The sequence below is a fragment of the Bos mutus genome, chromosome 13, assembly GCF_027580195.1.
Source record: "Bos mutus isolate GX-2022 chromosome 13, NWIPB_WYAK_1.1, whole genome shotgun sequence".
Lineage (NCBI taxonomy): Eukaryota > Metazoa > Chordata > Mammalia > Artiodactyla > Bovidae > Bos > Bos mutus.
Window position 1 is genome coordinate 41827772 of NC_091629.1, and position 141997 is coordinate 41969768.

Consider the following 141997-nt stretch of genomic DNA (forward strand, 5'->3'; position numbering starts at 1 on the left):
GTGGTCCAGTGATTGGGACTTTGCGCTTCCACTGCAGAGGGCATAGGTTCAATCTCTGGTTAGAGAGAATTATCATTCTTAGGAAATTTATTATTTTCCAGAACAGATTGCTCTATCTTCCATCATATCCCTTTATGTGCTGTGCAGTGCTAAGTCACTTCAGTCGTGTCTGACTCTTTTCGACCCTTTGGACTGTAGCCCACCAGACTCCTCTGTCCATGGGATTTTTCAGGCAAGAATACTGGAGTGGATTGCCATTTCCTCCTCCAGGGGATCTTCCTGACCCAAGGATTGAACCCACGTCTCCTGAACCCACGTCTCCTGTGTTGCAAGTGGATTCTTTACCCATTGAGCCATCAGGGAAACCCTTATCTCCCTTTATACTTTCCAGTACATTCTTTATTATTTTCATACATCTATCCCTTATTAAATGTATCCCTGAGTAATAGACTTGTAATTAATTTTCTTTTTATAATTTATTTCTTGTTATAATTAAAGAGATGTTAATGCTACTACACAAGAATATTATTGACTTTACACATTTCTTCTATATCTGGCAACTTTTTGCAGATTTATTTACATTTCTAGTCACCTGAAATTGAATATTTTGTTTTTATGGGCCCAATATGTATTATTCTTATGTTTTAATTTTATTGAAGAGAATAAAACAATATTAAACCAAGGCAGCACCTTAATTTAATTCTGCTTTTAAAGAACTATCTCTAGGATTGTCCATTGATTTAACATGGTGGCTCAGCTGGTAAAGACTCTGCCTGCAATGCAGGAGACCTTAGTTCGATCCCTGGGTTGGGAAGATCCTCTGGAGAAGGCAAAGGCTACCCACTCCAGTATTCTGGCCTGGAGAATTCCATGGACTGTATAGTCCGTGGGGTTGCAAAGAGTCGAACACGATTGGAAGACTTTCACTTCACTTCACTTGATTTAAAAAAAAAAAGTTTCATAATATGTTTAGTCCTTTTAAGAAAATATGTGCTTGGAATGTGTATTGGATTTTTTCAGGTTATTTTTTAACTTCTATGGAAATGACCATATGTGAATTTTCATTTAACTCACTGATGTCTTCGATTTTGCAATTGAACCATCCTTGAATTCCAGGAGTACATTTTACTTTCTAATGCAATCCCCTTTTAAAGGGCTTTGTTTTTGACTTCCTCATCTATATTTATGACATTGGCTATTTGTTTGGAGTGCTTATCCTTATCAGTATTGTACTAAGTATTTCTAGTCAAGAGCACACTTAGTAACATAGTGTTATCTATTTTCTAAACATTTTAAAAATTCAGTCATATTCAGAGACTTTTTTATGAAATTGTAATTCTTCTTTGATGACTTCTGTGGTTTTCTCTTCTCTTATCAATCTGTAGAGGTTATCTTGCATCAACTTTAGAAATTTTTATTGTATATGGAATTTCTTTGAAAACTACAAATACAGTAGCATACTTTCAATATTTATTTCTTATGGTTTTTATTTCAATAGTTTCTTTTTCCTTTCTAATTTCTACTTTTCAGAGATTTTTCCATTTTTCTTAATTAGAGTTATCAGAATTTTTTTTTTTTTAGAATTTTTTTTATATTATTAGACTTTCAAGGAATCAGCTCTTGTATCTGTTCACTCTGTCTTTTGCTTTCCAATTTATGACTTTATCTTTCATTTCTTTCATTGTGTGTTTTCTTCTCTGAGATATTAAGCTGAATAATTTATTTGCTTTATCTTTTTAATTTTAAAAGATAAACATTTAAAACAATAAAACATTTAAAACTATTATTGATGTTTTCTCTAAGCACTGATCTTGGTATGCAGGATATTATCACTATATTTTCTAAATTGTCTTTTATTGAGTTCTTGATTTCCCATTGTCCCAGTTGTTCTTTAAGAGATTATTTTAAAATATCAAAGTAATTTACGATTTTATTTTTTTTTTATTCTTAGGGCTTCTGATTTTAAGTTTTAGTTGTATTTTGGTTAGAATGTAGCCTATAAAACCTCTGGTGAATTTTATTCATTTAATTTTATGTAAACCACCAAGAGGTAAGATTGATAAGTATTCTTTGAGTAATTCTTTAAAGAATTATATCTTATTTATATATGACAGAATTTTGCTTACTTATTATAGTTTTGGTTATAAGGAATTTAATTCTTCCCTATAACTGAATTTTTGTTTCTACATGAAATTCTTACACTTCTTGCTTTGTGTGTTTTGTTGCTATGTTAGTTGGTGCATATGAATTCATAATAATTATACCTTTAAGTATGTACTATGTTTATCTCTGTATAACCACCCACTTATTTCACTTAATATATCTTATCTTAAATTATTTGAAATTATTATTCCAAGCTTTACTGTACTTATTATCATTGCTATATCTTTGCAGACACTTTTAATTTTAGGTTGTCTGCATTATTTTTTATATGTATGCTATTTGTGAGCAGGACAATGCCAAACTATTTTTTAGAATTCCTTCTGAGCATCTTTGCCTTTTAGTGAGGGTTCCACTTGATGTTTTTCTTTTTCTTTTAGTTTCATTCTTTTTCCTTCTAGAAAAGTTTTTAAACCTTTAATTGAATTTGATTCATCTGAGTGATCATTTTCATAGCTAATATTTTTCTTTGTTTTAAGTCACTTTATAAACATTTTGAAGGAACTGAAGGAGAGAAAATCCCTAGTGTTCCTTATATCATCATTTCAAAAGAGCACAGCATTGACTAATGAAATGTAGACATCTCCAAGTTTCCAAACTCCCCACCACCGCAAGTAGCTCTCTTTTTGTACTGAGTTGTGCTTTCTTAAATTCTATAATTGCTCATTTGTCTTCAAATGCTGATTCTTATTTCTTATGTTTTGATTTTGAGATGTATTATTCTGGTCTGATGGTTTTAGCTATCATCTTCAAATTTTAAATATGTCATTCGAGTTCCTTTCTGTACTAAAAATACTGTATATAAACCTCATTTTACTTTCTTCTTAACTCTTCTACACAACAGTTTTCTTTTTTTGTTTTTAAATTTCAGTATAAACCATAAAATTTTATTGTTTCATGAAAAACTTTGAGAAAAAAATGTCTCAAAAGCCAATTCCTTCTTTTTTAATGAATGCTTTATGAAATATTCTTTCTTTAGTGGTCACTATTATTCTTGTTCCAATTATAGTAATATTGTTCACATGGACCATTAAAATACCACCTCCATTTTTTCCTAGTACCTTCCCACCTATTCTTATGGAAAATTTGTCCTGAGTAAATGATAAACATAATTTAAACTCTTCTCCTTATGGCACTAATTTTTTTAAATCTTCCACTTACCTGTAACAACTATAATAAATAGCAATATTAAATTAGCTCTTTTTAAAACCCAGTTTTGTAACTGGTGGTTTTGACGCATTATTTATCTAATAGTTATGTACGTATGTGATAGAAAAATTGAGGGACACAGAGGGACACAGAGGAAATAGAGTGTAACCAGGATAAAGACCATAAGATTAACAAATAAGCATCTGTATTAATATTAGAATTTCCAGCATTGGTGCACCCCCTACTGACTGAAGTTCAAATAATTAATTTTAAAATATCACTTAGTGCATGTCATAAAAAAAAATCAATAGTTACTTAGGAGGAGTTTATCAATTTTCTTCCTAAGAAACTTTGCGGTATCTTTACTGTTGGTAGAGTAACACCACGACTCAATAACATGGAATTCAAAGTCACTCATCATCTGAAAGAAATTTATTTATAAATTAACAGACATTTCAGATCAGATCAGATCAGATCAGTCGCTCGGTCGTGTCCGACTCTTTGCGACCCCATGAATTGCAGCACACCAGGCCTCCCTGTCCATCACCAACTCCCGCAGTTCACTCAGACTCACGTCCATCGAGTCAGTGATACCATCCAGCCATCTCATCCTCTGTCGTCCCCTTCTCCTCTTGCCCCTAATCCCTCCCAACATCAGAGTCTTTTCCAATGAGTCAACTCTTCGCATGAGGTGGCCAAAGTACTAGAGTTTCAGCTCTAGCATCTTTCCTTCCAAAGAAATCCCAGGGCTGATCTCTTTCAGAATGAACTTGTTGGATCTCCTTGCAGTCCAAGGGACTCTCAAGAGTCTTCTCTAACACCACAGTTCAAAGGCATCAATTCTTCGGCTCTCAGCCTTCCTTCCCCACGGGGAGAGCAGAGAAAGTCAATTGTCTCAATCTGCCTTCAGCTTCTCAACTGGGACTCTTCACAGTCCAACTCTCACATCCATACATGACCACAGGAAAAACCATAGCCTTGAATAAACGAACCTTTGTTGGCAAAGTAATGTCTCTGCTTTTGAATATGCTATCTAGGTTGGTCATAACTTTCCTTCCAAGGAGTAACTGTCTTTTAATTTCATGGCTGCAATCACCATCTGCAGTGATTTTGGAGCCCCCCAAAAATAAAGTCTGACACGGTTTCCACTGTTTCCCCGTCTATTTCCCATGAAGTGATGGGACTGGATGCCATGATCTTCGTTTTCTGAATGTTGAGCTTTAAGCCAGCTTTTTCACTCTCCATTTTCACTTTCATCAAGAGGCTTTTTAGTTCTTCTTCACTTCTGCCATAAGGGTGGTGTTATCTGCATATCTGAGGTTATTGATATTTCTTCCGGCAATCTTGATTCCAGCTTGTGTTTCTTCCAGTCCAGCGTTTCTCATGATGTACTCTGCATATAAATTAAATAAACAGGGTGACAATATACAGCCTTGACGTACTCCTTTTCCTATTTGGAACCAGTCTGTTGTTCCATGTCCAGTTCTAACTGTTGCTTCCTGACCTGCATACAAATTTCTCAAGAGGCAGGTCAGGTGGTCTGGTATTCCCATCTCTTTCAGAATTTTCCACAGTTTATTGTGATCCACACAGTCAAAGGCTTTGGTATAGTCAATAAAGCAGAAATAGATGTTTTTCTGGAACTCTCTTGCTTTTTCCATGATCCAGCGGATGGTGGCAATGTGATCTCTGGTTCCTCTGCCTTTTTAAAACCAGCTTGAACATCAGGAAGTTCGCGGTTCACATATTGCTGAAGCCTGGCTTGGAGAATTTTGAGCATTACTTTACTAGCATGTGAGATGAGTGCAATTGTGCAGTAGTTTAAGCATTCTTTGGCATTGCCTTTCTTTGGGATTGGAATGAAAACTGACCTTTTCCAGTCCTGTGGCCACTGCTGAGTTTTCCAAATTTGCTGGCATATTGAGTGCGGCACTTTCACAGCATCATCTTTCAGGATTTGGAATAGCTCAACTGGAATTCTGTCACCTCCACTAGCTTTGTTCGTAGTGATGCTTTCATTTATTAAGCACCTAGTAGGAACTTGGGAGGACAGAAAGATGACTAACATAAAAAAAGAAAAAACGCTGGAAAGAAAAGGATGACCGACAGGGAATCCCTACATCTTAAGTTCTCGCAGGTAAGAGAATACTGGAATGAGTAGTCATTTCCTTCTCCAGGGGAATCTTCCTGAACCAGGGACTGAACTCAGGTCTTCTGCATTATAGGCAGATTCTTTACCACCTGAGCCACCAGGGAAACCCATGAGAGAGATAGGCAACTGCATAAGAGCTTCTGAACGTCACCCCTTCCTACCCCTCCACATGCCCCATGTGCGCCAGGACAGAGCCCATGACAGTCTCAAATTAACCATGCACTGAATTTTCACACACCCCTGACACCTCTTTTTTCTCCCTAGAATTCCACCCCTTCTCCTTCTTCCCTCCCCTTGAAAAGCTTGTGTTCTTTCCCAATCCAACCACGGAATAATTGCATGAACATTTAAGTTTTTCCAAATTTACATTATCACAAATAATTCTGTGATCTAGATAGATCTTTGTGCAGTCTTGGAATACTTCATCACAGTAGGTTCCTGCATTAGGAATCACGAAGAACAAAGAAGAACGTTTAAGTCTCTGAAGAGATGTTGCCAAATTGCTCTCCAGAGAGACTGTACCAATTTATACATTCAACAGAAGCAGATAAAAGTGCCTGCTTTGCTTCACACTCATTCACTTTCGTGCATTGGAGAAGGAACTGGCAACCCACTCCAGTGTTCTTGCCTGGGGAATCCCAGGGACGGGGGCGCCTGGTGGGCTGCCGTCTATGGGGTCGCACAGAGTCAGACACGACTGAAGCAACTTAGCAGCAGCAGCAGCAGCATCACCTCTGAATAAGAGCTATATTTTCATCATTGTTCATTTCATAGGCAAAAATAATAATAATAATAAAATTGTATACTGTCTTGGTTGCTATTTCTTCGATCACCAGTACAGTTGAGCATTTCTTCACATCTCGTCACTATTTTATTTTTCTACCAAGTGTCTGTTTGTGGTGTTTTTATTTTCCAAAAGATTTTAGTGGAGCTTTAATAGTTTATGTGAGTTTTTTGCATATTAAGAAAATTAATACTTAACCCACCATATTTGTAGTAAATATTTCCATACAATATTTTCCTTTCAGTTTTGTTTTTGATGATTTCTACTTTTATGAGTCTGTGCTGTTTGTACAGTTGAATAATTAGATTTTTAACATTTATCTCTTTAGTTAATTAAGAACTGATTTAGGTGTGTAGCCTGAGATAATATAACTTATTTTTCTGAATACTTAATTAACTGTCCCAGCACCATTTATGTACTAAGCTGTCCTTTCCCCTTGGGTTTGAAATGCTGATTTTAATCAAATGTTAGTACTTGCCAGCAGTCCAGTGGTTAGGACTCCATGCTTCTACTGCAAGAGGCACGGGTTCAATCCCTGGATCTCTGGTCAAGGAATTAAGATCTCACGTGCCACAGAGTTCAGCAAAAAAAAAAAAAAATCAAATGTTAAAATATCATATATACTAAGGTTAATTTCAAAGCTCTCCATTACTTCCCACCCATTTTTGCCCAGTATCATACTGTTTTGGCTTCTGTAACTAGATAAGATGTTGTACATCAAATTTTCCTGTTTGTATTTTCAAAATTTTCTTGGCAATTTTCAACTCTTTCTTCTTCCAAATGAGCATTAGAATCACTCTGTCAGGTTTCAAAAGCTTCCTGTTGGGCTTTTGATTGGAATTTCATTAAACTAATTTTGGGAGAATTGACTGTATCAAAACATTCAATCTTCCTGCCCAGAAGCATGGTAGCTCTTCCTCTATGCAAGTTTCCTATTATATTATTCTGAAAAACTTCATGATTCTCTCTGTATACATCCTATACATCTCATTAGGATTTCTTCCTAGGTATTTCATATTTGGTGTTATTTTGAATGGAAATTTTTCATTATTCCTTATACGTAATCATTACTGGTATAAAAGAAAGCTATTAATTTTTCTATTTTTTTTGATTAGTTATAAGTTAAATGTAAACAATTCCATATTAGCTTTTCAAATAAATCACAGTTACCTAAAGTACAATTTTAGGGGACCTACAACCAATTCTATGTGCTGATTGACACTGGTAAAAATGTAAACATCTGTATGTATTTGTACTGAGCACCAGGTCGGCTGATGGGAATAACTAAAGCTATATGAGGATCTTGCCTTATTCAGAGTTAGTCAATAAAGAAATGAGAAATCACTGAAATGACTTCTTACAGCAGGCTTTTTCTGCATTATTCTTTAGTGAACAGACACGTCAGGAAAGGAAGAAGCCTGGACATGCCGATATGGTCTTACTCGAGTGCATTCCAAAGATTCTCAACACAGGGGCTCTGGTGCCTCTGTTTCCCCGTCTGTTAGGTGTCTGATGCATCTGGAAGGAAGATCTATGTAAATGTAAGATTCCATCATGATTTATCAGTCTGCAGGCACTCATAAACATTTTAATCTTAACGTCAAGACACAATCTGTAAAAGGGCATGTTTTCTGCTGGAGTTGATGGTTCCTTCCTGCACCCCACCCAGCCCTTCAGAAACTGAGTTTCCCCTCTTCCCTGGTGGTTACAGTATGTGCATTTCTCAGACATTTCTTGATGAAAACTGGAAGTGGATGGAGTTGAGTAGGTTTTGGTGCAGTTTGACATTAAACTACCTCACAGCACACGAGTAAAGTAATTCACAGGGGCCAGCTGATTATTTTCTAATCAATCATTTGGGCACTTTTTCTGAGTGGGCTGGCACTGACTTAATAAGGACACATGGCTCAGCATTTTTCACCAACAGCTGTTCTCAAAAGACAGCAGATTGGGCTCCAGGCACATGCTTCCCTCCAGGCCTGCTTTGAGCACTGCCCCTGCTCCTCCCTGCTCCAGCCTCCAAGATCATGCTCCCGCAACTAACCCATCCTAGAGCACTGGGGAGCACTGCTCAGACTCAGGCACCTGCTGGTTCTCTCCCAGTTCCCTTGTGTTCTTTCTAGCTTTTTGCCTTCATTCTGTGCCTTGCAAGTTCCAAATTCTTGTAATTACCCAACTTCATAAAGCTGTCAACACTGTTACTGACATCCATTAATACAAGGGGCTTCCCTGGTGGCTCAGAGAGTAAAGCGTCTGGCTGCAATGTGGGAGACCCAAGTTCAATTCCCCAGGAAGGAAATGGCAACCCACTCCAGTACTCTTGCCTGGAAAATTCCAAGGACAGGGGAGACATTAATACATGAGGCATAGTGTCACCAAGGCAAGGGCTTGGCTTGCTTTCCATTAATTCTTCTATTCATTCAACCAATGCTTATTCAGCAGCTACTGTGTGCCTAGCACTGTGGGTAGGCACTGGGGACTTGGCTGTCAACAAGACAGACCACCTCTCTGGACTGTTCCATCTGTCCAAGTGGGTCCCTTGGAACTAAGAAGATCAAAACCCTGGTTCTTATAGGCTGCCAAGTCCCTCTGAGCCTAAATGCTGAGGTCTGGTTTGCCTCATAATCTAGAATACTATGAGTTTATCCTCCATAGAAAGATCTCTTGGCAAATTTCCCACATCATGCCGGAGCATCCAGATGTGAATAGACCCATTTTCTCAGTGGAGAAGCTCACATGAAGATAGGAAGGATACACTGTTTTGCTTTGTTTGGGAGGAGGCATGAGAACACAGTGTGGGAAAGGAAGCTGACATCTCGGTGCACTGTCTCTTCCTAGAGGTTTTCCAACCTGATGCCGGGGGCAGCAGGCTGAGCCCACACACTGCCAGGGAGGATGACCACCCAGTATCCTGGTTTCCATCTTGGCTGCCAATAATCCAACTTTGTTTTCCTTTCACTAACCAATTGAATCACCTAGTTTAGGGATCGTGTCAACATGAAAGCAACTGACTCCCACAGGTACCGGTTAGTATTCCTGATTCAGGGCCTTGGAAAAGAATCATCAAATAACTCCTCCTGGACCCATATTCCAGAACCTTCTACCCACATGCTGTGAAGCACCTCAGTGTGGCCCACAGTATCATGTGGTCCTTCTGTACTAGGGAGTTGAGTCTTGATGATAAAGTTATGTATTTTTTTTTTTTTTTTCAAAAGACCCAGGGACTTCCCTAGAGGTCCAGTGGTTAAGAATCCAACTTGCAATGCAGGGGATGCAGGTTCAATCCCTGGTCAGGGAACAAAGATCCACATGCTATAGAGCGACTGAGCCTGCACACCACAACTAGAGAGTCCGTGTGAGACAACAAAAGATGCCACATGACATGAGGAAGATCTCATATGCCACAACTAGGACCCAACACAGTCAAATAAATAAATCTTGAAAAAAAGATCCACATCAGTCATTTCAAGATGTTTCATGACAATCCACTGACTTTCCTCCCATACTTCTGTGCTTGTTTTTCACACAATTTCTTGAGCATACATAAGATGTCACCTTTCTGCAGAAGGGACCTCTCAGGAAGACCATAAGAGCTGGCTCTACCCAAAATTCTGTGAATAGAATCCAGCCAATATTTATTGGACTTCCACTTATGTTCAGAACATTATAACACACCCACCTCCTCACCAAATGAACAGCAGTCACCAAGCAGGTCAGATTCTGGGATTTCACACCATCCAGCTCTGGGTGGCTGATCTTGCCACCTCCAACCTGGGAAACAAAGCAAGTACGTTGCACAAGTTCTGTGTTGAGTCGCCCCCTTGCCCTGCCCCCTTGGTCCCCACAACACAATCCGGTGAGAGGACAAGGCTGGCCAGTGGAAGGCACGTGTGATGGAAAAGGCACTGCCAACTCTTTTCTGGCTGTAAAGCAGGGAAAAGTCCCTACCTCCTTTCTTTACAAGATGTCACACTGACCAATGAGAGGATGTATGGGATGGCTCTAGCTGCCTTGGAGAAAGGCAAGGTATTTATTCAACCTAGAATTCTGCCCAAACACTCGTTACTGAATGGGTTGGACCCCAAAGGGTTGAAAGAGGTGCCAGCTTGATCCTTTGAAACTGTAGTCAGCTGGATCTCTTTCAGGAAGAGTATCGTGGCAGTAATTGCTTGTTCCCTCGGTGTTCATGCTGTCAACCACTGAAATGTTAGATCCAAAAGGTCATCCAGATAAAGTCAAGAGAGAATAGGCCACACAAAAAGAAGCTCTCTGAATCCCGGGGCCAGTATGTGGCTGCATTTGTAATTCCGTTTCCAAGGTCCCCTGTGGATGAGGAAAGGGAGTCCTGAACAAGGACCCTCTGCTTCTGACTTGCTTGGTCCATATGCCTCCAGCAAAGGTGAAGTGAAGTGTTAGTCGTTCAGTGGTATCCAACTCTGTAGCCTGCCAGGCTCCTCTGTCCATGGAATTCTCTAGGCAAGGGTACTAGAGTGGATCGCCATTCCCTTCCCAATCCAAGGATCGAACCCAGGTCTTCCACACTGCAGGGGAGTTCTTTACTGTCTGAGCCACCAGGGAAGCCCACCAGCAAAGAGGAAGAACTAATTTGCCTCCAGCAAAATGGAAGAGACTGCCAAGTTCGACAGCCAGCAAAGAAAACGCTCAGTCCTCTTTTTATTTTTTTAAATTGAGGTATAGCTGACCCCTTTTTTGTAAATCTAGTGACTCTTCTCACTAAGAGGTTGGATCTCAGTGCAGACTGTCACCCCCCACTCTTTAAAAGAATTTATTTATTTATTTTTGGCTGCACTGGATCTTCATTGCTTCTCACAGGCTTTCTCTAGTTGTAGCAAGCGTGGGCTACTCTCTGGTTGCAGTGCTCAGGTTTCTCATTGCAGTGGCTTCTCTTGCTGCAGAGTTTGGGCTCTAGGGCACACAGGCTCAGTAGCTATGGTGCACGGCCTTAGTTGCTCTGCAGCATTTGAGATCTTCCTGAAGCAGGGATCGAACCTGTGTCCCCTGTACTGGCAGGCAGGTTCTTAACCACTGGACCACCAGGAAAGTCCCACCCCCATCTCTTGATGGCACAGAGCTGAGTTATGTTGGCCATGGTCTTGCCATGTTGACCGTGATCCCCAAACAGCAGGTCATGGTCTGGGTGACTTCAAATAAAAATGTCCTTTATAAGAGACAAGAAAAATGGATAACACAGACCCTACCTACATGGAGGTAGACACTGCTATGAAACTTCTCTGGTCTTCAGACACTTGGCAATCAGTCAGGGCACCTCCTTCCACCTCTCCATCTCCTGATATGGTCGCAGGAACCAAAGTCCATTAAATGACCATGAAAGAAAGGTTGTTACAACTGTTTATCTCAGAGACATATATGATGGTGACATTTTTATTATCACAGGAAGGATTTCTGGCCAGGTCTATATGTCTTTGTGTGAGTGTAAGGGAGTCTTTTCAGAGTTAAAGCTTTCAGCATAGAAAGGGAGTGAAGCTAATTTCGACATGGACTGCCCAGTTATGGGAAGATGGCTCATAAGACAAATTGATTTAGCTTGAAGAAATTATCCTTAATTTCTCAGGATGAGGAATTACTGGAATAGTCGAAGTCCTCCCAGGAGAAGGGATTCATTTCTTACGATAGGAACTTAGGGATAACTTGGTTAGGTACTTAGGTAAACAGAGAGTGGTGGCCAGGGGGAGGGAGAATCATATAGATAGGAAGCTCTGGACCCAAAATCTGCAATTACTAATGGGAGCAAAATTGAATTGGACTCAAGATACTTGTTGAATGAAAAGTAATGACAGATTCCTGAGATGAGGAAATGCCCTTTGTAGAGTCAAGCAGGTGGTCTCTGGGGTCTCCACAGGCCTCTGGGTCCCTCCCACTTTCTGGCCTCTCCTTCCTGGCCAGTGAAATCCCCAGGGAGCAGAGGCCATGGGATGGTGAAGTCCTGGGCTTGTTGTGCAGGTTGCTTCTCTCCCGCTTATTCCCTGGCCACACAGACCCTTCCTCTCCATTTGTAAAGGTGGTGGAAAGGTAAGAGTATGGCCTAGACATGCCTCAAACCCCTTCCCTTCCTTCCATCTCTGCTCCTACTCTTTCTCACCCAAACTATTGAATGCTTCTGCATTTTCCTCCTAAACCATCTCCCTGAGTGACCCCGAGAAGTCTCAGCTCTTGAGGTTTAAGGAAGCCCTCATTCTCAGCATCCATCTGGTATCCAGTCAACCCACTGAGTCCACTTACAGTCAACACCAATGCTTCATAGTAAAGAATGAACAGCAAAAAAGTGTGGCTAGGACTTCATCCTGGAAAATGAGACAGACACACACAGGCACATGTATACATATGCATATATGAAGTGATACATATATATTTAACACATGTTTATATATTGTATGAGACACATACATGCATGATTTAGGTTAAAATTGTAACTCTGTGCAAATTCTTCTACATAAGATGAATCAAGGGCTGGTTTTTGTCATCATTTTCCCCACCAAACTGGAAAAAGTGCTACACAATATGTTTGAATTTCACAGCCCAATTACAGGGATGAAGATGTTTGCAGAAATATTCAAAGACTTGATTAGTTTTCCCATGGGTCCCTCCTACTCCTTAGCTATTCAAAGCATTGCCTTATGACACACTTTTACTTTAGGAACCATCTCTCATCAATTTTCTCTTCTCAGTTGTGAGCTGCCTTGATTCTACAGGAAGTCATCTACCAGTGGGTTCACCTGTGATGGAGGAGGTCTTGAGGGTCACCTGCACAAACCTGATAAAATCCTGCATCTTTCCTCAGAATTGCCACTTTACTGTCCAGCCATGAGTGGTGTGCCTTCAGCCATGGACAAGTACTGAGAGACTAAGCAGAAGACAGCTGGGCTCAACAGAGTCTAGGCTAGTGTTTTCAGAGGGTGCTAAGTTTCTAAGTGTTTGGCTCAGGAGCAAATACGTTCATGTTTGGATGATTCTTGCTACCCAGTATGGCCACTTTAAAGTAAGGACTTGAAAAATGAAAAGCTGGACAAGGAGGCCCTCTCGTCCCTCTAACACAGAGGTTGCTATGGTCTGAATGTTTGTGTCCCATTCCTCCACCCCCCCAAAAAAAATTCATGTTGAAACCCCAATGTGCTGACATTAGAAGGTGGAGCCTTTAGGAGGTCCCCAAATGAATGAGATTGATACAAAAGAGGCACGAGAGAGCACCCTTGCCCCCGTATACGCCAAGAGGCTGCAACAAGAACTCAGCAACCCAACCTTGCAGGCATCCTGATCTTAGACTTCCATGGCGCCTCCAGAGCTGCAAGAAATACATTTCTGTGGTTTATAAGCCAAGCAGCCTATGGTATTTTGTTATATCAGCCTGAACTAATATACACCACCTTGTACTTTACATTGCAGTTGTGGACACACACACACACACACACACACACACACACACACACACACACACCGTGATCTTAAGGTCTATATTAAATGCCAACAGCACAGAAGAAGAAACAAAGCATTGGGCAGTGCAGAGGAGAGGCAGACGGGGTGTGGACGGGGCGCATTTGCAGCATCAAGACGGGAGCAAGACTCTTTAAAGCAAATAAGGGGAAAGTGCTTTCTGGGCAGAGAACACCGAGTACAGAGTTCAAGGGTGTGGCCTGTGTGGCCTATTGAGGGACAGCTAGTAATCGCTATGGGGCTCAAGCAACCTGGCGGCTGGAAGGACACAGATGGATGGAGTCCAAGGAAGTAGACTAAGAGTCTGTTAGACGCAGCTCAGCAGGACACTACTGACACTTACACTGGCACTTTTTAGACTTGGGGAGGGTGGTGCTGTCTCTGTCCTGTGTCCTGCAGGGTGTTAGCAGCATCCCAGATGCCAGGAGCACCCCCCTCCCTCACTGTAACAACCAAAAAGGTCTCCAGACATTGTTACGTGTCTCCTGGAGAAAATCACCGCTGACCATGAACCGCTGCTGTAGCATCAGCTCCATGAGTGTGGGGAGGACCTAGAATAGGTGACCTGTGGTTATTCATTGAATAAAAAAATGAAAGGAGCACAGGCAAAAGGTTGGGAAGAAAATGTCTGAATGCAGAGAAATTAAGAGTATTAATGAGATTATCATGGCACTAGTGCTAAAGAACCTGCCTGCCAATGCAGGAGATACATAGAGACGCAGGTTCAGTCTCTGGGTCAGGAAGATCCCCTGGAGGAAGGCATGGCAATCCAATCCAGTACTCTTGCCTGGAAAATCCCATAACCAGAGGAGCCTGGCAGGCTACAGTCCATGGGTCACAAAGAGTCAGACACGACTGAAGGGACTTAGCACAGCACGTATGCAATGAGATGACAAGACATTTTCAAGAGGAGGGGACACAAGTTGAAGAAGCTCTCAGTAAATTCAGAGACAGACATCACGGCTGAGAGGGTCAGAGGTCAAGGTGGGTTTGGAGTTTGAAGAGAACGGGTGAGAGTTGAAGAGCAGTTAAGAAGTTAGGGGGACTTCCCTGCCTTCCAGTAGTGGGGACTTCGCCATCCAGCACAGGGGGTGTAGGTTTGATCACTGGTTGGGGAGCTAAGATCCCATGTGCCTCTGGGCCATACAACTAATATGTAAAACAGAAACAATGTTGTAACAAGGTCCACATCAAAAAAAAAATCTTTTATAAAAAAGCAGCTTGGAAACTGACCCCAATGTGAGACACACCCACTCCTGGACTCTGTGAAAGATGGTGGGGAGCCCACAGACTTACTGTTTGGCTTTAATAGTTATGTGTTACGTGAAAACCAGGAGAAAAAAGAAAACAATTTTCTAGTGATGGTAGTTACATAAAGTTTCATTTAAAGTGTATTTGTAAGAATGCTGATATAAGAAACTTAATAATGGAACAGATGGTACGAAGACAGGGCACGTTGTGAAGATGGCATGAGAATGACTGAAGTCTGGGAATAAAAGGCGCTGGTGCCCAGCTGAAGTTGAGGCACGTGACTCCACCCACTTTTCCTGCGAGGTCTGTCTCTGAGCCCTACCTACAAAAGAACGAAGCGGGCTCTGCTGCCACCGGGGCTGGCTGCCGGCTGCCTCACTTCCCAGCCCCTGATCTGAGCCCAGGATGACAAGGCTCCACCCACCATCTCACAAGAAGAGCTATCTTCACAACCACGGGCCGCTGTTCTGAACACCTAAGCCCTGCACCCCCGCTTTAAATGCCCTCTACTTTTTAAAAAAATTATTGAAATATAACTGATTTACAATGTTGTGTTAGTTTCTGGCATACAGCAAGGATTCAGCTGTACCTATATTCTTTTTCAGATTTTTTTTCCATTATAGTTTATTATAAGAGGTTGACTATAGTTCCTGTGCTATACGAAAGCACCTTGTTGTTGATCTTCTAGCTATTTTCTGACTTGTGTTTTGGCTCAGCCAGGTGTGAAGCTTCTGGTTGGAAGGAATCCACCACCCCACCCCGGGCACAGGGAAGGGCACGAGGCTCTGGGCATTGTCACTCCAGTAATTAAGTGCCATAAGAGCAAGTCACCTACTGAACCTCCAATCAAATTAATGACCTACTAATGACTTCCCTGTTTCTGTGAGAGGCACGGTAAGTGACACAAGGCTTTCTTGTTGTTCAGTCATCGTGACGTGTCCAACTCTTTGCGACCCCATGGACTGCAGTACACCAGGCTCCTCTGTCCACTGTCTCCCAGAGTTGGGTCAAATTCATCATGTCCATTGAGTCGGTTTCCTCTGTGTGTTTCTGAGCGAGTCTCCAGCAGATAACCTATGTAAAGGTCCAGCTCTCCAAGTCCAAGTCCAAGGCAGTGTTACTTCCACACAGAAGAGACACTTGGACCTAGACTTCTAGTCTTCCTTTCACACTCCCACCCCCATCACTCCAGCTTTAGTGAGTAAAATCGATAGACTGATAGAGGGATAGGAGGGTAGGCATCATTTAATTTTCACGACTCAAGGGGTAGAATAACCTTCTCTAAAATAAACAGAATAGGGATCCTGGATGGTGAACAGCTTCAGGGATCTCCAGGAATAGCAGAGACAGACTGTTCTGTGCTGATGGGTCCCAAACCAGTATTTTAAACACCCAGCGACATTAACTTTGCATCTTAATGGAGGCTGAGGCACTCTGAGCAGCCAATAAAGTGTTACCTCACCAAGACTTCCCTCTAAGTACTGTAGGTTTTGTTTTTAAAGTCCTGGGTACCACAAATTACACTTAGCAACTACCCAACCATATTATTTCCTTCCTGTCTAATGCAATTTTTCTGTTTCTTTATATAAAGGACCTCGGCTATTTTAAAAAATTATCCTCACTCCTAAATTAACCTGACTTTTGTTTTCAGCAATCGAATGAGCTAAGAACAAGAATGAGGCAGTGTTTCTAGCTTCTAAGAAACTAGATGTAAAAAATTTCCTACAGAGCCATCATTTAAAACGGCAAATTGTTCTGTTAAGGGGTACAGGTTGTGGAGTGTGGTGGGGACCAGGAAGAAAGGACAAGCCACTGAAGGAGGCTCCTCTATGGATGAAACCGCATGGCATTCCTTCCCACCAGCTCACATCTTACTCAATCATTTATACAACAATGATTATGTAAGTGCAGTGGGATTGCTGGACAAGTCAGGCAAGGCCCTCCCCATTAGGAGCTCACAGTCTAGTGGAAGCCAAACAGGTAAACTAGACGATTCCAGTAATTCATTCATTCCACGAAGAATTTTCATTTTTTAATAAATAACCATTGAGTCTTTACCAAGAATCATTATTGAGCAAGACAGGCAAGATCCTTGCCCTCAAGGGCTTATGTTTGCGTGGAAGTTAAACAAACGATGATCTCAAAGAGTGAGAAGTGCTAAGAAAAATACAACAGGCTATGTAACAGAGGATCTAAGGCTAGAGGAACTGCCAAGCTGATGGAGGGCGATGAAGTATAAGGGCTCTCTGGGCGGGGGAATGGGATGACACTTGAGCTGAGATCCATCCTTTAAGCCAGGGCCAGGAGGCTTTCCATCTCTTCCATGAGCACTCGAGCTTCCTAATCTCCTAACCTAACACCCTCCTTCCACTGGACACTAAATGTGCTGCCTGATGTTAGCGTCTCCGGGTCTACCTTGCGTATCTGCTCCCCGCCCAGGGGCAAAATCTCCGGAAGGCAGGTGAAATGGGATAGGAGATAGGAGGAAGCTCTTAGTATGTCACCATGAACATTTGCTCAAACACACAGGCGCAGTCGGCGTAAGCGGCCGGACTGAACCAGTCAACAGGCCTCAGAACCCCAGGCAAGCACGGGCTGGGATGGGAAGAGGTGAGGCGACCTGCCTGTGAGCCGAAGAACCGGCTGGGCCGGGCCCAACTCTGCCCTGACGACAGCGCTCCTGCCTACGCCCTCGAGGGGGCGGGCCGTAAGCCCTGTGCCGCGCCTGCGCAGTACAACGCCCGCGCCTGCGGCCCCGAGCGCGGCCCTCGAACTGCGCCGGCGCGGTGCGACAGGCGCTAAGGGGCGGGGCTCCGTTGCGCCGCGCGCAAGGCTGGGGCAAAACCCGGGCCGGGATAGGGCGTGGGGCAGCGCGTCGGGACGTCCCTCGCGTCGGGCCCGACGGCGCGTGCGCACTGGATGGCCGGCTGGGCGGCTGAGGGGCGGGGCGGGGGCAAGAGTGGCCTCTTTGCCTCATTTGTGCCCTAACGCCGCCCGGACACCGTGCTGGCCGCCGACACCATGAAGATCTGGACTTCGGAGCACGTCTTTGAGTAAGTTTGGGGGTAGGAGCAGGTCGGCGGGGGTCACGGGGCAACTGGGGGTAGGAGGGTAGGTTGGGCCCGGAGTCGCGGCGAGGCCCCGGCGCACTTCAGGAAGCTTCTGGGCGTCGGGCCTAGTGTGGGGAGCTGGGCCCGAGCGCCTCGGAGCCCGGGGCGTGGGGTCCAAGGTCACGACCCTGGGGACACCCCAGAAATGGGCTCCCAGGGGACACGGCCGGACGGGAGGGGACTGGGGATGGGGCCCTTGCGGCCTTCCTCTGGGGGACGCCCCCTCGGGTGGCAGGGGCGGCGCCGAACACGAGGTCCTTGACAGCCCCGTAGGCCCGAGGATCCTGGAGAAAGGCGTGGACTGTCGAGATTCTGGTCGCCCCGCCACCTTCAGGTAGAGTTTCTTAACCTCGGAATGTGAATTTAGGGTGAGCTCAGGCGACCAGGAAGTGGAACTTTTTCCAGCAGCTTCGTGCCTTGAGGAATTGCAATTTATGGCCTTGGAATTGGAGTCCAAGGTACAGCCCTGACTCTGACAAGCTGTGTGACCTTGGGTTACCCATTTCCGTCGTCTGAGACATGGAAGATGACGGTGTTGTCAGGGCCTGACAGCACTGAGATGTCTCTGAGGCCATGTTCATTAACATCTCCTGGTTAGGGGGAAATGTTTACTAAGGAAAAAGGTCTTAAACCAGTTGGATGTTGAGAATTAAATTATTTGCTGCTTCCATGATTCATTGTGCAGAAGAACCATGCCTTGAATCCCCTGTATCGTTTTTGCCTGAACAAATTGTTGATCGATTATCTCATCACTGTTTATTGACTAATAATTTTTCCTCTCACCGGTTTGAAATGCTGCCTTCATCCTAAAACACTGCTGTGATTTATATTTTAATCCATTTCTGAGCTGTCTGCCCTATTTGACTGATCTTGCTATTGTTGCCACACTGTTTTAATTTTTATAGCTTTGGTAGTATGTTTTAGTGTAACCATTTGGTTTAAAAACAAAACGACTTTTCTGAAGGCAGTGTTAAAACATGTTGTAGACTGTTTACATTCTTATCAAATCAGACACATGCAGGAGTTCGCTGGATCCTAGAAAGCAGAGAATGTTAGAATCAGAGGGAAAGTTTCTTTTCTCCCTAATGTTTACTATTTTTTAGGGGGGAGACCCTGAATTTGTAGTCTTTTTAATATTCTTTAACCAGGTCACATTCTTCTACTCTGTTTGAACCATTAGAATCATGGGTGGTTTCTTCTTTGCAGTTTTCTTCTGGGTTTAAATGCTTAAGTTTTTTCCACTGTGTCTTATAACTTTCTTCCTTAACACTCTTCTCCCTAGGTTGTTCCCCACCCCTCCTCTTCACTCATTCTGCCCTTTTCTTTAATGTTTCCCTCTCTTTTTCCCCTTCAGTGTAAATGCTCAGTGAAATTCTGCTATTGGCCTTCTTGCATTTCATCAGAGATTCTTAATTTTTCTCTTGTTGCAGACTTCTCTGAAATTTGATGAAGGCTCTGAGACTCTGCTCCCAGAACATAGACATACTCACATAAATGCTCTGTATGTTCTGGGAGAAGCCCTGATTCTCCCCAGATAATCTGACTTCTTGATCAAGGTCCCAGCTGATACATACACATTTCCAGCAGCCAAATCTGTACCTAGGGCTCCAGCCTCTCTTGACCTTCAAATCCTTATTTTCAGGTTTCAGCAGCGTGTCTCTGCTCCAGTGTTCTGCGGGCTTTTCAAACTCAGCATCCCTGAAAATGAAGTTGTTTATCTCCGCTCTCAAATTTTACACTTTTCCTATGTTTCCCATCTTAAGGATGTTACTAACCAACATCTAAGTCATCTTAGATGACTTTCTGTGTCTTTCCCATCTTTGAGTTGCCAGACTTCCTTCTGAGGCCTAGCATGTAGTTGGTATCTAGTTGAAGTCATTCATTGATTCTTACACCAAATATGAAAGCCCACTAGGCACCAGGCGCTGTTCTTTGGATCGATTCCACTTTGGTAAATAATCAAGACATCATTGCTGCCTCAGTGAACAGTGTTCCCACATTTTATAGGTGAAACAATTGGACAGTTCACCAGGCCAGCACCAGTTCCACTTATTGACTGCCCTTTGGCACAATCTTTGAATGTCTTGCAGTGTGAAGTCTTTTCACATGATTACATTAATTCAGTTAAAATGAATTTCTGGAAGATTGTTTATTGTCATATATATCCTTTGTGATTTTTGAGCTAGACGTGTTTTATAAAGCTAAGTCAACATCAGTGTTTTCAGGTTGGCCCAGAGAGGAGAGAAGTACTGAATTACAAATAACATACAACCATCCTGAAACCTTGCAGTTGCTAATTTTTTTAGAGGAGGTGAGGAAGAGAATAAGTTCCAGGAAGCCAGCTATCCAGAGTCTCTGACTAGATGGAGACAGGGATGGGCTCACTCATCTGATTCTCATTTTAGTTAGTTGCCTTGGTAACAGTCAGAGTGCTTGTCCCCTATCACTTCTTTTTGTGGGGATTGTTTAGATTTGTGAAATAGATTCGCTTGTATACCTGCACTTAATGCTGAATAAGGCTTGAGATTAAAAATACAATGGGATTCATTTCTGAATAGCAAAAATGAAAGCTTTAAGAGTAATGGTGGAATGGGAGGGAGGTTCAAGAGAGAGGAGCAGGTATACCTATGGCTGATGTATGGCAGAAACCAGCACAATATTGTAAAGCAATTATCCTTCAATTAAAAGTAAATTAAAAAAAAAAAAAGGTTTTGGTTGTCCAGGGTTTTGCGAAGCGAGTGGGGTTGAGATTTTTCTTCTGTCCACAAAAAGTTATTAGGCTTAGTTCTCTGAAAAGTTAAAATAGATTAGTACCTACTTGTTTTGCTTTTAGAAAAATAAAAAGCCGTGCTGTGTCGTTTATCAGTAAGTGAAGTTTGAAACACCATCTCCAGATCTTGTCTTTCTTTCAGTGAAGATGTAGAATCAGTCACTTTTAATGCTCATTGTAATTAGTCAGAGGCTCACTTGAAAGGGGTATCTTTTGTATAAGTATATTGTTCAGGTAAACTGTGAAGAGAACAAATGCACATTATGTTGTAAATCACCCAAGTACACGTGTTTTTCCAGTAATATAAAGATGCTGCAAGTTCCATGATGCTGTTGCCATCTTAATCCTTCATAAGCAAAGGCTGATGAAGAGAGACTATTAGAAAATGGCACATTGCTGCTGCTGCTGCTGCTAAGTTGCTTCAGTCGTGTCCGACTCTGTGCAACCCCATAGACAGCAGCCCACCAGGCTCCCCCGTCCCTGGGATTCTCCAGGCAAGAACACTGGAGTGGGTTGCCAGTTCTTTCTCCAATGCATGAAAGTGAAAAGTGAAAGTGAAGTCACTCAGTCGTGTCGGACTCTTAACGACCCCATGGACTGTAGCCCAACAGGCTCCTCCATCCATGGGATTTCCAGGCAAGAGTACTGGAGTGGGGTGCCATTGCCTTCTCCAAAATGGCACATTAGGAGTATCTTAAAAAAAAAAAACAGTATATTGAGTGACCTTTTCAAAACAGATGTCAGAACCACTCCTTGGAGGAAAGTAAAGAATAAAAAGATTGGCTGGAGGGGTCACAATTATTTATTACATTATTAGAGGCAAGTACATGTTTAATATGAATCAGTGATTCTTAGAAACAAAATTTATGTGTGAGAGGATACTGGTGAGTGGAAAATATGACTCAGGAAACTACTGGAGTGTTCTATAGGTTATTTTAACCTTGCAGGCATCAGCTGTGACACATAGCCTGTGTACTGAAAAAAAGACTGAAATCTGTACACGTCCATAATGTAGACTGAGTCCCCTGAAATCATCTTCCGGTCAACATTTCAGAAAATAATCTTCCCTAGGTAAATTAAGTAAACTTTAAGTGTAAAGAATAATTTGATGAGTTATATAAATGGTTTAATTTATATGCATGTTGTTAAAGGTTTGATTTTTGATTCGTGTCTGCAGCCATCCATGGGAAACCGTTACAACAGCTGCAATGCAGAAATACCCAAATCCTATGAATCCGAGTGTGGTTGGAGTTGATGTACTGGACAGACACATAGATCCCTCTGGAAAGTTGCACAGCCATAGACTTCTCAGCACAGAGTGGGGACTGCCTTCCATTGTGAAGTCTGTAAGTGTGCCTTTGTTCCTGAAGCAGTGTGACTGCTGGAGAGAAGTTTTCTAGATCACATTATAATTTCAAATAGGTGGTGGGAGCCAATTTGGAATGTCATTTTTGCATCAGTTCAAATTGTATTATAATAAACTTGAGTTATGAGTGTATAATGAATTAGAAATATTATTACAGTCTTCATGAAGTCACCTGATAAAACCTTCTGAAGGAAGCCAGCTAATGCTCTGTGATCTGAAAGTTTTATTCTGCTTTTCCTACCTTGCCAACAGCTTGAGCTATGGCAGCTGGGATTTGGTGCTGGTGGTTAGTGGGCAGCTGCTGGGGTCATTGGTGCTGCGACGTTAAGTGAGGCATAATCTCAGTTTGCCGTGGCCAGGTTTGTTCCAAGATCTGGTGCTTCTGCCTATACATTGGAAAATGTAAATCTGTGCTCTTTCAAGGGAGCAGGTTTTAGGGATCCAGTCTATCATGATGGGAGAGAATCCTAGTATAAGTGGACCAAGTTATCTGTAGAAACCCTCTTCATAGAAGGTGGGCCCATGCAGAAAACGGAAGTACATGTTTTTCACCAGGAATGTGCTAACTGCTTCCTTTGTTCTAACTGCTGCACTAGATGATGAGGACAAAGAAGTGAGCAGGGTTGGGATGGGCTTGGGGTCAGCGTGGGAGTGCCCCTGCATGTGCTGTGTTACCTTCATTGTGAAGTGGCTGGTCTTCTGCCTGGAGAGCAGAGCCACCGCATCCTCCCCCTTGGACTGCACCAGGGAAGCCCTGACAGACACTCTGAAGCTCTCCTTTCTCTCCATCTATGTTTCCCGAATGTCAGGCTCACCGCTCCACAGCAACCTTGGCAGTTTCCGCATCCTGCCTTGTCTTGCGTACGTTTTCAGCTGGCTGGTGGCTAAATTGTCTCTGCGGAAGGTTTTTGTGTCTAGGAGTCTCATCTTCTCCCTTAAGTGGTCCTCCTTTCTGATCTTTGTCTCATTCCTTGTGTTTTTTATGAAAACACATTTTTGGTTCAAAATACTAACACATCTTTACCTACAAATAAAACATTGATAACACTAGTTAAGAAATCCTCCTCTGATCACTAATTCCAAATGTTTTACTTAGATTATTGGTGCGGCAAGAACCAAAACATATGTGCAAGAACATTCTGTAGTGGATCCTGTAGAGAAAACAATGGAACTTAAATCTACAAATGTAAGTAACTACCTGGCTTAGTTTTTTCTTCTTTTGTGGTGGTGGTGGTGGTTTAGTCACTAAGTCGTGTCCAACTCTTGCGACCCCATGGACCGTAGCCTGCCGGCTCCTCTGTCCATGGGATTCTCCAGGCAAGAATACTGGAGTGGGTTGCCACTCCCTCCTCCGTTCCCTCTTGTAGTTGATACACAAGTGGACGTACACTCTTCAGCCTGGTCTAAGAAATTCCTACTCAGATGCTGGACCGTCTCTGCCTGTTTGCAGCCTCAGTGCTCTAATGAGCCTGCCTGTTACTTCTAGGAGATAGCATTCAATAAAATGAATTTGGAATCACTGTATATTATTACTATTATGGTGCTTTTGTCAAATTTATTACTTTTTTAATAAAAAGTAAGCAATGAATATTGAAAAGTTCTATTTACATAGTAATATCAAAGTGGTTTATATGCTATTTTGCATATTTACCCAGCAGGATTTTGGTTTGTGAGTTAATTTAGGAAATGTTTTTAATCTTGATTCCCGACATTATTTGACTTTTTTTAATTCTGTAGATTTCATTTACAAATATGGTTTCAGTAGATGAGAGACTTATATACAAACCACATCCTCAAGACCCAGAAAAGTAAGTGAAAAGTATTTTAACAAGCTTATTTTACAATATATTTTTATTTTTCTTAAGTATGAAAAATGAAAATTAGGTCATCCTGAAGCTGTGCCAATGTGTTTTGTTCTAGAACTATTTTGACTCAAGAAGCCATAATTACTGTGAAAGGAGTCAGTCTCGGCAGTTACCTTGAAGGGCTGATGGCAAGTACGATATCATCAAATGCTAATAAAGTAAGTAAGGCTGCTCTCACTTAACGTGGGGGGGTGGGGTGCAGGCTTGTGGGATCTTAGTTCCCCAGGTCCGCTGCAGTGGAAGCACAGAGTCTTAACCGCTGGGTCACCTGGGAAGTCCCTCCCGCTTGCTGTTCTTCCTGGGTCATTTCTTAGAAGAGCTGTCCTTGTGAGCTGTCTGAGCCACTGCAACATGACGCCATGTGGGCTGTTACTGGGTCTAGTGTGTCTGAGTTCACATTCCACCTGTAATTTCCACCTGTAACTCTGACCAGCCTTTCATCTTGGGCAGTTAACTAAGTGAGCCTTTCTCTACCTCAGTTTCCTATCTGTGAAGTGAAGATTAATTAGCCACCTTACAGGGTTGGGTATGAAGAGTAAATGAGGTATCATGGGAAATCTGGCTGGGGGCCCAGCATTTGGGGGCAGGGGAAGGCGAAGATGTGTGTCACTGTTGAAAGCATAGATTCTCAGCCTGTTTCTCATTATCATCTCCCTTCACCCCCAGATCCACTGTAGATATTTTCTCCTAACTATCCCCACCCTGAGAAATTATTTAATGCCAAACATTATGTCTACAGATTCAGAGATATATGGGTCTGCGTCTGTGCTTTATATATTAAAAGAATGAGATTTTTCCCTACTACCCCCCAACTAATTTTTGCCCCATTGAAAATGTATGATTTAAAATAAAGTAAGTTTAGAGAAAGAGATGCCTAATGCACTGTTTTATAACGTGTAATATCATTCAGCAGTCAAAAGATATTCATAGATGCCTTCTCTATGTCAGGCAGAGTGCTAGGCTAGACTGGGGAGACAGCGGGGAGCAAAACAAACGTGGTGCCTGCCCTCGTGGAACTAAGAGGAAGGCGACATTAATCATACAACACGGCATTAGGAAAGGAAAAGTACAGAAAGGTACGAGAGTGCTTCATGAGTGCTGAGTAAGTGGTGTTGCTGCTGAGTTCTGAGCGAGGGGTGGGTAGGCCGTGAGGGGTCTGCTAGGGAGTGGTCCAGGTGGATCAGCTGCACATGCAAAGGCCCCAAGGCCAGAAGCAGTCAGTGCTCCTCTTTCTGTCCCTCAGGGAAGTACACAGAGTCCCACGAGAGAGGGGTTGGAGAGCAAGTTAGACCAGAGCCTCGGACAGCATTTTGGTGTAAAATATGGACATAAAAAGAGAAATGGAGTTTGACCTCACCATCAGAAGGGGGACCATTCTAATCATAAAGTAAAACATGACTATCATTTAATTGTAGATTCTTTTTAGAACATCTTTTGCAAACAAAAACCAGTTTTAGATCAAGCCAGTTTCTCAAAGCATTTGATATTTGGTAAATAACGTTAAAGAAGAAAATACAAAGAGAAAAACTGTCCTAGTGAGGTTTAGTTACGCTTGTTCCACCCATTGTGACTTCCTGATGTGCTATTCATGCATGCCTTTGCCCTCACTTGGTTATCAGTAAACATACTGGATTTTTTTTTTAAGGGCCGAGAAGCAATGGAGTGGGTAATACATAAATTAAATGCTGAAATTGAGGAACTGACAGCTTCAGCAAGAGGAAGCATACGGACACCAATGGCGGCAGCGGCATTTGTGGAGAAATGATAATGGAGGTTGATAGATGGCACCCAGTTCCCCAGCTCTCTACAAGCTGGCAGTATATTTATTTGTTATTTAAAAAATACAACTCTATTTTAGGTAGAATTTTTTTTTTAAATAAGCTGAAGAAAAGCTATGTGACTTGATCAAACAGAGGTGCAGGGTTTCTAAATAAAAGGGATCAGCTGAAATTAGTATTGTCTGAAATGACTGATTTTGAGGATTCCAGTATTTATGCAAAATTTTAAGCTTTTTGAAAAGTATGCTTGGAAATTGGTATTGGCTGAGGAAACCTCCTTAAGGTAGAATTTTAAAGCTTTTCATGCATTGGAACTCTTACCTGGCTTTGGACCAACCCCAGAACCAAGCAGAGCCCCTTCTGCGTACGCAAGACTGCCCTGCTGCAGTAAACTTGGAGAGCTTCCATGAGGGAACTCACTGTTAAAGGAGGAACTATCGTTTTAAAAAGACATTAATTGTATGAAATAATTTGCTATAAACCACCATTAAAAATCACAATGCTTTAATTTCATACTCAACATTTTTTGGAGTAAAAATTATCACGAAAGTAATAAATGACTCCAACAAAAGTACATTTTATTGTGTTATAAAGGGTACTGTACTGATTTGCCAAAGTTTTGTAACTTAGTAAAGGTATTACCTTCCTTGGATTTGTACTTTATGATTTAGTATGCTGTATCGTGGGCTGGTTATGTTAACTGAAGAAATAAAGTCATTACCAGAATTTTGCAGCACTCTTAAACTTAAACAGAAGAACAGCTGTTCACATCTTTTAGCATTTCACATTTGCTTAACTTAAATTGCCATGTGTCAAAATCACGGTTCTGTAATTGCTAAAGCATGATATGTCAGGTTATTTGAATATAATTACTTTGTGAAGTAATTATGACCACAAAACATCTTTGTTACATGAAGAGCTGTACATCATTTGAAATTACTCAAATGATGTCTTGATCTGAAGCATAAATCCCAGGGACTTAATGTTTTTAATAACATTGTGTCACTGCGGGGGATGGGGGTGGTGGAGAAGAAAAAAATAATAGGGTGGGAAAAAAAGGCATTGGCCTAAAGCACCCTGTGAGCTGTTTTGCAGCTTTTATTTATAGGAAATCCTTGCTTTGGATGAACAGTCCAATATGTGTATTTTGTAACAGGCAATTAATTATCAACCACTAAGTAAGAATATCTATGATCCTTGGAATTGTTGCATACAGAGTACTGTTATTAAAAGGTGATGAGCTCTTGCCTTTATTTCACAGTACTTAATGTATAAACTTCTAGTCAGTTTTCCTACAAAAGAAACCAGTTAATACAGGTATATAAACCACAAAAATCATATACCAATTTAAAAATCGGTGTTTTTCTACTTAAAGTACTGTTTAGCTTGAGGCTTCTTAGGACATTTGTAAAAGCACATTAAAGCCAATAAGGTTTTTTATTATTTTTATAACATTTTTTACAATTAGAATAGCATTTCAACTAAACAAAACATTGCTAAATATTGATATTTAATAAATTACCCTGTATAATTTCTGGAAATTATACTTGTTCTGGAAAGTGTCAGAATAGCCTAATGATAAAAAGATTTCTAAACAATGTTATCCTGACTTTTTTATTCTAATAATCTATAAATTTTCATTTTCCAGTGTAGTTACTTTTAGTAAAGTAGCTGGTAGTTAATGGCTTTTACCTGTTAAGCATTTGAGAGGACTGAAATACTGGTTTTCATGGGTTAGAATTAAGGCTCTCAGACTATGTAGCATATTTTTTAATATTAAAGGTGGATCTTAATTAAAAAACTTCCTGTTAATAAAAACTTCCTTTTAACTATGATGTTTTTCCTGATTATAATTTCTTTCTAATAACTGCAAGGAGTAAAAGTGTTTTATCCTTGTAAGAATTCGCCTAATGCCACGTGCTGGAGCCGGCTCAGCGCCCAAGATTTAGATTCTAGGTTGGATGCGCAGCGCTTCGGCCCTCCCTTCCTCCGATGTCCGGTCTGCTCCCCTGGCCGGGCTCTGCTGCCTGGTCTGGTTACCCACCCTGGGCTGGCCTGAAACCCCGGAACTGTCGAGGGTCGGCTTGCCATGGTTAATTGTTAACTCGGGACGGTAGTGCTGGCGCGTCGTCAAGGTCCAGACCCGGCCGTCGGGTCCCGGGGCGGGAAAGGGGTGGCGCGCCCAGAACACGGGCCTCGACGCGGTTCAAAGTCCCGCGCTACCAGAGCCAGGTGGTCACGCCTCCCCTCTAGCCCCGGCAAGGCTACTACGGAAACCCGCGAGGCACACCTGCACTGGCAACCACGGCACGGGTCGCGCGCCCCTATTGGCTCACGGCGCGGGGAGCATTCTGCGACAAGGCGGTGAGGCCGTCCGGGAAGGCGGGGCGGGACTGGCAGCCTCGGAGCCCCGCCCCTTCCGCTTCTCAGACCTGACCTTCCGGCAGCCGGGCCGCGCGCCGAGCCGACATTGACAGGTCTTCGCGATTCGGCCCGACGCGCCCCCTCTCGCGACATCATGGTGGCGTACTGGCGACAGGCTGGACTCAGGTAGGGCCAGGCCTCGGGAAAGGCGGACCTCTGGGGCACGGGGAGGTACGGGGCGGCCCGGGGTCGGAGGTCACGCCGGGCGCTTCGCGGATGGGGGTCGGCACGGCGAGTGAGGTCCCAAGATGGCGGCCTGCAGACGCTGGGCCAGGGTCACGGCCGCCGGGGCCCGAGCACCTGCCGGCACCTGCCGAGTGTCACCGAGCACCTGCGTGCTCCCAGGAGCGCCCTCGACAAGTGCCATGTCTTCTCAAGGACGGCGCTTCTCACCCGCGCGGCCTTTGGCCTTTGAATTGGACTCAGTTGAGGTTCTGAAGTAACAGAGCTCGAGAGAGCGGAGGGATTCTCTGGGTGTAACCACGGTCACTGTAGCTGTTTCTTTCTAGCATCATTAAAAATTAACTCCTGTTGTCAGGTTTATTGGTAAAACGGGTGAAAGCCCTTGACAAGGTGTAAAGAGCTCTGCCCCAGGTGAGTGGTGGCTCCTGGGAAGCCAGAATATGGAACACACTGGAGGCCACGGCTTCTGGTGAGATGGAGAAACCGTGGATCTAGGTGTCACACCTGGTTTCTTTGCCCGTACACCCGATTGAGCTGCTCACCTGGCTCAGGTTAACACACCTTGTTACTTGACTAGATTAAGTAGCACCTCCTAATGGTGACCTGTGGGTATATGACTGGGCAACCCAAGAGTTTGCTGATTTTCAAGGTCGAGGTAGAGTTCTGTAGGATTGGAGGCATGATGGTCCCCCTCAGAGGCAGCACCTACCACGTGATAGGTGGGGCAGACCTGCTCACCTCACTTGGTCTTTCATCCTCCCAGCCACCAGTGGGACAAATATTGTTATCCTTCTGCTTTGTGCTGTTGTTTTTACAGGTGAGCAAATTAGACAAAAAGATGCAAAGGTCACCAATTCCTAGGAATGGAAGCAAGAATCTGAACTCCTATCTCTAGTCCCCCAAAAAACAAACCTGAAAATATGAGAAAATAGTCAGCAGCAAACTCCCCTTCCTGTTTTCAAAGAGTGTTAAAAGTGAGCTTACATCTCCTGGAAAATAAGGTGTTGATGGGAGTCCCACGTAGCAAACAGGAAGCAGGCTGTCAGATATTTTGCTCGAATTGATGATGTTCTCTAAGGGCTTCTCAGTTTAACTTAGAAACTTTGATTGGGAAGTTATTTTCAATGGCAGACCTGTGAATCAGAATCCAGTATTCTGAGGAAAACCTTTAAATAATCAGAAGTAGAGCTCTTTTCATTCAAAATAGGTGTGTTTTTTTCCTCTTTTAATTATGTATGCTTTATCTTGTAAGAATAATAAAAGACAAAATGTTGAAATCAAATGGGAAAAAGTACAGTCATGTTATACCCTTTGTTAACATTTAGGACTGTGCTGTGGGTTTTTCCCTCTAATAAATCTATGCATCTTTTAGTTCAAATTCATATGTATTGAAGAGAAAACAGTGCAAAGAAAAATAAAAAATCTCCCATTCTAATACCAATGAAGGCTTTGATACATTTCTTTCTGGTCTTATTTCTCTTTGTATATATTCCTTTTGCGTCATTCATTTATTTTAAAGTTCAGTTCTACAATAATGTACAATGAAACCAAAAGTATAGGCAGGAAAACAAAAGCACAGTCACACAACCAGTCTGGCTGGATCATTGATTATTAGCTTTCTTGCTCTCTCATTTCCTCCCAGCTACATCCGATACTCCCAGATCTGTGCAAAAGCAGTCAGAGATGCACTGAAGACTGAATTCAAAGCAAACGCCATGAAGACTTCTGGCAGCACCATAAAAATTGTGAAAGTGAAAAAGGAATAATCTGTAAGTTACTGATACATTTAGAAAAAGAGTTGCACCGTAAGTTTTTAGAACGCTTTAAAAAATCGAATTTCAGCTCTCAAAAATAGCTGTCCATGTTTGGTCAGTTGGTACATTTAGAGTTAGTGGGATGATAATTTGAGGCACACAGGTTGTAGAAGTCCCATGGTTTAATCAAAGAATGTCACTGGGAGGCCCTGACAAGCAGAAGTAATTGCCACATTGATTTTTAGTTCATTTAGCGAAGCTTAGGTAAAGAGCCATCGGCCATCTTATTTTAATTAAACCTGTTTCATTTGTCTACACAAAATCAAATATTTGGAGGATAAACTCCCAACTTTATAATTGTTATTGGAGTTATGTAACTACTTCAGAAGCTTGAAAAATTACTCTTCTTTAAGAGTTTATTTTCCCCACATCTGCTAGTGTTCTCAAGCATAAGGGCTGCCAGTACAGGCAAGGGTCCTGATTTCTTATCAAGCATTAAAATCATCAAGACCCTGCAGTGAATACTGTTTTGCTAAATTTATTATGCTTTCAGAGTTTGGTTCATTTCACCTCTGATGTTGGCATTGCAAAGTAAGACAGTTTCGTACAGTTGATAAGTTCAAACTACTAAAGTGATTTGATCTCTAAACCACTTTTTTTGACATTATTATTTCAAAGATAAAGTGAGGCAAATTACCAGAGGGATGTTTTTCAGATTTAATTTTCTTGTTTTGCTTTAAAAAAAAATTTTCAGCAGTAGCCAGGAAATGTGATAAATATTAATCCTTTGGCAGCTTGTGGTTATGAGCAGTTTTACTTATTGGAACTGTCTCCCCTAAGCATTCTTCATTTTCATTTTAAATTAGTAAATATTTTATTACAAGTCTGGAGATGCAGTGTTTTGAATTGAGCCCTGTTTCTGTTGGGGCTCTCTGTCTAATCTCATCATTCTGAGGGATGAGACCTTTAGGTTGGGTTGTTTTTGTTTTAACAGTGAGCTAACTGAGAAAAATCACCCCACTTCTGCCTGCAGCATGGCTGATCCAAACCCTGCTTCGATTGCCCTCAACCTTGCGATGTCCTTGGGGCCAGGAAGTAGGGTTTGGCTCCAGTAAACAGCACAGTGACCACTGTCTATACCTTGTACAGGGAATGAGTCCCCACTGCCTCAACGTCTTCTAAAGACAGAGTGTTTCTTAACTGTGGGGAGAGTGTTTGGCTTTATTTAGCAAGGAAGTGCCTCTTTGGCTAGGGCCTCTCAGGTGAACCCACACTTTTTACATCTGAGAGCCAAGGTTTATCACCAGCCAAGTGAACTGAAGCCGTAATCGTATTATACAGCTCGTTGTAAGGAAGTTATTTCCCCTATTTGTGTTGGATTTTTAAGAAAACAAAAGGACCAGCAACTTGGATTTTCTCTTTTCCTTCTAGACCCTGAGTACAGCCTGAATGCTGCATGTTCAAGGTGAAGCTGTGGGCACATATTATAGCAGATTGGAAACCATCTCCCTTCATGGAAAAAAAAACAAAATAATACCTGTCTTGTTCATAGATTGACAATGCCAGTGAATTAAAGTACAGTTCACTCTAGCTGTTGGTTTTTGATTTCTGTCAGACTTCTTCTTTATGGGAGCCATCTGCACGGCTGCAGGAATATGATAAAAGGAGAACAGAAACTTCTGTCCATCCAGTGGTTAGCACTCCAAGCTGCAGGGGGCATGGGTTCAATCCCTGGTTGGGGAACAAAGATCCCACAGCCGCCAAAAAAAAAAAAACCCAAAAAGTTAAAGGAAGAAGAGATGTCATATCTAGTGACCAAAGGGATCCAGGAGACATTTTGAAAATGTCTCAAAATAGTGCTCTTTTTCATGACATAAATTGACAGAATTGGGCTCTGTTATCAAAGCTGTCTTACTCCTTATCTTCAAATTGCAGACACCATGTCAGAGCTAGTGGCCAGGGGTGGGGGAGGGGAAGTGGGTTGTCTGCTGGCCTCATCCTCCTTTGCAGGCACCTGTCGTATCCACGTGGTGCCACTTAGCCAGTAGACTAAGTGAGAATGATTATTAAAACATAGATTAGGAAACAAAATACTAAATTGTGGTATTCATTTCTTATCATGCACTTAAAACCTATAGAGGAGTACTTTTAATGTTGAAATTATCAAGCACAAAATATCTTTTACTTTGTCTTATAAACGAACTTTTATATCCTGGGAGTGTTTCTCATAGGAAACTAGACAAAACCACTCATTAACTTGCTTACAGAGTTGATGGCTGAGCTGACATGAAAATCTAAGGCTCTGGACTGCAGGTCTCAGGCGTGCTTATGACAGCCGTCCAGTGTACTTTTTGGGGTAATTCATTTACCCTTTAAATACTTAGAGATAAGAATTTTTGCAAGTGCAGTGTTTCTCTTTCTTTGAAACTTGAAAGCACTTGGCTAAATAAAATCCCACTGCAGAGTTAGAACTGCTTGATTGTTAACCACTTCTGGAGGATGGAGAAATACAGCTGGACAGGAAATTTTGAAACACTTCAGCTTCTGCCCCAGGAACGGCTCTCACCTTGATACTTAAGCTCACTATATAATTTATCAGGGCCACTCAGCCACGCTGAGGACGAGCCCAAGAGAACGTTTTTGTTCTTGGCTTCTGGAGAGGACTTCCTGCCCCAGACTCTTGACCTGTATGTAAGTTTTATCTCATTCTCGGCACAGGGCGTGCAAAGAGGAGCGGGGGTGCTGAACAGAAGCAGCTTAGGAGCCCCTTGAGCCCTGTGCCTGAGGCTTTTGTCCTGAGCTTTTGAAGTCAGGGCCCCTCAGTTGTCATGCTTCAGTCCCCACAATTAAGGTACCAGGAGGCATCTTTCATTACTGGGACAGAAACAAATGACTCACAAGGCCATGGGGCCTCTGATACCAGACGAATAAAGTAACTGATAGGCAAAGGGCTGAATCATTTCCAGCCAAGTTAATTGGAGATAAGTCATTTTATTCAGGAGGCAGATGGAATAATTAGAGTCGAGACTTAGGGACAGGCCTTGTGATAAGGAAAGGATTAAAGTTAACTGAGTAAAGGACAGATTCACTGCTCAGTAGAGATTCTGTGCGGTTCTTTCTCCATGATTAAAAAAATCCTGAACTGTACCATGAGGCCTTGCGTCACGCCCCACTGGGTAGCTGGCAGGACCACTGTGTCCAGAATACCAGGGGGCCTGGTCAGATCAAGTTGTGGGTATTTCACTAACCACCTGCGTGACTTGTGAGGGATTCAGTCTCCTCATTCAAACAAGGTTCTTGTGTGTGAAGTGAAGGAATCAAACATGCTCTAAAATCCTGAGTCTACCATCTCGGTCTTGGAGAGACCAATGTTGCTGTAACCACTGTACAGCTAAAGGAAGAGGCCTTTCAAAATTGGGACAGATTTCTTTTGGTTTTAGTGTGTGTTTTTTTTTTTTTTTTAATCTATATCTACTTAGCTCAGCTGATAAAGAAACTGCCTGCAGTGCAGGAGACCCCAGTTCAATTCCTGGGATGAGAAGATCCCCTGGAGAATAGATAGGCTACTGCACTGCAGTATTCTTAGACTTCCCTGGTGGCTCAGCTGGTAAAGAATCTGCCTGCAATAGGAGAGACCTGGGCTTGATCCCTGGGTTGGGAAGATCCCCTGGAGAAGGGAACAGCTACCCACTCCAGTATTCTGGCCTGGAAAATTCCATAGACATGGGGTCGCAAAGAGTCAGAAGTGAAAGTGAGCAACTTTCACTTCACCAGACAAGAGTAGGATAGTGGGATGCATTTTGAAATATTTTTAACTACTCAACATTAATAAGTCTGGGCAGTTAGGCTCCCAGAAAAGGAATTTACTTAGTCTGAAATAAAGCAATTTAGCCATTTAAAATTGAATTTCTTTGTACTTTAATGATTACTATTGAGCAAACAATCTTTACAGTAATATAAATCAGCAGGGTTTTTGTTGGTGTTTTTTAAACTTTAGATCTGTATCCTTTTCTGCATCTATTTAATTGCCTTTTTAGATTTGAGAAAGTGAAAAAAGTGCCAGAGGAAGCATGCGTATAAATTCTTATGTAATCACAGGTTATGTTTCTTTTTAGCATCTAAAGAAGTTATGAACTCTAAGTAATTCAGGTGCAGTTTCTTATTAAATCTGCTTTCGGTTTTAGTGCTTTTTGAACCACAAGTAGAAAGTGTTTAAAACTTTATTTTTTTTAATTCTGTAGATAAAAGGCATGTCACAATACAAACATCGAGAGAATTTTTCTCTTGGTGCATATTTTGGTTATTTCCTCGTGATACGCACGTGAAGAGAGTGAAGTTTCTCAAAATGAGCTACTATCACCCACCCACTGGCTGCCCTATTACTGCAGGTTACAAAGCAAATAGGAGATGAAAACCCAGTTGCCTGCAAGTAGATAGTTCCTCCCATCACTGGCTGCCCATGGATCCAATTGGATAACTCTGTGGTAATTCTAGAAAGCCATTAAAACCTTTCGTGGATGGGATGGCAGTGCAATATGTCAGAAATAGGTAAACTGTAATTAAGAAGTTATGGATGATTTGATTACGCTCTTGTGTATTTGGTCCGTTGTAATGTGAACAGATTAAAATTGTGTAATGGCTAAAGCTGTGTCATCATGCAAACATTTATGGCAACTTCTGCAAATTAATTTGAACTGTAAAAGTTCCCTAATGAGACAGTGTCCTCCATAACCTCGAAGGACACTACAGCCACCGCTGCTTAATTCCTCCATTTCAGTGGTCGCTGGGCCTGCATGTGCCCTTTCTAAAGAGCAGGGTGGCTGCAAAGCCCCTTCAGGAGGGTTTCTGCATTCAAGTGAAAAGGGCATTTCAAAATAGCCTTTACAAGAAGAACCAAAGATGATGAATGAATTCCCAGAATCAAACATTAATAAGAAACTTTAAAGTATCTACATATATGTTAAGAGCTAGTTATACAGGGCACTTCCCTGGTGGACCAGTGGTTAAGACTCTGAGCTCTCAGTGCAAGGCATGCAGGTTCAGTTCCTGGACTGGGAACTAAAGAGCGCACATGCTGCACAGCACAGCCAATTTAAAAATATTTTTAAAAGGTGGCTATTCAGACATAAAGATCAGAAGACTGGAGTTGTCATTTTGTGGGGCTTTTTGCCTGGGTATTTTTTCGGGAAGGACTCCCACTTTCCTTTCCTCCCTTTTCCTTTTTGCAGTTGGTACGCTGAAGTGTACACACAATCTCCACAATTTACTAGTGGTCACTGACTCCTGTTTTCCTGTGTGGCTCCCAAACATCAAGCAGTCACCTGACTTTCCTGGAGGTCAGCAGATGTGAACAAGTGGGCAGCAGGCCATGCATTGAGAGAGAACCTACAGTGAGAGCCTTAACAGTCCCAAGATCCCAACAAGTACAGATCCCCAGGCACTTACCAGGGTAGCTGATGCCTATATAACTTAACCTCGCCTGCAGGGGTTCCCCCACCCCATCCACACAGTCCATCTCCACACATAGCAAACAGCCAAATCAAATCTTTAAACAAAGGGAGCACTTTACAGTTAATTCACCTGCCTATTAAAAAGAATAAAATCAAGCTTGTGCATAGAATACCACACTCTTCAAGACCCTAGTGCCTGTCAGTACTTCCCCCCCACCCCCCCTCCGAAATCCCCCATCAAAGCTAAGGCTGAGTGGCTGCAGGTGGGTCTCTGTGTCGCAGTACAGAATCGGCCTGCCTTCCCAGGGGTGACTTGCTCATCCTAATAGAAAGCGCTCCGGAAGAGCCAGCCTCAGGCAGGGCCTCTCGCAGTTAATGTTCCTTATCTGCCGGTTCCACTTCTGCTTCCCCCCCGATCTCCTCCTCTTCCACATCTGCTCTGGCATCTTGAAACTGTTGGTATTCGGACACCAAATCCTGGATGTTACTCTCAGCTTCAGTAAACTCGTTGATGTCCATCCCCTCACCGGTGTACCAGTGCACGAAGGCCTTCCTCTTGAACATGGCCGAGAAATGCTCGGAAATCCTGCCGAACAGCTCCTGGATGGCTGTGTTGTTGCCGATGAAGGTGGCCGCCATGCTCAGCCCCCGGGGCGGGATGTCGCACACGGCCACCTTGACGTTGTTGGGGATCCACTCCACGAAGCAGCTGCTGTTCCTGGTCTGCACGTTGAGCAGCTGCTCGTCCACCTCCTTCGTGGACATCCGGCCCCGGAAGATGCAGGCCACGGTGAGGTAGCGGCCGCGGCGGGGGTCGCAGGCAGCCATGGTGTTGCGGGCGTCAAACATCTGCTGGGTGAGCTCGGCCACGGTCAGCGCGCGGTACTGCTGGCTGCCCTGGGCCGTGAGCGGCGCGAAGCCGGGCATGAAGAAGTGCAGGCGCGGGAAGGGCACCATGTTCACGGCCAGCTTACGCAGGTCAGCATTGAGCTGGCCCGGGAAGCGCAGAGAGGTAGTGATGCCGCTCATGGTGAGGGACACCAGGTGGTTGAGGTCCCCGTAGGTGGGCGTGCTGAGCCGCAGCGTGCGGAAGCAGATGTCGTAGAGCGCCTCGTTGTCGATGCAGAAGCAGGCGTCAGAGTTGAGCACAAGCTGGTGCAGCGCCAGCACGGCATTGTAGGGCTCCACCACAGTGTCCGACACCTTTGGTGAGGGCATCACGCTGAACGAGTTCAGGATGCGGTCGGGGTACTCCTCGCGGATCTTGCCCAGCAGCAGTGTGCCCATCCCTGACCCCGTGCCCCCACCCAGCGAATGCACTAGCTGGAAGCCCTGCAGGCAGTCGCAGCCCTCGGCCTCGGTGCGCACTGCGTCCAGCACTCTGTCCACCAGCTCGGCGCCCTCTGTGTAGTAGCCCTTCGCCCAGTTGTTACCGGCCCCAGAGTTACCTGTGGGCACAGGGGACTCGGTCACACCCCTCTCCACCCCCACCCCCCCAGGACCGGGCATGGGGGCTGGGGAGGATGCACACCTCCAGGAGGCACTCTTGCTCTCTCCCCGGTGGAACCTTCCAGAAAAACCTACCGTGGACAAAGCTGTCCGGTTGGAAGAGGGCCCCCACTCGGCTGGATCGGATGCTGTCCATGGTCCCGGGTTCCAGATCCACCAAGACTGCTCGGGGCACATACTTCTTACCTGCATAGAAAGATATGAAGTTAGCAAACTTATAACTTATTTTTCTGAAGGTTCATGTTTCATCAAAATAGAACCTGGGTGAGGGGGAAAAGGCCTTCTAGAAAGTGTCTTGGGTAGATAGACTGGCAGTGATAGCTTAGACCCCGACAACAATCACAGAAATCTGTAAAAAGCTTCAGAAATCACTTCTTCCACCATTGTCGATTTTGTTTGTTCTCTTGCCAGTGATGAGGATTTTGTTCCTATTGGAACTGACTCTACTTTGTATTTAAAAACCAGAAAGGGAAAGTTCTCTGGCTGTGCAGTGGTTAGGACTCTGCAGTCTCACTGCCCAGGGCCCAGGTTCAATCCCTGGACCGGAAACTGAGATCCCACAAGCCACACAGCATGGCAAAAAATAATAATAATAATAATAATTAAAAAATAAAAACCAGAAAAGGAAGATAAGGGAAAAAATAAAATAATAAAAACCAGAAAGGAAGGTCAGGGTCTAAACAGTCTGTGTTGGCAGCGTGGCCCTCCAGTGACCAGAGACAGCCTTGCCCGGGCTACCCTTTGTAGCTCTCAGAACATCACCCGCAGGCCCTCCTTTCTCTGCTGTGTCCCCGGGGCTGGTGACCGAGGCCAACAGTGCGGCGTCCTACCATGGGCCTCATTGTAGTACACGCTGATCCTCTCCAGCTGCAGAGCGCTGTCCCCGCAGTAGCTCCCGGCCCAGTCTATCCCATGCTCCTCTCCAATCACCTCCCAGAACTGAAAGCAGAAGGAGAGAAGGTCAGTGTGCAGAGGGATCCTGCTGAAGGCCACGTTGGAGCCGGCAGATTGAGCAGAAAGACAGGAAGCAAGGGCTCTGGGTCCGCTTTCCTCCCTGAGATTTATCACTGGGGCCCTTTTCCCACCTGCTCGCCCCTTCCTAAATTTATGCTTTGTCCCTGCTGCTAGCCATGAAGATGAAGACTGCATTTTATATCCACCTGAACTGCTTCAATACAACACATAAAATGTCAAATTGGATTTCGTTTTTGTGAAATTCAGGCCCTTGTATACATTAATGCTGTTCTTTTAGAATTTCACATCAGACAGTGTATCTCTACACTTGCATCCTTACAATGCATCCAGATAGCAGAGTATAGATCCCATTAAGTGAAAATAAACTGAATTCTTATCTGACTGCACAATAACATCTCATTCCACTTTGTGGATTTATTTTCATGCAGTTTTTCCCAAAAGCCCATCACGAGGACACCTATGCATGCTTTTAAACAGCGCGCATTTTGGATGATCAGATATGACCTCAATTCAAAATTATGCATAGCCATTTTCTGGTAACTATTTGAAACATATTATACCTTCAGTCACATACACATATTATTTATATAGATATGTGCCAGGCTTTTATGGATACAGTTACTGAAATGGCCCCTTTTCATTACCCTGGAGAAGCACAAATATACATGAAAATGTATTCGTTTATGTTCAATCCCCAAGGCTGTTTTTCTAACCACATTTATGAATGATAGCTCTGCTTGGCCTTGATCTTATTAATATAAGACTCTGTTTTATAGTAAATTATCAGCAGAAAAAAAAGAAAGTTCTCTGAAACCACAAATTAAATGTCTTGTTTATACTTATGGATGATTCACATTGCTGTATGGCAGAAACCAACACAACACTGTAAAGCAATTATCCTCCAATTAAAAGTTTTTTTAAATACCAAAAAATAAAATCAGGAGTGAGACTAAAAAAAAAAATGGCTTAAAAGTTCTTATGGCCCCAAATAATAAGTTTTTGCTGGGTCTTTAACCATTAGGCAGCACATTTCTGGACCCAGAGCTGAGACCCTGCCTAGACCCTGCACTCCCTGCCTGGATCCTATCTTCACCTTATCTTCCAAATTCAGAGCAGTAAGGGCCCATGCCTCCCTTCTCTGTGTGTTTTAATTTTGAACGTCTTATCACTCCATCAAGGAAGGATGACATCTTCCTTGTAAGCGGTCATTTTCTTTGCCCCGGGTTTTAAACACCTGTATTAAAAGACTTTCATTTTTTCCATAGCTGCGTTAGTTACAGTAGCCAAAATTTGGAAACAATCCAGCTGCCCATGGACAGATGACTGAATAAACAAATGTGATCTATCTATACAGCTGGATTGTTATTCAGCCTTAAAAAGGAAGGAAATTCTGACATGTGCTACAACAGGGATGGACCCTGAGGACACTATGCTATGTGAAACAGGCCACTCACAAAAGGCCAAATACTGTTATATGTTCATGAAATTCATAGAGACAGAAAGTAGAATAGCAGGTGCCAGGAGCAGGGGAGAGGAATGGGGAGGCAGTGTTTAATGGTGTGCACCAAGTTTCAGTTTTGCAAGAAAAAAGGATTTTAAATTCAGTTTATCAAGAAAAGCATTTTGGAGATTGGAGACATGACAGTGTGAATGTACTTAACACTACTGAAGTAGATACTTAAACATGGTTACAGATGGTAAATTTTACATCATCTTATCACATATAAACTTTCAAGTTGTAATGCAATAAAGTTTTTAATGTAATTCATACTAGTAGAAGTAATTTCAAAATAGTAAAGAGAATAATCAGACAGCTGTTTCATAGTAGAACCGATCACTTTAAAATTAGAGTTGAAGAGGGCTGCCCTGGCGGTCCAGTGGTTAAGAATCCACCTTGAAATGCAAGGAACACCGACTCGATCCCTAGTCTGAGAGGATCCCACATCCCATGGAGCAACTAAGCCTGTGAGCCGCAACTACTGAAGCCCAGGCTCCCAAGAGCCCATCCTCTGAAACGAGAGAAGCCACTGCAATGAGAAGCTTCCCCCATCCAGCCCTACTGCAATGAAGAGTGGCCACTGCTGGACACAACTAGAGAAAACCCATGTGCAGCAGCAAAGACCCACCACAGCCAAAAATAAATAAATAAATCTTTAAAAAAATAAATTTTTAAAACTTAGACTTGGAGGTATTGGGCTCTGGTATCTGTTTTTTAGCATTGGTCAATAGAACCAAGTACTTTTTAGAAAAATGTGATGGAGGAGGAGAAAAACTTATATCACAAAGGATATATTTTAATTATTTCTGCTGCTGAACCCCAAAATTTTAGGTTTACCACTTTGATTTTTGGTTGCATTCAAAATAAAATAGTAGTTGATCTTTTTAAACTGGAACATAAATACAGGAGGGGAGGGAAAGCTATCTTAGTGATACAGTGGAAAAATTTTCCCAAGAAATTTTGGAAAACTATTTTGAGACAAAATTACTGGTTTTAGATATGAACGCAGAGGTGATCAAAGTAAAAATGATTGACAGGTGTTTTATACACACAGAACTGTCCACAGAATTAACAGGAGTTAGATTTACCCTTTAAGCCTTTTCCTATGCCTTCAGTCTCTTTAACCACTAAAGGCGTCATTTGACATCAGTAAGTCAGACACTGGACAAGTGCATGGATCTGCTGGGCTCAGGTCCTCCCTGCTACCTTAGAGGCTTTTCTGAGCTGGCTATGCTATGGATCATGGACAGGCCAACACTAGTAACTGGACATTCCTTACCTTGGCTCCAATCTGGTTGCCACACTGGCCAATCTGGATGTGTACAATCTCACGCATCCTTGCTCTGCACCCAAGGATCAGACCTGCCTGGAGCGAGTCCCCAGTCTGGGAGAGCTGCTGGTCACCGCCACAAGCCTTACACAACTCTGGTCATCGCAGTGACAGGACCCACTGACCAGGCTGCCTCCCGCAGTGACCCAAGGGTGTGTCCAGCCTGGAGGCCCAGCCCCTGCCCCTCTCTGCTCTGTCATCCTTGTGAAGGGGGAGTTCTTCCTCTCCCAGCACGGAATATTGCCCGATCATTTCCTAGAGTTCAAGACCAAAGGCTGCTGTTGTGTGCGCTGCCTACAAGACTGGCACCAGGCCTCGGCATTGCATGGTAGACTCTGGGCACCAGCACTGGCTCTGGGCCCCCAGTTGGTCAGACTCCTAGCTCACTGGGGCGACCAGGACCACCTCCAGAGACCTTTCCCACCCAAGCCAGTTGTATAATTAGAAATCCATTTGTCTAAATGCATCGCATGACAGATGAGTCCACAAATTCCAGAGTATGAAGTGGCTTCACTACAGCCATACATACAACCAATTAGACATCGCCCCATCCTCCCTCTAGACTTGCCATGGCTCCCTCGTCTTCAGCTGTGCTTTTTCTAAAAGCCACTGATGGTGCTGAGGTGGAACATAGATGGACAGTTCTTATTTTTATGTTGCATATTCTAATGTTAATAGAAAAAAAAAACTTGCTAAGTCATTCAGTCGTGTCCAATTCTTTGCAACGCTATGGACTGTAGGCCACCAGGATCCTCTGTCCATGACGATTCTCCAGGCAAGAATACTGGAGTGGGTTGCCATGCCCTTCTCCAGGGGATTTTCCCGACCCAGGGATCGAACCTAGTCTCTTATGTCTCCCAAGGTTCTTTACCACTAGCGCCACCTGGGAAGCCCAATAGTAGAATGATAATAAGAGAAAGTTTGCTTTTTCAGCTTGGCCAAATTTGTATGGGTGACATGTTCTTGGGAGTTTGGGAAACCAGAATGGAGACATAAGATCTAAACTCTCCAGCTTGCCATCAAGGCCTTTGCTAACCTGGCTCCAGGCTTCCATCTCAGCATCCCCTCGAGACTTTGGTCTTGCATGGTCAGGGTTCTGGAATATTCCCTCCTCCACACTGGGCCGTGGGGTTTTCAGCCCACGACTGCTGTCTCCCAGCACATTGTTCATACTGGCGGTCACTCGCCCCTCCCTGACATGACAAGGCCCCCTTTAACATAAAAGCCTGTGACTGCCCCACCCACCTTTCTGCCCAGGACACAGCCTGGCTGTGCCTTTGCACCGCCCCCCCAACTCTGCTCTGTTGCCCCTTTGCTCTCGTCATGGGGGTCTCAGTGACTTTGGTTCCTTTACCAAACGATGAAGTCCCTCAGACCCAGAGTCCCAGCCACGTTTCCCTGACACCCAGTGAGGGCCAGCCACACAGGAGATGCTCAGCCCCATGTTCCCAGCAAACGAGGCTCACCACCAGCCCCCTGCCTATCACCTCTCACCCTGCAAGCCCCAGCCTGACCATCAGCTCCTAAACCACATGCCTTCCTACACATTGGGAAACCCCAATGTGAGGTCAGTGACATGAGCAGGGAAGTTATCCCCAGTGGACTTTCTGGGAAAAATAGTCTCCTGTCCTCCCAGGAGGAGTTCAACCACAGAGCGAAGAGCTGAGGCAAATGCTGGGAGGGAAACCCACAGGTAGGGAAGAAGGACTTTGTCCCATGGTGCCCGCCGCAGGCCCACTCCTGTCTGTTGTCCGGTGATCTCACACATCACGTGCAGACTAAAAGCTCCATGACCCTCGGTCAGGTCCTGGACCAGGGAAGAGTTGCTGTAAGGGACACGAAGGAGACACCTGTGGACGTTTGAGCACAGACTGTGTAGATAGGATAATAACATTGCAGCCACCTTCTATTTCCTGAACTTGATCTTGGCCTGGGGACTACGCACATGCAAGCCCTTATTTTCAGTAGACACTTTGAGGTATTCAAGGTCACCACGCAACTTTCTCTGAAACAGCAGGGCAACAATGACTGAGTAACACTTGGAGAGAGAGGTTAAGCAAACTGGGACGTGTTAAGAGTTAGTGAATCTTTCCAAACTTAGAAATGAGGACTCTTGAGACATGTCTCTTAGTTTGGAAAGTTCTTCCTGCTCCAAGTTGAATGACCACTTCATTCACACCTGCGTCTGCTCCAGACTTGGCTGCCCCCAAGGTAGAGAGGAGACAGTGTAAATCCAAGAGAAGAAATATGCATGTGCTTAGCAGTATTTTTCACAAAGTAAAAAATATACAGCAGGGAGGGATAAATTCAGAAGTTGAGTCTTTTTTTTTTTTTTTGGCTGTGCTGTGTCTTAGTTGCCGCGTATGAGATTTATTTCCCTGAGCAGAGAGTGAACTCAGGTCCCCCAGCACTGGGAGAGTGGAGTCTTAGCCACTGGACCACCAGGAAGGTCCCAGGGGGTTGGGATTAACAGATAAACACTACTATATATAAAATAAACAACCAAAAGGACCTACTGCACAGCACAGGGGACTCTACCCAATAGTTTGTAATAAACTTTATGGGAAAATAATCTGAAAAAGAATAGATATTTATTTAAAAATAAAGAATCACTGTGCTAAACACCTGAAACTAACAGAATATAGTTAAATATATATTAAGAAATATATACACACACACACACAGAATGAGCCTTTCAGCTCCCATGGAGGTCACCCCACTCCCCTTTACTCCTTCCTCTTCCCTCGGTGCTCCCACCTGCCCTCCCCATCCTCCCCCGGCCTGGCAGGCCCCTGCGTCTCTGAGGCTGGAGCAGGAGACAGACCCTGGGGGGTCAGGGACACCCCCCATTCCGGTGGCCCCAGAGCTTTGGTGGCAGTTTCCAACGCTCAGCCTTGTTTGCTCATCACTTATATTCCTGCCTTATCTCCCCAACAGCCTGAGAGTTGCTGCATCGCTTCACCTTCGAGTCCCCAAAGTGCCTCAGTCAATGTTTGCTGAGTGCAGACCAACAGCTGGGCGAGGGTGAGCAGCCCCACTCAGAAGGGCAAGCTTCCCCACAGCCAATAATGTGTTTATTCAGCAGTGTGTTCTAACGGGCGGGGTGGGACTCTCTCCTCCTTCCCTAGGAGGTGATCCAGGCTGACCGTGTGAACGGTTCCGGGGAACAGGGACGGTACGTGGAGTCAGCACAGACCTACTTTGGAAAGTTACAGGAGGCGGAGGGGGGCAGAGCTGCTGGGAGGGTCTGGGGGTGTCCTCCACCTGCGTTTTCACTCTATGTCGGAGGAATGCAGTCCAGCAAGCTGGGCGCCCCCAGCCTCCACCCTGGAGCACCCTCCTTGGGTCACCTGAGTTTGTCAGAATTCCAGATGAGTGCTTAAAAGGTTTTTCTGTTAATGGTGGCAAAAAGGGGGAAGAAGAGGAACCCTGTTTGCTCTGATTCCGGTGGGGCCAGCGGTGTTTACTCAGCCTGGGCGGCATGAGCTGTCAGGGGTGGGGGCTAGTTGCGGGGGGGCGGATGCCAGGCAGGGAGGCTGGGATTGGGGGCCTACCTCCCTCAAACCTGGAAAGCCCAATAGTGGTCCCAAGGCCTAAGTCTGCGGTAAGAACTGAGCAGCCCTCAACCATTGCACAGGCAGTGTTTTTCGAGTCAGCTTCACATGATGGAAGGCAGCGATGCAACTGACTGTGTAGACGCCACTGTCTCCTGGGCCTGCGTCCTGAGTGCCTACTGTGTGTCTGGCCTGAGCTGCTGAGGGCGCAGGAGTTAGCATGTTGGGGAGCACCAAGAGGCAGGACACGCAGTGGGGCTGACACCAGCCCGTCTCTGCCCCTTTGTCCTTATTTATGAAGGTACCTGCTCCCCTGGGGAACACGCAGCCCTCTGGCTGCCGGGTCATCGAGAGCCAGTGAGGCGGTGGAGACACAGTGGCTTTCTCAGGCCCCTGGGAGTGCCCCCTTCCTGACTCACAGGTGAACAGGCCCCCCTGGGTGACCAAAGGTCTGCACTTCTGCCAGGCAGAAGGTGATCCCTTGCCCTGAAGCACAGCAAGGGATTTAAAGCGACCATCCGTGATGAGTGACAAAGCCATCTTCTCCCCCAAGAAGGGCTGTGACAAAGGCAGGTGACAGTGATAGGCCCTGAACTGAGCTCCGGGGGGCAGAGGGCAGGCGTCCCCTGCACGCCGGGGGCGACCCCACACACCCGAGGACCCTGGAGATGATTAAGCACCCTCAGGCCAGCCCTTCGTTGTGAGGAACAGCCCTCGACAAGATGCTGTGGCAGAAAGCCCCTTCCTGGATGACACTCGGGTCTATTATGGGAACAGGACCAAGATGATAAGGAAAACCAGTGTCATCAAGAAACCCCACATCAGCTGCTCCCAGACTTCCTGCAGAGGTGACTCCAGTGGTCAGACTGAGCTCTTCGCATCCTCCACTTGGCAAACGAACTTCAAGTAGGAGAAAAACAAAGTTCTCAGAGAATTCATTGATTTCATCCGCCCTGAGCTTCCACTTCTGAGCACATCAAAGTTCCTTGCATAACTTAGAGAAGACTGGTGAATTACAATGTTTGCTTCTGATTCACAGGCAGAAAAATTTCCAAATGTCTTAGTAAGAAAATGACATCTGAGGGGCCATTAGGAGTGACTCAGCGGATGTGGGCAGATCATCAGATGAACTGAGTTCCACTTGCTTGTACTCTCTTCCTCGTGCATTCTCCTACTGTAAAAGAAAGTTCTGGGAGAATGAATAAGTAACTGCAAGAAGAGAAAAAGTAACCAAGAAACTAGTTACTGTTTTTCTTTAAGCCAGGCTGCCCAGCTCCACGGAAGAGTTTGAGACCTTCTCTCCCTTGGGTGCCCCACGCCAATGGCTCCCCATCCCTCTCCAGCCTCAAGTCCAAAATGGGGATGACATGCCATCTCTTAGGTACATTGAGAATCAGCGTCCTGGGCTGTGGCACCTCTTATTTGCAGGAGGAAACACACACACGCTTCCCGTGAGCCATCATGATTCTGAGGTGTACGGAAACATTAACCTTCTCGTTCATATCTCTCCCATCTCCCAAGGTGTGCAGCTCCTGACAAGCCATGTTCAGTGGCAGAAAGAGAGATAAGCACAACACGGATGAAATCAAACAAAAATATATATTTCCTCAAGCCCAGTGTTTGTCCAAGCAACCTCCGCTGTACAAGCCTCAGAAATCTATTTGTTTAGCCAACAAATGTTGGCTGAATACTCTTTGAGGAACTCAGAAGAGCTTGAAGGACCTCAGAAATGTGGGAAATGTGGTTCCTGCTCTCCAGGGAGGAGAGACTCACGTGCCAAACCTCCCTTCCGTGCCCTTTACCAAGTGCTCTGCCACCACCTCTCTTGCTGCACCCACCTCCAGTCAAAGGTCCGTAGAGTCAAAGCTGTGGTTTTCCAGTAGTCATGTACGGATATCACAGTTGAACCATAAAGAAGGCTGAGTGCCAAAGAGTTGATGCTTTCAAGTTGTGGTGCTGGAGAAGACTCTTCAGAGTCCCTTGGACAGAAAGGAGATCAAACCAGTCAGCCCTAAAGGAAATCAACCCTGAATATTCGTTGGAAGGACTGATGCTGAAGCTCCAATACTTTGGCTACCTGATGCGAAGGGCCAACTCATTGGAAAAACCCCGGATGCTGGAAAAGATTGAGGGCAGGAGGGGAAGGGGGGTGTGGACAGAGGATGAGATGGTCAGAAGGCATCACCGACTCAATGGACGTGAATCTGAGCAAGTTCCTGGAGATAGTGAAGGACAGAGGAGCCTGGTGTGCTGCAGTCCATGGGGTCACAAAGAGTCGGACACAACTTAGTGACTGAACAAGTCAGGGGATGATTCTTTCATTTGGCGGAAGAGACTGAAGCTCAGAGAGGGACCTGACTGGTTGACACGTGTTCCAGGATGACACGGCAGAACCAGAGATGGTTCTAAAAAGATGATTCCGGGTGTGGAGAGGCAGGTCGGCCAGACAGCCTTTAGCCAGGCCTCCTCCTCACCTCTGGTCCATAACTGGGTCCTGCCAGCGCTGCCACCCATCTCAGCGTCTCTCCAGCAGAATCAGTGACCCACCAGCAGCAGCAGCAGCTCTCCTGCCCACAACCGCAATAGCCTCTAACTGACCACCACCCCCCAGCCTTCCATCCTACCATCCTTCCTCCCAGAGGGAGCTCATAGAGCATAAAGACCTCACCACTGCTCCCCAGGAAACCAGCAGCCACCAGGGTAAAACCACCCCTCTCACCGCAGCTGATATATTGTTCCGATTGATGGGGAAACCCCTGGGGTGGGTGGGGAGCAGGGAGGGAGCCAAAGGAGGCGGAGACACAGGCCTGACCCAGGGAGGGAGGGACAAGGGAGGGCTGGGTGGGACCTGGTGGCGGAGGAGGAGCCTTGCACTTGAGGACAGTGGCCTTTGGGAAGCAGGAAGCTGGCCTTAGATCCCAGAGCAGGGCAGCTGAGAGGTGCGTTTACACCCAGGGACCTTGCCCAGCTCCTTCTTCTCCAGCCATCTCTGAGGCCACTTGGTCACACCTACCCAGAGTGTCCGCCTTTCAAGGTCCTTGCACATGCTTGAAAAGTCCAGCACTTTCCATCAGCTGCGTCCTCATCAGTCAACCCCAACTCGCAGGATGGCTAAGAGAACCACCCCGGAGCAAACTCCCAGAGGCCCCGTCTCTGGATCCAGCTCTTTCTACTTGGACACTCTTCCTGTTTCCACATGGCCCCTTACTAGAATGTTCACTCCTGGCAGGTGGGGACTGACACTCCTGTGTCCCCAGGGCTGGGACAATGACGTGGCGCATCCTAGGTTCTCAGCATGCTTGCCAACTTCCCTTCTGGGTCCCAGAAGACTGGATCCAGTGAACGAGGCAGGCCACGCTCCAAGGGCTCCTGGGCAGGCTCCTGGGTGGGCCTGATGGGACCTGCCGAGTGGACGGTGGGAGGCATGCTCTGAAGGTGAGACTGACAGGCCAGTCTCACAAATGTGACCCCCAGGAGGCGAGTCCCCTCCCAAGCCAGCCTGTGTGACCAGCAGAGGGTGTGGTGGCAATGGCTTTTGGGGACCACATTCACAGCACAGGGTCAACGTGAACATCTAACCGAGTGACTGTGTGGACAGAGGAGCAGCTGCCGAGGGACCCATGTTGCCCACGAGCCAGACATGCCTCCCAGCACGCCAGCACCCATCACAATAAAGGCAGTATCCAAAACCTGGCTCAGCCCAGGGAGGTGAGAGAATAGGAAGTGTCTTCCATCTGCCGGTGGAGGGCAGGCAGCGTGGCATGAGCCAAGAAGGAGGAGAGGGCTCGGAGGCAAGTCCACAGTAAATGAAAACTCACCTGTGTTCTCCTTGTGCAACTGGGGAGGCTGGGTCGGCCCCAGCCTGGCTGTAAAGTGTGAGAGATTTCTTTATCAGGACGAGGGGACAAGTCAGTCTTATTTTTAGAAATGAATAGGCTTTTGTGTCATGGCCTTGCATCACGTGTTTGCCAGGAAACTTTATGGGGCAATAAAAAAGAAGAACATCCCAGATTCAAACCTGCCACCCATGAACCTCAGTCTGAGTATAAGTCTCTCGTCCTCGCTGGAGCCTCAGTCTCCCCACCTGTAAAATGGGTGACGGCATTGGATTCCCACCTCACAGGCTTGTGCCAAGGATCAAAGGAGAGAAGACTTGCCCAGACAGGAGTTGTCTAGGCTGACTTTGTATCTGCCTTCGGGCACGGCTGAGCGGCAGGGAGGAATCAGTTACTCAGTTACAGGCCGGCTCCCTGAGCCTCTGTCCCAGGCAGATAAGACGAGTCATTATCCACAAAACACCCTCCCGGACATGCAGAGCAGTGGCAGCGTCAGGAAGAGACAGAGCTTTCATATCCGCAGGGTCCCCAAACCTGCAACTCAGGTGTACCTGCTCTGCGGAGAGAGGAGCAGGTGGGCGGGGCAGCCAGTCCAGCAGCTCCTTCCTCTCCGCAGTCCCAGGAGGTTTTGCATTTCATCCGTGCACCTTCAGAGAGCTCCTGGAGTCAAACGCCCTCCGCTCACAGCAGTGGCCAGAGCTAGGGCCCCTCCCTCAACAGACCGCAGCCCTGAGGGACTCCCAAAGTGATGCAGCCAGCTGTCCGCAGAGCTGGGAGCCAGGCAGACGTATATCTGTGGACCAGAGCCAACTTCAGGTGGAAGAAACGGCCCAGAGGCTTGACTCCACGTGGCGTACGCACCACAGGTGCTGAAGAGGCAGAGCGGGTCACAAGAGAACTCACTTGCTTCTTCTTGCCTTGAAAGTTGTGGTTTCAAATATCTGGCCTCCCTCCCCACTCCACCTGCTAGATTTTCCCATCATCCTCTGAGTCTGCATAGCTTCCAGGGCAGGGAAACCCTGGTACACCACCACCAGTCAGCCTGAGAATGTCACTGTCCCTCCCTTTAACCTGCCTTCTCCAGGGCCCAATGCATGGCCACTGCCCCACTCTGCCCCTTCCGCAGACCCTGGCCTATGGAGGTTGTGTCATCAGGCAGGCCCAGCTCCAGAATGTGCAGCTCAAAATGAAAATGGGGGGCCTTGACAGACCAGCATCTCACCAAGTGCTCAGGGCCCTGCTGAAGTCGGGCGTCACACGCCCACGACACTGGCCCTGACCATCATAATACCAACGCACGTGCACCTCCTACGAGAAGCCCAGGACACCTTCCGAGCATCCAGGTCCCCCAACACTGCAGGAACGGAAGAGCTTATAACCTGGCACATCTCCACCCAGCATCAGGGATGCACTCCAGACCTCATAGCACCCCCCTGAGGGGGGGCCGAGGGGCCATCTGCGCCCCGCGTTGCAGCTCTTGGGCCCTGACCATCTGGGCACTCGGGTGGTCCCCACAATATTCATCACCCTACAATAGGGGGACCACTGTGGTCATTCTTCAGCAACTATGAGCTTTTATGATTTTTTTTAATGTTTATTTATTTATTTTTGACTGTGCTGGGTCTTCGTGTCAGCTCAGGCTTTTCTCCAGTTGTGGCGAGCGGGGCCTACTCTCCAGCACGTGAGCTTCTTCTCACTTCTTCTCTTGTTGAGGAGCACGGGCTCTGGAGCACAGGCTCAGTAGTTGCCGCTCATGGGCTTAGTTGCCCCATGGCATGCAGGATCTTCCTAGGTCAGGGATCAAACCCAGGTCTTCCGCATTGTCAGGCAGATTCTTTAACACTGCACTACCTGAGAAGCTCATATTTTTCTTTAAAGGAGACCCAAAACCCACCTCTTAGGAAGACCCTACCTGGATGGTGGACGTCACCGGGGTCACCCAGGGACAACCCTGCTGGCTTGTTTCCTCCTATGGATGGAGGACCCATTGGCTGGTTCACCTTGGCTCTGGAGGAGAGAGGTGAGAGATGGGGAAACCCCGGCTGGAAACTCCCTTCCCACACCTGCTGCACCTGGGGAAAGGGAAAGGCTTTGGGACCAGGCCCAGGACACAGGCTGGGGCAAGCACCAAGGAACCAGCTTTCCAAGAAGATAAAGGACACCTCAGTGTATCGATAGAGGCCGTGTCTACATGTCACCTCAGAGACAGCCTCTTGGGAACTGGGACCAAGCCCTACTGGGATTCCATGGGCACCTCAGGGCTGCCAAGGGCAGCCACAGAAATGGCTGGAGGTCCGCAAGGCAGCTACTGTGATTTCTGTGTGCAGGCTTGGTGCCAGCAGAGCAAAAGACAGGGACCAGGGGGAGGTGTCCATGTGGTAAGAGCAGGGTCCCCACATCAGAGCACCCTATACCAACACTGGACCCTAGGACAAAAAGCCTGAACCCTTTTCTCCCAAGACCAGGGAGGCCATTCTGCGGCCAGCTCAGGTGACCACCAGTCACGAGGAGCCGGAGGAGGAGGGAACTCTTGAGTTATGAAACCCAGGCCCCTGGGGTCGCACTTCTGCTTTCGGTTGTTTGAAAACGAAATGCTTTGTTAGCAGAAACCTCCCCAGGCAGCTTTGGAAGTTGGCAGGGAGAAAGAAGATTCAGGCTCCAAGTGAGATTTTCCTTGAGGGGCCTTTTCTAGAAGGATTCAGTCTTCCTTCTCTATGTTGGGGCAACGTCTCTCCAGAAAGAGTCTCGGCCTCAGGGAAAGCTAGGGTGCTCAGGTGCTCGGTCATATCTGACTCTTTTGCAACCCCTGGGACTGTAGCCTGCCAAGCTCCTTTGTCAATGGGATTCTCCAGGGAAGAATACTGGAGTGGGTTGCCATGCCCTCCTCCATCAGGAAGCTAGAATAGGGTGCAGTTCTTCAGAGAGACCCCTGCCCATCATCCCTGGAGGCTGGACCCAGGCGGGATGCGGGGATCCGGGGCATCTCTCCGGACCAAAGGGTCCCAAGACGCCAAGGCTGGGGGTGGGGGGCCCTAAGAATGAATGAGGTCTGACAGATCAGAGGCAAGAGGCAAGTGGCGGGGTCGGGGCGGGGTCCGCCGAGGCCTGGCGCGTGACCCGAGTCCGGACGGGCCGGGCAGCCGGGCGGGGCGGGGCCGGGTCACCGGGGGCAGCAGCGCGCCCCGCCCCGGGGGAGTGTCCCGCCGGGCGCAGACACCTTAAGGGCCTGCGGGCCGGGGAGGAAGCCTGCGGAGGGGTGACCGGCGCGAGATCTGAGTTAGAATTCAAGTCGGGGTCTGATCGCACCGGCGAGGGAGCCATGGCGTCGTCCGGGCCGCTGGTGCCTCCGCTGCTGCTGCTGCTCGTGCTGCTGGCGGGCGCGGCGCGGGCCGGCCTCCACTTCCGCCCGGGCCGCGGCTGCTACCGGCCTCTGGGGAGACCGGCTCACCCAACTGGGGCGCAGGTCGGGGCGGCTGGGGTTGGGGGGGTCTGCCCATCTCCCGGGGCTGTGCGCGCTCTGCTGCCTGGGGAACCCTGCCGCCTCCTTGGGGTGCCAGCAACCAGGGCGCCCTGCTTCCCTTGACCTCTGCGGGTCAGGGCCAGCCCCTAGGCTTTGGAAGCGCCCGCTTTCACTTGTGTGGGGTTGGACGGGCCTCACCCGTGCTGGAAGCAAGCCAACCTCGCCGACTTGCATTTGGGGCGTTGCTGGCCGGAGCAGTCTGGTTCCTGCATTGGGGGTGGGGGTGGGGGGGTGCCCTGCCAGCTGAGTCTGAGAGGGCGGGGATCTCCCGGGGAGAGATGGGTCGCCCCCATTCCCTCTCACCCTCCCACTGGGGAAGATGTTTGGGCCCCCCCACCCCAACCCTGGGAAAGGGGAGAGGTGCCCAGTGCTGATTCTGTTGATGGTGTCTGTTCCTAGGACGTACCCCCGGCCTCATGAGTACCTGTCCCCGTCGGATCTCCCCAAGAGCTGGGACTGGCGCAATGTGAATGGGGTCAACTACGCCAGTGTCACCAGAAACCAGCACATCCCCCAGTACTGTGGCTCCTGCTGGGCGCATGGCAGCACCAGTGCCATGGCGGGTAGGTCAAGGGCCAGCGAGGCCCGTCCAGCTGCCTTCCTGTCAGCATGAGTGGCTGCAGCCCAGGGTCGCGGGGATTCAACCTGGGATGGGGAGGGGGGTGTCTGTGTCAGGCCTTGGGGAGCCGATCTGGGGCCTTGTGCGTGCCCAGCGGTCACAGAACTGAAGCCCAGTGACAAACGGCTCCAGGACCCTTATTTGTCTCAAAGCTTGTGACCTGAGCCACTGGGGCCCAAACCACAGACTCGCCCAACCCCCTGCTGGAGTTGGGCCTGTGAACGTGAAGCTGCTTTTCAGGGTAGTTAATATTTGAAATGAATGCTTGTTCTGGGCTGGGGCTATTGAGAAAGGCCAGCTTTCTTCTCGTCTGGACCTTAGCCACCTGGCCACAGTGAGGGCCGGAAGGCTTGAGGCCTGGAGGAAGGGGACATCAGAGGTTCACATCACTTGAGCAGGCTGCTGGGCCTGCCTGGGAGGGTGGGTTGCAGACTTCACCCCAGCCTGGGTCTTCTGGCAACCCAGGGGTTCCACACTGAAATCTATGAAACTCCTCCCCTGAGGCACTGTGCTAAGCAGACCGACCACAGTGTGGGTGCTGCCGCTGGCCAACATTCCGCGTATCATTGAAGTTCCTGACTGCCCTGTGATTGCTCCCACTTTGTAGATGAGGAAACCAAGGCTCCTGGCTGAGTGGTCAGGAGACTAGGCCTTTGTGTGAGTGTGAGTGACAGCCGGGACCTGAGCCCAGAAGCTGGGCTGCCTTGAGGGTGAGGAGTGGGGTGGAGGGGGTGGGATCTGGACCCCAGGGTCCACCACTGTAGCAGGAGCACCTGGTAGGTCTCCGCGGTGGCCCTGCCCCATCTCTCCTGGGGGCTGGGTGGTACTTCTGACCCTTCAGGAAGGAGGAGGGAAGGGGCTGGTAGGCTGAGCCCCATTTTTAGCTGGGGAGGCCCCTGCTGACTGGAATGGAGATGGACAGGGCCCCTGGAGAATGTGGAGCCAGAGGCTTAACCAAGGAGCCACTGGGAGACGTCTGGGCTGGGCAAGCAGGCAGGGTGTGGGCGGCCTTGAGCTCAAAGCTCATGGCAAAGGCCTGGCAAGAATGGCGCTCACTGGCCTAGAGGAACTGAGAGGGCCTTTGGGGGGGCCTTAGGGTGCGGTAGGGGAAGCTGAAAAGGTCACCAGGGGCCCTGCGGCCAGGGGAGGGGCCTGGCAGAAGCCTGAGGGATCTCAGGAGGGAGTCACAAGCCAAGGTTTGCATCTGTAAAGGAACACAGTGCCTGGAAGGTCTGTCTGGTCCATTGACCTTTCCCTGTTCGGAAGTCAACCCTCCACTGACTGGAGTGGATCCTCCTGGGCAGACAAACAATGGCTTCCCCCTCCCGACCCTTCGAATGTCCTCCCTAGCAGCAGACATCCTCTTCCTCTTTCGCTGAGAAAACAGAAGCCCCCGAAAGGGGACTTCCAGGGTGCCGGCCCAGCTGCTGCCTACCACAGCTGGTCATAGTTCTCCTGCCCTCCCATCCCTGGGTGTCTAGCATCTGAGCCCCTGGCCAAGGCCACCCCTGCCAATGCCCACCCCTGCCCATCGCTGAACCCCACTCCTCCTCCAGCTGCCACCCCATTTCTGGGCTCTCAGAGGTGCCTGCAGCCCCCACTTCCTCTCTTACCTCCTCAAACACCTCCAGCCGCACCTCCAGCTCCTTGCCAAGGTCTCCAGCATGGGGCTGCCATGGTCAGGCCAGGTGGTCACCGCCCGGCCTCGCCCTGCATGATTGTGCTTGATCTGTGACCCCCCCACCCCAATGCTTTCCTGGCTTTCAGTCACGGTGGGCCCCTGATCTCTGCCTCTCTGGCCCCTTCAGACCCTCTTATGGGCTCCTCATCCTCCCAACTTAACTTCTGAACGTTGGGTTCCCAGGACCCTACAGCTGGACTTGGCCTTCACTTCCACCTGATGCTCTCCGTCTCGCTTGGACGCCTGACACCTCAAACCTCACTTGCTCCTCCTTTCCACCACCACCCTCACCCCCAAACCAGTTCTTCCCCGACCTCCTGATCGCTCCAGGAGAACACCTTCCTTCCCTCACTCTGGCTGAAGCCCAGAAGCACATCGGCCACCTGTTTTTCACCTTCAGACAATCAGGCCATAGGGCTGGGCTCTCCCTTCAAGGTATATCGAGGATTCTGCTGGAACTGGGCCCTGGCCTTGCTGTTGGAGCTGCCTGACCGGTCCACCTGCTGCTCCCCTGCCGCCCCGCCTCAGGCCTCAAATAGCTCTGACCCAGGCTGTCCTGGGCCCCTTTCTGTCCTGCTTGAAACTGTTTTAAGACTTCAGGCAGATTAGCCAAAACCCTGACTTGCCTGCAGACCCTATGTTAGCTGACTCCTTATTTGGTGTTGGGACCCAGCTTGGATGTCAAGAGCTGAAGAACGGGAGGGTGCCCTCAGGCCCGGCCCTTGCCCCCTCCCATGGGTGCCCCCCACTGTCCGTAGGTACCCCCCCCTCCCCTCTTTTCCTGGCAGCACTGCATCTACTGCTGCCGTGGCCCATCTCCCCGACCACATGGAGCTCACAGGGTGGGAGCTTTGTTTTGCTCACTAAACAGGGCCTGGCGCACATTAGGTGACGAGCTGGCCGTGGATGAGCGGGGCAGATGAGGGGCGGAAAGGGGAAGTGCCAGGTGCAACCCTCCGGGGGTGGGTCAGGTGCAAACTGGTTGGGAAACAGCAGTGGGGGTGAAGGAGGCCCTCATCCCACCTCCAGGCCTTGCCCAGCGTGCGGCCAGGATGGAGAACCTCCACGTTCATGGCAAGGGGGCTTCCAGGGTGAGGCTGCAATCAGTAAAACCTCGGTGAGTTCATTTAGGCAGCTGGTATTTACTGAGCAGGCTTCCCAGGTGATGCAGTGGTAAAGAACCCCCCTGCCAGTGCAGCAGGCACAAGGGACGTAGGTTCGATCCCTGGGTCAGGAAGATCCCCTGGAGTAGGAAATGGCAACCCACTCCAGTATTCTTGCCTGGAGAATCCTGTAGACAGAGGAGCCTGGCAGGCTACAGTCCACGGGGTCGCAGAGTCGGACACGACTAAATGCATTTATTTACTGAGCACCAACGATGTGCCAGGCAGCTTAGGAGCTACGCTATGCCAGCACTGCGGGAAGGAGATGGTCCAGTAACAACGGGGCTAAGGGGTAGGGCTAATGGGCGAAATGATGTCAGCTGGAGGGTCAGCAAGGCTGGGGAGGGATCGTGAGGGTTGAGAGCAGACGGCTATGGGAGGCTGCTGAGAAGGGGCTTGGGGAGACCTGTCGGGGGGAGGGGTTGGCCACGAGAGGCTCTGTAGAGGTGTGTCTGCAGTAGGGCCCTGGGGGAGCGTGGTCCCGGCACTGGGGAAAGAGCTGGGGCACTGCTGGTGACTGGCTGTGGATTCCAGAAGGCCGAGGGCAGGTCACAGGGGCGGATGTAGAGCCCTGTGGGCCCAGAGCCTGGGAGGTGACCCCAGGGATGTAGGGGGGCATGGGACTGTGGGAGGGAAGGAAGGAAGCACCTGGAGGGGGCTGCTGGGGGGTGGAGGACCTGGCTGCTTGCTCACTGTAATCAGGGAAAGAACAGGCTTGGTGAGTTCCTACTTGGAGGTGGGATCTCAAGATGTGGGCCAGCATGGATGGTTGTGGGATCATCACCTCAGGAGGTGGCAAGTGAGGTGGCCGGCCAGGGTAGGACTGGCTGTAGGGTCCCCAGGACCCTGCATGTGCAGGGAAAGGGGCGTGGCCACCCTCAGCTGCCTGTGGGGTGTGTGGGCCTAGGCGCGTGGGGAATGAGAAGGGTCACCCCACCGGCCCCTGGTCTGGACTCTCCAGTGCCCTAGAGGCGGCTGGTCACTAGCAGCCTTCAGGCAGGACTCCCCTGGAGCTGTCCTGGTAGTTGGCAGTAGGGGCCAGCATCAGTGCTGAGAGGGGCATGAGGAGAGAGCAGAGGCCCCACGGGAGGAGGGGAGCGCCCTGCGGAGCGGGATGCAGGGCCCCCCCCCCAGAACAGCATGAAAGGAGGCGGGTGCCGACCCATGTGGCTGCTGCCCCTGCAGACCGGATCAACATCAAGAGGAAGGGGGCGTGGCCGTCCACACTGCTGTCGGTGCAGCACGTGATCGACTGCGGCGACGCGGGCTCTTGTGAGGGGGGCAATGACCTACCGGTGTGGGAGTATGCCCACCGGCACGGCATCCCCGACGAGACCTGCAACAACTACCAGGCCAAGGACCAAGGTAGGCACTGCTCGCCCCCTGCCCCCAGACACACGCATACGGGCACACGCACGCCTCCCTCTTCCCAGGGCAGGTGTGGTCCGGAGCCCAGGCCCACACACTTCTCAGGTCCTGTGGCCGGCCCCGGGGGAGGATGGGACAGAGCCCCCTGGGTGGGGCTGGGGATCAGGAAATGGGGGCCTGGCGTCCTTGTTGAGAAAGGACTTGGGGCAGGGTTCTCCATCCTGCGCGCACTGTGGCCAGGCCGGGCCCTGGTGTTTGCATCTGGCATTTTAGTGGTGTCATGGCCTTTGTAAGGGGAACTTGGGTCCAGGGAAGAGTGTTTTCCAGGAGCCGGGTGGGGAGAGCCGGCAGGCAGCAGGAGGGCCTGGCCTGAGAGTCACGACCCTGGGCTGAGGGCACTGTATGGACCAGTGGGCACAAGCTGGCCTGCTTGTGCCTCCAGCCCCTGGAGCTGGCACGTTCCTTTCAACCTGCTCCCCTTCAAAACCAAAGGAGAGAAATAGTCCAAACCCCAGACCCACAGTGGGTAGTTTTAAGTCTCCTGTCTGGGCTCCCTCGTAACCAGAGCACAGAGCTGGGGCCAACTCAAAAGGCCTTCTGAGACAGGAAAGGGGAGGATGACTTTTCTGCTGCCCCCAACCCCATCTATAAAACGTGTGCTCCTGCTCCTGAGCCTTCTGAAGGCGCCATCCCACGCCCACGGGTGCCTCCGCCTTGCCTCCTGGCCATACTCCCAGCCAGAAAGCATCCCCCCAGACTGGTTGAGTGAGTCTTGTTGAAGTGGTAGATGCCACAGGGGTCAGAGGATCAGAGAGAGGTGCCCAGGGTGAAAAGGAGAAGGGGGGCCCCTGAGGGCTCAGAATTGGGGACCCAGGTGGTCTTGGGGCCCCGCTCTGTCCAGAACTGGTCATGTCCGTCCTCAGCCAGGCCCTCGAGCCCACCTAGAACAATAGGGCCAGATGGAATTCACCGGCCCCTGGTTGTTTGCAGTAAGTGGTCTGGTCTTTGTGTTAGCAAATGTGGCCACAGATCCACCATGTTTCAGGGTGTCCTGGGCATTTGGTGTCCAAGGGGTGAATTAAACCAACAGCTTAATCCTCAAAGAGTTTACTGTCCTGGGGGGAGGAATCTGGACAGATATGAAAATTATGGCAGAAATAGGTAACATGAAAGCAGTAAAGAGTGGGGGTGCAGGCTCAAGGCAGGATGGACGAGGTGAGAACACACGAGACAGTATGGAGTCTTCCAGATCTAACAGCTGCACTTTGTTTTGAACCCTAATTCAAAATGCTTACTTTCCCCCCAGATGTGTTGACCTATTCACTAGCCAACAATATAATCTTATTAAAAGGCTGCTCCCCTTGGAAATCAAAGGAAATTACTAAAAATTATTAAAAATTAAGAATTTAATTACTCTCTATTCTCAGCTATAGAGTATTATGCAAAGGCCTTTCTTCTGGCTTTCAGGAAAAGTCGAGCTTTTGAGCGCCTACTTTGTGCTAATTAGTGTTGTCTTTTTGCTGAGAGCTGGGGAAGGAATGGTTACCGTGACTCCTGTAGCTGAAGGAAGAGGGTAATTAAACACCTGAGCGCAAGGTGATTTCTGTTATTAGCTAGTGGATGGCGCACTCAGCTAGAAAAGTGAAGACTGGGGTCTGGGTGCGCTGCTTTGTTCGCGTCTTAACGAGGAGAAGGTCTCACGCTGCCTCTCCGTGCGGTCCCCAGAGTGTGACAAGTTTAACCAGTGTGGGACGTGCACTGAATTCAAAGAGTGCCATGTCATCAAGAACTACACCCTCTGGAAGGTCGGTGACTACGGCTCCCTTTCGGGGAGGGAGAAGATGATGGCAGAAATCTACACCAACGGCCCCATCAGGTATGAAGCTGAGACCCCTGCCCTAGGTGGGCACGCAGGCTTCAGGTCGAGGGGACCCAGGTCATTATCACCCCTTTTCTTCTGGCCAACTTGACCCGCAAGGCTAGAAACAGCTGCCACATGAGTTTTCTCAAAATTAAGCTCAGGGCTTTCCCAGTGGCTCAATGGTAACGAGCCTGCCTGCCAATGTAGGAGACACGGGTTTGATCCTTGGGCTGGGAGGATCCCCTGGAGAAGGAAATGGCAACCCATTCCAGTGTTCTTGCCTGGAAAATCCCATGGACAGAGGAGCCTGGCAGCCTACAGTCCACGGGGTCACAAAAGAGCCTGACACAACTTAGCAGCTAATCAAAAGTAAAGCTCAACAGTCTATGTGCCCCTGGTAGGATTATTGGGAAGGAGGCACACGTGTGTGGGAAGGTCCCAGGGCGCAGCCCATGCTGCGGGGCTGCCAGTACAGCAACCATAGCGGGGACGCCAGGTGAGTAACAGCAGAAGTTTGGACAGAACCATCAGGTGTGAGTTATGTGATTTGTTCCTAACCGTGGTGAACAGTGGCCGCTGAAAGTGTGCGTTCTCTCCCTGCTTGCTCTCAGCTGTGGCATAATGGCAACCGAAAAGATGTCTAACTACACTGGTGGCATCTACTCCGAATACAACGACCAGGCCTTCATAAACCACATCGTCTCCGTGGCCGGGTGGGGTGTCAGCGATGGCATGGAGTACTGGATTGTCCGGAACTCGTGGGGAGAACCATGGGTAAGACACATCTACTGGGACAGCTCTCACATGGATGGTCTGGGGGTTTGTAGCTGAGAACTGCAGCCCTGAGCAGTGGGGCTTCAGGCTCCAGATGTGGGGCTGGGGGGATTCTGTCCTGCGTGGTGGGGGCAGGAGGCTTGTCTTGGGCATCTCAATGTGTTCAGCAGCCTCTTTGCCCCTACCCATTTGATGCCAGATGCTCCTTCTCCCTATTTCCCAGCTGTGACAACCACAACATCCCCAGACATCTCATGGCGGTGGGGAAGACCCTGGCTGAGGAGCCCTACTTTAAAAGTTTCCATTTAGCTTGCTTTATTCCTTTACAACCATCTCATTCTTTCTCTTGTCATATTTTCTGGTCTCCTAAGTAACAACCGGGGTTTCCTCAAAAATACTTTAAAAAAAAAATTAATTTTGGCTGTGCTGGGTCTCTGTTGCTGCACGGGGTTTCTCTAGTTGCAGTGAGCAGGGGGTGCTCTTCACTGCAGTGACTTTTCTTTTGGAACCGGGTTCTAGGCACTTGGGCTTCAGAGTAGTGGCGCGTGGGCTCCGTAGTTGTAGCTCCCAGGCTCTAGAGCTGACTCAGTAGTCGTGGCACACAGGCCTAGTTGCTTTTCAGCGTGTGCAATCTTCCCAGACCAGGGATCGAACCTGCATCCTCTTCATTGGCAGGGGATCCGCTCTACCACCAGGGAAGTTCAAAACACTATTTGATTTGGGTTAAAAACCCAGGGGAGTTACAGCAACTACCAGAATTTTCATTTCTGAAACCTCGTATTAACGATTACAGCTTCAGACACTAATTCATTATGATGAAATCCAGGGAAGATGATTTATGTCAAAGTGATGAAACGTCAGTATTTTTTATTCAATGACTATAAATGGGGGTGTTAATAGGTAGTCCAGACATCTGGTTCACAAGAGTCAATATTTTAGCTACATTAATTAGCTCTTGGTATACAGACCCATGTACCCACTGTGTTAAGGATTAACCAAGTTTAAATATTTCACGAAAGCGCTATCTGAACGGGGTCCTAGGAAAGGGGAGAGGCAGCTGAGCGGGTGGCTTGGACACTGCAGGTGCCCTGAGCACGAGGTGAATTGAACAGGGAGGAGAGAGTCTGTGTGCTCTGAGAGCAGATAGGGGAGGTAGGAGATGCAAGGTGTGCGGGGGTCCCCAGTCCTCACGCACAGTCCCACTCCTCACAGGGCGAGCACGGCTGGATGCGGATCGTGACCAGCACCTACAAAGGTGGGGAGGGCGCCCGTTACAACCTGGCCATCGAGGAGAGCTGCACGTTTGGGGACCCCATTGTTTAAGGCAGAGCAGCTCTTACAGAAAGGATCTCGAGAGCCGGAACCAGAGGGGATCCCATTGTCACAGGCACCGGGGTGGCGCTGCCGTGGTTTGAAGGAACTGGGGGTTGACGTTCACGTGACAGCCAGTGATGGCCCTGAGCACCGAGGACAGGCACGGTGGAAATGCCACACAGGCTGACATGGGGGCGAGCCGGGGAGCCGCCGGCTCCGCGCCTGCACTGGATGGCTTCCTGCCGCAAGAGCAGCCGGGAGAAGCGGGATCCGAGGGGCAGTGAACGATGTGACCTCCGTAGCAGATGACTTGGCAGCTGTGGTCTGGGAGGAAAAACAGCTCGCACTCACCACCAGTTCCTTTGTCACCTTGAAACCAATGGGGCGCACAGGGGGGAGATGGTAATTTCGAGTTGCCCAAGTGATGAATAAAATGCACACTTCACACCAGAACTGAATCTGAATGCTTTATTTACACATAAGAACAACATGATATCGGGATCCACGCCTTCCCACCACAGAAAAGCTTTTATATGTTCTGGGAAAATAAAAGTAATCACAATAATATGAACTAACCAATCAAATCGTGTGCAAAAACAAAAGTCAACTTTGAAAACAGTTCATCTGAGTGTCTCAGTCTCTGAATTCTACCAGGGCTGACGGCTGGCTACATCCTAAGGGGTCTTGGGAGCCCAGTCCACTACCAGGAGAAGTGACTACTGTAGACGGGATCCAGGGGGCAGTCCTGGACTTACAAGGAGAGGGCCCACTCCCAAGTTTTCCCCTTACACTGCTAACATTTTCCTTTACACAGAAATCCTTCACCTCCTCCCATCAGAGCCCATTTCCCAGACGCTGACGGGGCCTCTTCAACAACGGCTTCTGCAAAGGGTTATTCCACAGGGGTCTCCCGGAGGGGCCGGCTCTACTCTGGGGATGCTCTGAGTCAGTTCACCAGGATGAAGTTAGACTTGCAGTGAGCTGTAAGAACAGAAGGGACCTGGGTTAGAAACAAGAGGGAAATGACGACATGAAAACTGCAGCCCAGAGATGCTCACGCCAGCCTTACCTATGAACTCCGTCACGGGGTCATGTTCACCTTCGGTTTTAATGGTGCCAGCAATGCTATCGTTTTCCAGGATGGGGAGGAAAAGCTGCACGAAGTCAGAGGTGTAGGGGGGCGCGATGACATCCAGCACCTGTGGGAGCACAGCCTGTGAGCTGGTCAGAGGGCAGCAGCGTGGAGGGACCCCACCCGTCCCCACGCCCACCCCTTCTTCCTGGAGGCCATCCCAACTCCAACATGAAGACGGGCAGGGCTCATAAAGGTCTAACAGCTCCTGCAGATAGGAGGTGCCTGACAGACCAGTATCCACATCACTGTCATCACCGTGACTATTGCTGGGTGCAAGGTGACAACATCAAGCCCAAAGGGCACTGCCAGGGCACTGACCTCGGTCACAAAGTGGCGAATGAGGGAAATGTCAGTGTCCAGCTTCTCCAGACACTTGCGGATGTAACTGACCACGGGAAGCACGTAGCCCCGGCTCAGCAGGTGCACCATCCTGTCCAGGAGGGTCTTCTTCAACTCAAGCTGCGGGTGTGGGGTGACAAGTTTGAGAAGGGCCATCTCCCCACTGCCCAGCTCACCCTAGGCCACCACTCACCTGCTCCATCACGTCCAGCTGCGAGTGCTCTGTCTCGAAGAGCTTCACCAGCAGCTGCAAGACCTGGGGATGCAGGAGCTGATGGCAAGTGCTGATCTAGAGAGGCCAGAGGGAGCCACCCTGAGCCACATGGCTGCGGCTCCGGGCTCCCCATAGGCCTCAGGGAAGCGCCACCAAACACAACTCGTGGCGGAAAACAGTGGTTCCTGGGGCCAGTCAACTTCTGTCCCGTTCCTCATCCTCTCAGGAACACTTGATAGAAACTGAGAAGTCTACAGAGTCAACGAAACTAATTCCTTAAACGGAAACTCCTCATTTGGAGTAGAAATAACTAGCTTTGAAAAGACTGTCCTCTGAAGGCAGGGAAGACACGTGGGAGGGGAGGACGCAGAGCTCTTCGAGCGCCTCGCAGCCCCTACCTCATCCAGCAGCGCCAGGTGCACTGGCGTGTGGTCAGTCTGCAGCTGGAAGTACCTCGGCTCCGACACAGTCCAGTCCACCCACTTCAGCACCCCCATGGCCACCACTGGAAACCTACGGGGAAACAAGGCAGAATGCAAACACCGAAACCAAACACCTCAGTCTAGCCTATCACTTCACTCTTCGACATGCTCTGCGAGGGAGACGCCATAAGTGCAAACAGGCTGATGAGAGTGGGGCACCAGAACCCGAAACCCACGCTCTACTGACTTTAGACCAACGTCGCTGGTTTAGAAGAAGAAAGCCATTAACGCAGCACTCTGAGAGCTTGGTGGACTGGGCTGAAGCAAGCTCTTAGTCTCTAGTACAAATTAACAGACAAAAATTCACATGCCTAAGAGGACAGCTGTGCGTAAGCTTTCCTAGTGAGTGCTCACAGAACTGGCATAACACACATCTATCCAGGCAAAATTCTGTTGGTCTAACTTTTACTTTGAATAGACCCTCTTCTTCAAAGCAATTTTTTAATTCTGGTTGGTCTTCCTTCTTCTTAGTCTAATTTGTGAACAGATTTCTGGCAGGTAAATATCTGAAAATTACTCATACTGCTAAAACAAAATTCTCTCTATATATTTACAGAAGAGAAAACAAATTAAATGAATAAGTACCTCTGAATCTTTTGTGATATATTTTGAGCTGTTAATATGAAAATTCAAACCAGCTCCTCCCCAGATAATTACATCTAGAACCTTCATCTGCTCACCGGATGCACTGATAAAGGGTGCTCAGCTCAGCCACGAGCTCCGACGCCCCCTTGTTCTCGTTGCAACACAGGTTGTGAACAGTCTCAACAGCTTTTGACGTGGACTTCAGCTCGTCTTTATTGATGCTGACACGCTTGTTCTGAAAACACAGCAAGCTGGTGAATCCTGATGGCATCCGTGTCCTTGAAGTCGGGGTAACCCAGCCTCCACCCTTCCCTCTGCAAACCCCTGTTTCTGAAGTCAAGTGTCCCTGTCACACAGCGAACACACACTGCAGACCAGGGGGACCTGTGTCTGTCAGTGTCCTAGGGAATCAGTTTCATTTCTTTAGTCACACTTCAGATTACAGTTTGAATTAGGATCATAGATGCGATGCACATTTCCTTAAGACACTGAGCACGTTGGCTATTTTATGCAGAAACACCAGAAAAGACATTTCAGACAGTAGTTGGGCCTGTGACTCTACAGCCAAAATTCACACATAACACCAAACAGAGGTGGTTCATGTCTCCCTAAAGCCCGTGCGCTCTCAGCATAGACACTACCTTCTTCCAGGTCTCCACCACGCTCGCTGCATATGCCAAAATGTGGATATACTTGTGCTTGTGGTCCTGGTTGATCCTGGCCCCGGGTTTAAAGAGTGACTGCATGAACAGGTCCAGGAAGGCGGGTACCCGGATCTGAAAAGAAACACAACTCAGTGAAAACGAAAGCAGGAACGAGATGGGGGTGAGTCCACACACGCCCACGCAGGAGTGCCAGCTCAGGTCCTTCGCTGAGAGTGCTCCAGGGGGCTTGAGGACTGAGGACGTGATAAGCACCAGGCAAAGGACAGGAACATCTCAACAGGCACGTGCACTCCCTAACTTGAAAGAACTAAGAGGAGCACCAACGTTCCAAAAGAATATACTTCCAGTTGGCATTGAGGGTGTCCCACCTTATGGTTAAAATGAAAGGCCACTCACGAGTTCAACAGGGGGCGGGTCCATGCTCGTAAACATCTTGAACAGGACTGTGATGTCGGCCGGGTTCAGGGCTCCCTTGGACAGCATGGCCCCAAGGGCCTGGCACGCCCGGGGGTAGGAGGCAGCTGTGCCCAGTGCCAGTGTGATTTGACTGGCGTCGTGGCCTCTTGATGAAACAATATCACATATCCCGTCATCGATAAGGTGGCTCCCTGCCCGGCCCTCTCCTACCTTCTCTCCCTCCCGCCTTTCACATTTATGCTTTGAATTGTTGGAATCTCTTTGTTTTTTCATATTTCTCTCGTCCACTGGTATTTTTTTACCTACTGACCCATGAAAACATTTGGAGCTAACTGGGAAAAAAGGATCCAGTGCAGCTTACGGGCTTCCTAAAAGGAACCATGCACTTTTCAGTATCTTAAGACTCCATGAGTAGAAAATAAAGCTAATTAGTAAAAATAAACTTTTATTAGCTAATAAAGCTAATCATTCTGTTCTGTAAAAGATGGACCACAACCTAACAAGCGGACCACTGAAGAACTGTTTCAAGACTACTGTCATCTGCTACTGATGAGTCCCAATATATTGGGAATAAATAAATTCATAAATACAGTGAATTAAACTGTAAGTAAATCCTTTACAAAATATTCATCAAAGCAAAACTTTAGAACGCAAGCTCTTTCCCAGCTCTACGGGTAAGAGGAAGTTATATCAAAACAGGAGGACCTAGGGTTTTCAGTTGTGGAAACAGGGCAATGGTGTGGGGTGAGAGAGCAGAGACACCACCTCTCACCTCTCCTGGGCGAAGCGCTGAACCTCTTGTGCAATCCTGCGCACAGCCGAGCCCCCCTGCTCCTCCTGAGCCAGCACAGACATCAGGGCCTGTGCGAACAGGTACGTGTGCTCCCCGTGGCACACCATCTTCTGCAGAATGGAGAGAAGAGCGTGTTTGGGCTTTGTGACCACAGCAACAGCAAAGGCAGATGGGAGTCAGATGCCAACAGTTCAGCACCTTCTGGGGAGGTGACCTCTGACCCAGACATTCTCCAGAGTAAAGAGCATTTTGCTTTTGAAAACACATGACCCCAAATGGCCTACTTCTAATCTGAGCCACATAAAGTAAAGAACTTACTGCAAACTCGGGGAGATTTTTTTCAAGGTTTTCTTCTCCTCCATCCAAAATGGTAGCTAGAGAAGTACGGAGCACTCTAGAAAACACCTCCAGCTGCTGGCAGGCTGTGGACACACTGGTGATCTCCCCTTGGTATCCTGCGTCAGAAATAAGCTACAACACGGAAATAAGAAGCCAAACACATGAGCCATGGTCACAGGTCCACAGGAAGGTGGATGATGGCGGGCTCTGGGGTGAGAAGGGACGTGCACTGGTTTTGCATTTCCAACTTTTACTCGGGTGCCCACTCCACCACTAACTAGGCTGGTAGCCCCAGCCAACTCTCCACCCCCAACCCGTGACACTTAATCTGTGAGACAGAGGAGACTGACCCGACATTCGTAAAGGCTCCTCTCAGAACACATTGGGCTCTGTAACACATTCCTGCCAAACCCTAAAACACAGTCCATGTCGACCCCAAAATATACACATTCTGTGCTTTTCTTTCTCAACATTTAACAAGACTTACTAAAGTGAAACGATGAAGATCTTTACCAAAAAAGCACATAGGACCTTTTCAGAGGGAACAGACCACCAACCAACCAACTCAAAGTAACCCTCATTCATAAGTACCTTTATCTTTTCTCTGACTCCAGGATCCTTCCTACCTTAACAGTGAAGTTAAGCATCAAACAGTCTGGGTGGGCTTCAGCCAGCTTGTAAAAAAGGTCTCTCCAGGTGGTGTGTGCAATCATTTGTTCAAGCCAAGCAGGGGTCTGATAACAAACAAACAGCAAGGTAAGAGGCCTGGCTCTAGCTTAAGTGAAGATTACATTGTGCCAACAATCACAGAGGAGTCCCTGGGCTCCTGGCTTCAGCTGTGGTATCCTGTGCAGGAGGAAGCAGGCCCAGGGCTGGTGAGGTCATATGGGGCTGAGTGGTAGAGCCAGGGGATGCCCTCCCACCTCCACCCCAACTTTAGACGCTCCAGCCTCTCGCGCCCCAAGCAGGGGCATTTAGCAGGCGATTCAGAAGCTGGGCCTCCCAGCCTGACTGCAGCCCCCAGCTCTCTCATGACTGGCAATGCCAGGTGCCGGTGGGCATGTGGAGCCAGCAACGTGCGCCAGGAGCCGGGGTAGAGGGGGGACGTTCCTCACCTCTCCTTCTTCAGTAAAGATAGAGTCTGCTTTGCGGGGGTCGAAATGTTTGATCAGTAAACTCTTCAGGTGATTTTCCACAGTCTCCTGAACCTGCACTGGCTCAACACCTGGAAGAGAATGAAAGCAACGAGATAGAGAATGGCTACTTCTCAGTTCATGTTACTTCAGAGAAAGTAGATCAAAAGTCCATGTGCAAATCATATATTACAAAACTGCTTCTAACCATTTAGGATTTGGAGTTTCTTATTAAAATTAATATTACATGTATTTAACATATTGGCAAGACCCCAAAAGGAGACCAGGGCGAAACAGACACAGGTGCTCGTTTACGTGTAAAGCACGGTGACGTCTTCTGAGGTTGCAGGGAACAAGGACAGATTGCCAAAATAGGGAGGATGACAGAAGAACAGCCCCCACCACAGAACAGATGCCGGCCAAGAGGCCAGAACCATGACAGCAGCAAATCGACTTGCTTCTGGGCAGCACTTACCCCACAATATCATCCCTACTCAAAGGAGCCGATTTCCAGTAAGGCCCTACTTTGATCGTATTAGCTAAAAGCCATAATCATACCTGGTCCTCAATTACCCATCATCCACTGCTCGCTGTAACAGACTTCTTAAAAATGGTACACTGAACATACACCCTCTAATTCTCCAACATGGCAGGAAACAGCTCAATGAGAATTACATTCGCAAGCTCTCTGTAAACCTCAATTATTCAATCAAGCAAATGAAAATGGGTAAGAAGTTCAATTCTTACTTAGAGAAGTCTTTATTTATTTATTTATTTGTTGCACCGAATCTTAGTTGTAGCACATGACATCTTTTGTTGAGGCATGTGGGATCTAGTTCCTGGACCAAGGATTGAACCCAGGTCCTCTGCACTGGGAGCGTGGAATCTTAGCCACTGGACCACCAGGGAAGTCCCTCTTACTTACAGAAGTCTTAAAACCAGAAAAACAAACAAAAGCTTTCCCATTTATCAGCATTATAATGATCCATATTTGCAGCAACATGGATGGGCCTAGAGACTTGTCTACTGAGTGAACTAAGTCAGAGAAAGACAAGTATCATATGATATAGCTTATATGAGGAATCAAAAAATAAATGATACAAATGAACTTATTTACAAAGCAGACTCACAGACTTGAGAGAATGGGAAGGGCGGGAGAAGGGACAGTTAGGGAGTTTGGGATCAACATGTACACACTGTTATATTTAAAATGGATAACCAACAAGGACCTACTGTACAGCACAGGGAACTCTGCTCAATATTATGTAACAACCTAAATGGGAAAAAATTTGAAAAAGAAAAGATACATGTATAGGTATAAGTAAATCTGCTGTACACCTGAAAACAAGAGAACATTGTTAATCAACTATACTCCAATATAAAATAAAGTTAAAAAAAAACTGATCCAATTGGAAAGATGGGGGTGGGGAACAGGCAGGCCCTAGGCCCCCCACAAAGCACCTGTCTGGATGAGCCACTCGGCCAGCAGGTTGACGGTCTGTGCCACAGCCGTGTAGTTCTCTGACAAGAGCTGGATAACGTTTTCTGGAGATCCTCCTGCCTGAAAATACCTAGAAAAGTGACAGACAAGCTGTGGCACTCGAATGGACGCAGAGGGCATGCGGACAGACAGCAACAGCGAGGAGGGAGGAGGAAGATGGGTTGTTCATGCTTTTAAAGTGGGGGCCCCTGGAAGCCCTCCACTCATGCATCATGTCCCTCTGACTTTACATGTCATCTCTGGGTCTCTTATGCAGCTTTCTCCTCCCAACGCAGCCAGACTTTCTCATGTACCTCTTCAGAGTGTTAAAGATGGAGGGCTCCATTATGTAATCCCGGGTAGAAAACTTATGTAAGCACTCCTGCTGGACCTCGGCGTCATCTTCTCCCTCTCCATAGTCATCCTCCTGTGGTTGGCAGAAAGAGCCAGTTTACTTTTTCATTACCACAGACACCCTGAAATTTCACCTTAAGCCCATGTAACGCTATCCACGTCAAGCATTCCACATTTATCATTTCATTTAACTTTCAAGTAACAAGTGACCAAGAGAACGGAATTGAGAATCATAACCAAGTGGGCCTGCAGCATGACTCCACGCTTGCGTAACGTGTACGGGGGTCACAGAAGTTACTGCATCTCATGAGGACACCTTATCCAGTACCTGTTTCTCTTTTCCTGAACAAAGGTAAGAGCAGTGCCCTTGCCCACTGGGCTGCTGTGAGATCCCACGAGCTGATTTCTGGAAAAGCCATGCCTAGTACCTGACATTCAGTAAGAATTCAGCATATTTCAGCTACGATTACTGTCTCCACTATTACTCTCTCTTATGTGCCACGGAAAGCTTCCCAGCAAAGACTGATGAAGCGGTTCTGGAAGATACAACATCCATCTGCTGTTTGGACTCTAGTCCCCATTCTGCACAGAAGTTATTTTAGGCCATTCACTGAATCTAAGGGCAAAGCAGGATGAGGATGTGGAGGCGATGGACTCAATGACCCCAAGGTCTGTCCAGCTTTAACACTGTTATACCAACAAGCAGATGCTCTTTGAACATTCACTCTGTACTGAGCACTGTACTTGTCACTAGGAAAATTATTGTAGTTTACAAACTAGTAGGAGAGACCAACCTCAGTGCAACTGACCCTTACACATTGCGGTAAGAGATGGGCCAGGGATCATTAAACTGGCTGGCTTTCTCTCCCTCCTCCACAGTCATGGTTAGACTGAACGTGAAATGAACATCTAGTCCACCCTCCATCGTGGGAGCCTAGTGGGGCCAGATCAGGATCGTGCTTCAAGTTCCCCAAAGTAAGCGTCCCCTCACTTTGGGGAGGCTTCCACCAGACAACTAAGCACACAGGCCTCCTTTCAGGTCCTGGAAAACTGAGCCCACCTTTGCACCCCTGCACCCTGGCTTCTATGTCTTCTTATGCCCCACCTGCCTCTTTCAAGGGAGAACTGTGTTTTAGGGTTTGGCAGGAACGTGTTACAGAGCCCAATGTGTTCTCAGAGAAGCCTTTACAAATGTCTGGTCAGTCTCCTCTGTCTCACAGATTAAGTGTCACGGGTTGGGGGTGGGGAGTTGGCTGGGGCTACCAGCCTAGTTAGTGGTAAAGTGGGCATCTGAGTAAAAGTTTGAGACCCAAACCAGTGCATGTCCCTTCTCACCCCAGACCCCGCCGTCAGCCCCTGTCTGTGGGGTCTAGGCTTGGCTCTGCTATTCAAAACAGCATGAGCCCTCAGTTTATAAAATGAGGGCACTGACTAGACAGCCCTCAGACATGCCCCAGGTGTATCACTATGATTGGAAGCCTTAATGTGACAAATACTAGGGCATTTTGAACAAATGCTTGAACCACCCACCACTGAACTGACTGATACCCTACGTGTCTCTCTTCTGGATCACCTTGGTGGTCCAGCATCTGCTAGAGTGGTAATGGAGACAAAAGATGTAGGTGAGATCCCCTTCCTTCATGTATTACTTTTCTGACTATGGGCAGGACCAGGTCCTCCTGTCTCACTTTCTTCATTTACAAAATGAGCAGAGTAATACCCAACTCAGTATTTTGTCCGTGGAATGAGAAAATGCATGAAATCATCTGACCAGCCCAGATTTTAGGTTAGCTAAATCTGACTCTATCCTTCCACTCTAAGCCTCCAACACCATGGAATGAGCCAACACTCAAATCTTGGAGTGTCACTCCCTGCTCCAACTCTTGAACAAGTCATGCTTTTCAGCAGCTCTCAAAGGCCCTTTAGAACCCACTGCTTCCACCAGACATCTAAGCACACAGGCCTCCTTTCAGGTCCTGGAAAACAGTGCCCACCTTTGCACCCCTGCACCCTGGCTTCGATGTCTTCCTGTGCCCCACCTGCCTCTTTCAAGGGAGAACATGCCGCTGCAGGCTTTTTTCCTTTAAAACATAACTTCGATTGTCCCACACACACCTAACCTTGACTCCTGTTCAAAAGGTAGGTTCCACCCTAGAAACTAACACAACACTAAAAAAACTAGACCCCCTGCATTAAAAGTCACTTCAGTTGTGTCTGACTCTTTGTGACCCCATGGACTGTAGTCCCCAGGCTCCTCTGTCCATGGGATTACCCAAGCAAGAATACTGGACTGGGCAGCCATACCCCTCCAGGGGATCTTCTAGACCCAGGGATCCAATCTGCATCTCCTGCACTGAAGGCAGATTCTTTACCGCTGACCCACCATGGAGGCAACTATACTCCAATAAATGTTAAATAAACAGATAAACAAAAGGCAGGTTCCTCGCCTCCTGCCCTCTAAACCAACTGCTTTCCAGTCCCCAAGGGAGAAGCCTGAGAAGCTGGGATTCAAACATCACTTCGGCAGGGTCTTCGGATCAGAATCAGGTTGGGGTCCCCTGGCCGAGCGAGAGCGCCCAGTTTGGGACCTGCAGCCCTGACTTCAGAAGAGAAGCTTGTGACCGCCCCCTCACCATCCACAGCAAACTTTTGAAGGTCAAGGATGGACAATCCTTTTGTCATTACTTAGGCCAAGGACTGACTGAATCAGCCAGAACGCCAAGAGTGTGGTTTACAAACAGTAAAGCACGTGTGAGAAAGTCCAAAGTTGCACTTTTCCCCACTCCTGATGCTGAGTTGGATTTTTTTTTTTTTTTAAAGTATGACTACTTTTTAAACTGTCTGAGCCCCATCCTTCTCTTTGGAGCTTGTGTTCGCCCCGCCCAGGGGGCTAAGAATTCCCCGGACCCGCCTCCGAGGCCGCCCCACGGTGGTCGGAGGGTCAGCTCGGGTGACGACTGGGGGGCGGCGCCCGTGCCTGTCCCTGCGGGGACCAGGTCATCGCCCCACGCCCCCGCCCCCAGAGGCGGCGCGGTGGGTCCCCGTGGCGGCAACAAGAGGGGCGGGCTCGAGGCAGGGGCGAAGCGCGCGGCGGGAGGGGGCGGGGCGGGCTGTGCTTGGATCACGCGGCGGGGGCAGGGGCGGCCAGCCAGCGTCGGGGACCAACATTCCTCGTCGGGGGTGCCCGGTGCCCCCCCTCACCTGGCCGCCTTCCGCCTCGTCGCCCCACTCGGCCGCGTTCCCGAAGTAGTCCTCGTCCATGATGGCGCCCGGCGCGGCCCCCGCCATCCTCTCTCGCGAGCGCGCGCGAGAACACTGAGCATGCGCACGGTGAACCGGCGAGCGCACGCGCGGCCCCGAGGCCCCGCCCCCTGCGGACGCGCGCCTCGTCCCCAGGCGGGAAGCTCAGGATCCCGGCGGAGAGGCGGGGCCAGGTGGAGGGGCGTGGTCGGAGCGAAGGGGCGGGGTGCAGAGGGCGACCTATACGTTGCAGAGGGAACCGCTGGAGTTGATCCCCCAAAGCAACCTGGCTGGGCCCCAGGGATGTTGGCTCTAGATAGGTAGAAGTTTCAAACTAGACTCACACAGGGCCTGGTTTCTGGTCCCATGTCTTTCTCACCAGGACTTTTGGTCCTCTGAGCATCACTTTCTTCACGTGACTCCTGGGCTCAAGAGAAGGGCAACAATGGTTTATGATATCACTTATATGTGGAATCTAAAATAATGATACAAATGGACTTACAAGGCAGATATAGACTCGCAGACATAAAAACCAAACATGGGGAAAGGGAGGGAACAAATCAGGAGTTTGGGATTAACATATACACATTGAGTTCAGTTCAGTTCAGTCGCTCGGTCATGTCCGACTCTGCAACCCCATGGACTGCAGCACACCAGGCTTCCCCGTACATCACCAACTCCTGGAGTTTGCTCAAACTCACGTCCATCGAGTCGGTGATGCTATCCAACCATCTCATCCTCCGTCATCCCCTCCTCCTCCCGCCTTCAATCTTTCCCAGCATCAGGGTCTTTTCCCATGAGTGAAGCTGAAAGAGCCTTTGGAAAACGATCTGATTAGTTTGCTGCAAGTCACACACCCACAGCAGAGTGGTGGGTATCAGGGTCTTTTCCAATGAGTCAGCTCTTCGCATCAGTTGGCCAACGTATTGGAGCCTCAGCTTCAGCATCAGTCTTTCCAATGAATATTCAGGACTGATTTCCTTTAGGTTGGACTGGTTGGATCTCCTTCATGTCCAAGGGACTCTCAAAAGTCTTCTCCAACACCACAGTTCAAAAGTATCACTTCTTTGGCACTCAGCTTTCTTTATAGTCCAACTCTCACATCCATATATGACTACTGGAAAACCCATAGCCTTGACTAGATGGACCTTTGTTGGCAAAGTAATATCTCTGCTTTTTAATAAACTGTCTAGGTTGGTCATAGCTTTTCTTTCAAGGAGAAAGCATCTTTTAATTTCATGGCTGAAGTCACCATCTGCAGTGATTTTGGAGCCCCCCAAAATAAAGTCTGTCACTGTTTCCATTGTTTCCCCATCTATTTGCCGTGAAGTGATGAAATCAGATGCCATGATCCTAGTTTTCTGAATGTTGAGCTTTAAGCCAACTTTTTCACTCTCCTCTTTCACTTTTATCAAGAGGCTCTTTAGTTCTTCACTTTCTGTCATAAGGGTAGTGTCATCTGAATATCTGAGGTTATTGATGTTTCTTCCAGTAATCTTGATTCCAGCTTGTGCTTCCTCCAGCCCACCATTTCTCATGATGTACTCTGCATATAAGTTAAATAAGCAGGGTGACAATATACAGCCTTGACGTACGCCTTCCCCTGTTTGGAACCAGTCTGTTGTTCCATGTCCAGTTCTAACTGTTGCTTCCTGACCTGCATACAGATTTCCCAAGAGGCAAGTCAGGTGGTCTGGTATTCCCATCTCTTTCAGAATTTTCCATGATTTGTTGTGATCCACCCAGTCAAAGTCTTTGGCATAGGCAATAAAGCAGAAATAGATGTTTTTCTGGAATTCTCTTGCTTTTTCAATGATCCAGCAGATGTTGGCAATTTGGTCTCTGGTTCCTCTGCCTTTTCTAAAACCAGCTTGAACATCTGGAAGTTCACGGTTCACATATTGTTGAAGCCGGGCTTGGAGAATTTTGAGCATTACTTTGCTAGCATGTGAGATGAGTGAAATTGTGCGGTAGTTTGAACATTCTTTGGCATTGCCTTTCTTTGGGATTGGAATGAAAATAGACATTTTCCAGTCCTGTGGCCACTGCTGAGTCTTCCAAATTTGCTGGCATATTGAGTGCAGCACTTTCACAGCATCATCTTTTAGGATTTGAAATAGCTCAACTGGAATTCCATCACCTCCACTAGCTTTGTTCATAGTGATGCTTCCTAAGGCCCACTTGACTTCACGTTCCAGGATGTCTGGCTCTAGGTGAGTGATCACACCATTGTGATTATCTGGGTCGTGAAGACCTTTTTTGTATAGTTCTTCTGTGTATTCTTGCCACTTCTTCTTAATATCTTCTGCTTCTGTTAGGTCCATACCATTTCTGTCCTTTATTGAGCCCATCTTTGCATGAAATGTTCCCTTGATATCTCTAATTTTCTTGAAGAGATCTGTAGTCTTTTCCATTCTATTGTTTTCCTCTATTTCTTTGCACTGATCGCTGAGGAAGTCTTATCTCTCCTTGCTATTCTTTGGAACTCTGCATTCAAATTACACATTACACATTACTATATATAAAATATATAGCTCCAATATGAAGCTCCAATACTTTGGCTACCTGATGCAAAGAACTGACTCATTAGAAAAGACCCTGATGCTGGGAAAGATTGAGGGCAAAAGGAGAAGGGGGTGACAGAAGATGAGATGTTGGATGGCATCACCGACTTGATGGACGTGAGTTTGAGCAAGCTCCAGGAGTTGGTGATGGACAGGGAAGCCTGGCATGCTGCAGTCCATGAGGTCACAAAGAGTCGGACATGACTTAATTGCCGAACAATAACGATATATAAAAAATAGATAAACGACAAGGACCTACTATATAGCACAGGGTTAAGTCCTGAGGACGCGGCAGCTTTGGAAATGGCCAAGGAGCCTGCCCAGGAGGATGCTGCTGAGACCTGCAGCCTTGTGCCAGGCATGGAGGACCACAGAGGTAGGGAGTCCAGGGTTTGTACAGGTTTTGCAGGGGACCCTCACGAGCCCAATACTGAGTTCAGATTGGGTCGTGCTGATTGGAGGTGCAGTCGGAACACTCATGCCTGGATGTCTTGCAGGCATCCAGAGCTGGGAGTGTGCAGTTCTTGATTCAGTGACTCAGCTCCAGCTTCTATTCACAAGATTAAAGCATATCAAGTTAACGAGTGTCCCTGCGGTTGGCTTGTTTCAGGGATTATTTTCATTTGCTTTCTGAAAATGTCACAAAGAATAGATGGCTGTTAAACTCCCACTACTTCTCCTGTTGTATTTTTTTTTAATAGTACCTGAGTTGAAAGCAGGCAAATTAATGTATGTATAACTAATTGCTTCTATGGAATCAGGGATTATTTAACTTACCTCTCTCTCAACCAAAAGATTACTTACTATTAAGCAGATTAACAAACAAGCCCTAATGAAAGCATTGCATTCAGACTATAAGTAGTGATGATTTAGAAAAATTGAGTCTGTAGGTTTTACCTCCTAAGATATTGTTGACCCGTTGTTTTTGAAAAGCCTCGTCTAAAATGTCCAAATTAGTTTACATTACTGAAAATAAGGGCTCTAAAGTCTTTTAAGAGATTTTCCTATTTCAGAAAAATTCTGGTGGAGAATGAGAATGTGGTTTCACTTAATCTATTAAAGAAATATTTACTGAGTGCCTACTCAGTGTCATGGACTGTGATGTAGCTATAATTGTGGAAACAGTTCATCTAATGCTAATGGTGGAAAAGAGAAAAGAAATGTCATTTCTGATGATAGAAGAAGTGTGGAGAGGAGAGGGCTTGACCTCATAGAGGTCAAGGGAAGCCTTTCTAGGGCAATGATGTCTAATCTGAGACTTCAGACTTGAACCTGGAGGACAAAGAGAGTAGGGCACAGTAGAGAAAATACAAGATGACAGTAAAAGAAAATGATCGAAGAGCAGAGATGAAATGGGAAGAGAGAGCCAGAGAAATACTGAGATCTAGGCAGGAGCCAGATGACCTAAAAACTTACAAGTGGCTTGGACTTTATCCCTGGGTCATGGGTAGCCATCAAAAGTGTCTAAACACAGGAGTGGCATGATCAAAGGTAGGGTCTTCAGAAGGTTCTTCTAGCCCCATAGAGAAAGGGCTTAAAGGGAGCAAAGTAGAGGCTGGGTATCAGTTAGGAGGTTGTGGATGAAATGTCCAGGTGAGGCTTGATGGCCATGGGGATGAAGTGAGTACACTTAGGAGAGGCTTAGGAAGCTGGACAGGTAGAGAGTGAATGGTCTTATCCAGTATATTAAACACCCCAATATTTAAGTTCTTCATATTCTGGTCATGCTTCAGCCCTCTCCTCTGTCTTCTCTTTTTTTAATGTGAGTTTTTATATTAATTATTAATTTGGCCATGTCAGTTCTTAGATGTGGTATGCTGGATCTTCCTTATGACACGCAGGATCTTTTGTTGCGGTGCACAGTCTCTAATTGTGCTGCACAGGCCTAGTTGTGCCACACAACTAGGCCTGTGGGATCTTAGTTCTCCAACTAGGGATCAAACTCTCATCCCCTGCATTGCGAGGCAGGTTCTTAACCACTGGACCACCAGGGAAGTCCCCTCTCTGTCTTCCCGTCTTCTTCATGCCACTGACCTACACCTGCCAATGGCAACCCTCCTTTCCCACCCAAAGAACACTTCTGAGACTTTATTGGTTTGATCTGTTGACAATAATTGGCACGGGCGGCTCTGACCTTGAAATGCTGTCTTTCCTCGGCTCTGGCGGCCCCTCGCTTTCCTGGTTTTCCTCCTCCTCCCCAGCCACTCTGTCTCAGACTTCCTCCCCTGGGGTCCCTCTACTAGTTCTCTAGGCACCATGGAGCCTCAGGACCCAGGCCTGGACTCTTTCCTTCCCCACTTTCCCCAAGGAGATCTTTTCCACCCCCAATCTTTGAAGCCATCTCTGCTGGGAACTCTCAAATTTGTACCTGCAGCCCTTGTGTCTTCGCTCATCTCAACTCATGTATCTACCCAACCAACTGCCCCCTGACTTCACCATTAGGCTTCCCCATGGGTACCTCAGCATCTCCATGAGCACCCCAAACCTGGTGCTTTTGCCTCCATCCCCTCTCAAGAAATGGAGCCACCAGCTCCAGTTACCAACCCTAAACACCTACAAGTCATCCTTAACTTCTTTCCCCTCCTCCATCCAATCCAAAGGTAAATCCTCTATCAGTCCCACTTTATTACTTTTTATTTGCTTGTTTATTTATGTTTGGCTGTGCTGGGTCTCTGTTGCTGTAAGGGCTTTCTTTGGTTTCAGCAAGCAGGGGCTACTCTTTGTTGTGGTATATGGGCTTCTCCTTGAGGTGGGTTCTCTTGTTGCAGAGCATGGGCTCTAGACAAGTGGGCTTCAATAGTGGTAGCACATAGGCTCAATGGTTGTGGACAAAGGGCTTAGTTGCTCCGCAGCACATGGGATCTTGGCAGACCAGGGATCAAACCCGTCTCCCCTGCATTGGCAGGAGGATTCTTAACCACTGCACCACCAGGGAAAGTCCCTCATTCCCACTTTAAAAATGCACTTCACATCTCTCGCTTCTGTCCATCTCCTCTGCCACCCACTGTCTAGGTTTCCACTCTCACCGAGATACTACAGGAGCCTCACTTAGTCTATTCTCCAAACATCCACAATGTTCTTCTTTTTAACTTTGCTGAATCACTTTACCATAAAGAAAAGAATCCAAAGATTGCAAGATGTTCATTTTTTCTTATAATTTGTGCCCTATGATGCAATTAAAATGAACAAATACTTACTGAACTTCTAGATGCAAGGTTACACACCACAGAGGAAGCAAGGTGACCAAGGTGACTATGACGCATGCCATCAAGAAGCTGAAAATCTACTAAGGAGAGAGATTATTTAAATATGAAGATAAAACTGACATTTTTTTGTGACAGAAGTGCTGATAAAGTTTTCTTGAAATTCAAAACAGGAATATTTTATTTATTTTTTTCTATGCTCATTTTTTTTTATTACAATTTTTTTTCATTTTGTATTGGAGTATAGTTGATTTAGGGCTTCCCTGATGACTCAGACAATAAAGAATCCGCCTGCAATGCAGGAGACCTGGGTTCAATCCTTGGGTCAGGAAGATCCTCTGGAGGAGGAAATAGCAACCCTCTCCAGTATTCTTTCTTGCCTGGAGAATCCTATAAACAGAGGAGCCTGTCCACGGGGTCACAAAGAATCAGACACAACTGAGCAACTAACACACACACATACACCAAAGTTCAGGTAAGAACAGTATGAAAATCAGATTTTTTTTTTTTTTTTTTTTTGCCTGAGAAGGCTTCTGTGCCCAAAAGCAACAAGGGGAATATGGTTCATGACTAACTTCTCATCAGAAACAATGGAGACCAAAGGCACCAGAATGACATACTCGAAATGCTGAAACAAAACACATTATCAAATAAGAATTCCCTGTTTAGCAAATATAAAGCATGAAGGTGAAATGAATACATTCTCAGATAAACAAAGACTGAGAGAATTTGTTGCTAGCAGACCTGCCTTATGAGAAATACTATAGGAAGTTCTTCAAGCGGAAATTGATGCTAGACCATAACTTGAATTCACAAGAAGAATGGAAGAAAACCAGGAATGGCAAATATAAAGGGTTCTTTAAATAGATTCCATTTCTTCTCTTGCCTTTAAAAAAATATATGATTGGACAAAGCACTATTTGTAACACTGTATGGCTGGGTTTGCAATAGCACAAAAGATAGAGGTTGAGACATAGTGAAGCAAAGTTTCCAGATTTTGCTGAAATGAAGTTAATATTATTTTGAAGCAGATTGTGCTAAATTAAGATGCAGGTTATAATCCCTCAGAGCAATCACTAAAAAAATAACTTTTAAAAAGTAGAAAAGAATGAAGTGATAAAGTAGTTCATGAAAACACATTTAATGTAAAATAAGGCAGTAAAGGAGAAGAAGAGAGACAAAAGACAAATAGAAAACAAAGAGCAAAATAATAGGCATAAATCCAATCATATCAGGAATGTCATTAAATGTGCAAAGACTAAAAACCTCTAAAGACAGAGACTGTGAGACTGAATGAAAAAGCAAGACTGTACCATGTGCTGTTTTTAACAGAAACACTCTGATTCAAAGACACAAGTAGGTTGAAGGTAAAAGGATAGAAAAAAGGTATACCAGGCAAACAGTAACCAAAGAGAGCTGGAGTTTTTTCTATCAGTATCAGATGAAGAGACTTTAAGTCTTACAGATAAATCATAATGATAAATGAGTCAATACAAGAGTTAGGTGTAACAATTATAAATATATATGTATGTGTCAACTTCTATCGGTTAACCCAAAGTAAATGAAGGAAAGACTGACTGAATTGAAAGGAAAAATAGAAAATTCAACAACAATCATTGGAAAATTTAGTATCTCACTCTTGACAATTGGTGGACAAGAGGACCAAAAAAAAAAAAAAAAAAAGTCAGCAAGGGTAGCATTGTAAAGTGCAGCAACGTCAAAGAATTAAAAATAGAATTAGCATATGATCCAGAAATTCCACTTCTGAGTATATATCTCAAAGAACTAAAAGAGATATTTGTACGCTCATGTTTGTAGCAACACGATTCACAATAGTGAAGAATAGAAGTGGATGCAGCCCGAGTGTCCACTGATGGATGACTGAATAAGCAAAACGTGGTCTATACAACAATGGGATATTACTCAGCCTTCACAAGGAAGGAGGTCTGATCACCTGCTATAACATAGATGAAACTTGAGGACGTTATGGCAGATTCTTTACCATCTGAGCTACCAGTGAAGCACTTACATGAACTAAGCCAGTCACAAAAAGACAAACAATAATTCCGCTTATAGGAGATAGCTAAAGTAATTGACAAATAGATGACAAAGGTCTGTCTAGTCAAAGCTATGGTTTTTCCAGTAGTCATGCATGGATGTGAGAGTTGTACCCTAAAGAAACATGAATGCCAAAGAATTGATGCTTTTGAACTGTGGAGTTGGAGAAGACTTTTGAGAGTCCCTTGGACTGCAAGGAGATCCAACCAGTCCATCCTAAAGGAAATCAGCCCTGAATATTCATTGGAAAGACTAATGCTGAAGCTGAGGCTCCAATACGTTGGCCACCTGATGCGAAGAGTTGACTCATTGGAAAAGACCCTGATGCTGGGAAAGATTGAGGGCAGGAGGAGAAGGGGATGACAGAGGATGAGATGGTTGGATGGCATCACCGACTCGATGGACATGAATTTGAGCAAACTCCAGAAGTTGGTGATGGACAGGGAAGCCTGGTGTGCTGCAGTCTATGGGGTTGCAGAGTCAGACACAACTGAGTGACTGAACTGAACTGAATCAAATCCTTTTCTGTTTTAGAAAATAAAGTTGGAAAGTTTTATTAATAAACATGCAATAAATATTGGAAAACAGCCATAGTTATTAATTTACATCTTGTCTATGGCTGCTTTCACAAACAACAGCAAATTTGAATAGTTGCAACAGACACTGTGTAGCCCACAAAGCTGAAAAGATATACAATGGTCATTGATAGAAAATACTTGACAACCCCTGGTCTAAAGCATAATTCATGAATTTTCACTGCTGAGGTCCTGAGAGCTGCTCTGGATGGACCTCTCTAAAGTCAGCTTGTCCACTTCTTGTCAACTTTGTGACCTCAGTAGTATTCCAATAACCCTCTTTTCCTTACTCCCTTTCTTGGCTTTGTTCAGCCAGAGTAGATTTCATATGGCACTTAAGGAGCCTTAACTAACACAGCAACCCTACGGATGTGTGTTATATAGCTTAACATTGCCGTAGGTTGAGTGGTGGTCCCTGAAAACCTAGGTCCATGTCGTAATCCCCAGAATCTGTGAATGTGACCTTATTTGCAAAAGAGGTCTTGCAGATACAACTAAGTTAAGGATCTTAACTTAATCCAGGAGATCATCCTGCATTAGCTGGGTGGGCCATAAATCCAATGACAAGTTTCCTTATCCACAGAGAAGAAGGCAGGGTGAAGACAGAAACAGAGATGGAGAGATTTGTTGGTAGACACAGCTGAGGAATACTGGAACCAGGCAAAGATGGAAGAGGAAAAAAAATCCCCTAGAGTCTTCAAAGGAGGCACAGGACCGCCCCTACCTTGATTTTGGACTTTTGTCCTTTAGAACTATGAGAGGACAAATTTCTCTTAAGTCCCTAGGTTGTGGTCGTTTGTTACAGAAGTCATAGGAAACTAACACAACATCCACCAGCCATTTTTTAATGTTCTAAGGATGAGATCTGGTCTCCTTAAATGTTGATAAGGCTTTTCCTGGGCCTGACCACTGACTAGCATTTTTTTTTTAAATCACTACCTTTTGATTTTAAATATAATTTATTCTTTAGTTTCCCAGCAAAATTGAATGGAAGACTTCCCTGGTGGTCCAATGGTTAAGAATCTGCATGTCAGTTAAGGGGACCCAGGTTCAATCCCTGGCTCAGGAAGAGTCCACACAGTGTGGAACAACTAGGCTTGTTTACCGCAACCATTGAGTCTACTGTAAAGCCTGGGAGCTATAACTAACTACTGAGGCCCGGGTGGCCTAGAGCGCATGCTCCGCAACAAGAGGAGCCACCACAGTGAGAAGCCCATGCACCACAACTAAAGAGTAGCCCCTCTCGCTGTGGCTAGAGAAAGCCCATGAGCAGCCAAAGGTTCATTCATTCATTCATTTTTAAAAATTGAATGGGAGGTACAGAGATTTCCCATTTCTCCTGGCTTCACCCGTGTGTAGACTCCCCCAATATCAATATCCTCCATTAACTGCTAAGTCTGCTGCTAAGTCACTTTAGTCGTGTCCGACTCTGTGCGACCCCATAGACGGCAGCCCACCAGGCTCCCCCGTCCCTGGGATTCTCCAGGCAAGAACACTGGAGTGGGTTGCCATTTCCTTCTCCAATGCATGAAAGTGAAAAGTGAAAGTGAAGTCGCTCAGTCGTGTCTGACTCTTAGCGACCCCATGGAGTGCAGCTCCTCCATCCATGGGATTTTCCAGGCAAGAGTACTGGAGTGGGGTGCCATCGCCTTCTCCGATCCTCCATTAAAGTGGCACTTTATTAAAATTGATAATTCCATCCTGACACATCCTCATCATCTAAAGTCCATAATTCACCGTAGGCTGACCCTTGCTGTTGTATACTTTAGCGGTTTGAACAAATTTATACTTACATACCCACCTTTTCAATATTATGCACAGTAGTTTCACTGCCCTAAAAGTCATTTGTGCTTTTCTTACTTCTCTCTTCAGCTCCCTTTAGCCCTGATAGCTTCTGACCTTTATACTGTCTCCATGGGTTTGTGCGTGCTAAGTCACTTCAGTCGTGACCAACTCTTTGTGACCCTATGGACTGTCACAGAAGCCCACCAGGCTTCTCTGTCCATGGGATTCTCCAGGCAAGAATACTGGAGTAAGTTGCCATGCCCTCCTCTTAGTGTTTCCACAGTCTTATCCTTTTCCAGGATGTCATATATTTGGAATCATACAATACTTAGCCTTTTCAGACTGGCATCTTACACTTAGTAATATGCATTTAAATCTCTTCCATGTTTTTTCATGGCTAGATAGCTCATTTCTTTTTAGTACTGAATACATTCTGTTGTTGAAATATACTCCAGATTATTTATCCATGTGTCTACTGAAGGACATCTCGGTTGCTTCCAAGTTTTGGCAATTATTGATAAGGTTGCTTAAACAACTGTATGCAGGTTTTTGTGTATACATAAGTTTTCAACCTTTTTGGGTAAATAATAAGTAGTTTGATTGCTGACCCTGGAAATGGCAACCCACTCCAGTATTCTTTCCTGGAAAACCCCATGGATGGAGGGGCCTGGCAGATTACAGTCCATGGGGTCACAAAGAGCTGGACACAACTCAGTAACTCTAACACTTGATTGCTGAAATGTATGGTAAGTGTATGTTTAGTTTTGTAAGAAACCACCAAACTCTCTTCCAAAGAAGCTGTATCATTTAATATCCCCCTCAGCAGTTAATGGGGCTTCCCATGTGGCTCAGTGGTAAAGAATCTGCCTGCTAATAAGGCAGGAGATGAGGGTTCAATCTCTGGGTCAGGAAGATCACCTGGAGAAGGAAATGGCCACCCGCTCCAGTATTCCTGCCTGGGAAATCCCATGGACAGAGGAGCTTGACGGGCTACAGTCCATGGGGTCACAAAGAGTCAGACAGGACTTAGCAACTCAGCATGCAGCAGTTAATGACAGTTTCTGTTGCTCCACATCCTCGCCGATAGTCGGCGATACCCGTGCGTGGAGCTGTGGCCTTTCTAACAGGCGTGTAGTGGGACCGCCTTTTGGTCTTAGTCTACATTTCTCTAATGACATACAATATGGAGCATCTTTCATATGTTGATTTGCCATCTTTACATTTCCTTTACTGGGAAGTTTGTTAAAGTCATTGTCCCAATTTATAACTGGGCTTTTTGCTTGTTTGTTTTCTTATTGTTGAGTTTTAAGAGTTCCTTCCATATTTTGGATAAGAGTCCTTATCAGATATGTCTTTTACAAAGATTTCTACCAATCTGTGGCATGTCTTTTTATTCTCTTGACACCATCTATTGCAGAGCAGAAATCTTCATTTTAATAAAGTCCAGCTTATCGATGATTTCTTTCACATCACTGAACTCAACGTCATTTGGATTTTTTTTTTCTTTGCCACACTGTGCAGTATGTGGGATCTTAGTTCCCAGACAAAGGACTGAATTAGTATCCCCTGCATTGAGAGCACGAAATCCTAACCACTGGACCCACGAGGAAATCCCTGGACTTTCTCTTATGTTATCTTCTAGGAATTTTATAGTTTTGTGTTTTAAATCAAAGTCTATGACCCATTTTGGGTTAATTTTTGTGAAGGGTATAAAGGCTGTGTCTAGATTGTTTTTTTTTGTTTTTTTTTTTTTGCATGTGGATGTCCAGTTGTTTCAGTACCAACCACTTGTTACAGGCATTCTCTTTTCTCCATCATATTGCTCTTCATCCTTTGTTAAAAATCAGGTGACACATTTATGTGGGTGTATTTCTGCTCTGTCTATTCATTTCCATCACCTTGTTTGTCTATTCTTTTGCCAATATCACACTGCATGATTATCATAGCTTTATTGTAAGTCTTAAAGTCGGCTAATGTCAGTCTTCTGACTTATTTATCTCCCTTAATATTGAGTTGCCTCTTCTGGGTCTTTTCTCTCTTTACATGAACTCTGGAGTCAGTTTGTCAGTATCTACAAACGGAATTATTGGGATTTTGATTGAAATCGCGATGAATCTTTCAAACAAGTTGGAGAGAATTGATATCTTGACCTTATTCAATCTTCCAATCCATAAAATGGAATATCTCTCCATATTTAATTCTTTGATTTTGATCATCATAGTCTTTAGTTTTCCTTATATAGATCTTGTACATATTTTTTTGTTGTTTGTTTTATACCAAAGCACATCTCTTTTTTTGGTCTTAATGCAAATGGTACTGTGTTTTTAATTTCTAAATCCATTCATTCATTGCTGGTATACAGGAAAGCAATTGCCTTTTGAACACTGAATTCTGCAATATTGCTATAATCACTTTTTATTAATAGTTTCAGGAGTTTTTTGTCGATTCTTTTGTAGACAATCATGTCATCTGCAAATAGTGACAGTTATTTTCTTTCCTTCACAATCTGTATACCTTTTTATTTTATATTTGTGTGTGATTACCTTAGCTAGGACTTGCGGATGTTGAAAAACAGAGGAGTTATCTTGGCCTAGAATCTGACCTTAGTGCTGTGCTCAATTGCTCAGTCATGTCCAACTCTTTGTGACTGGACTACAGCCCACCAGGCTCCTCTGTCCATGCAATTTTCCAGGCAAGAATACTGGAGTAGGTTGCCATTTCCTACTCCTGGGGATCTTCCCCACAGGGATCGAACCCACATCTCTTGTGTCTCCTGCATTTGCTGGCAGATTCTTTACCACTGTGCCACCTGGTTAGCCCTGATCTTAGCGAGAAAGTTTCAAGTTTCTCACCGTTAAGTATGATATTAGCTGTAGAGGGTTTTTTTTTTTTTTTTTTGGTAGATATTCTTTGCCAAATTGAGGAAGCTTAATTTCTATTCTTAATTTACTGAAAGTTTTAATCATGGATGGGTTTTGGATTTTATCACCTGCTGTCTCTGCATCTGTTGATATGGTCACATGACTTTTCTTTTTTAGCTTGTTGATGATGTTGTTTTTTCAGTCCGACTCTTTTTGACCCCCGTGGACTGCAGCACACTAGGCGTCCCTGTCCTTCACCACTGATACAGTGGAGTACATCCATTTTTGAATGTTGAACCAAAATTTGCAGACGTGGCATAATCTCACATGGTCATGATTCAGAATTCTCTTTATACATTGTTAGGTTTGATGTCTTAATGTTCTGTTGGTGACTTTTGCATCTATATTTATGGGAGATATAGATCTGTAGTTCTCTTTTTATTCTTTTGGCCATGTGGCATGCAGGGTCTTTGTTGCTGAACAGGGATTGAACTCATGTTCCCTGAAGTGGAAGCATAGAGTCTTAATCACTGAACCACCAGGGAAGTCCCTAGATGATTCATTTTAGATCTTTCTTCTCTTCAAATATATCTAGTCAATGCTGTAAGTTTTTCTCTAAGCTCTGCATTCATTTCATCCCACAAATTTTGAAAAGTTGTATTTCATTTAGGCCAAAATTAAAATTTTTTCTCTTAAGATTTTTTTCTTAGGTCCTAGTGTTATTTACCATCTGAACTACCAGGGTTGGGAAGATTCCCTGAAGGAGGCAATGGCAACCCATTCTAGTATTCTTGCCTGGGAAATCCCAGGGACAGAGGAGCCTGTTGGGCTATGGTCCATAGGATGCCAAATAGTTGAACATGACTGAAGCGACTTAGCACTAGCACTAACGTTCTCTTTATCTCTGGTAACCTTCCTTACTCTGAAGTCTGCCTTGTCTGAAATAAATATAGCTGCCCCCATTTTGTTAATTAGCATTAGCAGGCTATAGCTTTCTCTATTGATCTACTTTTTTAAAATATTTATTTACTTGGCCATGTTAGGTCTTAGAGCATGCAGGATCCAGTTCCCTGAGTAAGGATCAGACCCAGGCCCCCCTGCATTAGGAGCATGGAGTCTTAACCAACCATCAGAGAAGTCCCTCTAGCTACTTACTTTTAATCTATATGTCTTTATGTTTAAAATGGGCTTCTTGCAGACAACATGGAGGTAAGTAATTTTTTAATCCACTGTGACTAGTTCTTTCAATTGGCATAGTTAGACCATTGCTATTTAATGTGACTATTGATACTGTTGCATTAATTAAGGTCAATTGGATTAACCATTTGGATTCATTAGATCAATAAAAAATAAGAAAAATAAAAGTTTGGATTTTTCACCTTTACTTATTTATTCTCCAGTGCTGTTCCTTTCTATATGTCTGTCCAAGTTTCTGACCTATATTACTTTTCTTCTCTCTCAAGAACTCTTAACATTTCTTATGAGGCAGGTCTACTGGATCTACAAATATCTTCAATTTTTGTTTTTCTGAGAAAGTCTTCACTTCTCCTTCACTTCTGAAGGATCATTTCTGAGGGTACAGAATTCTAGGTGCGTGTTTCTTTTTCTCTAAACACACATATTTTATTCCACTCTCTTCTTGCTTGCATGGTTTCTGAGAAGAAGATGAATGGAAATCTTTGATCTTCTATAGATAATGTGGTTTCATTCCTCTGGCTTCTTTCCGATTTTTTTTTTTAATCTTTTTTTTGCCCTCAGCTTATGGGGTCTTATTTCCCCAACCAGAGACTGAACTCTGGCCCCAGGAGTGAAAGCGCCAAGCCCTAACTTCTGGACCACAGGGAATTCCCTTTTTCTTTATTTTTATTTTCTTAAGTTTCAATATGATATACCCAGGGTCGTCATGTTGTTGTTTGTATTGTGTTTGGTGGTCTCTGAGCTTCCTGGACCTGTGCTTTTTTGTCTCATATTAACTTGGGGAAATTGTCATCATCATTTTCTAAAGCATCTCTTCTGTTTCTTTCCTCTCCTTCTGGCTTTCCCATCAATGACTTTCCCAAAATGACCTTTCAAAGGTGTCTCACAGTTCATAGATACTCTGTTCTTTTTTTTTTTTTTTAAGTGTTTTTTCTTTGCTTGTCAGTTTTGGAAGTTTCTATTGTCATAACCCCAGGTTCAGAGAGTCTCTCCTCAGCTGTGTCCAGTGTACTAATGATTCCATCAAAAGCATTCTCCCTTTCTGTTGTGGGGTGTTTTTTTTTTTTAATAATCGCCATCATTTCTCTTTTACTCTTTGAGTGTCCATCTCTCTGCTTATGCTATTCTTTTGTTCTTGCATGCTGTTTACTTTTTTCATTAAAGCCTTTAGCCTATTTTAAAATTTTAATATTTTTAAAAATTGAAATATAGTTCATTTACAATGTTGTTAGTTTCTACTGTACAGCAAAGTGATTCAGTTGTGCATATATATATGTTTTTAAATATCCTTTTTCTTTATGGTTTCTCACAGGATATTGGATATAGTTCTCTATGCTATATACTGTGTGTTAGTCCCTCAGTCATGTCTGACTCTTTGCAAGCCCATGAACTGTAGTCCCTCAGGGTCCTCTGTCTATGGGATTCTCCAGGTATACCTATATAGTAGGATTCTCCAAGGATACCTATATAGTAGCACCCTACTATAGGTACTATACATATATATACCCATATAGGTATATATATTACTATAGGTACTACAGGTATATACACTATATAGTAGGACCCTACTCGGAGAAGGCAGTGGCACCCCACTCCAGTACTCTTGCCTGGAAAATCCCATAGACGGAGGAGCCTGGTAGGCTGCAGTCCATGGGGTCACTAAGAGTCGGACACGACTGAGCGACTTCACTTTCATTTTTTACTTTCATGCATTGGAGAAGGAAATGGCAACCCACTCCAGTGTTCTTGCCTGGAGAATCCCAGGGACAGGGGAGCCTGGTGGGCTGCCGTCCATGGGGTCGCACAGAGTCGAACATGACTAAAGCGACTCAGCAGCAGCAGCAGCAGGACCCTACTATGCTATATAGTAGGACCCTGTTGTTTATCTAGTCCATATATAATAGCTTATATCTGCTAATCCCAACCCTCCCCAACCCCCTCCCTGTTGGCAACCACAGATCTGTTCTCTATGCCCATGATTCTAATTCATAGACAGTTCATTTGCGTCATATTTTAGATTCCGCGTGTAAGTAATATCATATGGTATTTGTATTTGTCTTTCTGGCTTAGTACAATAATCTCTAGGTGCATCCGTGTTGCTGCAAATGACATTATTTAGTTCTTTTTTAATGAAAGCTCTTAGCAGATTAAAAAAAGAAAAAGAAAAAAACCTCCTGATATGATAATTCCAACCTCCCTGCCATCTCTCTGGTTCTGATGTCTACTCTGTTTCCTTAAATTGCATTTTTTACCTTTTAGTATGCCTTTTCATTTTTTGTTGAAAGCCAGCTTTCCAGGAACTTCCCTGTGGTTCAGTGGTTAAGACTCTACACTTTCAGTACATTGGGGTGTGTGTGGGTGTTTGATGCCTAGTCTGTGGGTTTGATTCCTGGTTCTTGAGCTAAGATCCCATGCTGCCTGGTGTGGTTAAAAAAAAAAAGTAAGTCAACTTTCAACATGCAGTCCTGGGTAAGGGACTTGCACTTCCTTCAGTAATGCTGAAGTATGACGTAGGTGTAAAGGAAGGATTCTCCAGTCCTAGGTCTGGTCTTGGTCTTTGGTGAGCCTCTGTCCCTGGTTTAAGAGCTCTACCACTGCCTCCAGCGCCACCCCCAACCCCGCCAGCTCTTAGGTGGGCTGGGAGGTCTGGAGGGGGCTGGAGTTGAGTATTTCCGCCCCCCGCCCCCTGCAGGCTACGCCTGGTAAAAGCCTAGAAAGTTGGGCTCTGCTAAAGTAGTTTCTCCTGAGGGCATGCCTTGTTAAGTACGGAATGCTCTGAAATATTTAAACCTGGCTACTTGCCTCCAGATGTTCAAGCTGGTTTTAGAAAAGGCAGAGGAACCAGAGATCAAATTGCCAACATCCGCTGGATCATTGAAAAAGCAACAGAGTTCCAGAAAAACATCGATTTCTGCTTTATTGACTGTGCCAAAGCCTTTGACTGTGTGGATCACAATAAACTGTGGAAAATTCTGAAAGAGATGGGAATACTAGACCACCTGACCTGCCTCTTGAGAAACCTATATGCAGGTCAGGAAGCAACAGTTAGAACTGGACATGTAAAAACAGGCTGGTTCCAAAAAGGAAAAGGAGTACATCAAGGCTATATATTGTCACCCTGCTTATTTAACTTATATGCAGAGTACATCATGAGAAACGCTGGGCTGGAAGAAGCACAAGCTGGAATCAAGATCGCCTGGAGAAATATCAATAACCTCAGATATGCAGATGACACCACCCTTATGGCAGAAAGTGAAGAGGAACTCAAAAGCCTCTTGATGAAAGTGAAAGAGGAGAGTGAAACAGTTGGCTTAAAGCTCAACATTCAGAAAACGAAGATCATGGCATCTGGTCCCATCACTTCATGGCAAATAGATGGAGAAAGAGTGGAAACAGTGTCAGACTTTATGTTGGGGGGCTCCAAAATCACTGCAGATGGTGATTGCAGCCATGAAATTAAAAGACAGTTACTCCTTGGAAGGAAAGTTATGACCAACCTAGATAGCATATTCAAAAGCAGAGACATTACTTTGCCAACAAAGGTCCGTCTAGTCAAGGCTATGGTTTTTCCTGTGGTCATGTATGGATGTGAGAGTTGGACTGTGAAGAAGGCTGAGTGCTGAAGAATTGATGCTTTTGAACTGTGGTGTTGGAGAAGACTCTTGAGAGTCCCTTGGACTGCAAGGAGATCCAAAAAGTCCATTCTGAAGGAAATCAGTCCTGGGTGTTCTTTGGAAGGAATGATGCTAAAGCTGAAACTCCAGTACTTTGGCCACCTCATGCGAAGAGTTGTCTCATTGGAAAAGACTCTGATGCTGGGAGGTATTGGGAACAGGAGGAGAAGGGGACGACAGAGAATGAGATGGCTGGATGGCATCACTGACTCGATGGACATCAGTCTGAGTGAACTCCGGGAGTTGGCGATGGACAGGGAGGCCTGGCGTGCTGCGATTCATGGAGTCACAAAGAGTTGGACATGACTGAGCAACTGAACTGAACTGAACTCACCTCCACCTGCGAGTGGAAGGCGGAGGAACTTTTCTCTGGTGGTCACTGTGAGGACCCCCTTGTGAAGCTCCTGGAGGCAAAACCAGGAAAGTTTGGGTGTTCTCATATCACTGGGTCTTCCTGAAGTCTTTAACTCTCAGAATTGTCTATACTGAGCCTCCAGCAATCTGTCCAAAAAAGTTGAGATTTTTCCGAACTTGACTTTACTTGCCTAGGTGCTGGTTTCCGTGGAGGTTTCAGCTCGAGTTAAGTTGTGATTCTGTCAGCCTGTGTGTCTTTCTAAACTGGGAGCCAAGACTGGTTGATTTTTCAGTTTGTTCAGTTTTTTACTTGTTCAGGATGGAGTGGTGACTTCTAAGCTCTTACATGCCAGACAGGAAACCAGGAATCCCATATTTTTTCTTCAAAAAATTACTTTGGCACTTATAGTTCCTTTGCCTTTACCAAAAAAGTTTTAGAGTCAGCATATATATTCCTACAAAAATCATTCTAGGATTTTGCTTGGTATTTTATAGAATTTATAGATCAATTGTGGTGGAATTACATCTTAATAATATTGAGTCTTCCAACCCATGAAGGCAAAAAAATATCTCTTTGTTTACTTAGGTCTTATTTCTTTCATCAGTGTTTGGTATTTTTCAGCATGCAGGTCTTACACATATTTTGTTAGATTTCATGATTTTTTTGTGTGTCCTTGTAAATGGTACTTTTAAAATCTCCATTTTGTAATTGTTCATTGCTAGTGTCTAGAAATTTAATTGATTACATTGACCTTGTAATATTGTGGCCTTGCCAAATGCATTTATTAGTTCTAGAAAGTTTTTAAAAATAGAATCTTTATATTTTCCACATAGACAATCATGTAATCTGTAACTCAGTTTTATTTTTTATCACCAACCTACATGATCTTTATTTCTTGCTCTTACCTTATTCCACTGGCTGGGGCCTCCAAAATGATGTTGAATAGAGGTGATGAGAGTGAACATTTTTGCATGGTTTTTATTTTTAGGAGAAAAGCGTTAAATCTTTCACAGTTAAATATAACATTACCTGTTGGTTTTCTGTAATTGCCTTCAGTGGTTTAAGGAAATTCATTCTATACCTAGTTTGTGGAAAGCTTTTTTTATGACAAATTAATGTTGGATTCTGTTAAATGTTTTAAACAGTTTTTTTTCACTTGCACTGAGATGTTCATATGGATTTTCTTCCTTGCTTTATTGAATTCCATATTAAATTAATCCATCTTTGAGTATGGAACCAACTTTGCATTCCCTGGGTAATCTAATCTCCTTTTCTTTTTCAGGATACATTATTCTTTTTATCTATTGATGGATTCAATTTGGTAATGTTTTGTTTACAACTTTTGTATTCGTGTTCATGAGGGATATGGTCTGAAGGTTATTTTTTCTTGTAATATTTATCTCAGGTTTTGACAGTAAGTAGGGCCCTCAGAAATAGTTAGAAAGCAATTTCTTCTCTTCCATCTTCTGAGAGGTTTTGTGAGAACGTATATTATTTCTCTCTTAAATGGTAGAATTCACCTCTGAATACATTTGGGCCTGGACTTCTGGTTTGGTTTGATTTAGGGTTTTGGGGGAAGGTTTTAAACTACAATGCAATTTCTAGGTTATATATTGGACCATCTAGACCACCTGCTTCCTCTTTAGTGAGCTGAGGAAGTTTATATCTTTCAAAGAATCTGTCCATTTTATCTAATTATCAAATTTGTAGGTATAATGTTTAAAATACTTCCTTATCCTTTTAATGTCTAAGATCGATAGTGTAAGATCTTTCATTCTTTTTATTTTTTCATTCTTTATTATGTTGGTAATTTCTATCTTATCTCTGCCTTTTTATTTTCCTTAGGTAGGCTAGAGGTTTATAAATTGTATTGATCTAAAGAACTACTTTCTGGTTTAATTGACTTTATAAATTTTCTGTTTTCAATTTCATTGGTTTCTACTTTTATCTGTATTATTTGCTTGTTTCTACTTACTGTGTGTTTAAACTTACTCTTTTTATTGCTTCTTAAGGTGATAGATCACTGACTCTTTTTTCCTGATATAAGTATTTAACGCTATCATTTTTTTCTCGAGGCACTATTTAGCTTCATTCTACTTTTGATTAGTTGTGTGTTCATTCTCATTGAATTCAAAAAATATTTTCCATTGCTCTTGAGACTTTTGCTTGACTTGTGGGTTATTTAGAAGTGCATTATTTAATTTCCAAATATCTGAGGGTATTTAACACTTTTTGTTCTTGGTTTCTAGTTTAATTCCTTTGTGGCCAGAGAATACACTTTGTATGATTCCAGCTCTTCCAAATTTGTTGAGATTTGCTTTATTTCCCACGGTATGGTCTAGCTTGGTGAGTGTTCCACGTGTCCTTGAAATAAATGTGTTCTGCTCTTGTTGCGTAGTGTTCTATCAACACCCCTTAGTTTTTCTTCTTTCAAAAGCACGTTAGTTGGGTTTTCTGTGTATTGACACTTACAGTGTTCCTACCAATACAGAATTATGGTTGGCCTGAGTCACTTTCCAGTCCTGGTTAGAACTCAGAATGAGGTCCTCTGATTGGCACCCGTTTCACGCCACTGGATGGAGCTGGAGATAACTTCCCTAAAGGCATCAGGGTGCCTGGCCAAACCAGTAATTGCTGACTGCATCCACCTCTTAGCTTTCATGTGTGCATGTACACATGTGTGTTTGCATAGACACTTGCTCATAATCCCGTATAACATTTAAAATTCCTCCATGCCCATCTCCTAGATAATTCCAGAATCTTGCTTACTTTCCAAATGAAGATAATGCAAAGTCATAGCCAATTAAAACACAGCTGCAAGCCTGGGTTCTCTGGGTGAGAGACACACATGGTTTTTTGTTGTTGTTGTTGTTCAGTTACTCAGTCGTCTCTGACTCTGCAACTCCATGGACTGCAGCACGCCAGGCTTCCCTGTCCTCCGCTGTCTCCTGGAGTTTGCTCAAATTCACATCCATTGAGTCGGTAATGCCATCCAACCATCTCACCCTTTGTTGCCCCCTTCTCCTCCTACCCTCAATCTTTCCCAGCATCAGAGTTTTTTTTTCCCAGTGAGTTGGCTGTTCGAATCAAGTGGCCAAAGTATTGGAGCTTCAGCTTCAGCATCAGTCCTTCCAATGAATATTCATGATTGGTTCCTTTAGGACTGACTGGTTTGATCATGTCTGAATAATACTCGTCCTGCTGCAGAAACCAAGGTACTACGTGATGAATGAACATACTCCTGCCCCTCCAAGGATCTCTTGGTGCAGAAAAACCCTAAAGAAATTTTCATGGCAGCTGTTACTTCTTACCTTCCTTGTTTATCAAACACGAGGCCTTTGGAAATTCCCTGGAAGTCCAGGGGAATTTTCACTGCTGAGGGTGAGGGTTCAATCCCTGGTCAGGGAAATAAGATCCTGCAAGCCGCATGGGACAGTCAAAACAAACCAAAAAATGATGCTTTCAGTGTAACTGACCAGCTAGTGTAAGGTGTTTATTTAATGGGACCAATTTAAGCCCTAGAGTGAGAGAGGGCTTTGAGGAAGGACTGTAAAGGAATTAAGAAAACATTTGCTAAATCAAAGTACGCACCAGTTTCTAGACAACATTGTTGCTTTGGTCGGGTAAGGAGAATCCACTTGAAGTTTGTGTTAATTCACTGACATCTTATGTGATGGGCTGTGTGGATTCAGTGGGGATGTCAGTGAGAACCACCAAACATAGCCCTTTTAAATATTTGATGGTTATAACAATCCGTACTTTTTTATTCAAGAGGTGATACTGCTTTTTGACTGCTATTTTGAAAGGAAGGAGTTCCGGTGTTTTCTTCTTGACTCTGTATACCATAGTGACACTCCATGCCTTAGAAAGCCAGTCCAGGCTTTTCCCTGAGGCTGACAATCCATTTCAGCTGTTTCTGTTTGGACAGAAAATAGCCTTTGGATGAACTTGCCATAATGCAGGAGACTGGGTTTGATCCCTCAGTTAGGAAAATCTCCTGGAGAAGGAAATGGCAACCTACTCTAGAAGTCTTGCCTGGGAAATCCATGGGCAGAGGGGCCTGGTGGGCTATAGTCCATGGAGTTGCAAAGAGTCGGACAGGACTTAGCGACTGAACAACAACGAGCTTGCCATAGGTACACCTGGTCCATTTATCTCTAGATCCACATAGCCCGTACTCCAGAAGGCAGACAAGATCTATAGGATCCCAATGATTAGCATTAACTTGGAATAAGTATCCAGTAGACCAAAGATTTGAGTATGTTCATTCCTCTGGGGCACATTTCTCTTCAGGGAACATGAGGAAGCAGACTTATAATTTGCTATGATGCTTCGGTAGGTCTCAAGGCTACCTGACATCTACTTGAGTATAGATGGAGATTGAATCAGTGAAGATGCAGCATTACGAATTACGTAGAATTTGTTGGTTTTCTTAAGTTGGGCATAGTCCCATTAGACCTGGACTTATTTTATGGGGGAAAAAAATGAGTCATCTGTCACTTTAATTCCTGAGAACTTTATGATGAATTAATCACAGCTAAAGATTGCTGGGCACCACACCAATTCGTGAAGTTAAATAAACATACCTGTTCTGTTGCCAGTTACGATAACTAGGTCCACTTTACTTCTGGCAGGTAACACCTGGATCAGCCACCCTTGGTTCCACCCATCCCTGCTGCAATTGATCAGGAAGGCCCATTGCAGCACCCCCCCCCCACCACCAGCCTTCCCTAGTTAGGAAAACAGTCAATTAAAGCCCATTTTAAAAGACTAACATCTTTCTCCCCAGACCATTCCTCAAGGTGATGGAACACGTGGTCTTTCCAGGTCTAATGGGAGACGGAGCGGGGGTGGGAGATGGGGGCACTGGGGGAGTTCATTCAAGTCTCATCGTTCCTCTCTCCTGAAGTCTTTGAATCCTTTTCTCTATCTGATGCCGAAGTGTTACTGGCCTCCCAGTGTCACTTTGCACAGAGGAGTGTCCAGAACATTAGTTAAAACAGCAAGCTGCAGAAGCAGCTGTCATGCCTTCCTAAAGAATGCACTCAAACCCCTAACCTCATTCCAATGGAAAAGAGAACCCCACCTTCCCTCTCCATGCACCCCAAGTCCATTCTCACCGGTGCCTCCAAGGTGTGTACCTCTCTGTGCTAGCCAGTTCCTGCCCCTCTTCCACAGTGGAATGCATTTTTCTTGTTCTGCATTTCGCTCCCATACCACCCTGGATTTGGATGCTATTTCCCAGCCAAGCAAACCTTGGAGAGAGGAGGATGGGGGATGGTGTCTTTCCTGGCAAGGGGAGGGTCTTAGGGAGAAGACCCTAAATAGTGAGGGGTGTTTCAGGGTGATGGGGTCTCAGGGAATCACAGACTATTCCTGCATGTTTTAATTTCATTTTCAGTTTGTTGGCCTTTCTCAACTACTGCTGTAACTTTCAGTTAAATGTACTGTAGACAGTGAACTCGACAAGCCACAGGATCCATCTGTGATGGTTTGGTTTTCAGTGGTGTTGGGCCTTCTTATAGTCAGTTCAAAGGTCTTTGAACATAGTAGAAAGGCTCTGGGATTCTATTCCCTTCCTCGAGATTTGGGCTACTGGTAATTTAAAGTTTGCTGATGCCGAGAGAGGCAGCCACTCTATTTCCCAGCTTCTGCATTTCTCACCCCATTTAAATGGCCTCTGGATACTGTTGGGCTTCCCTCGTGGCTCAACTAGTAAAGAATCTGCCTGCAATGAGGGAGACCAGGGTTTGATCCCTGGGTTAGGAAGATCCCCTGGAGAAGGGAACGGCTTCCCACTCCAGTATTCTGGCCTGGAGAGTCCCATGGACTGTGTAGTCCATGGGGTCGCACTGAATACTGTTAAGGGAAAAGGGTGTGTGTATAGGATGCTACCTTATTTTATGGAGAAATAATGCTCACGCCATATAATTCACCTTTTCAAAGTGTACGATTCAGTGGTTTTTAGTATATTCACAATGTTGTACCACCATCACCACTGTTTAGTTCCAGAATGTTCTCAGCCCCCCAAGAAGAAACCCTGTGACCATTAGCAGCCACTTCCTAGTCCTCCCGCCTCCCAGCCCCCAACAACCACTAACTTACTTTCTCTCTGGATTGTCCTTTTATGAACTTTTCCTGTAGATGGAATCATATAGTATGTGGCTTCTTTCAGTTACTGTGATATTTTCAAGGTTCAGCCATGTTGTATATCAGTACTTCATTTCCTTTTCATGATTAAAAGATATTTCATCATATGAATAGACCACATTTTGTTTATTCACTAGGTGATGGTTATTTGTTTCCACTTTGGGGCTATTATGAGTAATGCTGGTAAGAACATGCGTGTATAAATGTTTGTGTTAACATATTTTTATTTCTCTTGGGTCTACGTCCAGGGGCAAAATTTCTGGGTTGTCTATAAACTCTTTGTTTAACTTTTTTGAGGAATTGCCGATTTGTTTTCCAAAGCAACTGCAGCATTTGCCATTCCCACGAAAAATGTGTGAAGGTTTCAATTTCTCTGCATCCTTGTCAGCACTTGTTACTGTCCACCTTTGACTGTTGCCATGGCAGTGGGTGTGGAGTATGTTGCCTTTTATGTAAAGATGAAGAGGAAAGAAGAGTATAAATGTGTGTAATTACTTATTATTTTACAGAATAGCTCTGGGACATTACATGAGAAACTAGCAACCTTGATTTTCTTCCAGGGAGATCAGGAGCTGGTGGCCAAGGTGGAAGGGAGATGTTATACCCTCTGCCTTTCATGAACTTATTCCATTTTAGGTCATGTGAAAATAATTACCTATACAAATAATGAAAAAAAAATGAAATGAATTTTAAAAAATAAAAATTACATTTATTGACATATAGCAGGGGTTGGCTTGCCTGGAGAATCCCATGGACAGAGGAGCCTGGCAGGCTATAGTCCATAGGGTTGCAAAGAGTCAGACACAACTGAATGACTGAGCACAAGCAAGGGCTGGCAACTATGGCTTGTGAACCAAATCTGACCTGCCTATTTTTGTGTGACATCAGCTGAACAGTTCTTACATTAAAAAAAAAAAATGGAAGTATAGTCGGTTTACAATGTTGTGTTAATTTCTACTGTACAGCAAAGTGATTCAGTTATGTGTGTGTGTCTCTATATGTACACATTCTTTTTCATATTCTTTTCCATTATGGTTTATCACAGGATAATGAATATAGTTCCCTGTGCTATACAGTAGGATCTGAGTTGTTTATGCGTCCTATATATACAAGTTTGCATCCGTTAATCCCATCCATCCTTCCCCCAGCCCCTCCCCCATGGCCACCACTTTGTTCTCTGAGTCTGAATCTGTTTCTTTTCATAAGTAGGTGCATTTGTGTTGTATTTTAGAGTCCACGTAGATGTGATATGTGATCGTATGTTGTTTTCCTCTGACTGACTTCACTCAGTATGATAATCCTAGGTCCGTCGGTGTTGCTGCAAATGGCATTGTTTCATTCTGAACAGGTTTAAATGGTTGAAAACAATAAAAGAAGACTCTTTGGCAGCACATGAAAAGTATTTGAAACTCAGGTTTCAATGTCCATAGACTGTTAAGGATACACAGCCGTGCTCATTTGTTTACATACTTTCTGTGGGTGTTTTCCTGCTACTGAAGCAAAGGTGAGTAATTGTAGCAGAGACCGTGTGGTGCGCTTGCGGTTTTATGCCAGTGGTTGGAACAATGCAAATTGCAGTCACACAGTTAGAACTCGGCGGCACTTGGAGTACCACACATATTGCCATACTGTGATTAAACAAGAAGTTTCCAGTGCTCATCTTTATGTCAGAACAAGAAAAGAAGACCAAAGTGGACTGACCATCATGCTTGTACAGCATAATGGAGTGTGGGTTCTGTTGTTATTACATTACACGGCAAGATGTTGTGTTGTGTGATGACACTAGAGCTGTGTTTAAAAACTACAGCATACATTAGTGGGACCACAACCACACTAAGCATTCATCCAAATATTCCCAAATCAAAGGGGAGATTAGAAAGATTGGAAAATTTAAGATTGTCTTAAATTCTCTTGTGAGAGAAAATTCTATCTTGTGACAGAATTTCTCTTCAACACACAGGAAAAAATGAAAAAGAATCCGATACCAAAATTGGTTGTCAAGGGGCTCATTTCTTAGCCAAGAAAGAAGCCATTTATAAGTGGTAAGTTAATTAAATGGTGTTTGATTGCAACAGCTGAATAAATGGGTCCAGGAAACAAAATGTTTTTAAAGAATATTAGCCTCATACTGAGAATAGAAGCTTGAGGAATTTAGGACATTGGGAACAAGAACAACTTAAAAACAGGGCAGATGTTACTACTCAGTTGGTGTTTATTTAAGGAGTCAGTGCTTAGATAGAAGTGACGACAGAATTAGCTTCTTTAAATAGTCAGATTGAAAATAGTCTCACCTGTAGTTACTGAAAGACATGGTGAGGGCTAAATCACTCAGTCGTGGCTGACTCTTTTGTGACCCCATGTTCTGTAGCCCACCAGGCTCCTCCGTCCATGGGATTCTCCAGGCAAGAGTACTGGAATGGGTTGCGATGCCCTCCTCCAGGGGATATTCCCCGCCCAGGGTTCGAATAACCTGCGTCTCTTATGTCTCCTGCATTGATCGGCGGGTTCTTTACTACTGGGGCCACCTGGAAGCTCTCAAAGACATTAATAAAACACAAATTCAGCACAGCCTGAAGTAGAATCAACTAAGGTGTGTTACAACCAGAGGTGTTAAAATATATGTGCATCACACTGTATAGACTTCCAGTTATTTATAAGATGCGGAGTGCTGAAGGTGTGAGGCAAAGAGGACTAGAGCTAACAGTAATGCATGACATGCAGGGGAGGTGAGAGAGCAAATCCTAAGGGTTCTCATTACAAGGAGAGTTCCCCACTTCTTTCCTTTTTTTCTCCCTTTTTATTGTATCTGTATGAAAATATATTCTGTTAACTGAGTTACAGTGGTCATCATTTCACAATATCTGTAAATCAAATCATCATACTGTGTATGCCTTAAATTTGTACAGATTGTGTACCAATTATTTCTCAATAAAACGGGAAAAAAATATGGGTGAGACAGCAATTGACTTGGCTGGAAAACATGCAAAGCTTGTGAAAATGTAAGGTGTTTATGGTAACTCACTGTACTTCAAGGGAAATATCTGAATCTATCATGTATTACTGAATCAGTATCAATAGTGAACTACATTTCTTCTTGTGGACATGAACATCAGTTCTGTGACATTTTTGTCGGAACTGTAAGAGGGATATGCTGAACTCAGAATATTGTAACTTTGTTGTAACTCAAAAATTTGAAGGCTTATCATTAGCCAAGCTTTATCAAGATATTTTGAGCTCTGAGTCAAGACTAAAATTTTTCCGAATAAGAAGAACCTCTTTCCGTCAACCACTATTACAAATATTGAATGGCTTTGGAAACTGAATTTTGCTGTGGACTTGAAAAAAAATTTTATTAATGAATTCAAACTAATATTTAAAAGGCTATACAGAGTTTATATGTAAAATATACTGTGGTTTAGTCATTTCAGCTTTACTAACTAAAAGTGTTTGAATCACATGCAATGTCAAGTTGTTTTACCTCTCATGCTCCAAATTTGAAACAAGAGTGAAGCTCTCAAATCTCAAATGAACTCACAGTGTATTTAGTTTCTGAGTTCAAACTGCAGTTCAAGTAGTGTCTTTTAGACTTTGATGCAAACTCAAAGGAAATCTACATATTCAAAAATCGATTTAACTCTGTAACTGAGCAGCTTCTGCCCAACGTTCAATGGGAAGTGATTAACCTGTAATGCAATGACATGCTAAATGGAAATGTCAGGAGAAGAACCTACTAGAATTCTTCGATTGCCTTGTATGTGATGAAGATGCTCGATTAAAATCACATGCTTGTGCACTGATGCCAGTTTGGGAAGTGCCTGTCTGTGTGAAAGGGCATTTTCAAAGATGGAAAACAAAACCACATCACAGATCAGCGTTCACAGATGAATATTTGCATTGGATTATAGGGGACACTAACTTTGATCACCAACTAAGCAACCATTATCCCCTCTGAAAGTACCCCATTCTTCTCATTAGCAGACCTATATAACAAAAATTAGTTATTATATTTTTAATTTCATCAATTAAAAACTTGTTTGTTTCTTCTCTTGTTATGTAAGTATGTACATCATTGAGTTTGGTCTTCCTCCACAGAACCTAAAATATTTACTATCAGATGCTTTCTTAAAAGTTTACATATTAGAGCACTGAAACTCAACTTACTACAGAGCTACAGTAAATCAAAACAGTGTTTGCTAACATTGTACTAGCATGGAGAGAGACCTATAGACCAATGAAATAGACTAAAAAGACCTGAAATAACCCACACGTGTATCATTAAATGATTTTTGACAAGACTATCAAGATCATTCAGTGAGGAAAAGGATAGTTTTTAACAAATGGCACTGGACCCTTACCTAACATCATACAAAAAATTAACTCAGAATGGATCAAAGATCTAATGTATGTAAGATATAAGAAGACCCAAAACTGTAAAAGTCTCGAAAAACATAGGGCAAAATTTCACAATGCTAGATTCAGCAATGATTTCTTGGACATGAACCAAAGACACAGCAAAGAAAGAAAATAGAAAAATTGGACTTCCTAAAAATCTTTTAAAATTTTGTGCATCAGAAGACAAAGTTCTAAAATATTTATTTTTCTAAAATATATAATCTACTATAGGTTGTAGGGAATGAGTATAATTTCTTCCTTAAAGTTTTAGTAGAATTTACCAGTTGGAGAAGGTAATGGCACCCCACTCCAGTACTCTTGCCTGGAAAATTCCATGGACGGAGGAGCCTGGTAGGCTGCAGTCCATGGGGTCGCTAAGAGTCGGACATGACTGAGCGACTTCACTTTGACTTTTCACTTTCATGAATTGGAGAAGGAAATGGCAACCCACTCCAGTGTTCTTGCCTGGAGAATCCCAGGGACGGGGGAGCCTGGTGGGCTGCCGTCTATGGGGTCGCACAGAGTCGGACATGACTGAAGTGACTTAGCAGCAGCAACAGCAGAATTTACCAGTGAGCCCCTCTCAGGCTCTTGTTTTCTGTTTTGGAAGATTATTAATTCAATTTCTTTAATATAGATAGGTTCGTGTAGATTGCCTATTTTTTTCAGGTTGTCTACTCTTGCATGTATTTTAGTAGATTTTATCTTATAAAGAATTGGCCCATTTCATCATTATCAAATAATACTATTCCTTTTTTATCATTTTGATGTCTATAGAATCTATAGTGAAGTCCTTATTGCCATAATGGATCTTTTCAAAGAACCAGCATTGGGTTCATGATTTTCCCTATAGATTTCCTGTTTTCAACTTCATTTATTTCTGCTCAAATTCTTCATTTTCTTCTGCTCAGTGTCATTTCTTTCTTTTTTTCTCTATTTTCCTAATTTGGAAGCTAAGATGATTGATTTTAGATCTTCTGTATTTGCTAATGTATGTATTCAATATTTTAAATTTCCCCCGAGCTCTGCTTTTGCTGCATCCCACAAATTTCGGTAAGCTGTGTTTTCATGTTCACATATTTCAAATTATCTGTTGAGATTTGTTCTTAGTCCCGTGTGTTATTTAGAAGTGTTTTGTTCAGTCACAGGGATTTTCCAGTCATCTTTCTGTTCTTGATGTCCAGTTTAATTCCATTGGGTTCTGAATGTCTTACTGTATGATTTCTCTTCAATTTGGGAAGATGTGTTTTATGTCCCACAATGGGGTCTCTCTTAATGAATGTTCCGTGAGAAATTGAGAAGGAACTACTGTTTTTGGATGATGTATGTAGTCTGAGGATGTCAGTTATATCCAGTTGATGGCTAGTGTTAAGTTCAGCTGTGTCTTTTCTGATTTTCTGTTGGCTGAATCTATTTCTCATACAGGGGTGTTAAGTCTCCAACTATGATAGTGGATTTATCTGTTTCTCTTTGTAGTTCTATTAGTTTTTTCCTCACATTGTTTGATGCTCTGTTGTTTGATACACATGTACATTGAGGACTGTTACATCTTCTTGGAGAATTGTATATCATTATGTAATACCCTTCTTTATCCCTGGTTTAGTTCAGTTCAGTTCAGTCACTCAGTCGTATCCGACTCTTTGCGACCCCATGAATTGCAGTACGCCAGGCCTCCCTGTCCATCACCCACTCCTGGAGTTCACTCAAACTCATGTCCATCAAGTCAGTGATGCCATGCAGCCATCTCATTCTCTGTCGTCCCCTTCTCCTCCTGCCCCCAATCCCTCCCAGCATCAGGGTCTTTTCCAATGAGTCAACTCTTCGCATGAGGTGGCCAAAGTATTGGAGTTTCAGCTTTAGCATCAGTCCTTCCAATGCACTCAGGACTGATCTCCTTTAGGATGGACTGGTTGGATCTCCTTGCAGTCCAACGGACTCTCAAGAGTCTTCTCCAATACCACACTTCAAAAGCATCAATTCTTCGGCGCTCAGCTTTCTTCATTGTCCAACTCTCACATCCATACATGACCATTGGAAAAACCATAGCCTTGACTAGATGGACCTTTGTTGGCAAAGTAATGTCTCTGCTTTTCAATATGCTGTCTAGGTTGGTCATAACCTTCCTTCCAAGGAGTAAGTGTCTTTTAATTTCATGGCTGCAATAACCATCTGCAGTGATTTTGGAGCCCAAAAAAAGTCTGACACTGTTTCCACTGTTTCCCCATCTATTTGCCATGAAGTGATGGGACCAGATGCCATGATCTTAGTTTTCTGAATGTTGAGCTTTAGGCCAACTTTTTCACTCTCCTCTTTCACTTTCATCAAGAGGCTTTTTAGTTCCTCTTCACTTTCTACCATAAAGCTTTCTTTAAAGTCAGCTCTGTCTAAAACAAATATAGCTATTCCTGCTTTCTTTTGTTTGGTGTTGCTGCTAAGTCGCTTCAGTCGTGTCCGACAATGTGCTACCCCATAGACGGCAGCCCACGGGGCGCCCCCGTCCCTGGGATTTTCCAGGCAAGAACACTGGAGTGGGTTGCCATTTCCTTCTCCAATGCATGAAAGTGAAAAGTGAAAGTGAAGTCACTCAGTCGTTTCCAACTCTTTGCGACCCCATGGACTGCAGCCTACCAGGCTCCTCCGTCCATGGGATTTTCCAGGCAAGAGTACTGGAGTGGGTGCCAATGTTTAGTGTTAGCATAGTATATTTTCCTTCATCCATTTACAGTTGACCCTTGAACAACTTGGGTATAGGGGAGCTGACCTTCTGTGCAGTCAAAAATCCAGGTACAACTTTCCAATTGACTCACCATATCAATGAATTCGAACAGCCCTGGATCATGTAGTACTGTAGTATATACTTTGTGAAAGAAATCTGCATGTAGTGGACCCATGAAGTTCAAGCCCATGTTGTTCAAGGGTCAACTGTACTTTAAATCTGTGTCTCTATGTTTAAAGAGGATCTCCTGTAAGCAACATATACTTTGATCTGTTTGTTTGCTTTTACCCACTCTGACAATCTGTTTTTTATTGGTACAGTTAGACCACTAATGTTCAAAGTGATTACTGATATAATTGGATTAATATTTACTATATTCCTTAATGTCTTCTATTTGTTGCTTTTGTTTTTGTTCCTATTTTTGTGTGTCTTTTGTCAATTCAATTGAGTATTTAATTCCATTTTCTCTATTTTCTTAGCTTATCAATTGTACTTTTTTCCCCAACTGTTTTCTGTAGTGGTAATAGAGTTTGCAACATATGCAGGTTTGATCCCTGGGTCAGAAATATACCCTGGAGTAGGAAACGGCAACCCACTCCAGTATTCTTGCCTGGAAATTCCTGTGGACAGAGGGGCCTGGCAGGCTACAGTTACAACCAATCCAAATTATTTTTCAAATAACATCATACCACTTCACAGGTAGTACGAATGCCTTATAATAAGAAACTATTCATGATTTCTTCCTCCTAACCCTGTATTACTGCTATCATTCATTTTGCTTATACCTGATCACATATAAGCATATATGCACATTAACAGATATAATCAAATATATTGTTGCTATTATTATTTTGAACAAAGTATTATCTGTTAGCTATACTAAGAACATCAAAAATAGAAGTTTTGTAACTTCCATGGCAGTCCAGTAGTTAAGACCCCATTCTTCCAATGCAGGAGTTAGAGTTCAATTCCTGGTTAGGGAACTAAGATCCCACATGTCTCGAGGCCCAGCCAAGTTAAAAAAAATAGAAAGTATTTATTTTCACTATTTCTACTTCAGTGCCCTTCCTTACTTTATGTAGACTACTTTATTTTCCTTCTTTTCAAAGAACTTTTAATAATTCTTGCAAGACAGGTCTACTGGCAACAGAGTTCCTTACTTTTTTTGTTTGCTTGTTTCTCTGAGAAAATCTTTTATTTCTCCTTAATTTTTTAAGGATGACATCCCAGAATAAAGAATTATAGGTTAGTGGGGTTTTCTCTTAACCCTTTAAATAATTCATTTCACTCTCTTCTTGCTTGCATGAGAAGTGAAATATAATTCTTACCTTTTTTTCCCTCTTTAGTTAAGATGGGCTTCCCCGCCACCGCCCAACCCCTTACCCACCTCTGGCTTTTTCAGGATTTTCTATGCATCTTTGATTTTCTGTAGTTTGAAAATGATCTATGTTGGTATAGGGGTTATCCGGAGTTGGGGTGGGGAGGAGGGTTGGCATTTATCCTAATTGGTGTTCTGAGCTTCCTGGATGGGTGGCCTGCTGACATTAATTTGGGGAAATTCTTGAAAGTATCATTTCAAATATCTCTCTGCTCTTTTTTTTCCTTCTCCTGGTATTCCATGCACATTACACAACTACAGTCTTTGTTCTCTTTGCTTTTCGGGTTTTCAGGATTCTGCCTGTAAAAGAATCCACCAGCCAATGCAGGAGACACAGGTTTGATCCTTGAGTTGGGAAGATCCTATGGAGAAGGAAAGGGCAACCCACTCCAGTATTGTCACCTGGAAAAAAAACCCATGGACAGAGGAGACTCGTGGGCTACAGTCCAGGGGGTTGTGAAGAGTTGGACGTAACTTAGCCACTTAATACAACAAATTGGTACATCCTACAGCTCAGAGACTCTTCCTGGAATCATGTTGTCTTCCAGTGAGCCCATCATCAAAGGTATTCTTCATTTCTGTTACAGTTTTTTTTTTTTTTAAACTCTAGCATTTCTTTTTAGTTCTTTCTTAAGATTTGCATCTCTCTGCTGACATCCATCTGTTCTTCCCTACTGTCTACGTTATCCATTAGAGCTCTTAGTATATTAATTGCTTTACATTCCTGGTCTGATAATTCCAACATCTCTGCCATGTTTAGTTCTGATGCTTGCTCCATCTCTTCAGATTGTGATTTTTGCTACTTGGTATGCCTTTTAAAATTTTCTTTGCTGCAGGTGTTTCTTTTCTTGATAGGCATATATGATGTACTAGGTAAAAAAGAAATGCTGTAAATAGCCCTTTAGTAACATGGTGGTGAGGAGTAGGGGAGGGGAAGGGTCCTGTAATTAAGTCTTTCCTGAGCTTGTGTCTCTGGACCGTGAAGTTCACCCGTGTTTCTCCACACTTGAGCTCAGTTCAGTCACTCAGTCCATGGGATCACTCTTTGCAACCCCATGGACTGCCACATGCCAGGCTTCCCTGTCCATCACCAACTCCGGGAGCTTGCTCAAATTCATGTCCATTGAGTCAGTGATGCCATCCAACCATCTCATCCTCTGCCATCCCCTTCTCCTGCCTTCTTATCCCAACATAAGGGTCTTTTCCAATGAGTCAGCTCTTCACATCAGATGGCCAAAGTATTGGAGTTTCAACTTCAGCATCAGTCCTTCCAGTAAACATTCAGGTCTGATTTCCTTTAGGATTGACTGGTTTGATCTCCTTACACTTAGGCGGAACCAAATGACTCCAATGGACTACAGTTGGGTGTTTCCCTTCCCCAGGTGCTGGTACTTGCTTCCCCTGAGGGTCAGGCCTTGTTAAGAAGAACAGATCGTTCTGAGTATTTAAAATGGTTCCTTCCCCCCTCTCCATGCTGGTAGCCTGAGGGGATTCTTCTCAGATACTTGTTAATACTAGGGGGAACTGGTGGAGCTACTGCTGGTAAACCTCATGATATTTGCCCCCCCCACCACTGCTGAGCTCCTGCTGGTGAATCTCATGATATTTGGGGGTCCCTCTACCCCTGTGGTCTTAGGTTTTTAAGCTCAGAGTTATCCACACCGAGCCTCCAGCAGTCTTTCAATTACAGTTCAGCTTTTCTTGCCTGACATTGGTCCCCAGGGTTTTGACCTGTGAGTCTCACTCTGGTAAGTAGTGATTGCTGCATTTGCTTCTTGGTCTCTCCAGTCTCAAGGCAGAAGTTTGTTCTGTGTCCTCTTCCATCTTAGAGATCCAAGAAGAGTTGTTGGGTTTTCTTTGTTTTTAATAATCTGCCCAGCTTTTTACTTGTTAGGATGGAGTGACTGTTTCTAAGTTCTTTACATAGGGACTTGGAAACCAGAAGTGGTCCACATTTTCTCTTTTTTTCACAGTACTCTTTCTCTTTTTGGGTGGGGAAAGTGGGGTAACTGTGCATCTTGTGAGTAGGAAATGGTAACCCACTCCAGTATTCTTGCCTGGGAAATCTCATGGACAGAGGAGCCTGGTGGGGTATAGTCCATCTGGTTTCAAAGAGTTGAATACCACTGAAGTGACTGAGCATGGGCATCTTATGGGATCTTTGTTCCCCAAGCCGGGTTAGATCCAGGCCCATGGCAGTGAAAGCCCCAAGTCTTAACTGCTGGACACCCAGGCACAAAGTTCTTTTCCACATAAATTGTAGAAGTGGGAATGCTGAGTCAAAATGCCTCAGTTGCCCCAACCCGCCATAATTTCTGTACTTCTCCAGCCTAATTTTCATGCTGCATCATGTACAACCATTCTTTTGCTAAAGCCTTGAGTCCACTGCCCTGTTATCTTATCACATGAGCTTTCAGAACCTCAGCCCTGGGTGACTCCACCATGCCTGCACCTGGGTAGATAATTCCTATAGAGAAAAAAAGCACATACCAGGATCACCTGATTTCCTAGAGATTCCTAATCACCAGCATCAAGTAAGCCATCGGTCCTCATGTCCTGCTGCTTTGTCTGGTCAACATATCCTCCCCTTCTTTGCAGAGATATTTCCAACTTTATCCCCAAACCTCTGACTTCACCCTCCCCACTCACATCCTCACAGAGAATAGAGCGGCTATCCCACAATTGCCCCACCACCTTCTCCACGTTACAGGTATAGCCTTGTGAACACCTGGTTCTCTCCTACAGCACACCCTTCTTACACCTGATAACAAGGAAGTGGTCCCTCTTCACAGGTGGGCTAGCCCTCCACCTGTGTTTAGAACCGCCTCCACTCTACCGCATCAGGAACCTTACCTTATGGACACAGCCTCTTTCATCTGAATATTCAAGTCTCCTTTTAAAAAAAAAAGTATTTTATTTATGTGTCTGTGATGGGTCTCCATTGCAGCATATGAGATCTTTAGTTGTGACATGCGGGATCTAGTTCCCTGGCAGGGATCAAACCCAATCCATTGGAAAAACTTACCCATGGACTCGTCCTATTTCATTCGAATATTCAAGTCTCCTTTTTAAAAAATATGTTTGGCTGTGCTGGGTCTTAGTAGCAGCATGTAGGATCTTCAGTCTTCATTGCGGCCTGTGGGATCTAGTTCCCTCACCAGGAATTGAACCTGGGCCCCCCTACATTCAGAGCATGAAGTCTTAAGTCACTGACCACCAGAGAAGTCACTCAAGTCTCCTCCCATGGGTATTTCTTTCCCCTCAGTTGTAAAACATACTCAGATTGCTTCCAGCTTAAAGAAGCAAAACAAAGACCAGCTGTCCTTGACTTACCCTCCTTGGGTCACCCCCTTCCCCGAGTTTCCTCCTCTCCTTCACAAGAGAAACTGCTTGTAAGAATTACCTACTGTCCCAGTTACTGTGGCTACATAACAAATGACCCCCAAACTTAGTGACATGGATTATTCTCATGGTTTCTTTGGGTCAGGAATTCAGACTGAGCACAGTGGGGCTAGCTTGTTTCTGCTCCAGTGTCTGAACTTTGGCCAGTGGTCTCTGGAACAGGGGCTGGGGACCCAAGTGACCTCTTCATGAACTACTTCAGGCTTCTTCCCAGTAGGGCAGCTGGGTTCTGAGGATGAGCATACTAAAGAGAACCAGAGGTTGTTAAAGGCACAGACACAGAAAATCACATGGTGGTTGCCAGGAGCTAGGGAGCTGGGACAGTGCAGGGTTAGTGTTTAATGGGGTCCGAGTTTTAGTTTTGCAAATTGATAACAGCTCTGGAGATGGGTGCACCATAAAGTGGAAGGAGAGACACGCAAAGGGGCCCCAGGACCCCTCGTGCAGCAAGGCCGTAGTACCTTTTCCAGCTTCTCCACGTCACAGAAGGGACCTTCAATCACACCATGTCCCTGTCACTTCAGTTCATCAGAAGAAGCCAGACTTACACCCTAACAATCAATTTAATCAAGTCTCAGATGCATTTTTTTTTTTTTTTTTATCTGAAATCAGAACTATTCAGTCTGGGGCATAGTATAGCTGAATATCAATGCTTTTTTCTTCTTTCTTAGTGTTATCTGAAATAATGGTAAAGCTTCCAGTAGGTGGCACCTTGGATGATGTAAAATCTAGTCTTGACGCCACGTGTCTCCTCAACCCAGCCTGTCCCCAGAGCTCTGGACCTAGTCATCTGATTGCCTGCTTGGCATCCCTGCTTGGATGTCTCAAAGGCAATGAGCTCGATGTGTCTGTGGTCTCCTCTCCCCCCTCCCTCCCCACCTCCCACCAAAGCTGAATCTTTGTCCAGCTCCCTGTCCCAAAGACTGCACCACTGCCCACCAGTAACAGGTGCCAGAAGCCTAAAAAGTGACCCCTGATCCCTTGCTCTCTCCAACCCCATATAGCATCCATGACCATGTTTGTCTCTCCTCCTCACTTTTTCCTGTTTTTCCAATGTAAATTGCCATCATCTCTGTTTTGAATTATGACAGCACTCTCCCAACCCTTCCCTCTTCTTCCTTTCTAATGTCACACCCATTCACCCCCTTGAAGCCAGAAGGATCTTCTAAAAACCCGAATTTATTCCTGTCCTTCTCTTTACCAAGAGTCCTTTAGGAGGGCCTCCTGTTGCTCTTAGGATAATGTCCCTAATTCTAACCTGGCTCTCAAAAGCTCTGAATGATCCACCGCTTGAGCATCCAAGGGACCCGAAGCAAGAGTATAAACAGAGGTACCTGGGTCTGCACCTTCTTCCGTCCTTGTCTAGGTCCCACCCTGAAGGGACTGGACACACATGTGTCAACACCCCAGCCCACACCTCCAAGCTCTGTCCACCCCCTTGGCCACTCCTCGGGCTCAGAGTGTGCACACCAGGACTCCATCTGCTTTTGGAGGGTGGGCCTGAAGGAGGTCTGAGCACATTCGTATTTCTACCCAGAGTTGGCAATTTTTTTAAACTTTTATCTTTTTTCCTATCTTTCAGACAGCTTTTGCACTTGCACCATCACTTTCTGAATTAATTCATGTCATTTTCTCAGCTTTCCATGCGGCTGTCCACTTTGTCTGAATCTCTTAAGCACTCTTTGGCACATATGGGATCCCAATACTTTGACGTGTGGGTTATAAATGTTTTCCTCTCAGTTTGTCAATAGTCTCTTGATCTTGCCTATGGAGAGTCTGATTGTTTTGTGTTTGTGCTATGGAAGTTTAGAAGGCATCAGTCTTTGTCATCATAGTGTCTGATTTTAGTGTCTTGGTTGGAAGGGCATTTGCTGAGCCCCTAATTCTTTCAGTCACCAGTATTATATTCTCACTCTCCTGTGGTTTCTTCCCATTCGCCCCAGTCCTTGTCCATATGGAATGCATATTGATGTAAGGAATGAGGTAGAAATCTGGCCTGGATCTGGTACTTCTGGGTTCTGCTTGTCCAACATGTCATCTCTCTCCTTCTGGCACGAACTCTCTCCTTCTTTTCTATGGGGCACCCTCTCATTGTGTCTGAAGTGGCTTATCCATCATCTACCCTGACCCCATATCTGACCAATCAGGCAACGCCATCCCACTGGCCACAGTGATTGGTTTAGAAAAGGGTGTGTCTTTTAGGTTGGACCAATGAGAATTCCTCCCTATGATGTGTTTTTACCACAGAGATCAAGAAAAAACCACTTTATGCTGCTGCTGTTAAGGTTCTATGTGTGTCTGGCTGTTGGAGACAGCCTACCTTGGAGAGAGCTTATCAGAGAGATGGATTCAAAGACGGGGACTGAAGACATTATGGGAACACGTGGATCTAGCTGTCCCATCCACTGGACTTTCGAGTTACTTGAACCAGCACATCCCTTTTTTAAAGCTTAGTTTCAGTTGTTTCTGTCATTTGCAATCAAAAGGATCTTGATGGATGTATGGTCTTATTTTTTATATCAAATGCCGATCCAGGGATCATCTGTTGTTTTGTCTGCCCAAAAGAAGAGCATCCTTCCCTTCCTCTCCCCCTCAACCCTCCCCTTTATTCTGGGAAATTTTTTTTCTTCTGTTCAACTTTGTGGTTTAAATAGAAGTTGTCACTGTATAAGTCTCACCTTCTCAGCCCACTTCAATTGGCTCAGGTATGGCTTCTGATTCAAGCCTGTTCTATCTTCCTTTCTTTAATTTTTTTTCCCCGCAAAGTGTTGGGAGATGATAGGTGAGCCATTAAAATAATATGTAACTTTCTGGGGGGCAGAAGTATATTCACGTTGTTTAAATCCAAAAGATATTGAAGGCCATACAGTAAAAAATTTCTACCAGGAACTCTTGAAAATCAACAATAGAACTATAGTAACCCTAATAGGAAAAAAAAATAAGAAAAAGTTATGAACAAGCACTTTATAGAAGAAGGCATCTAAAAGGCTGAAAAGTATATGAAAAGATGCTTTAACTCATTAGAAACAAGAGACCACATTAAGAACAATAGTAGCTATCCCTTTATCCCTATTTGGCAAAATTTTGAAAGGTGGTTATTTCCTCCACATCAGAGGGATGTGGGGATAGACACACTTTTGTGCCTGCTTGTAGTTCGGACTGCGACAGCCGTCTGGAGAATCGCCTGGTACTCCTGAGGGAAATGAAATGTGTGCTGTGCTGCCCAGCAATCCCATGCCTGGGTGTATGCCTAAAACAGTGGCCATGGGCCTGTATGGAACAAGTACAGGTTTGTTTCACATGTTTATCATGCCATTGTTTGGGGGAACAGGGAGCTGAAGGCAGCCTGAGTGTCCCTGGTGGTCATTAGGACTGTCCACAAATATTCCAGCTTTCTCTTTCCATGACCACGTGATGGGACTGAACTTCCCTGCCGTGTAAGGTAGGTGGGACCATGTGAAATAAAAGTGAAAGGTCGTGAGAATGTGGGCAGAGTGGATGTCAGCTGCAAATGGAAGTCAAGGGTCGGTGTTTTTATCTGCAGTGGACGTGCAACATCTATGAGAAATAAGCCTTTGTGGTTCTAAACTATTACACAGATATACCTCAGATGCTGCACTTTCAGTTCTAAGCCACAGCAATAAGGCAAATCACATGAATTTTTTTGGTTTCAGGGCGCATATACAAATATGTTTATACTGTAGTCTATTAAATGTGTATCATTGTGTTTTAAAAAAGCAATGTACATACCTTAATTTTAAAATACTTTATTGCTAAAAAGCATTAACGCCATCTGACAAGACAGGGTTGCTACAAACTTTCAATTTGTTTATTTAAAAAATGCAGTATCTGCAAAACACAATTAAGCAAAGTGCAATTAAATAAGATATGCCTGTAATCTGGGGAGTATTTGTTACTGCAGTGTAATCTACTCTGACTGACTGATACAGTGTAACCTACTCTAACTCAGTGATACATGTACACAGTGGAAGCTGTGGACCAGGCACATACACAGCATTGGGGATAGATCTTAAAAACAGCTGTTCAGTCATTGTTCAGTCACTAAGTCATGTCCAGCTCTTTGCATGCCCATGAACTGCAGCATGCCAGGCTTCCCTGTCCTTCACTATACAGTCAAGACATGGAAACAGCTTGCATGTCCTTCGATAAGACGAATGGATAAAGCACACAAGAGTGTTCCGCACATATTCAAAAGAATGAAATACCATCTGCTGAAACATGGACTAGAGATCATACTGAATGAAGTCAGAAAGAGACAAATACCATATGATGTCACTTATATGTGGAATCTTAAAATCGGACATAAATGAACCTACCTATGAAGCAGAAACAGACTTATGCACAGAGAGAACAGACTTGTGCTTGCCAAGGGGGAAGTGGTTGGGGGGGAGGAATGGGTTGGGAGTTTGGGATTAGCAGATGCAAACTAGTATGCACAGAGTGGACAAACAACGAGGTTCTATATAGCACAAGGAACTATGCTCAATATTCTGTGATAAGCCACAGTGGGAAAGAACATGACAGAGAATGCATATATAGGTATGACTAAATCACTCCTATAAAGCAGAAATCAACAACATTGTAAATCAACTATTACTTCAGTAAAATACTTTTTTAAAAGTGTTGGATGAGATAAAAAACTGAAGGAGATCTGTACCATAACACCATTTATATAAATTAAACATAACATACCCCATGTTGCTTAGTGGGGTCAGAAGCAAGAATCAGCATCACATCCTCATGTCAATATGTCAAGGGCAGCTCAGGATAAAGGGAAGTTCAGACAGGGCAGTTCTGACAAGCTCCTGATGGAAAGATATTTGATAAACTATTCTTGGTCTGATGTGAAAGTTCTGTTGAAGGTTCCTGGAAATATGAAAAATGGAATTTGGATACTATAGCTGCTGCTTCTCAGCAGAGCAACCATCCTGTTTCTACAATGAGTAAAATTGAATGACTGAAGGGAGCAATATACCAGCACATATGCACTCAATACGTCAGCAAATTTGGAAAACTCAGCAGTGGCCACAGGACTGGAAAAGGTCAGTTTTCATTCCAATACCAAAGAAAGGCGATGCCAAAGAATGCTCAAACTACTACACAATTGCACTCATCTCACACGCTAGTAAAGCAATGCTCAAAATTCTCCAACCCAGGCTTCAACAGTACATGAACCATGAACTTCCAGATGTTCAAGTTGGATTTAGAAAAGGCAGAGGAACCAGAGATCAAATTGCCAACATCCGTTGGATCATCGAAAAAGCAAGAAAGTTCCATTAAAACATCTATTTCTGGTTTATTGACTATGACAAAGCCTTTGACTGTGTGGATCACAACAAACTGTGCAAAATTCTTCAAGAGATGGGAATGCCAGACCACCTGACCTGCCTCTTGAGAAATCTGTATGCAGGTCAGGAGGCAACAGTTAAAACTAGACATGTAGCAACAGACTGGTTCCAAATTGGGAAAGGAGTATGCCAAGGCTGTATAATGTCACCCTGCTTATTTAATTTATATGCATAGTACATCATGAGAAATGCTGGGCTGGATGAAGCACAGGCTGGAATCAAGGTTGGCGGGAGAAATATCAATAACCTCAAATATGCAGCTGATACCACCCTTATGGCAGAAAGCAAAGAATAACTAAAGAACTTTTTGATGAAAGTGAAAGAGCAGAGTGAAAAAGTTGGCCTAAAGCTCAATATTCAGAAAAGTGGGATCATGGCATCTGGTCCCATCACTTCGTGGCAAATAGATGGGGAAACAATGGAAACAGTGACAGACTTTATTTTGGGGGGCTCCAAAATCACTACAGATGGTGATTGTAGCCATGAAATTAAAAGATGATTACTCCTTGAAAGAAAAGTTATGACCAACCTAGACAGCATATTAAAAAAGCAGACACATTACTTTGCCTACAAAGGTCTGTGGTTTTTCTAGTAGTCATGTATAAATAGGAGAGTTGGACTATAAAGAAAGCTGAGCGCTGAAGAATTGATGCTTTTGAACTGTGATGTTGGAGAAGGCTCTTGAGAGTCCCTTGGACTGCAAGGAAATCCAACCAGTCCATCCTAAAGGAAATCAGTCCTGAATATTCACTGAAGGGCTGATGCTGAAGCTGAAACTCCAATATTTTGGCCATCTGATGCGAAGAGCTGACTCATTTGAAAAGACCGTGATGCTGGGAAAGATTGAAGGCAGGAAGAGAAGGGGATGACAGAGGATGAGATGGTTGGATACATCACCGACTCAATGGACATGAGTTTGGGTAAACTCTGGGAGTTGGTGATGGACAGGGAGGCCTGGCGTGCTGCAGTCCATGGGGTTGCAAAGAGTCGGACACGACTGAGCGACTGAACTGAACAGAACGAAGCTGCTGCTTCTCAGCAGAGCAACCATCCTATTTCTACAATGAGTAAAATTGAATGACTGAAGGGAGCAATACTCAATATTTTGTAATAACCTATAAGGGAAAAAAATCTAACTATATAAATATAAATAATGTATATTACTCTTTAGATTTGGATGCATATAACTGAATCACTGTTCTGCACACCCGAAACTAACACAATATTGTAAATCAACTATACCTCAAGAAAAATCTTAAAAACATTTGACCTATCCAACATGCATGCATGCTAAGTTGCTTCAGTCATATCCGACTTTTGGGAACTCTATGGACCATAACCTGCCAGGCGGCTCTATCCCTGGAATTGTCCAGGCAAGAATACTGGAATGGATTGCCATGCCCTCCTTCAGGGATTCTTCCCGACCCAGGGATCGGGAAGTTCTGTCTTCTGTCTCCCGCATTGGCAGGAGGGTTTTTTACCACGAGTGCCACCTGGGAAGCACCCAATCTATCCAAATCTTTTTTTTTTTTTTTAATGAAGATAGGCAAACAGAGCCTATTGGGATTATTGGAAACTGATGCACAGTGAACTGTGATCCCTGAAGGAGAATAAAAAAACCAGAATAGAAGATTAAAAGTGAAATCTGAAGGAATAATGAGTGGTGGGTGAAGTCTGTTATGTTTGTGGTTAGTTTGGTGGTTAATCTGAATCCAGATTTGTTGTTGCTGGTTGATCAGAGTACATGTTGCCATACACCATCTAATTTGGGGTGACTAATGAGATACCATAAGATAACTAGCATAGTAACTAACATATTTAATCCTAAAGACATCAACTTGTTTGATGTTGGCCTACATGTTTTCCACTTATTCTTAGAACGATCACATTTGTCAAATCCAAAGTTACAAACTCATTGGGAAGGAGAGGGTGGGATGAATTGAGGGAGTAGCACTGAAACACATGCGTGACCATATGTGGAATTAGAAGCCACTGGGAATTTACTGCCTGACGCAGGAAGCTCAAATCTGGTGCTCTGTGATAGCCTAGAGGGATGGGGTGGGGTGGGAGGGAGACTAAAGAGAGAGGGTACATATTGATATAGGCAGAAACCAATATAATATTGTAAACTGATTACCCTCCAATTAAAAATAAATTAAAAAAATGAAGTTACAAACTCACTGGACAAATGCAAACACTGAGCAAATGCATGTATTCTCTTCCAAATATTGCAGATATATCTATTAAGAAGCATGTTCAATACTAACATGCAAATTCAAGATAAATGGCTTCAAAGCCACAGCCAATCATTTATAAGAGTTTCATTTGGTGAAGGTGCATAAAATGCAGAATGGGTCCAAGTAAATGACATCTGATATGCTGCTTGCTGTGATTGCACTGTTTTAATATATAAACTTGCTTCATTTTTTAAAAAAATGTGCCCCCAGACAATTTACACATTTTCCCCAAGCACACACACACACCCCAAAGGGTTGGACATCTAACATCCTGGAATTGCTGGCAATGGTGGAAAGGGAAATTGCAGGTAAAAGGGAGCAAGTAGATCAATAAAACAAGATGCACCGGCACAGACCAGTGATAGCCAGGCTGTGACCTGGGGACCGTCCTTAACGCTTTTCCTGAGGCCCAGTGAAGGGAAAGTGATTCTCACCTTGCACCTGCTCCCCGGAGGCATCCAATACTTCCTGTTTACTATGCATCCTGCTGGAGTGGGCATAGTTTAAACATACGCAGATACACATGCTCCCCCAACACCACACGCACGCATGCTTTTCATGCAAATGGAAGCGTGTGTGAAGGTATGCCCTTGGTCTGTTGCTTGTTTCTTGTTTCTCAGTCAAGTTTTGATGGTGAGATTGGAAGAACTGGGCCATGGGACAGGGTTTTCACCATATGGGGAAAAAAAAACTGGGAGGATAAATCCAAGATGCAGATATCCGCCCTTGATCTTCCTGTAGTGTTACGAATCTCCATCCAATCCCTGCTTTGCTTCAGCTATTTCATGTTGAGTTTCTGTTAACATGTAACTGACGAATCCTGACCAATGCATTCAAATACTACTTGGATCATATATGAGATTTCCAAATACTTTAGTCTCTTCTCTGGACTTGTGTTTTGTTCTAATGCTCCTTCTCTTTATCACATGGTTGTAATATTTAGATTATTATTTATATCTAGTTGGCAAGTCTCCTGTCCATAACCTTCATTTTCAGAATTTTATCTGCTTTTCTTTTGTATGATACAATCTCCAGGGTGAGCTACATAGCATAATTTAGCTGCTTTCAAAAAATCAGAGTAGGGAAAAAAAAATCAGGGTAAGAAATTTCCTAGAGGTCCGGTGGTTAGGACTCTGCCCTTCCATGGCAGGGGCCATGGGTTGGATTCCTGGTTGAGGAACCAAGATCCCACAAGCCACATGGAGCGAAAAAAAAAAAAAAAAAAAAAGTACTCTGAGGTTGTGTTACATTTAGAGGTTGGTTTAGAGAGAATTGTCATCTTTCAATGTGGAATCCTCCTAGCCAAGCACAAGGAAGGTGTTTTTTTTTTTTTTTCCATTTATTCCAATTTTCTTTTCTGTATTTCAGTAAAGTTACAGTTTCATCTAATAAAAACCTGCGCTTGTTAAATTTGTTCTTAAATATTTTATAATTTTTCTTGTGGTGGTTTGTACCTTTTTCTGGTTTTACTTTCTAAGAGGTTAGTATTGGTGTTGATACATGTGCTATAAACTCTGAGTGCGATTACTCTGTCCCCAACCATCAGGTCGTTTTCAGGGTGGGTCTAATTATTGACGGTAAACAATCTGCCTGCAATGCAGGAGACCGTGGTTTGAGAAGATCCCCTGGAGAAGGGAATGGCACCCCACTCCAGTCTTCTTGGCTGGAAAATTCCATGGACTTCTATGTCCGTGGGATCGCAGAGTCGGGCACGACTGAGCGACTAACACACACAATTATTGCAAGAAATATGTGTGTGTGCCCTCAGTTGCTTCAGTCGTGTCTGTCTCCTTGCAACTGCAAGGACTATAGCCCACCAGGCTCCTCTGTCCGTGGAATTTTCCAGGCAAGAATACTGGAGTGGGTTGCCATGCCCTTCTCCAGGGAATCTTCCCAACCCAGGGACTGAACCTGTGTCTCTTAAATCTCCTGCACGGGCATGTGAGTTCTTTACTACTAGTGCCACCAAGAAATATAGACTCCCTGGAAGTAATCAAGGTGTGGGGGGGGGGAGGGGAGGAAATGGAGTGGTGGCTGAGGGGAATGCAGACCACCCACAGAGGCAAGGACCTGGGAGGCTGGTGAGAGCCCAGAAGCTGCCCACCAGACCTTTCTCCTGGGTGTCTCCTCTGCTTACCTGCTTATCAGCTCCATTTGCCCAGCTCGGCCACCTGGCTCCTCCCACCAGTTCCTGGTTACCATTTCAGCTCCAAAGTGGTCCAGCTGCCGCTCCCCCAACATGCTTCCTCTGCAGCATCTGTCACCAGTGGTTCTTTCCTCACAATCCTGAGGGAAGAAATCCAATGGCCTTGCCTCCCTTTCTGTGTCCTGCACGCGCCCTGCCTTTCCATATGTTCCTCCCACCTTCAGTACCGTGTAGCTGGGAGAATGGGGCCATTTGGAATTTTAAAATCACACATGACATGCTCATTGAGCTTTTGACCCTTGGCAGAAACATTAGGGCTTCCCTGGTGGCTGCTAAGGCACTTCAGTCGTGTCCGACTCTGTGCGACCCCACAGACGGCAGCCCACCAGGAAATGGTAAAGAATCCACCTGCCAATGCAGGAGATGCAAGAGTGTCTGTCCGTGCCTGTCTCTTTCCAGGCACAGAGCAGGTAGAGGTCCCCACAGTCAGTGGAGAGCTCAGCGGCGCCAGAGAGGGTGGCGGGGAGCGCACAGCTGAGGAGCAGGGGTTCTGGGGGCTTCCCTGTGGTCCGGTGGTTAGGACTAGGGCTGCCACTGCAGAGGGCACCAGCTGGATCACCAGTGTGGGAACTAAGATCCTGCATGCGCTGTGGCCCCCAGCGCAGCCAAAAATAAAGAGTGATTCTGGAGCCAGAGCAGAGTGGCATGGGAGTTCCAGGAGCCTCGCGACCTCAAATGAAGGATGCCTTCCTGTACCTCACTTTCCTCCTCCATAGATGGTGTGATTGAAAACATAATGTAGTATGATGTAGTTTAGTTATATATAACTTAATGTGTACAATTGTATCCATTATACACATGTAACTATGATATGAAATATATAACTATGTAGTAACGTAGCATATTGTTGTGTGTGCTCAGTCATATCTAACTCTTTGTGGCCCTATGGACTGTAGCCTGCCAGGCTCATCTGTTCATGGAATTTTCCAGGCGAGAATACTGGGGCGGGTTGCCATTCCCTTCTCCAGGGGACAGTCCCAATGCAGGGATCGAACCCGAGTCTCATGCATCTCCCGCTTTGGCACACAGGAGGCCCTAAATGTAACACACGAGTAGATATTAATCTATATAACAAAATATAGCATAATAAATTATATAATTGGTAATATATTACTTTATATATATGTAATTATAGCATGAGAAATGTTATATAAGTATGTACTAATGTAAAAATCTAACCATGACTAATTGGTAATAAAATTTATAATGCATAGTATAACACATTATATATAATTTAATAGATAATGTGTAAATTCACATATATGTATAATTATAAGCTATGTTATATATGTAGTAACAACACATTTTTAATCTATAATATCATATGACACAAACAGGATTTAAAGCCTCTTACAATTGTCAAACGTATTGAAGTATTTTGACAAGGCCTAGCCCATAATAAACACTCAGTAAGTATAAAATTTTATTGCTATAGTTGTATAGTTTATGAGTAGCAAAGAATTAAACAGTGCCTGGCCCAGGGTAACGACTCCATAGATGTTATCTTCTACTGGTATGTAGCAGGTGAGTACTAAAGCACTTAGTGCCCAGTGCTCGTATTAATTTCATACTGTAGTACACTCAGCAAGCTTTCTTTGGGATTTTCTTGCAAGCTTTCTTTGGGATTTTCTTGCAAGCTTTCTTTGGGATTTGCTTACGTCATACAATCATCTCATCCACACAAAATGAGAATGGTACCTTCCACTTTCTCGTGTATTTAATTCCATTTGTTATTATTGTTTTGTCTAATTGTTCTAGAAGTGCAGTTTTCAGAACAAAATTATATAACAGTGATGAGAACAGAAATTTGTTGTTCCTGACTTCAAGAAGGTTGAGTATTGCTGGCTGTCGGATCCATTCTCACTCCCAGTGATGTTAAGGAAGTGTCCTTTTATTACTATTCTGCCAAGGCCTTTAAAAAAAATGAACGAACCAGGAAGAGACCTAGTGCTCTCAAATGCCTCTTCAATCCCCAATGAGTTACTGAAGGCTCTTCTCCTTTGTTCTATTAACTAGAAAAACATACTGGCTGATTTGTGATGCTCATCCTTTGCCTTCTGTCCCTAAACCCCACGTTCTGTGGTCTGGATCTTGTTTACTACAATTCAGTTCATCTCTTCATTTGTAAAGAGGTGCATCAAGCATCAGGGTCTGGAAACAGGATCAGTATCATTTGGGGGAAGAACTAAATGAGGCAGAAGTAAGCCCAAGGTAATAAGATTCCTCAGATGGCACCAACTGGTGGAACCAGCTTTGATGAACCTAAAGCCACAATGGAATGCAGAGGAAAACTGGCAGAATTGCTTATTTTGAGGACAAGGGCAGAAACTGACTCCTGAAACTCACCTGAATTTAAAATCTTACAATAAAGGTTTGAGTTGCTGCAGATTTGCTGAATCAAGCCTGGAAAAACTCTTATCATGGTCATATGTGAGGGTGAGTTAATTCCATGTCTGAATTTAAAACTCCTAATTGGGGGGTAAAAAGTGACATAAGTTTAATTTTTCTCTTCAGTATGTAGATGTGAAACAAATCCTCTTTTATATAGAAAGAACAGTTTTACTTTGAAGACACGATGGATTTCATCAAGGGTTGAACCTTGATCGATTGAACTCATCACAGGCACATACCAGGGACCTCATTGTGTCTCTACTACTATTATTAATACTACTTAATAAAACTAAAAGCCATAAGGCAAAGGGTAAGCTACTACTACAACAACTTCGATTTATTGCTGAAACTATTATAAGAATATTTGAACCTCTATATGAAGAAAATGGAGATGTTTATAGTTGCAGAGAGAAGCAATTATGGAATTCTTTATGGGGTGATTTGTCAATGGATTGTATGATGAGTTATAATTTTATGGGTAAAGGTTTAATGCTTTGTTATCATGTACTATCATTTTGAATTTAACCTGGATTATCTACTGGTTTTTAGATTTCACAGTTACTAATTAAAGAAAGGTCCCTTCTCTTTTGCAATATGTATTCATTTCTGCAATATGTATTCATTGGATTCTGGTTCCTAGAGACGAATAAGAATTCTTCCAGCTACTTCAGTGACAATAATTCTTTTTTTTTTCTTTTGAGAAGGCGAGAAAACTTGAAATTCTCCTTAAAACTTTCTGCACCAGTTTGATTTCCCCCTCACCTTTTTACCATTTTTTTCTTTCAGTTCAGTTCACGCTCAGTCGTGTCCGACTCTTTGCGACCCCATGAACTGCAGCACGCCAGGCCTCCCTGTCTATCACCAACTCCCGGAGTTCACTCAAACTCATGTCCATCGAGTCAGTGATGCCATCCAGCCATCTCATCCTCTGTTGTCCCCTTCTCCTCCTGCCCCCAATTCTTCCCAGCATCAGGGTCTTTTCCAATGAGTCAACTCTTCGCATGAGGTGGCCAAAGTACTGGAGTTTCAGCTTCAGCATCAGTCCTTCCAATGAACACCCAGGACTGATCTCCTTTAGGATGGACTGGTTGGATCTCCTTGCAGTCCAAGGGACTCTCAAGAGTCTTCTCCAGCACCACAGTTCAAAAGCATCAATTCTTCGGCGCTCAGCTTTCTTCACAGTCCAACTCTCACATCCATACATGACTACTGGAAAAACGATAGCCTTGACTAGATGGACCTTTGTTGGCAAAGTAATGTCTCTGCTTTTGAATACGCTATCTAGGTTGGTCATAACTTTTTTCTTTAGGAGCTTCTCTTTCTCTGATCTACAGCTTTTTAGTGGCCAGTCTATTTGCAATCTGGTACTAAAAAAGTTTTTTTGGCTTGAAATTAAGGGGAAAATGCATCATCAAATCATCTGAATGAAACTACATTAAAGGGTTCATCAAACTTAAAGAACCTAAGGCATTAGAATCTTGAGAGCCATGAGAAAAATTTTGGTAGGTAGGGTCAGGGAGGTCTACATTCACATTTCTTTTATTGAAAGAGCCACCGTGATGATCTCATTAATTTCAAGAGATGATTCATGGAAAGGCCCTCCTGTTTCTCCAGGTATTTCATCTTCAAACTCTTCATGACTTTGAATGACAAGTGCTCTTCTGGGCTGTATGGTCAAGGCCGTTGATTCCAGATTCTTAGATGGAAGTATTTCTTTCTTTCACTCTTTTCCTAAACCTACTCCCAAGTGTGCCCTCCCAGCCAGAATCATGGCTCTCAGTTGGTATTTCTCACTTTAGAGAGGAAGAAATCTGGGATGCAAGGCTGGAGACCACCTACACAGCAAGACCCAAAGTCCCTAATTACAAAACCACATTTGTGTCTCAAAATATGTGCTCTAAAGACATGGAGGGCATCCAGACTTCCTTGGGGTTGTGCTCAGCAGCTTGAGCTCCTTGCACATCATTTGGTCCAGCACAGGTCCACAGAGTGAATCAGTAATGGGGAAAGGATTTCCTGGACGGCATGTTGACTTCCCAGGGGGAGCAGTGGTAAAGATTCCACCTGCTAATGCAGGAGAGGCAAGAGACTTGGGTTCAATCCCTAGGTCGGGGAGATCCCCCGGAGAAGGAAATGGCAACCCCACTCCAGTATTCTTGCCTGGAGAGTTCCATGGACAGAGGGGCCTGGCGGGCTGGGTCACATAGAGTTGGATGCGACTGAGTACAGTACAACACATATTGACTGTCTTTCAGCAACATCACTGATTTATCTCCAATCCAACAAATTTGGGTGTGGAATCAAGTGTCTTAGGTCAGAGTTTAAAATCACAGGCTCTGGAGCCTGATTATCTGGATTTGAATCCCAGTACTACCCCTTATGGCTGCTTGATTGTAGACCAAGGAAGTTGTTCAGCTGTCTGGTTGTCAGGTTCCTTGTTTGTGAAACACGGATGACAATAGCCCCTTGGGTTATTCCTTGTAAAGCACTAAACAAGGTCAAGCAGGTAGTGGGCACTGAGTAATACCGTAGCTCTCACTTTTGTCGTTAATTTACTTTGGCAAGTCTCTCATGGACCACTGATGTGATTACATGTAATTCTTTTTTTTTTTTTTTTTTTCATAAACGTATTGATTTTTGGCTGCCCTGAGTCTTCCTTGCTGTGAGTTGGCCTTCTCAAGCGGCGGAGAATGGCTGCTACTCTCTAGCTGTGATGCATGGCTTCTCATTGCAGTGGCTTCTCTTGCTACTGGCTATGGGCCCTATCTAGAGCACACAGGCTCAGTTGTTGTGGCTCAAGGGTTTAGTTGCTCCACGGCATGTTGGATCTTTGTGGACCAGGGGTCGAATCCATGTCCCCTGCACTGGCAGGCAGATTTCTAACCACTGGACCATAAGGGAAGTCCTAATTCTTGTTTATAATTATTTGCAATGGCCACTCATTACCCTGGAAGTCTAAAAAAAAAAATAAAGTTTAATCTTGAGATTTAGGATTTTTCTTTCTTTTTTCTTGTTTTTAAAATTTTGATACAAAATGAGCATATACAGAATTAGATGGGGGTGTCATACAACACGATGACTATTATTAATAAGATTATTGTCTATTTGAAAGTTGCTGAGAGATCTTGAAAGTTCTCATCACAAAAAATTTTTAACTATGTGGTGATGGATGGCTGTTAAATTTATTGTGGTGATCATTGTGCAATAAATAAGTCAAATCATTACATTGCACACCTGAAGCAAATATAACATTGTATGTCAATTATGTCTCAATTTTTTAAATTAGAATAATTAATGAACCCTCAAGGACTCATCTTTCAGGTTCAACCAGGATGGACTCGAAGCTAATCTTGTTTGACCTCTGCCCGATACCAGTCATGTCCTGGAGCTGACTTGCTCTGCCTGCCAAGACCCAGTTCCATGTTCCGTTCCAAGACCCAAGATTCTCTTCCCAATTCTGTGTTCAATGACACACTGCTGGGAGTTTGCAGCCAACCATAGTGGGAGTATTTACATCATGGAAATTGGCAAGGGCTACAAATCAAGCCTTCTCCCCTGCTCCCACTGCTGTGCTGGAAGAGCCTGTTGTTAAGGAATTACCAGACTCCTGCTGCTACAACTCCCACCCCCAGCCCATTAGATTCCTTTGGAACGTCATATTATTTTGCTTTAATGTGTACACCTAAAATATTACAGCTCCTTTAAAAATAAAACCATAATTCCCTCGTCACATATTAAAAAGTTAACACTAATTTTTACAATATTGTCAAATATCCATGTGTTCAGATTTCCCTGATAATTTCATTACTTTTTATATTTCTATTTTTACTTTTTTCATAATTTTTGTTTTGTTCAAATAAGAATTCCAAATAGGTCTGAACTGCAGGGTGGCAAAATCTAAACTAGGGAAAACTCTAGAGGACAAATAACCCTTTTCCTTCAACAACTAAATAAATTGTAATAAGAGTTGTTTGAGAAAAAAAAAAAAGGAAGAGAGGGAGAAACCTATGAATTAGGCAAAATTTAATAGTTATGTACAAGGGAGAATGGATACATGTCTGTACGTGGCTGAGTCCCTTGCTGTCCAACTGAAACTACCACCATATTGTTAATTGGCTATGTGTGTGTGTGTGTTGCTCAGTCATGTCCAACCCTGTCCAGCCCCATGGACTGTAGCCCACCAGGCTTCTCTGTCCATGGGATTCTCCAGGTAAGAATACTGGAGTGGATCACCCTGCCTTCCTCCAGGGGATCTTCCCGACCCAGGGATCGAAACCAGGTCTCCTGCGTTGCAAGCAGACTATTTACCATCTGAACCACAAGGGAAGCCCTATGCTCCAATATAAAATTTAAAAAGTCATATAAATGAAATACAACTTGTGAGTCCTATCCAAGCAGTAGTTTCCCGTGTTTTCTCCTAAAAGCTTTGTTGTTTTACGTTTCACATGCTAATTGAATTTCCCCATTTTTACTGAGGTGTAATAGATAATGGAAGGACTTCCCTGGTAGCTCAGCTGGTAAAGAATCTGCCTACAATACAAGCAACTCTGGTTCAATTTCTGGGTTGGGAAGATCCTCTGGAGAAGTGATAGGCTACCCACTCCAGCATTCCTGGGCTTCCCTGGTTGCTCAGTTAGTAAAGAATCCGCCTGCAATGCAGGAGACCTGGGTTCAATCCCTGGGTTGGGGAGATTCTGCAACAGCTACCCACTCCAGTATTCTGGCTTGGAGAATTCCATGGACTATGGAAAATGTATGTATGTTTTGGTATATATATGCGTTGTGAGACTATCACCATAATCAAGTTCATTAACATATTCATCATCTCACATAGTTATGTTTTCTTTTCTGTTTTTTCTTTGTAGTGAGAACACTTAGGGTCCACTCTCCTAGCAAATTCAAAGCACAGTGCAGTATTAACTACAGTCATATTGTGTACGTCAGATCCCCAAACTTATTCATTTGCATAGCTGAAACTTTACCTCCTAAACTATCCCTCCCCTTCCCTGCATACCCCAACTCCTGGCAACCACAAATCCTAACCCTCTGCTTCTATGAGTTTAACTCTGTTAGATCCCACACATAAGGAAGATCTCCCAGTACTTGCCTTTTTGTGTAGCTTATTTCACTTGGCATAATGTCACCTAGGTTCATTCATATTATCATAAATGACAGGATTTACTTCTTTTTTTAAAGGTTGGATAATATTCCATTGCATATACAGTATTTTCTTTTATCTATTTGTCCATAGACAGCTGTACACCTGAAACCAGCACAACATTGCAAATTAACTATACTTCAATTTTAAAAATGGTAAAAAAAAAAAAAAAGTCAACTCAGAATAGATTAAAGACTTAAACATAAGACCTGAAGCCATAAAACTAATATAGGAAAACATAGGAAAAAAGCTTTTTATAATGGTCTGGGTGGTGATTCTTTGGATACTGAAAGCACAGGCAACAAAAGCAAAAATAGGTGAGTGAGACTGCATTTAAGCAAAAAGGTTGAGCACAGAAACACTCAACAGAGGGAAAAGACAGTGTAGGGAATAGAAGAATAGATGTGCATGAGTGGTTAATATGCAAAATTGGTAAGGAACTCATAAAACTCAAAAACAGGAATTGAATAACCTGAATATAAAATAGGCAAAGGACATGAATAGGTATTTCTCAAAAGTAGACACACACACAGCCAACAGTGTATGAAAACACATTCATTATCAATAATCATGTGGGAAATGCAAATCAAAACTACCATGAGATACTGCCTCACCCCTGTCTGAGTGACTATTATCGAAAAGGTAAAATGTAAGTGTTGGTGAGGATGTGGAGAATAGGGAACACTTACACACTAGAGTACTTTGGCCACCACATGTGAAGAGTTGACTCATTGGAAAAGACTCTGATGCTGGGAGGGATTGGGGGCAGGAGGAGAAGGGGACGACAGAGGATGAGATGGCTGGATGGCATCACCGACTCGATGGACGTGAGTCTGAGTGAACTCCTGGAGTTGGTGATGGACAGGGAGGCCTGGCGTGCTGCGATTCATGGGGTCGCAAAGAGTCGGACACGACTGAGCGACTGAACTGAACTGAACACGCTATTGATTGGGTGTAAATTGGGGTGGCCATTATGGAAAACAGTATGGAGGTTCTTTGAAAAATTAAAAATAGAGCTACCATATGGTCCGGTAGTCCTACTTCTGGGTACTTGCGGAAAGAAATCCAATCAGTGTCTTGAGATAACCCTCCCCCATTCACTGCAGCATTAGTCACAATAGCTAAGATATGGACACAATCTAAATTGATCTATTTACTGATGGATTTAAAAAAGATTGTATATGCAATGGAATATTATTCAGCTTAAAAAAAAAAGAAATAAATCCTGTTGTTTATGATAATGTGAATGAACCTGGATGACATTATGCTAAGTGAAATAAGCTAGACACAAAAAGACAAGTACTGGGTGATCTCCCTTATGTGTGGGATCAATCCAACAGAGTGAAACTCATAGAAGCATAACCATAGATATGAAATACATATAATGTAAAATAAACAGTTATGTTATATTATATGGGCATATATTATATAGTATATAAAAATAAAATTATATACATTATATAATATATATCAAATAAGTATGTATTACATAATTACATATCTATTACATATCTATTACTGTTTTTATTACTGTAGCTTTGTAATGTGTTTTTTAGAATATTTATCTATTTGGCTGTGCAGGGTCTCAGTTGCAGCATGCAGGATCTTTGATCTTCTTGTTGCAGCTTGTGGGATTTAGTTCCCTGACCAGTGATCAAACTTAGGCCCCCTGCCTTAGGAGCACACAGTCTTACCACAGAGACCACCAGGAAGGTCCCTGCAGTGTATTTTTAAAAAGAAAGTGTGTTACCCCCGTTTTGTTGATCTTATTCAAATTGTTTTTGCTATTTGGGGGTCTTTTGTTCCATGTTAATTTTAGGATTTTTTTTTCTATTTCTGTAAAGAATGTCTTTGGGGTTTTGATAGTGAATGTGCTGAATCTAGGAGAAGGCAATGGCACCCCACTCCAGTGCTCTTGCCTGGGAAATCCCATGGATGGAGGAGCCTGGTAGGCTACAGTCCATGGGGTCGAAAAGAGTCTGACTCGACTGAGCGACTTCACTTTCACTTTTCACTTTCATGCACTGGAGAAGAAAATGGCAACCCACTCCAATATTGTTGCCTGGAGAATCCCAGGGACGGGAGCCTGGTGGGCTGCCATCTATGGGGTCGCACAGAGTCGGACACGACTGACGTGACTTAGCAGCAGTGCTGAATCTATAGATCCGTTTTGGGTAGTACGCGCATTTTAATAATATTCTTCTAGTCCATGAAAATAGGATGTCTTTCCACTCACCTATGTTTTCTTTAATTTCCTTCATCAGTGGTTTATAATTTTTAGTGTACCAGTCTTTCAACTCTTTGGTTTATTTCTAAGTTGTTGTTTTTTCCTTCTTGCTATTGTGATGGAATTGTTTTCTCTATTTCCTCGTAGGATAATGTGTTGCTTGTATAGAACTGAGACTCATTTTTAACATGTTTTTTATCTGGCAACTTTACTGAATTCATACTAGTTCTAACAGTTTTTTTGTTTTTTGTTGAGTTTTGAGAATTTTCTACATATACTATCATGTCATCTGCAAACACAATTAATTTTGCTTCCTCCCTTCCAGTCTGGATGACTTTTATTTCTTTTTCCTGTCCAATACTCTGGCCACAACTTCTAGTACTATGCTGAACAAAACAGATGAGAGTGGGCATCTTTGTTTTATACTGAATCTTAGAGGAAAAGCTTTCAGTTTTTCCCCATTTATTACGGTATTAGCTGTGTTTTCCTTGGTGGCCTCATTGTATTGAGGAAAGTTCTTTCTACACTGATTTTGTTGAGAGATTAAAAAAATATTTTTTATTTATCTATTTATGGCTGTACTGGGTCTCAGTTACTGCCCGGGCTTTTCTCTAGTTGCAATGAGCAGGGGCTACTCTTCACTGCAGTAGCCGGGCTTTCTTATTGCAGTTGTGTCTCTTTGCAGAGCACAGACGTGGGGCAGGTGGGCCTCCGTGGTTGTGGCACATGGGCTCAGTAGTTGTGGTTCTTGGGCTCTAGAGCGCAGGCTCAGCAGTTGTGGCACACAGGCTTAGTTGCTGTGAGGTATGTGGGATCTTCCCGGACAAGGGATTGAACCCACATCTCCTGCATTGGCAGGCGGATTCTTTAGCACTGAGCCACCAGGGAAGCCCCTGATGAGAGTTTTAAATCATGAATGGATGTTGACATTTGTCAAATGTTTTTCTGCCTTGATTGAGATGGTCATGTGATTTTTACTCTTCATGCTGAACTATCTTTATATCCCAGGGATAAATCCCACTGGTTCATGGTATATGATCTTTTTAATGCATTATTAAATTTGGTTCATTAGTGTTTTGAGGATTTTTGCATCTATGTTCATCAGGGATATTGGTCTGTAGTTTTGGCTATGCCATGTGGCTTACAGGATCTTAGTTCTCTGACTATGGATTGAACCCAGGCCCTAGCAGTGAAAGCAGAATCCTACACTGGGGCACGAGGGAATTCTCTCTTTTGGTGTCTTTATCTGGGTTTGGTATCAGGGTATCAGATGCTGGCCTCATAAAATGAGTTTGGAAGTGTTCCTTCTTCCTCTGTTATTTTGGAAGAGTTTAAGAAGAATCGGTATGAATTTCTCTATGAATGTTTAGTAGAATTCATCCATGACACCATCTAGCCCTGGGCTTTTCTTTGTTGGCAAGGATTTGATTACTAATTCAATCTGCTTGATTTGTTATTCGTCTGTTCAGAATTTCTGTCTCTTCTAGATTTAGTTTTGGCGGGTTGTATGTTTCTAAGAATTTATATATTTCATCTAAGTTATCCAGTTTACTGTCATATAATTGTTCATAATAATCCCTTACTATCTTTTTATTTTTAATAGCTGAGGCATCTGTTGTAATGGCTCCTCTTTCATTTCTGATTTTTAAAATTTGAGTCTTTTTTTCCTGTTAGTTTCACTAAGGGTTTGTTGGTTTTGTTTATATTTTCAAAAAACCAATTCCTAGTTTCCCCCCTTTTTTCTATTCTCTATTTGATTTGTGCCCTCTGTTTGATTTACTTCTGCTCTAATCATTATTGTATCTTTTCTTTTGGTAGCTTTCAGCTGAGTTTGTTCTTCCTCTAGTTCTTTGAGATGTGAAGTTCTGTTGTTTGTTTGAGGTCTCTCCTCTTTTTCAATGTTGGAATCCGTCATTATAAACACTCCTCTTGGTGCTGCTTTTACTGCATCCCGTAAGTTATGGCGTGTTATATTTTCATTTTTGTTTATCCCAACACAGTTTTAAAATTTCCTTTTAATTTTCTCTTTGACTCAATCATCGTTCAAGAATGTGTGTAGTGTCCACCTATTTGTGAATTTTCTCATTTTCTTACTGTTTTGATTTCTAGCTTCATTCCATTTTAGATGGAAAAGATACTTAGAATGATTTTAATGTTAAATTCATTGCGATATGTTTTATGACATGATTTATCCTGGAGAATATTTCATGTGCATTTGAGAATGATATTTATTCAGTGGCACATATCTGTTAAGTCTTAGTGTCTATGTGTTTGTTATGTTGTTCAAGTCAGCTGTTGGGTAGATCATTCAGAAGGAAAATCAAATTTGAAAGGCTATTGATTTTTACATGTTCATCTTAGAACTCTGTTCTTTGCTAAATTCTCAATTTTTAGAAATTATTTTTCTGTGAACTTTCTGGGGGAGTTAAGTTATTTAATTATATCATTTGTGTGTTACTTCTTTCCAATTCTCAGACCTCTAATTTTTTCTTGTGTCTAATTGAATTGGCTTATATGCTCAATAAAATGATATAGTATGGCAATGTGAGGCAAACTTGTCTTTTTTGATTCTTATTTCTGACATTGGTGGAAAAGTTTTAGATGTTCTTCATCAAGTAAATTGTTGAGTATTGGAGAAAAATATGTTTTATAGATGTATCATATATAATAATTTATCTATATATAACATTTATATAATATAATTAATGTTATGTATATGTTACATAAATTCATCATATTAAGGGGCATCCATTGATCACTATTTTATTGGATTATTAAAAATATAAATAGGTATTAAATTCTGGCAAATATTACTGCTTTGCCAATATTGAACCAACTTTGAATTCAAAGAATAAATCTTACCTAGGCATGATGTTTTATTTTTTTAATCTAATAATATTAGATTGGATAATACTGGATTCAGCTTGCTTATATTTTAAAGTTTTATGATTGATATTCTTAAATGAGATTGGTCTGTAATTTTATTTTTGGATGCAATCTTTGGCATGTTTTAGAATCAGTGTTTTACTTTATAAAAATAATTTTGAAAATTTTCCTTTGGTTATATGCTTGAATAATTTAAGTAGCATTGGAATTATTTGAACTTTAAAGGTTTAGTAGAATTCCCCTATATAACTACCTGGGTCTGCCTTTTTCCATTTCCTCATTATATATAAAGAATCCTTTCTTCCCTTTCATCCTAGATTCTTTTTTTAAGTATACATTACTGAAAAAAAATCAAATCATAGGTAGATAGTTCTGTGAATTTTCTCAAATAGAATATGCTTGCTTAATCAGCATTTGTATCAAGAAACAGACACTGGCACCCCAGAAACCACTTTCATATTTTCTTGAACTCTCTAGCTTCCCACAAGAGCCTGAAGCCCTTTGGTCATAGTGTTCTCTAGGCTCTGTAATTTTTTTTTCTATGTTATATGGTCCACTTACGTCTTTTTTTTTGTTTATCTCCAGTCAATTTTGATTAACCAATGTTTTCTGGAAAATTATCTATTTCATCCAAGCTTTCAAACTGATTTACTGATTTATAATTATGCAAGTTAGTCCTTTATGATTTGAATGTTTTACCTGTTGTATTCCCTAATCCTTAAAAACAACAGGTTCTGGGTGGAGATATTCCATTAAGGTCCGTGCAACAAAAGATTACAAATCCGTGTGTGTGTGTGTGTGTGCATGAATGTGCAATAGTGTTATTGAACAGATACTTTTCTTGCTGGCTGGCTAGCTATTTATCTAGCCTTATAACCATCTTGCTATCCTGGTATCTGTACATTTCACATGGTAGAGAGAATGAAGGGCATCTACAAAGCATGTGCATTCCAGATGAAAAAGCTGATTGGGACGTCCTGCTCTCCTTTCTTCTTAAGGCTAAGATATACCATTTTGCAACCAGGAGAGAGAAGCCAAGAGAATTGTGGAGGCATTGGCTCTGCGGTTTGATGAGCTGCTAAGATAAAACCAGGAAACACCTACCTCCAGAATTCTTGGTGAGAGATGTAAGCCTGTTTGTTCCACTCCAAGTCAGGTTCCGTTATGTGTGGCTGAATACATTCCTAACTGATACAGAGAACAAGACAGGCAAAATCAGATAACTGTTTTGTTCATAGTACATAAATGTTGATACACAGAAAAATTATCGTAGAGACACTAAATTTCCCAACTCTCTGTTAGCAACCTGAGTAGCAGTTACACTAATTAAGTGAATATTGCATGACCTTTATAGTGTAACCAGTGTTAAAAGCATAGTTTGCATAAATTATTCACAATGTTTTAGATATATTTTACCTTTTTTTTTTGTTCAGTGGGATAACAGATTGTGCACATCTTACATGGATGATAGGGTACATCCTCCTAGGGTTTCAAAATGATTAAGTGGAATAAACCCTATAAAGGGCCTAGGACACTGTCTGGCACATAAAGTGCCAGTAAAGTGCTCCATAAATGCTAATAATATTTTAATAATCAATATCGATAAAGAAGAGTGATGTTTGCTACTGGTAACTCATACTTAAATGACTAGCTCCTTCTTATCCTTTGTATTCCAGTAAGAAAAGCCTCCTCCTCCTAAAAGCCCTCCCTGGCTATTCTATCTGAAGTGGAATCCCTCCAACCGTTCCCATTCCCCATTTCCCCCAACCTGTTTACTAGCCCAGAGGCCTTGTCTTCATCTGTAATTCAATTATTTATTTGGTAAATGCATGTCTCCCCTGATAGACGTAAACCCCATGAGAGCTGAACTCCCAGTGGCTGCCATAGATTCTCTGCTCTCTATTTGTTGAATAAAAAGACCAAAAAATGTCCAAGAAACTATTATGATAAGAGAATACCATTTGACATAGAAGGGCTGTGCTGTGGTGGCCATTTCTTTGGGGATAATTTTGAAAGTGAAGATGGGTAAAAATTCTAGACCTTCAAACTAAAGCTTCATCAGGCCACTTAGTGGTTTATTATTAGTGGTAAAGAATCTGCCTGCAATGCAGGAGACATAGGAGATGCAGGATCAATCCCTGGGTTGGGGGCGTGTGTCCAGTGCCACTCTGAGGGAGGAGGGCACTCCTCCCTTCCACTCTGCTGCCTACTCACGAATCTCCCTACCCCCATCACCACCGGCTATGGAATCCAATGGAGACCATGGGTCATGGTCTCCCCACAACTGACATCTGGAAAGACTAGCAGGAGACCCTCTCTCTTTTCCTGTATCTTCTAGAACTACAGGATATGATAGCAGCCAAGCAGTGGGCTTTGGCTACCTGAATTTGAAGCCCATCTTCCCTGCTTACTAATCTTTCTTGGGGCAAGTTACTTTGGCCTCTCTAGGCCGTGTTTAGTCATTGGTAAAAAAAAGTGGACCCTGCCTGGTTAGGCGCTGATGGGTGCCCGGTGGATGCTGGATAACTGTGACTTTTATTACCATCCTTCTGGACGTCATCATAGTCTCTGCCAGTTTTGATCAGCAGGGCCTGGGGTTCTGGGATTGCATTTTTCACATATACATGTTCTATAGCCTGAGAGTTTGTTTTCTAATTGTGATGGATATGTGGCCAGCGCTATAGCAACCTAATGTGGATTATTCCAAGAAGGTTCTAGAATCTCTGGATGGGTGGGGCCTCCGGCTGGCCATCTTGGAAGAGGGGCTTGGGAACTCTTCTCTGCCAGCACTTTACCTGGCTGGGTATTTTTATGGTTGGGCTGGTCCTGTAATTGTTGCCCAGGGTTTAGTGTTTATTTGGGGTACTTTGGAGGATTATGCAAATTTAAGGGGTGGGTCTTTGGCTGTATCTGGATAGCAAGCACTCATGTCGATTGTATGTTCATTTGGGTGGCTTTTGAGTGTCATTTTGTGATGAAATCTCGCTAGTAAGCACACAATTTGTATGTGGAATGAATGTTACATAGGAACTTTGGGAAGGTTAATGGATAGGGGGTGTTTGCTACTTTTCTTGCCCTCGGTGGCACACTCTTTGCTCACCTCTGCAGTACTGAGCTTAAGGATTAATTGGCTGGGATTAATTTGACCTGGAAAATAGAACAGGAAGTAGGGTTTGGGCCTGAGGTAGAGTCAACTTAACTGATGTCCCATTTGGCCTGTTTCAGAGGGTGCAATGGTTGATGCTGGGGGTGAGCTGGTCTCTCCCTCCCAACCTTCTAGGAAGCCACACCATGGGTGACCATGAGCTTAAGGGATGAGCCTGGGGATGAAGAACTGTAGGGAGCCCAAGAGGATCTCAGGTCCAAGTCATGACCCGTCAAGGATTCAGTGAGTTTGGTGTGCGACCTATTGAGTGCTGGTGCCCATTCCCTCCCCCAGCAATGGTGCAAGATTTTTATTTGTATTTCACTTCATTATGAGTAAAGTTGCATGGTTTCCCCAATGTCAGTTGTACCTTTTTAGAAAGTAAAATTGCTTGTTCCTGTACCTTGCCCATTTTTGTGATGGGCTTGTTTATTCTTAAGAACTCTTTGCTTATTAGGGAAATTAACCTGTTGTTACAGATGTTTACCCAGTCTCCATCCCCACCCCCATTCATATTTAAGTTTTGCATTCTGCTCAGCCAACCCCCCTTTATGGTTTTTAAATCTTATGTCATGCTTATTACCTTCTATAAACCAATATTTTATCTTTAAGGTAGCCATTTTAAAGATATATTTTTATATTTAAATATGTTTTAGACCCACATTGAGTCCATTTGTGTATGGAATGAGGGTAGGGATAGTTATTTGTACCTTTTTAAAAAGTAAAATTGCTTGTTCATATACCTTGCCCATTTTTGTGATTGCTTGCTTATTAATTCTTAGGGGTTCTTTGCTTGTTAGGAAAATTAATCCTTTCTTACGTATTTTTACCCAGTTCCACTCCCACCCCCATTCATATTTGATCTTACGTTTTATACAGCCCTTTCCTACCCCATCCCCGACCCCCACTATACGTTTTTTAAATTTTAGGTCATGCTTAGATGGGCCATAAGATTTCAGTTGTAAAAATCACCATTCTAAAAGTACATGTTTGTATTTAAACATATGTGTTTGACCAACACAGATTTCATTTGTGTATGGGATGATGTAGAGATAATTAGTTATTTGTACTTTTTTAAAAAGTAAAATTGCTTGTTCATGTATCTTGCCCATTTTTGTGATGGCTTATTAAATAAGAGCTCTTTGCTTATTAGGGAAATTAATCCTTTCTTACATATTTTTACCGTTTCCACCCCAACCCCGTTCTTATTTAAGTTTTGTATAGCCATCTCCCACCCCACCTCCCCACCCCCATTTTATATTTTTTTAATCTGAGATCATGCTTAGAGGGGCCTTCCATAAGATTTTAATTGTAAAAATTGCCATTTTAAAAGTACGTTTGTATTTAAACATGTGTTTGACCAACACTGGGTTCATTTGTGTGTGGGATGAGGTAGAGATAGTTATTTGTACCTTTTTTAAAAGTAAAATTGCTTGTTCATGTATCTTGCCCATTTTTATGATGGCTTGCTTATTAATTCTTAAGAGCTCTTTGCTAATTAGGATAATTAATCCTTTCTTACATATTGTTACCCAATTTCCACCCCTACCCCCTCCCTGATCCATATTTTATGTACAGTCCTCTCCCATCTCCCCACCCGCTTTATATTTTGTAAACTTAGGTCACGCTTAGAGAGGTCTTCTATAAACTAAGATTTTAATTGTAAAAATCACCATTTTTTAAATCACCATTTTTTTTAAAGTACATTTTTATATTTAAACATATGTGTTTGACCCACTGAGTTCATCTGTGTATGAGATGAGGTGTAGAGGTAATTAGTTATTTGTACCTTAAAACAGTAAAATTGCTTGTTCATGTACCTTGCCCATTTTTGTGATGGGCTTGCTTATTAATGCTTAAGAGCTCTTTGCCTGTTAGGAAAATGAATCCTTTCTTACTTTTTACCCAGTCCCCACCCCTGCCCCCACTCATATTTAATTTTTTTACAGTCCTCCCCCCATTTAAATTTTTTAAATCTTAGGTCACACTTAGAGAGGCCATCTATAAACCAAGATTTTAATTGTAAAGATAGCCATTTTTAAAGTAACTTTATGTATTTAAACATACATGTTTGCTGCACATTGAGTTCATTTACATGTGGAATGAGATAGGGATCCAGCCTAATTTTCCCCCAAATCACTACACCATTTATTTTTAACTATTTGATAGCTTTGTACCAGGTTTATTCCTTCCCACCCCCTACCTCCCACACCCCTCCCATCATTTTTACTGTTATAATTGACAAATTTTAATATAGTGTGTACAGTGTGATGATTTAATATACATTGTACACTATTTCTTGAGTAAATCCACTTGATTTGAACCTGCATTACTAAATTACTCCCACCCAATTGAGATGCTGGATGGACAGAGAGCTGAAAAGCAGACACCTATTTTGGGGAGAGTAGGTAAGTAGACACACCATGAGATAGTATATAAAGGTATAAATTGGTAGAATACTTGGATAGGGCAGCAATGATCAAAGTACAGAATTTTTTGATGGACCTTAGTGGTTTTCTTCAGGGCATGGGTTTGGGAGGAGGACAGGGTGAACATTTGATATTGTCTGAAAACCATTTTCAGAAACCCAAGATTAGGTCAACAAAAAGTATGGCAAGATTTTACACCCACTTATAACCTTGGGGCCTTGTCACCTAAATACAGGGGCCTCCTAACTTTTGATGTAGTCCAAACCCTGAACATGGGGTTGCGAAGAGTCGGACGTGATTGAGCGACTTCACTTTCACTTTTCCCTTTCATGCATTGGAGAAGGAAATGGCAACCCACTCCAGTGTTCTTGCCTGGAGAATCCCAGGGACGGGGGAGCCTGGTAGGCTGCTGTCTATGGGGTCGCACAGAGTCAGACACGACTGAAGTGACTTAGCAGTAGCAGCAAACCCTGAACAGTGTGTGTGTGTGCTTGAAACCGCAAATAATTCACAGGAGTCACATCTTTGCTCACATTTAATTTTTATTTTGATTTTTTTAATGCTGCACAACACGATATTTATTTCATTTGTTTCATTTATTTCATTTATTTATTTCTGTTTGCTGCTATTATTGTAGTTACTTAAAGAGAGAAGGGAACATTTGTGGCCTTTTTTTCTTAATCTTAATCTATAGGCCGCCTTAAGCTTTCTAAATTTGGAATATTTAAGCAAGCTGTAAGGTGAAGGGGGTTTCGCAAAATCACTTGAGGGAAAGGAAAGGTTGCTTTGTTAATCATGCCCTATGGTGGGTGATCAACTGCGTGTACAATTATATCTTACTTTTAATTAATTGCGCTTAAGGCCTTAATTAAATCTGGAGGTTCCCTTCTTAGAGCAGCTCATACTGACGGAGGTGCATGCGCTGGATGATGTCACGGCAGTCGTTGAACACACGGCGGATGTTCTCGGTGTCCACAGCGCAGGTGAAGTGAGGGTAGCAGTAGTGGCGCCCGTCTCCACTAGCAGTGCTGATTCTCTGTGGGGACAAAGGAACCGTGGTGAGTGCCCCCTCGCCAGTAACTCACCAGTAGATGTCATCTACCAAGCTCTGCCCACCAGTTATTGACATCATGTTGAAACAATCCCCAACTGAAGGGCCCAAAGGCTAAGAGTCATGCTGGCTATCGGTGAAATAACATGGAGGAACTGGATGGTTTGATCCTCAGATTTAGAATTAAGTAAACAACAGTCTCTACTCACCAGAAATTCATCTCGAATGAAGTACTTGGCCCGGGTCACGCGTGGGTCCTCTCCGGGCTCGGGAGTCGCTGTAAAGAATATAAATATTTTGTTACTTAAGTAACAAGAATGAGATTCCTTTGTTCCCCCTATAGACCCCTTATAGTGTGGTGGTGGTGGCTGGGGAAGCAGAGTTCCATTCTTAGAGATCATTCATTTTTAAAATCAAGAACAGAAATCTTTAACATATGCAAGACCCTGTGGGACCAATGGGCACTAATCAACTGCAGAAGGCCATACGTACCATCCTCAGGAGTAGTGTAGCGAGCAAATTCTGGAAAGTAGTCCTCAATCTTCGATTTTCCAGCAAGGACTTTCTCAGCCAGCAGATCTTGCTTGTTGAGGAACAGAATCACAGAGATGGTGCGCAGCCATCTAAGAAAGAGGGAAGCGGGTTTATTGCCCAGGAAGAGATTATTCTTTTTGCAAGTAGTTTGAGATGCTTGTACAAGAACTTGTACAAGATTCTTTTCTATTGACCTTGACATCAGTAGGGAGGAGATGGAGGTGGGCGGCGGGCACTGCACAAACCTGTTATTCCAGATGCTCTTGAAGAGGTTCAGAGCCTCCTGCAGGCGGTTGGTCTGGTTGTCCTCCCGAATGACCATGTTGTAGCTGCTGCTGGCAACCACGAAGATGATGGCAGTCACATCTTCAGCACAATAAAGCAAACATAACACATGTTAGCAGAGAAAGTGATCCTTAACAATTAGAAAAGCAAACTGTCCTTAGAGAGCAGAGAAGCCCATGGCTTCCGTACCATTGAAGCATTGGATCCATTTGCGGCGTTCATCGCGCTGGCCGCCCACGTCAAACATGCTGCAGGAGAGAAATGATACCTGGTCACTCCAAGGGCCAACACTGGTCCACCGCTCTCCCTACCAGAGGGAATGTCAAGATATCTTTTTTTTTTTTTTTTAAAGGGAACCGTTTACTTACTGGAAGTTGACTTTGTCCACCTGGAACTTGGTCTCAAAGATTCCAGAAGTCAGGACACGGCAGCGGAGCAGATCCTAAAACAGAATCTTGGGTCAAGGGATCTCACCGAAACCAACTAAAACTCATTTATAATTGCCAATCTGGAGTTGCCAATTAGTTGGGACAGAGGGCTCCGAGTCCTCTGCTTGTGAGAACGTGTGCATACCTGGTCGCTGGGCACGTAGTCATCCTGCTTGATGACATCAATCTTGTCCAGGAAGCTGGGAGGAAAAGATGCACCAGGGTGACCACGTGCTTATGCCACTCTGCCCACCCACTATCCCTGCCTCTCTGCAAAGACCAGCTGATGGAAATGACCACCCCACAGTTACATGGCATTAAGTCAGTGGGAATTTTCTGCGTTCATTAAGCTTATGATTCCAAGCTTATGCTTTAGAGAGGTTAAAGCAAAGAGAATACAAGATAAATGTACTTGGCTGAGCAGTAGTAGGTCTAGGAATCCAGAACTAGGAGTGGGCTCTCCTGGCCTTGTTTTAATTTTAAAAGGCTGGTTCTGTGCAGATCAATCAGCTGATTGATTTTGTGCCATTTGATAATGACTGAGTTAAATTCAAATTGTTTGGCTTTGATTAAAATGGCAAGTAGGATGAAAATTGTACCCTTCCTGTCATGCAGAGTTTTAAAAAATGGAAAAAAAAAAAATGGCACATTTAAGAGCAGCAAGGATTTTTTTCCCTCCCAAGAGACTAATGAAAATGAGATTGTCTGAGTTACTCAGAAAGGGTATCCCTTCCTTCTACTTTTAAGAAGGGGCCGGGCCCTTACCACACTGAACAGGAAACAGACACAACGTTCCCTTCCGTTCTACTTCGTCTATGAAATAGCACAGTCCAGATATTAAACTTTAGCGTTTTCAAAAACCCTCAGAGCCACCCAGGTTAGGGGCCCTTATTCAGGCTGGGAGCCTGCACAGTGGAGGGGTGGAGATCTTAGGGGCCATCCTTAACGATGAGAAAGCTTTATAGGGGAAAAGCAGTGTTTTATACCTCCCTTTCCACAGCTATACACTGTCCCCAAAGCAAAAAGTACCTTGCTTGTGTTGCCAGACTAGATAACACTGTTAGGAAAATAACTTTTAAAACACTAATTACTGTGTTAATGTTAAAACCAGCTTTTTTCTTTTTCCTCCTTGGGGGGAGGGGTCTGGAATTATTTTAAAGTGGGCTAATCAGAGAAGAAAAATCACAAAGAAAAGTCTATTTAAAGAAATTCTGTACCTTTTTTTTTTCTTCTTTCCTCCTTCCTTTTTACCAGTTTAAAGTTAGTCTGGCTTAGAGGATATACTAACTTGCCCAATCAGTCTTACATTACAGTACCAGTCCAGAAATAGCTCCCCAGCCGCCCTGGCCTCCAGCATGTTGCCATGGCAACAGAACCACAGTTCTAAAAATAGATCATCAGCACCAAATCTTGTGAGAGAGACATCTGGAGTGGGGCCAGCCAAACCCGGGCTCAACAAATAAAAACAGGCACCTTAAGAAATGGGCAAGATAGCAGTAGATCAACTTTTTAACATAAAGGCAGTGAAACCAGACACACACTGGTCACTGCAGGGCAGAGCTGCTTTCCAAGCATCGGGCTGGGGAAGACATTTTATAAAAGTTGAGCTGTGTTCTCTTTTTCTTAGAGTTGCCTTAAAACTTTCCATAAACTGCAAATGTTGCCTTTTTCAGATAAAGTTGCAGGAGTAATTGAGTGTTGCTTTAAAAAACAATAACAACAAAAAAAAACTTTTAAATGGTGTGAGATTAAAAAAAAAAAAAGCTGGCTAAACTGTTAATTAATGAAGTTGTTACACCCTCCCCCCTCCCAGAGCACTCCAAACTGGGGTGGTTAAATCCTTCTAATCTTGTACCTGTACTTCTGACTTGGATCCAAACTACAAAAGGCAAACAATTCCAGGATTTCCATTTGTTTTGCCTTACTATAATTAGCACTTCCAGCTTTAAGCACAAACTTTTGAGAAAATCAGAGACTTTGTTGAAGAGGGGGGTGGGGGTTGGGGGGGGGGCGGTCACAGAGACTGGCCAAGATGGACTTTTTTTTTCTTACTTGTTGAAAAAATATACAGATTTGCTTGTATATGAAATCACAAAACAGCTATATGTGTGACAATTGAAAATAATCAAATGCACTTCCAATGGGAAAGCAGGGTCAGGGAGAGAGAAATTAATAGGCTTCACAGCCCCTAACATAAGCTCTTGTGATGTGTAGATACAAGAATCTGGGGCCCTTGCTTTGTGTTTGCAGTTGGAGTGCTGTCACCTCTTCCTCACTCCTGTTTATTCAAGTGGTTTTCATAAGTTCCTCAGGCGTGGGGCTCCTAAGTAATGCAATTTTAGCTTTTTGTGAGCCAGCCGGGTACCATGTTCCTGGTTACTTAATATTTTCAATAGCAAAATTGTGTGTTTCAGTTACTTACATAAGAGAGGCTGAAACATCACAAATATCTCTTGCCCTTCCCCCAGTCATAAAAGACAATCCAACTTGAGAATATATGATAACTGAGACCGCTGAGTACATTTGTGCAACATCAGCAAACAAACGATACCTTTAAAATATCTTTTATGGCTCTGAACATCACATATTTGCTATATTATGTACAGGATAAGGAAGGTCATAAACTATTTAAAAGGCAACTTTCCAGCTGTGTTTATCACATCCACTGGAAGAGAGCCCATGAAGGGACACAGCAAGGACCCCATGGGGGGAGCATCCTCAAATTAAGCCCAGTGTGAATGAATCAATAAGGATAGGAAATGGAATTCAACACAATACCCAACTCTAGATGAACTAGACACACTGGACTCTGGCAGCTACTACAGTCACGTCCCTGATAGAGGAAACAGCAAAGCAACGGACTGGCCATGAAGGAAGGGGGAGGCACATTTTTGCCACACTGTTCCTCTTTGTCATGTTTTAAATTACAGCAATAAAATATAATACTTCTACCTTATCCAAAGTGTGAAAGCTGTCCTATCTCCCCACATGCTTGGAGGTCAATTCAATTAATTACTTCAAGGTAATTAATTATGAACATCACTTTACTGCAGGTAATTATCATTTGCTCTACCAGGCATTACCTGTTTGTATAAAAATAATGTCACTGCACTAAAAAGTGCAATTAAGGGCTTTATAAAACCAGTGAATCAGACTAGAACTTTCAAACTGCAGGTGGGAACAACTGGCTGGCTTCTCTGAAAAGAAGTAACTTGAGCAGTGTGAGTTGTGGTTTTTAGGATGTTCTCTATGTGTTTTTGTGTGTGTGCACGATATGCACGCTGCTGTGGAGACCGTGTACTTACTACTGGGCGCAGTCAATCAGCTGGTACTCGTTGGAGCGCTCATAGCAGGCACGCACCCCTTCATCCTCCCAGAGAGCCTTGGCATGCTCGTAGAATTCCTGGAAGTGAACAAGAGAGGGAATGTTTAGACACGGGGGCTGCTCCCAGTGAGACCAGAGTTCACCCTGCCACCAACCCTGGGTGCAATTATTC

The 141997-nt window shown here is 44.3% G+C and overlaps 6 protein-coding genes and 1 long non-coding RNA gene across 13 annotated transcripts in view; 3 read left to right on the plus strand and 4 right to left on the minus strand.

Annotated features, from left to right (window-relative positions):
- Positions 1–17841: 17841 nt before the first annotated feature.
- PRELID3B (PRELI domain containing 3B) lies at positions 17842–26773 on the plus strand. 2 transcript variants are annotated; one of them, XR_011466543.1, is made up of 7 exons: positions 17842–18019; positions 22024–22192; positions 23309–23398; positions 23950–24020; positions 24133–24235; positions 25026–25153; positions 25723–25858. XR_011466543.1 is itself a non-coding variant. In XM_005910810.3 (6 exons), the coding sequence occupies exons 1-6, from the start codon at positions 17988–17990 to the stop codon at positions 25840–25842; spliced, it is 585 nt and encodes a 194-aa protein (XP_005910872.1). In that variant the 5' UTR covers positions 17849–17987; the 3' UTR covers positions 25843–26773. The 2 variants fall into 2 exon arrangements, 1 of the variants encoding a protein (XP_005910872.1); XM_005910810.3 differs by lacking the exon at positions 25026–25153 and having other exon boundaries at positions 17849–18019; positions 25723–26773.
- A 1472-nt stretch (positions 26774–28245) lies between these two features.
- Positions 28246–31806, plus strand: ATP5F1E (ATP synthase F1 subunit epsilon). Its single transcript, XM_070381478.1, has 3 exons — positions 28246–28405; positions 30105–30231; positions 31648–31806. The coding sequence occupies exons 1-2, from the start codon at positions 28374–28376 to the stop codon at positions 30226–30228; spliced, it is 156 nt and encodes a 51-aa protein (XP_070237579.1). The 5' UTR covers positions 28246–28373; the 3' UTR covers positions 30229–30231; positions 31648–31806.
- Positions 31807–35575: 3769 nt separating this feature from the next.
- TUBB1 (tubulin beta 1 class VI) lies at positions 35576–41537 on the minus strand. 2 transcript variants are annotated; one of them, XM_005910812.2, is made up of 4 exons: positions 40928–41537; positions 38006–38114; positions 37251–37361; positions 35576–37114 (listed from the first exon to the last, which is right to left on the minus strand). In XM_005910812.2, the coding sequence occupies exons 1-4, from the start codon at positions 40982–40984 to the stop codon at positions 36039–36041; spliced, it is 1353 nt and encodes a 450-aa protein (XP_005910874.1). In that variant the 5' UTR covers positions 40985–41537; the 3' UTR covers positions 35576–36038. The 2 variants fall into 2 exon arrangements, with proteins under 2 accessions (XP_005910874.1, XP_070237577.1); XM_070381476.1 differs by lacking the exon at positions 40928–41537 and having other exon boundaries at positions 38006–38643.
- Positions 41538–45657: 4120 nt separating this feature from the next.
- On the minus strand, positions 45658–47261 carry LOC138990532 (uncharacterized). The gene is made up of 3 exons (XR_011466669.1): positions 47157–47261; positions 46371–46511; positions 45658–46064 (listed from the first exon to the last, which is right to left on the minus strand). It is a non-coding gene; the product is annotated as an uncharacterized lncRNA (long non-coding RNA).
- A 4303-nt stretch (positions 47262–51564) lies between these two features.
- CTSZ (cathepsin Z) lies at positions 51565–61121 on the plus strand. Its single transcript, XM_070381480.1, is given in 7 exon segments — positions 51565–51800; positions 51802–51831; positions 52288–52451; positions 56537–56716; positions 58445–58595; positions 59192–59354; positions 60567–61121. Coding segments are annotated over 7 exon segments (912 nt in total). The 5' UTR covers positions 51565–51687; the 3' UTR covers positions 60678–61121.
- A 1-nt stretch (position 61122) lies between these two features.
- NELFCD (negative elongation factor complex member C/D) lies at positions 61123–71944 on the minus strand. Its single transcript, XM_070381479.1, has 15 exons — positions 71806–71944; positions 68565–68677; positions 68232–68341; positions 66753–66862; positions 66264–66371; positions 65617–65769; positions 65278–65408; positions 64485–64650; positions 64065–64199; positions 63519–63658; positions 62755–62869; positions 62336–62431; positions 62122–62262; positions 61738–61867; positions 61123–61649 (listed from the first exon to the last, which is right to left on the minus strand). The coding sequence occupies exons 1-15, from the start codon at positions 71890–71892 to the stop codon at positions 61615–61617; spliced, it is 1770 nt and encodes a 589-aa protein (XP_070237580.1). The 5' UTR covers positions 71893–71944; the 3' UTR covers positions 61123–61614.
- Positions 71945–136726: 64782 nt separating this feature from the next.
- Positions 136727–141997, minus strand: part of LOC102266153 (guanine nucleotide-binding protein G(s) subunit alpha isoforms short) — a 20907-nt gene continuing 15636 nt past the window's right edge. For all 5 annotated transcript variants that reach the window (XM_070381487.1, XM_070381482.1, XM_070381483.1 and 2 more), the window contains 8 exons: positions 141806–141903; positions 138646–138700; positions 138441–138514; positions 138262–138320; positions 138033–138153; positions 137746–137876; positions 137463–137530; positions 136727–137238 (listed from right to left, as the gene is read on the minus strand). In XM_070381487.1, coding sequence (XP_070237588.1) covers positions 137092–137238; positions 137463–137530; positions 137746–137876; positions 138033–138153; positions 138262–138320; positions 138441–138514; positions 138646–138700; positions 141806–141903 — 753 coding nt within the window. In that variant the 3' untranslated portion in view covers positions 136727–137091. The remainder of the gene's footprint in view (positions 137239–137462; positions 137531–137745; positions 137877–138032; positions 138154–138261; positions 138321–138440; positions 138515–138645; positions 138701–141805; positions 141904–141997) is intronic.

Bases quoted from the DNA above. Each gene is read 5' to 3' on its own strand.
- PRELID3B (XM_005910810.3), top strand. From the start codon at position 17,988: ATGAAGATCTGGACTTCGGAGCACGTCTTTGA. The intron at 22,193-23,308 runs GTAAGTGTGCCT...TGTTTTACTTAG, and splicing joins TGCCTTCCATTGTGAAGTCT to ATTATTGGTGCGGCAAGAAC. The intron at 23,399-23,949 runs GTAAGTAACTAC...TTAATTCTGTAG, and splicing joins TGGAACTTAAATCTACAAAT to ATTTCATTTACAAATATGGT.
- ATP5F1E (XM_070381478.1), top strand. From the start codon at position 28,374: ATGGTGGCGTACTGGCGACAGGCTGGACTCAG. The intron at 28,406-30,104 runs GTAGGGCCAGGC...ATTTCCTCCCAG, and splicing joins TGGCGACAGGCTGGACTCAG to CTACATCCGATACTCCCAGA.
- TUBB1 (XM_070381476.1), bottom strand. From the start codon at position 38,324: ATGCAGTCTTCATCTTCATGGCTAGCAGCAGGGACAAAGCATAAATTT. The intron at 37,362-38,005 runs GTAGGACGCCGC...CTTTCTATGCAG, and splicing joins GTACTACAATGAGGCCCATG to GTAAGAAGTATGTGCCCCGA. The intron at 37,115-37,250 runs GTAGGTTTTTCT...CTGTGCCCACAG, and splicing joins ACCGGACAGCTTTGTCCACG to GTAACTCTGGGGCCGGTAAC.
- NELFCD (XM_070381479.1), bottom strand. From the start codon at position 71,892: ATGGCGGGGGCCGCGCCGGGCGCCATCATGGACGAGGACTACTTCGGG. The intron at 68,678-71,805 runs GTGAGGGGGGGC...TGCCAACCACAG, and splicing joins ACGAGGCGGAAGGCGGCCAG to GAGGATGACTATGGAGAGGG. The intron at 62,432-62,754 runs GTAGGGGCTGCG...TGGCCTCTCTAG, and splicing joins ACCTGGCGCTGCTGGATGAG to ATCAGCACTTGCCATCAGCT.